The sequence below is a fragment of the Biomphalaria glabrata genome, chromosome 3 (genome assembly GCF_947242115.1).
Source record: "Biomphalaria glabrata chromosome 3, xgBioGlab47.1, whole genome shotgun sequence".
Lineage (NCBI taxonomy): Eukaryota > Metazoa > Mollusca > Gastropoda > Planorbidae > Biomphalaria > Biomphalaria glabrata.
The window spans coordinates 11,112,717-11,220,388 of NC_074713.1; the positions used below are offsets into that span (position 1 = coordinate 11,112,717).

Genomic DNA, 107,672 nt, shown 5'->3' on the forward strand with positions numbered 1-107,672 from the left:
TGAATCCACTGTAAAGGAGCGGCTTCAGTATGCAAAGTGGTCACAGGATACGAGGGTCGAATATCTCTACAATACGGACCAGATATGTCCAGCTAAGTGTACATTATTGGTCTTAGAACAAGAAACAACATTCGAACATAGAAAGAACTTTTATTGAATCGGGGCTCGGTGGCTAAGTGGTAAACTCTACACTTTAACTACTGGACAGCTTTTAGCTTCCGAACCGATATGGGGGTCTCTGGTTTGAATCTGGACTCTGGAGATTTTGAATTTCGTGATCTTCAGGGCGCCTCTAAGTCTAAAACTGTAATGGGTACCTGACATTGGTTGGGAAAAAAAAACTAAAAGCGGTTGGTCGTTGTGCTGACCACATGACACCCTCGTTATCAGTGGGCCATAGAAACGAATGATCTTGACATCATCTAGCCCAGTGATTCCCAGTGTGGTCTATATAGACCCAAAGGGGTCTACGAGGACTTCCAAGGGGTCTACGAGACAAAAAAGTTTGGGAACCACTGATCTAGCCTATAGATGGCAAGGTCTGAAAGGAACTTTACTTTAATAAAAATCATAGCAAGTACAAACATCGTGATGCCCAAACTACGGTCCGCGGTCCATGTCCAGCCTCTCGAAACTTTAATAAAGGATTAGTGGCTCTACCAGTTTTTTGTCAGGATGTAGCTAATGACGCCAAGTAAAAAAAAACAAAAAAACAATAACAAATACACGCGACCTGGCTTTGTTGTTGCTCCCCTAGTGAGACCCTACTGGATGTTGCCTAGATCTAGCTGTAGACATTTGGTGTTGTTATTGTGTTGTTAATACGTAGGTCAGGCGCACTGTTACAATTCAAGGAGGCACTTTGGGTGTATGTCTTATGTCATATGTTGTCGAAGAGAAAACAAAGAGATTGATCGTCAAGCTGATTTCTTGTTTAATAAAGTTAGGAAAACAACACTACATGACTGGTTGAACACCATACAGTTGAATGCCAGTATAAGACTGGAAGTCAAGGATGGGGAAAATAATAAGTGGCCATGAATTGACGTGCAACTTGTGGGTTTGAACCTCAGTCTCTCCCTTCTCTGTCTCCTCATACTTCTCTTGAGATGAATGTGTGTGTCTGTGTGTGTGTGTGAGTGTTTGTGTGTGTGTGAGAGAGAGACAGAGAGACGGAGAGATAAGATGATAAACAATTATCCCCAGGTTTAAAAAAGAAATACTTGTTTCATTGAGTACCAGTTAAAGTTCTGTGCGACAATGATTATTGTCCGCGACATTTGATTGCACACACTAAAGCGCTGGTTAAAATCACAATCATTCAAGCTAGAACATAAAGTGAATACATACCAAGTGTCATATAGGACGAAAAGATTCCAACACTCGACCATCATAATAATGGCAAATGCACATAACAGACCAGCTATAGTATTGTTGTTTTTTTCTTTGATCACTGTGATTTACAAAATGGATGCACTTTAATAACTCGATTTGAAAGTTATTTAGTGTGGAGAAATGAAATGTTGGCAAAGAAACGCGTTACGCACTAAGCGGGTACGACGTTAGAGAGAATAGAAAAATAAATTATCAACAGTGTCCACAATCTCTATACAAGGTACGGATGCGACTAAAACAACATCAACATTACATGAACCGGGACGGGTAGGCGACAATGTGTGTTTGTGTGTGTGTGTTCTGTTTAGAGACCACTGATCTAACCTCCTGCTGACCAGTAGACTGACAGCAAGCCGTGTCCAGCGACACCTTTGGCGTTGGCTGCAGTGGTCAGTTTGACACGCTCGTTCAAGTGGCCCCTGGTAGCCTAGCTTTCCCCTACCCCCTCTCAAACACGCACCTTACTTTTTTTTTCCTATTCATCCTACTCCCCCCTCTATCCCTGCTCTATTTTGAGACAGTCATATTGACCCAACCTAATATGATCTACAACAGTGACAGAAACTGGTCCAGTGTTGAGTAAGGAATTCATAAAAGCGTGCGCTTTGGGCTATGAAATAAATACATAAACCCAAGACTGGAACTTGCCTTTAAAAAAAAAAAAAGTCCCCAGTGTGTGTCTAAGGACGAGCCCCGCTGTCTCTGTAGAAAGTTCCGTAACCGATCCCCTAAAGTATCAATCAAATCCTTCAAGACTCAACTCTCTAGTCCTAGAGTTTTCGATTGTCTTAATGAGCGAGCGTTTGAAACGATCTAAAGAAGAAGACAAAACTAAAAACAACCAACCGGGGGATCGAAGATGGAAAGTCCACTTCAAATTCATTGACCACTTCACGTAAGTAGCTGTTTGTGCCAGGAGGAGAGGACGGGGGAGGATAAGAGGTGTAAACGACACGAAGGAGGGAGGAGAAGGTTAGATAGTACGGAGGAAGGCTCCCCCTTTTCCTATTCAACGGAATTATACAAAATCGCCGCGAGAAAAATAAAACAAAACAAAATTGAAGCTAAAAAAAAAAACATTTTCAAGACCTCTTCTTCCAGTGTCTTGGAGAAGCTCCTGACTTTAATGTGAAGGGCGTACTGAACAACACTAGACTGCACGCGCTGAGCTCTCTCACGGGGAGGTGGAGGAAGCATCCATCCTGCATACTGGGGCTTGGAGGGGGAGGGGAGGAAGAGGGGTATCAGTTCACTGTGAGGAGATCAGGTATGATATCTACCTGAGTGAGAGTGTGCTGCGTTGTGTAGTTTGAACCATTGCTAGGTACTAGAAGAAGTGTGTGTGTGTGTGTGCTGATGTGTTTGGGTGCCGGGGAGGGAGAGGCTTAGAGTTAGTGAGTCCTCAATCATAAGGCATGACACTTGTAATAATTTAAGAGTACTTCAAGAGACCAAGGAGGATTAGAAGGATTATGGGTAATTCGATTTACAGATATACAATTCGTGGGAAATCGCATTTATTTTTAGAATTCTATGATGCTTTTTTATATACTATTGGTCTGGATGAGAACATGGCTTCCTGGTCGTGTGGTATTCGCTCTGGACTGTCAACTGGATGGTCCCGGGTTCGAACCCTGCCCGCTGACATCCCCCACCGTGCTGCGAGATGTTTGAGCTATAATAATATTCACAATTCTGAAGGGACACCCGTAACGTGTACTACAAAACAGCCTGAACTAACGACAAAATGAACAACAACCAAAACAGCCTGAACTAACAACAAAATGAACAACAACCAAAACAGCCTGAACTAACAACAAAATGAACAACAACCAAAACAGCCTGAACTAACGACAAAATGAACAACAACCAAAACAGCCTGAACTAACAACAAAATGAACAACAACCAAAACGGCCTGAACTAACGACAAAATGAACAACAACCAAAACGGCCTGAACTAACGACAAAATGAACAACAACCTAAACGGCCCACGAAGATTACTAGTAAGCTACCGGTGAAAAAGTAGTAGCTCTTGGTCCCTGGCGTTGTTCAGTTCACAGTACATCCTCGTAAACCGCTGACCACAAAAACTGCTAAACACAATGGCATTCTACTCTTGCAGGGATTCAAATCATTTCTACATCGACATATCCCCCTCCCCCCATTTGTTTTATTTCTTTTAAACCGTTATGACATAAGATAAACAACTTTATATTCACCCTGCACATCTACATATTGCTTTGTCTTATTTCCGATTCGTTAGTGTGCAATGCTATTGCATAGAAAGATATTTTTAAATGTATTGCGTGATCTATGAAATGTAAGAGGTATACAAGGACGAGAATAGTTTGATTAACTTAGCCTACTGATGAAAAGCCCTTACGTTGGCCCAGAGAGAAATAATGTGTTTCGTTTAAGTTTACAATTTCAAGTCTCTTCAATTTTCTTTAGAGGAAACCAATGGAGGGTGATCATTGTGCTGAATTGACGATCATTGTGCTGAATTGACGATCATTGTGCTGAATTGACGATCATTGTGCTGGCCGTACGATAACTTCTAAATTATCATCTACATTTTAAAAAATTCAAAGCGTAGACTATTTCTGGGCAATGCAGTCAACGGACCTCATTCACCAATCGTAAACAAACAACATTTTGCCACGTGGTTCTCTATATCTTCTATACAAATTACGCAATCCATAATGGCTGTCACGTGATACGTAATTTTCATTGTTCTATCAATATTATCACGTGGCTATGTGTTGTTTGTTTACGATTGGTGAATGAGGTCCATTTTAGAATTATGCATAAGCAGCTCAAACACTTTCCGGGCCATATCATGATGACTGAAAGGTTAAAGGTTATCAATGTCAGTAAGATAATGCAGTCTAAATGATTTCATTATTTGAAAAAGTTCTGGAACAAGAATCCGTTTCAATTTTTTTTTTACATCCAATCATAACAAGTCCAATCCAATAATTCAATCATTATAAGCCACAATCATAACTAAATATTCTCATATTTCGTCTATTGATATAAAACAAAAAAGTCCGTAGAACTATGAAACAGAATGTGTTATACGTTTATATTTTGTGAGCTATTCCTAGTCTAGCTCTGTTATTGTTGATTAGACTTCGATCCGTGGTTCACAGTATGTTTGCCTTGCGCTGATTAACTTGACCCTCGGTTTGCTTAGAGGCTAATCCAGTAGGCCCCTTGTGTTGACAAAGTGTTTTCCTCAAACTTTGGGGAGTAGATAACTCAATGATCGCCCCTGTATAGAAATCGGGGTATTTTGTTTATGTTCATAATGATTAACTTTCCATAGGGCACGACCGTGGCACCCATTGTTTTGAAATACGAGAGGGGGGCGACATTATTTTCAGATGGGTTTAGGGCAAAGGCATTGAAAGGCGTCTTCCCCGCGTCATCTTTGTCATGTCAAATTAAGTCGTTCACCTTTGTTGGCCGTTGGCTGCCGAGCGCTGACATACAATGCTACCAGATATAATGGACACTTCTAGACACCTCTGAACATCTTCAGCTTTGCCCAGTCAATGACCATTTTAAGTCCCTTTTTTTTTTGTCATACACTTTTGCGTCGTGGTCACTTTTATTCCGTATTTCAGCCGGTCAAGTAGTATTAAGTTAATCCATTAAAGACGTAAGGCTTTCTGTAGTACAAAAAAATCGTTTTGTGCTTATTTCGTTTGGAGGGTGATCCACCAGATTTACTTTTTGTGTATCACGTGACAATGCAAAGAGGAAGACATTCAAATAAAGACAGAAGAGGGTAGATGGACAACCAAGCAGACCTTGAATTGCGGTGGTAAGGAGGGAGGAAGGAGTTAGTTAATCAACAAACTGGACACCTGGACAAGACGCATGTGGCCGAAATTGGGATTAACGTCTACAGGTGCAGGGCGTGGACATCTGGTCATCTCAGTTAGGGCGCGTGGTGGACAATCGGGGTGGGAGTGGCAGGAGGGGCTAATAGTGGAACAACATGAATAGGTTTGGCTGCCCTGAGGGGTCCGTTGGGTACCATAGGGAGGGGGGGGGGAGGGTGCCGAGGTATGTGTCCATTATGACGATGGAATGTAAGAAGAAAAATGGATCGTGTTTAGAGTCAGATAGGTTTAAGTAGTGAACGAAATAGGAGGATCCTATGGCAAAAAGAACGAGAGAGTGAGAGAAGGAAAGAGAGACAGAAGAAAAGATATATATATATAGAGAAAGAGACGTACGCACACAGAAGGAGAAAGAGAGAGACAAAATTTATGGTGACAAATAATGGAAAACAGTAAAAAAAACAACAAAAAAACGTTAAACTAAAAGAAGTCTCAAAGAACGCCTCGAAGAGATAAAAGTGAAAGTTCTACAGCCTAATCTAAGTGGTGAATCTAGGTGGTGAATCTAGGTGGTGATTGGCAAAAGAAATATTGGTTAAGAAAAATGATAATATTAATTTATGTTAATTTCTATTACGCCTCTCTCCCCTCTCTTCGCCTCTCTGTCTCGCACCAAACACGATCTCTCTCTCTCTCTCTCTCTCTCTCTCTCTCTCTCTCTCTTTTACTCTTATTTAAAAAAACAACAACACTTTTAAACATCATTGGAACGCTAGAGGTGATCAATGCTCACAATAATAGTAAAATTTTTATTGTTGATCGCTTCGTTCGTCTGCCTTGATGGCTGGGCCGCCTAGTGGTATGCGCTCTGGACTGCCAGCCTCGAATCCTGCCCGCCGCCATCCTACGGGAGGTTTAGGTTAGGACGGAAGATCTTCGGCTCTGTAAGAATTTCCTAAACATGTCCGACAAACAAGTTCTTTGAAACCACAGCTGTTGCAATGTGCTGGTAGAAATATTGTTCTAACTCTGCCTTGTGCACCGAAGTTTATGCAGAAGTTATGCGTTCTAGTGCGTGCACTGTTTGGGACTACACTGAGAATGAATGTTGACACTAGAGAAACAAAAAAGAAGTTCCGCCCAAGTCTAGAAGCTTAAAGAAGAAACTGAGCTAAAGGCGGAGAGTTATAATGTGTTATTGATGTCCTGTAATTAAATACCTTTCCTAATTTAGCTCTCCCAATAGCCACTACAATATATTATGTCTAAAAAATAATTAAACACAAAACTTTCTGACGATTCATCTTCAATTATCTGAACTAATAAAATATTAGTGGTTTGGTTCCGTTACAGTCCTCAGGTGTGACGGTGAATGATTGTTTGTTAGATTTTAATTGTCACCACCGGCCATGTTGGATTCTGTCACATTAGCTGGTCCTCCGCTGGGTCTTTGTCCCCCGGTACCTACACCTGGACACACACCCACGCGCTCCGATTGACCCCTCCCCTCTCCACCACCTCTTTAACTTTTATATATATATATATAATTTCCCCAGAATTACTGCCATTAATTGAGAGCGATGGTTTATAACAAGTCTGTTGGCTGTTGATGTGTTACAGTAGGTATTGTCTCAGCCAACTACTTTCGATAGAAACTAAAGAAAATATAAAAAGATGGAATCGTCTATAAGTTGGCTGGAGAATGATTTAAGGAAACAAAAAAAAGGAAATTTATATACTTCACAACAGTGCCGGATCTAGGTAAATTGAGGCCCCGGGGGAAATTATTTTTTTATTTTGAGGCCCCTATGCTTATCAAGCTTTACTATAAGTGCATTTATTAATATGACAAAATCTACAAGTGTGTCATATTTATAAAGTAAGAAATTGATGACTTATAAATTAAATGTCGTTTCTCTTATTTTCTGTTATTTAAAGTGCATATAGTGTTACAAATTAAATATATATTCTAAATATGGAGTCCCCCTTTAAGGGTGAGATACAATGTAATTGTTGCGCCCCTTTAGATTTCAATAGAAAAACAAGAAAAACAAAAAAAAAATACTTTACAAAAAAAAAAACTTAAAAAAAAGATTATCAGACGTGTTAAATCAATTAGTTTGGATTAGTCATGCAATTAAATTTGTAATAGATCTAAACCAACAACTATAAATCAGTGCGATTAGAAATATTTTTACCAATTGTTTGGTTTAGTGCTATTTCATGCTTTTAGCTTTTTCAATACGCCATAATCCTTCCACATATTTTGACCAGTTAAGAAAATGGGATAATTGGATGGAAGGGGGGAGTGGGGACAGAAAGAAGGGATATCTGGGTGAATGTTACCGCAATCGGTTTTTAAAAGCATTCATAAAAACTCTAGGCTCATGCCTCCTTAAGCCGACATACTAACCACTTTGCTAGTTAGGTGCTTATGAAAAATAGTAGATTGTATAGTTATCTATTTTTTGTTTCAAACTTGCTTTAAAGCGGCGACCTATAAAGGAGAATAATTCAGCTTATAACGCCACTTCAGTCAAGTACGATTTCTTTCCTTTGTTCGAGATACCAAACAAAATTACCAATTACCAAAAATATAATTACCAATAGTTAGATAGCTAATGGGTTAATGTTTTCTTTTGTTGATTCTTGTGTAATCAGGTAAAAGAAATAATTGTGCAAAATTTTAACTTGATCCGAGGTGTGAAAGAAATAACGTGTACAAACTTTTTACCAGACAGACAGACAAAGTGAGTTGATATAAGCTTTGGATAAATAGGCTTCTAAGATTTAGATACTACGAAAACCCAGCTGTGACCTACATATTCAGTCTCACATATACACACACACATATGTATGTATGTATGTGTTAATTTTCCCCGATTACAGTAGCCCACGTCTGTATTTGTTTCTAAATCTAGAAGAAGGTCAATATTGCAAATCATGACTGAACGTGGAGTCTGAGGTGCTGAGTTCGAATCCTGAATTTTTACGTTAGAAGTTCATTCAGCCATTTTTTAATTACTGATTATGTCGGAGCAAGGGGAAACTCCTAAGTCAATGTGTTGACCACACATGACCACACATGGCCACACATGGCCCTTACAAACCGGAATCAAACTAAATATTTCAAAGCTAATAGTCGGGGGAATGAGGAAATAGTATCTCAACACTACGCCTCTGAAATATAATGCCTCTGAAAAAGAATAGATTCACGATGCCTCTGATAAAGAACAGATTCACGACACATTCTAAATCCGTGCCAATGGAGTTGAAATAAATTTTAAAATTCATGAATTTTTACAATCTAGTTCATGGACACTCTTTTCACTTAGAATGTCTTAATGAATAGTTTTCAACTGCATATTCTTGTAATAAAACATAGAATCTCGACTCTCTATCTGTTGTCCTGCACAGTGCTATCAATATGTGTCCCATGCCATAGAGATGTAATACGTAAAGTATAAGAGGTCTTAACTTTTTTTTATAAATGTATTTATTTATCCTGAGCTTTACACGTATAAAACGTCCGGTTTTCGATAGGACATGGAGTGCGCTGTAGGACAATTTCTCAGGACAACATTTATTGGGCTGTGCTGAACCAGCGTCAATAAAATCGTCAATACCCGCGGTCGGGGGCTCGGCCAGCGGGCAGCGGGAGAAATTCAATCCCGTTCTGTGTCATATTTGACAGAGGCCCTTGTCGCGTGGGGAGGTAATGGCGCCCCAGAAGAAAAAAAAAAGTAACCTGGAGCATGAAAGGGGGAGAGAGGAAGAGAGAGGAAGAGAGAGAGAAAGAGAGAGGAAGATGGAGAGTGACTGAAAAAAGGTGGAGGGGAGGGGTTGATCCAATTGATGGAAATCGATCGCAATAGTTCTTCCAAGAAAGAAATGATATTAGCCAGGGGAAGATCATCAGAATATTTATGTTTGTTTTGAGCGCTAGAGTTGTCAATCTTTTTTTTTTTTGTCATTGTGGTTTCTAGACTATTGTGTGTCTGGGATTTTTTTTTCTTCTTCTCTTATGCTGCTAGCTCTTGTCATTTGTTTAGGACGAAAGTTAGCATTGTTGGAGTACATGTTGATAAAGGCACCCCCACGGCAACCGAGGCTTCGGTCGGGGGTCTAAACTGTTAATAATCGCTCAAATGATTGTACAACTGTTCATTGGCAGCATGGCCCAAATGTTTGTGGACGCAAAGATTTTGTTGTGGATTTACAAATCCAGGATGGGGTAGCGGCGGTGGGATGTGATAAATAGTTCATATTGGTGGGCATCTGTGTCATCTGAACGATGGGTCACTGTGGTTTTCCCATTTGTGGTTTGGTCTGACACGCTTGTAACCCACGGCTGTTTGGGGTGTCGCCTCAGTTGACCCCCATCTAAGGCTACGAGTTTGTGTCCAAACTTTTGTTTGTCATCCCCCTTTCGCCCACCCCCAAACCAAAAAAGCAATAACATTTACGTGATCTGAGTTTGGATTTTTTTAACCCAGCTCTGCCTTACATGGTTTTGATATAATACATCTATTTCACACTGGTCTCTCTCTCTTCTCTCTCTCTCGCTCTCTCTCTTTTCTCTCTCTCTCTCTCTCTGTTAATGATTTGTAAGAATCTCTAAGTATCTTTTGAAACTATTTTTTTTCTTGGAGCTTTTTTTTTATGATGCAAAGAGACAAACTATGACAAAGGAGTAACACTCCAAAATCTGTATTACTAATATAAGTGGCGTGAAGGTCAGAGGCTATTTGAGACGCAAGCCATTGGAGTCCTTTTATCCAATACTTCCGGCAATAACAACCTTACAGAATTTCAGGAGTGGCTAATATATTTGGATCCGGCGGAACTGTTATCACTGACAGGAGAAGAGGCAAAGGAGCGCCTAAACTTATAAGCTTCGGATAGAAGGGGATTGTTAGCCTTAGCTGGCTTATCACATAGGAGAATTTAAAACTCTGAATCTAAGACTTGCGGCCATACATGGGAAGGGCTTCTAGAGTCAACCCTGAAGAAAAATCAGGAGCTGGCGACACTTAGGCAGCTTGCAGCACACACAATGCTTCACATCAGTAAAACTTGCGACACCGCGGATCACAAACTGCATCGGCGTCTGTCGTTCCTGTGTGTAGAAAGGTGGAACTGCTGTGAGGGCGACATAGTTCCGACCATAGCTAATGCCCAAGCTTTCATCTCTTAAATATAAGATGATACATAGTCGCTTTGATTAACTAGGCCATATAGAGGTGGGCGTATGGTAAAGTGCTCTGCTTCCAGACTGAGGGATCAAGGATCTCATATCTCGTATTCCTTTACACTCTTTCTAGGATGTTCCCAAATCCACCCAACTTAGTTGGGAACTGTCAAGGCGGTCTGTGAAAAAAAAAGCACAGAAATTATCATATATCTTTAACAACAACAACAACACAACTTATAAATACTTCCTTTATTTTTTGTACATAGGATACACCAAAGGGCTATTTATAGTCTTTCGGCCATCTATGAAAATCTCCGGAAACGCGGTGGCTGAGCGGTAAAAAGCTTAGCTTCCGAATCGGGGTCCTGGGGTTCGAATCCTAGTGAAGACTGGGATTTTCAATTTAGGAATCTTCGGGCGCCTCAGAGTCCACCCAGCTCTAATGGGTACCTGGCATTAGTCGGGGAAAAGTAAAGGCGGTTGGTCGTTGTGCTGGCCACATGACACCCTCGTTAACCGTAGGTCACAGAAACAGATCATCTGCCCTATAGATCACAAGGTCTGAAAAAGGAACCTTACTTTTTAATGAAAATCTCCAATAAGCGGAAAATGAGCGGAAGATGTTAACTATGAAGACTTAGTATGATCTAAATCTCTCTTTGACACTGAAAATATATTTCGTGATATGGAATTTCAGCGATACGCCCCAGCATTTCTTATAGTCGCTACCTAAACTTAAGGTCTGTACGATGAAAGACATACTAGACTCTATTTTGAAAAAAAAAAAAATCTTTTAGTTTGAGAAGCTGCGGCAGAAATGACGTCAAGTTCACACTAGCTTAGGATTATTAATAACAAGCAAGGGAAGTAATATGAGACGAGTTATCTCGATCTATATGACACTAGTTATCTGCACATCTCACTGTTCGTGTTGAGTCGAACCGAGCACAGATTCATTAAACTTATTCCCTGGTGTCCGATCTGGGCGCTTTTTTTTTTTTTTTTTTTTGGGGGGGGGGGGGGAATGGTGATAGATGGGGAGGGGTTCACTGGGGAGCGATCCGTGAGCTGCGAGTGCTGATTGTAGGTGAAGCGAGGAATGGCGTAAGGCTGAGGAGATTGACACTCCCAGTGTCCTCTGAGTGGCACAGGTGTGTCCGCCAGGTAGAGACTTCGAGAGAGTGACATAGTACAGGTTGCAAACACATATCTATATATATAATAATTTGTATTGACAGTTAAATCGACTTTTTTTTTTTTGGCCGTCTCAATCTTCCATAAATATATTCAATAGTACTAATTCCACAGAATAAATTAAATGAAAAAAAAAAAAAAAAGAGGGGGGGGGGCGGGGAGAGATTGGTTGTTTCCAAATGAGGCGTGATGGCTGAGCGTTTAAGTGCTTAGCTGTAGCAGTGATGTTCTCTAATATAAATCTCGTTGGATGCAGGTTAGGGTTAGGATTAATGTGACATCAAATTCTAAGGCATAGTTTAGTTTCGTTGAATAGTACAATGACATCAATGAGCTTGATACCCGAATCCCTTTTTGCTATTGGTCACAGAGTCACAGGTGCATGTCATAGAACAATTAAATCTCTACAATAGTCTCCAAAATGTTTAATTGCCAATGTTTATTTTACTACGTTTATAAATATACCAATCAATCAACCATTCAATCTATCAATCTATCTATCTATATATATCTTTATACATAAAACACTGAGCCATTATCTTCAAATACAAAAGCAAAATTTAATAAAATACTCAAAAAGACACAAAGATAAAGGCACATTCACATCCAATATGCTAGGACAAATTTGTACAAATACTCCTTCTTCCCTAGTGCTATTAGATCATGGAATGGGTTGCCTGAGCTAGCCAGGAAAACCAGTGACTTGGCAGAATTTAAGTCATTGGTTAATATGCATGACTGAATGCATGACGCGTAGGACGTAATCATTTTCTTTTTTGAAGTAACGTCTGTATTATATAAGATACGATCTATCTATCTATCTATCTATCTATCTATCTATCTATCTATCTATCTATCTATCTATCTATCTATCTATCTATCTATCTATCTATCTATCTATCTCTATCTATCTATCTATCTATCTATCTATCTATCTATCTATCTATCTATCTATCTATCTATCTATCTATGTTCTAAAGCATAAAAAAGTAACATTAAATTATTACACAATCATTTAAAAAACATAAGCAAATAGATTTTAAAGCAGAGATTAATTTCTGGTAAAGCGTCTAGTTATCGGACGGGAATTTCCGGCGTCGGCGTTTACCGTTGCTTACATAAGTTCCTATGCCCCGACTCTTAACGCTTGTCTAGAAGGGTCAATTAAAATATTAACACTAATAAAGTATTCTATCCAAACACGTCAATACACCGTTGCATCCCTAAGGGCCATTTTCAATGTCTAGATCTAGTTATGAAAGGCCAGAGATCGCAGCCAAAGATTTCTGTGACATTCACAGAGCTACAGCTAGAATGTGTCAACGAGACCAGAGTGAATAGCTCGGCGTTCCGCTGCTTGGCCGTCATGGTAGTTTACAATATTCCGATGTTGGTTGTTTGGAAAGCGCTAAGCAAGGAGCGCAATCAAGTGTTAAGAATTAGGTGCTCAGTATTGACACAGGAGACTCTTAGACAAATATTATAAATGTATGCATATAGTATATGCTAGATTTACAAAAAAATAAATTCTGGCGTGAGTTATATCAACTTATCACGAGCAAGGAATATTAAGTATAGCCGAGTGGTTGCGCGTATCGCCTCTTTTTAAATGATCCACATAGAGTGGAGGAGAGTGATTAGAGAGGCAGGGTGAAGGACTATATTTACAAACTTATGTCAATTCGCTCTGTCTGTCTGTCTGGGTCAAATCTTGCACACGTTATTTCTTCCACTTTACATTCTCGGATCAAGTTTACACTTTGCACAATTTTTCATTGCCCCTAACAAAACATGAAACAATTATTTTATCAATAAGTTGTAATTTATTAATTTTGATTTGCAGAAATATTATTCTCCCAGACCGACAGACAGACAGAAGTACAATTCTCCCAGACAGACAGAAGAACTATTCTCACAGACGGACATATGTAAGATTCTCCCAGACTGACAGACAGAGATACAATTTTTCAGTGTATCTCTAGATACATGTATTAGAAAGATCTACTTCTTTCACGCTGAATCTCCCAGACAGACAGAAAGACAGACAGGCAGACGGACTGACAGGAGTACTATTCTCACAGACAGACGAAACTAGAAACTCAAATCTCTCCAACAGACAGCAGTACTGGCAGAATTTCGAATTTCCCAGACAGACATGCCATGAAGTGTGAAAGAGGTAGATCTTTGAATACACGTAGCCTATCTAGAGATATTCTCATGCTATATGATCGCGTGCGTTACATTGTCACAATCTCAGTTGACATTGCATGATTTAAAGTTCACGTCAAGATTTAGTTGTATATTTATTACAACATATCCAGGCTAATAGAAGGAATCTATATTTTTTCCGAATACCATTAAAATTTAAATTCTGAAATATTTCAACAAATACTCGATGATTAAATTGGCGCTATCCACACCACGCAGCCGAGTGATTTCACAGAATAGACTAATTGTTGTCTAATCAGAGTGTCACGGTAATAGGCCGTCCAGACGGTAGCGAGTGAAGTGTGTGTGTGTGTGTGAGTGTGTAGGGAAGAACAGGGAGGGAGAGTTTAAAGCCATAAGGGAGGACGATAGGACTAGACATGTCTACTTACACATATACACCTATACATACACCTATACATACACATATAGGCCTACATATACACCCATACATACACATATACATACACATATACACACACATGTACATATACTTATACATACACATATACACACACATGCACATATACATATACTTATACATACACATATACATATAGATGCACATATACATACACTTATACATACACCTATACATGCACATATACTCTGCAATCTACATAGGTATAAATAAAAAAAAATACATCTTAAAGACAAGGTAAATAAAGTGTAAATCTTCCTTTCTCCACACACACACACACACACAAATCGAACTTCCTTTCACTTGGTGCCCTGGCGCCTTATATCAAACTAATTCGTTCTAGGGCTTCCCACAAGGTAGAACATTACGTTAGTTTCAAATTAAAGACTGTGACAAGCAATAGAACATTTTTTTTCTCCCCCCATCTCACCCCCCCCCCCTTTTTATAGGAAAAATCCCCCCCCCCCTCATTTTCTATTCCTACTCCACTTGAAACGCCGCACTACAAGTAAGGTGGACAATGTAGAGTGCACGGTTCAAAACCTCGTATGTCTCAGGAGTGTTGCCAGTAATCGCGTTGAAGTGCCTGATCTCTTCTGGATCCTGGACTCAAGCCTCCTTCCACACACCCACACCGACACACACACACACACCGACACACACACACCGACACACACACACACACTCTAATACGCTCTGGTCAACGCAAACTTAGGCGATTGAAAAAAAAATGTCCCGCCTTTAAAATACTCTATACATTTTGACATTTTTTTTTTCAAACTCGAGCCTTGATAGTCCCCCCAAGATGCACACAAAAAGACCGTATCGCCCTTCGCATTTTGTCTGAACTGCTGAACAGTTAACTGTAGCATAGACAAATAAAATAATGCGGGGGGGGGGGGGGTGGAATAGGGAGTGTATCTGGGATTTGGCTTGCCAACGCATTGTTTTCCAACAAGGGGGAGGGAAGCTATTCCAAATGTCAAAACGGAGAATTTGAAGAGAGATATTTTGAACCATGAACCATAGAATTGTGCCGGTCGGGTTAGGGCGGAGTTGTTTTTTTTTATAATGAAGGCGAAGTCTATTTAAAAAAAAAAAGTTGTTTTAACATTTCGTTTAATTTGAATGATTTCCCCTTTTACTGAACATTTGACGTGCGCGGAGTTCCGTACAAAATAAACGTTGAATTAGTGATTGGAAAGGGAAAAAAAAAGTGTCTTGTAGTGTCCCGTACAACACAAACGTTCGTACACGGGACAAAATGAGATACAAAGAAACAAGTTCATTTTTTTTTTTGTAGGTAGAGATTTGAATCGAGACACGAGATGAACCGGGAAACAGTGTGTGTGTATATATATGTGTGTGCGTATCTGTAAAAGTGTGTGTGTGTTTCGGGGCGCAACTTTTTTTGTGTTATCTGGAGACATGTTTATTAACTGCTTGTTGATGCCGGACGACAGACTTCTTGGTCAACGGTGGAACAGATGGACAGTGATTTGAATTATCGGAAAATAAACAAACAAACAAAAATAATACACATCTTTAAAATAAAATGATAAAATCTATTAAAAAGGATTTTTTTTTTCTACTCGTTGACACGTAAAAATATATATATAAATTATCTTCTAACGTTTTTCTTATTTTATCTGGGTTTATATTTTAAAATAAACCTCTTTTATCTAAATTTACAATATGACGCGATCTATAAAAAAAAAATCACTTTTTTAGGTTGGGGTAGACGAGGGAAAACTAATTCAAGATTAATTTATTTTATTTTTAAAATAACTGTCTCCCGGACAAACAGACAGACAGACAGGCCCTAGCTAATTGTCGACTCAATGACCATTTTCGTTTTCGGAAGTTGATACTATGTTGAGTACAGAGCTAAACTCAACATTCAAAGATGCAAGGCAATGTTGATGTTTTCACTTTCCAACCCCATTTTGAAGTAACATCATATATAGATCTATATACAGTGCTTTTTTTTTAGGAATGAGAAAAAATAAATTCCGAAACTCAGTGATGGATTGCCTAGCTTTTAACTACTAATAAATTAATAATAAACGTCAAAATACAAGAAAAGTAATAATTTTTCCCCACATTGGAAAAGGTGCCGGTACGTCGTACCAGTGCGTATCGTCACAAAAAAAAAAGCACTGTATATCTATATCGGAAAATCTACGAAAAGATTTTCAAATGCAGCCACTACCTGTGACAAGTACGCCCTTACACCCAAATCACAAAATACTTCTGACATATAAAAGATAATATAAATTTGCTACATATAAAATAATTAAAGTCAAAGATTGGTTTTTCTCTTGTCCCCTCTTGGTCATGGGCCCAGGCGCAATGAGCCCCTTATCGCCATGGTTGGTACGCCACTGTATCTAAGTGAACTACCCTTCTAGTTTGTCGCGTGCCTGGCAATGTTACAATCAGAGCGCTTGCTAGCACCTTTTCTTTATTTCGCTGTAGGAAGATAGGTACAAGAGATGCTGAAACTCTAAAGGGTCACTTATTATGTCGAGTGTTGACCAGGCAGTGTTGGGGTATCCTAGTGGATATCTTTCATCAGCTACTCCCTACTGTTGTAGATCATCTACTTGCTACTTCAGTTTCTGGGCTCGTGCTCGATCCATAACTTTCATCACATGGCCTGCGAAGTTCAAGCACCGTTGTGGGGTGTTGTGGGGTGTCGAGGAGGTGTAAAGTTGTGGAGGGGGTGACGCCCCCCTGAGTCCGGTGGTTTATGGCCTCTTCGTGATCGCCCCTCTCCGTGCGAGACCTGGACTTTAGGTCTCTCCCTAATGATGACGTGGGAAGGACATCGTGACGCAATCATGGGGGGAAAACGGGGGGGGGGGGGCGAGGGGAGAGAGAGGACCAGATGAGTGATGATAATAGGATCACCAAAGATTCAAAATGTTTTATTCAAATGATCAAGATTCTCCTAAAATTTTCAACTTTTAACGTAATATTTATTTGTTACTTTGTCAGGTATGATCTTAAGAAGTAAAAAAAAAGAAAGATTTTACCATTACATCATGAGTAGGGTCGCATATCTGACTATTTATTAAGATGACAGATGTATATATGTCTATTTACTTTAAGAGTGATTTTCTTGTTGTAGGTGTCACCAAAATAGACATTTTCTTACTAACTTACGGCCATTTTACACGATTGGTTTAAATCTTTGTCAATTATTTAAACAACAAACTACAGGAACACCCAAACAAAGAACAGAAAGCAATATGGGTAAACTTGGTGGCGAAATATGCTCGAGATAATATTATTTTTGTGCTATACATGAGAGAGTTTTGAAATTAGATTCTTGAAAAGTGGCTCACGCTTGATTCTATACCTTTTAAAATGCACACTTTATCAGCACTTCATTCATCCTGCACACCGGAGACACCAAGAGTATAAGGCTAACCATTTATAATTACACTAATTAATTAATTAGGGTGAAAATCTATATTTAATACCTAATTATTATGTAGTAATAATAATGCTATATTAATACTTTTTTCTTCCTCTTCTGGTAATTGCATTCATAGTTTTATTTCATTTTTTCTGAACATTAAGAGAGACTCAGACTAAATCCCAAAATATATATTTAAAAAGTATCATTAGTCATTAATAAGGAACAATACGTGCTTCCCCCCCTCCCCCCCCCCCCACTCATTATTTTCACACCTCTACACTCAAGCGTATCACGACTAATGATAGCTACTAAGTCTTCTGAATTCTCAAGATCTTTAAAAAAAAATTCGATTCCCAGAGATCGCCCTTACCTCCCCCCTCCCCCGCCCCTCTAGCCAAGGCTACCGCGAAGTTTATAGCTCACTTGACAGAGGCACGCTGGCACCTCCTCGAGCGAAAAAAGAGAAGTAACTCTAGTAATATCTCACGTCAGATTTTTACCAGAGTTACCGCCACTTGTTAACCTTTTCTTCTTTGATCACTAGTCTTATATAATACAGACGTTACTTCAAAAAAGAAGATGATTACGTCCTACGCGTCATGCATTTAGTCATGCATATTAACCAATGACTTAAATTCTGCCACTAGTAGATGAGAGAGATCGTGTATGAGAAATGGATCTACCCTCATCGACCAGCTTACATAAGCTCACCAGACGTCACGCCGTCACAGCTCCATCTTCCAATCACTTATTCCTAACCATGTTTCACACTAACTTTTTTACTCCTTTTGTACTGTTCAATCTACCGAAAACTTTCTCTAGAAGTCCCACTCTTCAGGAGACTCTTTCTCATTGAGATTGTGTTTTAGTTTATTGATTGATCTTGCTTAAATTGTGATGGCACCAAGATACTAAATGACTTGTTCTTTAAAATTAATGTAATAATAGAGAGACAATTAACACATTTCCTAAACTAAAGAAAAAAAAAAGAATCAAACAAAAGTTTGGTCGTGAAAAATACCAAAGAAATACGTGGTCACATAAGAAATATACAATTTAATGTTACATTTGTAACATAACATTTGGAATTCTACTCTTCTAATTACTGTTATATACTTAAAAGTATGACATTTCCAATATGACATTTGAATTTTTTATTTAGCAGAATTTTCTATTTTCTAAAAACTGATCCTTTAAAAAAAAATAAATTATATCTAGGCAAAGGGACATTTTTTTGCTCGCTTATCTTTTCTTGGCCCAAAAAGGTAAAAAAAATTCGTTTTTCCTTATATATTCTATTCATTTTTCAAATCTATTTTGAAATTGAAAACTCATAAGTAAGCTGTAAATGTCAATGTAACTGAAAGAGACAAAATTCTCTACAAAAATACCAATGGTATGGATCAAAACCGATAAAAGAAGACTTGATACAACGTATCTAGAAACAGCTCATTATCTATCGTGTAGTTGATCCCAGATGTGCTTATATCTTTTGAAGGCTCGGAGCTTGTAGTAGCTTATGTATCAGATTTTACCTTAGGCATAGTTGCATACATAAATGTAAGCACATAAATATGTAAAATTAACCCTTTTCATCTATATTGTTTCTGAAAAGTAAAAGTAAAAAGTTAAAATATCATATGTACAATTAAACAATATTGAAATTTTGTAAGTCTACAACTATACAATTTATCGGTGTATTATATTAACTCTTTCTATCCTAACTGACGATCCCAGTGTTGATTTGACCCCATTGAACTAAATTGTTTTTTGGATGTATAAACTTTAATTTGTGTTGTGTAAAAAGAGCATGCATTCTCCCGAAATTCAATATCCAATATAACATTCTCTGATAACAAACAAAAAAGTTATTGAAGTTTAATCATGACAGGATAGGGAAATACAAATAAGCAAAACGAATATTACGAGAAAAAATATTTACGGAGAGAAAGAGTTAATACAGTGCACGCGGACTGGGAAAATCCGCTAGCTGGCGACTAGCTGGATAGTCGACACATGGAACTATGGTCGACACTTGAATAAATACTTGATTCTATCTCAATTCTTTCTCTTCTTTTAGCGATTCACTGTTGTTCTAGTTGAGACTAAATCACAGATCACAGACCAATAAAAAATATTAAAATTCTGTTTAAAATTTGATCTAGATCTAGACTAGAAGACACTAGAAGTGCTCCAATCCTAAAAAGATATTATTTGTAGAATTCTTCTATGAATACAACTAAAGATATTGACTTCAAATACATCAATACAATTTTTATTAAAATATATAATAATAAGAATGATAATAATAATAATATGTTAGCAACGATCGAGTATTCATTCTCTGGCGCTGCCAGGGTCGAGTTGCGTTAAAGAGAAACAAAATTCATTGTTGTCTCCCTTTATCAGTTTCCACTGAGGAATCTTTTTGGTGATGTGGCAGGTCTGCAGCAGTACCGCACGCTGACAGGCAACGAGAATGTTCCTAAGTTAAGGACCTTGAAGGTATCTGTGAGGTCAGTCTCGGTTGATATAAAAATGGGGTATATTGTTATTTTAGATAACTTCCATAAACCATAAACTCTTAATTTCCAAGCCAAGGTTCCCATATTTTCGTTGTTTTTCCATTTCAGTTTTTCTTAAATGATGAGACAGTCTTACGGTGATGTCAATAATGGTAGCGTTTCTTTATTTTTTATTTTTTATCAATGAACAGTCGATGATTACTTGGATTTTTTGTTGTTGTTGTTGAAAGTGGTGTAGATGAGTCTGATATTGATGGTCGTGTTTATTTCACTGGATCATCAGGTGGTCATCGGTGGAGGGAGGCTGCTGGAGCTTTACCAATGACATCTGTATCCGCTCCTCCATAGTGGTCCAGGGAAATGTGAAAGGCCCAGAAATACCCGGAGTCCAGATTTGAAAATCAGAGACCAAGCAGATGGACAAGACGCGGGAACAAATAGAGAGACTCAGCCAGAACAGAGACGCCTATAGGAAACAGGTTTGTGGCACATGTCCCAGACGGAACCACAGTTCTGGTGAAGACTGGGATTTTTAATTTTAGGATCTTTGGACGCCCCTGAGTTCACCCAGCTCTAATGGGTAACTGACATTTGTTAGGGAAAGGTAAAGGCAGCTGGTTGTTGTTCTGGCCACATGACACCCTCGTTAACCGTGGGCCAAGGAAACTTATTACCTTTGCATCATCTGCCCTATAATAATAATAATAATAATCTTTATTATCCGTAAGGAAATTTGTCTTACAATTTGTGCATTACACCAAACAAAAAACATTATAACTATAAGAAACCAAAGTGTACATTCACACCAGACGCACTCATAATTTACATGTGACAAAGTTTATACCAGATTGTACTTATTTAATGATTTGATTGCCAGGGGAACAAAAGAGTGTTTGTGTCTGTTTGTCTTTGCTATCGGTGTCTTGTATCTAATTCGAAGATATGCCTTATTATGTATATTCCCCTTTCAGACCTTGCGATCCATGCGGAAGGATCATCTGTTTCTGTGACTCATGGTTGGTTCGTTGTAGATTTCAGGATCTCATTATACTTGCAGTTGGAATATACTGCATTGTATATTTTGTCCGAATTTTTAAGCAGCAGTGTCATGAAAAAATACATTTTATTATCATCTAAATTTTTTTTTATAAAGTCGGTATTAACGGTAGCCGTGTAGAAATGAACTACATTAAATTTACGGTAACCTAACTTTAAATACATAACAAGGGAAATAACCCAATATATGAGAAATGGAAGTATTTATTTGCAAACTTACCTCCCTTCTAAACCTGTTCCCTTCTGTTACTGTTTAGTAGGAACTTTAAGAGACATAAATGTGTTATTCACATAGGGTTAATATTAGCGGCTTCCGAACGAAACAGTTGGAGATTTAATTTTTTTTTTTTACAAAGGCCGCGGGATACACATTTGAGACCAAAAGAAAATCCACTGCCGAGGACAAACGTAGACGGCGAAAATAAAATCGAAAACTAGTAGACACGCGAAATACTCCTTTTTAGCGGCCCCCGAAAGGGGAAAGGACGCTATTAGTTTTGCGTGAAATGTCTGTCCGTCCCGTTAAGATCTCGTAAACTAGAAAAGTGAGTGAAAATCTGACATCACAATATTTTAGTCCATTTAAAGTTCAGATGCAACGGCTACTTTTTTTTTTCTCTAAAAGCGAAAAATTTAATTTTTTAAATCACTTATGCAAGCAGATATCTTGTACACTTTTACAACTATTCACTATTAATAGTAACAAATACGCGAAGCTCTTTAGTAAGGGAGATGATTATTTACCGTAATTGTAAAATATTTATGCAAATAATTTTAGACTTTTTGTTAAATTTGTATTGTACATTATGTAAGTTCTGTCTTACTAAATACTAAGTTTACCCAAAAATAATGTTTACTTTTTAAAAAAAAAATTATTTAGTATGCATATAAGTTGGACATAATTTAAAAATAAGTAGGTTTCATATTATATCGTCAACTGCAGTGTTCAATAATCGTGACAGGGCACCTAAAGGAATATTTTTTTTCTTTTTCTTACGAAAATGTTTTTTTTTTTTTGGAGGATTTGAATAAGAGATTGACCCTTTACAAAACAATTAGATATTCATTATAAGACATCAGTTAGTTCAGGTTTGCATATTATTTCATATTCACTTATCCTTTGGTCTGCTGGACAGCTGGGGCACCACACAAGATCTGTCAACCTTCTTTCTCCATTCTTCTCTGTCACTTGTCTTTGATAGAATTTAATTCTGATGTTTTTTCTGAAAATATTGATATCTGCCTTTTTACCTGCCTGGGTGGACCACTTCGGGGGCCGATTTTGAGTTTGTGTTTCCACACAAACTGTCTTTGTAACCTTGCTATCATACAATTTTATTATATTTAGACATTGTTTTCTGATTGGAGGAAATAAAAGGAAACCTGGAATATAAGATAACACACTGACACACACACACACACACTGACACACACACACAAGGACACATGGAGTCAAATTAATTGCTTTATTATAAATACATGGAGTCAAATTAATTGCTTTATTATAAATTATAACACTTTATACATTTTCTTTTTAAATTAAAAAATATACAAAAAATCATCATTAGCATAAAATCAAATGTAAATCAATAATTATGTTTTTTTTCTGGTCATTATCAGAACTACATACATGTATGTACAAGTATTGCTATGTATATAAAGTGCATGGTCTTTAGTATGCTTGGAATTATAGAATATGGATACTAGTTCATGTTCGCTTTGAACTGATCATCATCCTTTTATTTTTATAGCTAGAACAAAGATTATAGTTGAAAATAAGCATCAGGTCTAACAATAAAAATAAGGCTTGTCTTTAAGTCCGAAGATTAATGAGAAATGCAATATTTCCCATGGCTATGCAGCCCCAGCTTTGACCTACATATTTAGCCTCATCCAGGGCAAGCATTACCCTTGTGTGCCGGTGGTCGATTCAGATTTTCTTCTCGCCATTAACATTTGTCCTCAGCAGCGGATTTTTCATTTGGTCTCAAATGCGTGTTAAGTCTAATGATGAAGAACTAAAGCACCTAACTGCATTCTACTTTCAGGTGGTAAAGGTTGGAGTCATGGCAACTGTGGCCAATAATCAGTTGAAGTCTGTGTCCTCAAAGCCATATATAAATTTGCAGTGTATAAACATATTCCAACTAAAAAATTCCATACTCTAGATTCCTGCTTGCTTGCCTTTACTGCTTGATGACTTGTTTCCTGCATTGTGTGATGGACGCTTTGCACTTCTTGGACTAGTCTGAAAGATTGAGGCTGGGAAGAGAAAAAAAAAACAAATAGAAAAATATTTGTAAAAGTTTGACTTAATCTTATAGATTACAGATGTTACTTTCAAAAGGAAGATAGTTATATCCTACAAGTTTCATGTGTCAATCTAGTCATGCATGTTCAAGGGGCATAGTGTAGATTCTACTTTTATAATATTAATATTATTATAGTCTAATGACTTTATAAAAGTGGATGATAGCCTTGATATAAACAGTTAACATTTTTGTTAAACAGAACAAGTAGAATAAATAAAATGTTTTTTTTTTAAATCAATCCCTCCTTTCAGAAACTTACAATGGTCTATCATTAATCATTTTATTTATTTCTTGTCTTCAATAATGCAAGGAGTCTCTTCAATACAATTGCACATTCATCATGTTCGCTTAAAGTGTCTAAATTCTACATAAGGTGGTGAGCAAAAGTCTATTCATTTATTCAACTCTTTACTGAAAGTAAAAAAACATAAGAGTCCAATGTAGGAATACCCACTTAAGCCTAATCAAAATACAAAGAAACATTTGAGTGGAGTGGAATATCCGCTGAAAGTCTGTTCATAATAGCCAAATTTTATTATGATTATATTTTGAAAGATTAAAACTGTCAAACCAGAGTTTTTCCTGTGTGGCCAATTAGCTTCAGTTTCAATTTTCCAAACATATACATAAAGTCATATACAAAGTCTATGTCCATGCAGTGTCCATCCAGCCATGTTGAGTTTGTAATACAATTAGAGAAAATTTACTAACCATTAAAAAAAATCCCCACTGATATGTTGATGTTACTTTTGATTGTTTGCAATCATCTCAAAAAAAACAAGGGAAAGACTAAGAATGTGTGTCGATTTAGACATGTGAACTTTATGTGAACTAGTGTATTAGTGAAAGTTTGATGATTAAACACCACATATATTTTTTTTAAAAATGCCATACTATTAGTAAAAATTTCTATTCCTCCAAAAGGTTGATATGCCTTGATGAGTTGCATCTGTGCCAATTCTTTCCTTCTCTTGATAGCCTTCAGACTTGTAGACAAGCGAGGGTCATCATAGTAACCATTATCTTCTCTTAGTCGACCATAACTGAAGGAAGCATAAATATATTTCTTAATTAAGATGTAAAGAAACACTAAAGATGTTACACAGAAACATTTTAAATAATAATAATAATCTTAATAAATGCATAATCTAAACATCTGAATTGGTGATGTATATTCACACTGACTTTTCCTGTCAGTAAAGCTCTTGTTTATTTACACATATAAAATTCAATATACAGGCTTATAAAAAGTAGTATTATATAGAAAACATTTGAGACCAAAAAAAAATCCACTGCCGAGGACAGACATAGATGGAAAATCTAAATCGTCCACCAGTAGACTATGGCTATTTCTGCACAGGAGGTGTAAAATATTTAGATCACAGCTGGGGAAATACTACATTCCTATTAATCTTCAGACTCAAAGACAAGCTTAATTATAATAATATAAAGAACTTGTATGTAATAAGAATAACTGGACCAGCTGCTTATTCAAACCAATTCTAAAGTATGCATAAATTTTAATAAATAAGTAAATAAATATATATATAGGGCTTTTTTTGTCATGGTACGCACCAGTAGGGTGTACCGGCACCTTTTTGAAAAAATTATTACTTTTCTTGTATTTTAACATATATTATTAATTTTTAGTAGTTAAAAGTTAGGCAATCAACTACTGAGTACCGGCACCTATTTTTTTTTAACAAAATAAGCACTGTATATATATATTTACTTTTATAGGCCTACATTTTTAAAACTTGAATTTTAGTTTAAAGTACCATGGCTTTTGGAGTTAAAAACATGTACCTATAAAAGTACATTTATATATTTATATACCATACAAAAGTGACTAACTCATGATTGAGTCTCCTGGTTTCAAGGTTTGTGTGGGGTCTACGCTGCTCTGTCTCATGAACCATTTTCCTTGGTGATGTTTCATCTAAGCTCTTACTGTACTGATCAGTGAGCACACCATCTTGTTCTGTTTTTCTCTTATGTACTTTTGAATGGTTCCTACTCCATGTAGACTGGTCAGTGCTGCTTGTCCCATGTCCATTAGCAGAAGCACTCTGTCAACAAACAGGACAGATAAATGATATAAGCTTTATTTAATTGAAATCTTAGAGCAGTTTCTTCTTATCTTAAAATTTATTACATTTCTTGTATAAAATGAAAAAAAAATACATTATCTAGATGTTTTTGAGCTAAGATAAAGCTTAACTGTCAGTTTTCCTGAGTAATTCAGATAACTTGGTCTATGTTCAAGCTGTCCTTTTCTACTAAAAGCTTAATTTGTAATCCTTGAGTTTCAGTATTTTAATTAGAACATGTTTATGTATTTCATCAAAGATGTTTACACTCCATCATGAACATGTGGTGGGGAAGACCCATTACAAACAGCGATGTCCTTGTGAACACCTGTATGGACAGTACAGAGGAAATTCTTATAGTTAAGCTGGGCAGGGCACTTATCCCATCTGAGGGACGAACGTATGCCAAAAGCAGTATTTTTTGGTGAGCTTAAAGGTGGTCAACGTAACAATGCTTTAAAGACCAGCTTAGGCACCTACTTGACTTAGCTGACATAGAAGAGAGCACCTGATTGTATGCGGCCTCAGAATGAGACATCTGGAGGTCACTCACAAAGGCCGCGGGATACACATTTGAGACCAAAAGAAAATCTGCTGCTAAGGACAGATGCAGACGGCGAAAAGAAAATCTTAATCAACCACTGGCAGACAAGGGTTATGCTTTCCATGGGTGTGGTAAAATATGTAGGTCACAGCTGGGGCTGAGTATCTACAAGAAATACTGCATTCCTCATTAATCTTCGGACTTTAGATCAAATTGTAGTTTTTACATTATGAAAAAATTTAATTTTTGTAGAACCTTGGATTGGATATATTTATATAGTAGATGAGGTATAGCTTTCACCTGTTTCTCTGTGGATGACTGCTTATGTTTCCCTTGATCTGAAAAAAAAAATTAAAACAGTTTTAATATAGGTAGATATACCTTTTAGGTAACATGCTGATACAGAAAAATGAAAGAAAAATAACTTAAAGTTGCTTTATCATTACGCTTGATACTGAAGTTGACAAAGAGGGAATGGAAAAAAATACTGAATGCTAAACATTATTATTTAACAATACTGTAGACTAGTTACTGACTAGTAGTCCTGTAATACTTTTTATAAAGACTTTGACTTTGCAATGCCTATGTGTTCATGAACATTACACATATTATAGTATATAGATTTACAGTATTGTAGCATTACACTGACATGAGTATCTCTAATAACTTGGCACATTACAGAGTACATCAATTAAAAGCAAGACACACACACACACACACTTATGAATTTCAATGTTTACATTTTCATAAAAATCTAAATATAGCACATGATTTATAATTACTGTGAAGAAAAAAAAATTGAAGTCTATCAATTATGCTTGTAAGGGTACATACATTTCTTTTGTGCCAAACTTGTAGGGGAATCATGTTGCACTAACTTATTGTTAGTATGTTTAATATGGCTGATAATGATTATAAACACAATACCTTGGTAGTATCTGTCTGGTGAGTTGTTGCTGTGGGGTCCAGGGACTTTCCTAAACACAGTGTTGTTCTTGGTCGGACCTGAGTATAACAAAGTTCTCTTCAGCTGGTGGAGTTGCCTGATAGACTTCCTCTCCTGCTCATACCTCCGGACACTGGCCTAATGGAAGAGATTGAAAGAGTAGAGATAATGTGTCAACTGACTGCTTTTGGTTCAATAAGGGTTTCAGATCAGATATTCCTATTTGAGAGGTCATTAGGAAGTATTACTAGGGAGTTTAATAATAATGTCATTAGCAAGGCATGTACATTGATGAGTCTACAGCATCCCAAACCAAGGATTCAAGAATAACACACACACAAAAAACAGGTCATTTTTTTCAGGTCTTATCAGCAACAGATCACAACACACAAGGCAACAGGTCACAACACACAAAACAACACCTCACAACACACACGGCAACAGATCATGAAGTGTGTTGAGAATGTTTGACAGTAGAAAGGGGTGGTGATTGAGGGACTTTGGAAATATGGAAGCTGTTCAGTTACTATGACATTAAAAGAGAAACAAAATAAGAATACAATTATTAAAAAAATATATCATTTTGTAAAAAGAATTGCTAATAATACATTAATGGTATTTAACAAAAAAAAACAAACATTAAAAAATATGTTTAAAAAAAAAAGCTTATATTATATTTAGGGTAGTTGTATCACTTAGTTTAGATCAGTTATAGGATTGACCTAGACATATAAATTTGTCAGATAGAATTATTTGTACCAATTGTTTTTGTTTAGCTTTCTCAATGATCCTATTACTTGCCAGGACCAGTTGTGAACGGAGGAGGGAAGAAAGGGGTATCTTGTGAATGTTTACATGATCTTTTTTTTTAAATAAATAAAAAAAAATGTTCACTCAGAGTTCAAGTCCTCAAGGGGACTAATCAACTTAAACCACCACATCTGTCAAGTATGATTTCTTTCCCTTGTTCAAGATACCAGAAATAATTAATAACAAAAAATTTATTAAATAATTTTTTTTTTTTAAATTGATCCTTGTGTTGTCAGGTAAAAGAAATAATTGTGCAAAATTTCAGCTTATCCGAGATTGGTTGTGGGAGAAATAACTTGTACAAACTTTTTACCATACAGACAGACAGAGTTGATATAAGCTTTGTAGAAAAAATGACTCAACCGGTTGACTGTTCACTTATAAATAAACCTTGAACATGTTTTTAAATGAAAAAGTTTTCTAGGAGGTATTTGTATGTTACCAACCGTTTCTAGATTTATATGCTCTTTTTTTTTAACATGTAATGATAACAGACGCCCTATGGCATGGTGTTTCTATAAACGTAACGTAAGTTTATTTAAATAAAATTAAAATATAAGAAATTTAAATGTACTAGATCTACGAACTACGTACAAAACAGCAATATCATTGAATATGAATTAGTTGAAACAGATGTCAGATATATACAAAATTGAAAAAATAAAATATAATATAAGCCTCTACTAGATCTGCATTTTGATTTATCAACTCAAATGCTTCTTGTGTTACAATCTCTAGATTAGTTCCTAATGTCTTGACTTGAGTCATACCAACTCTATCTTCTCGACGATATAAAGATAGTTAATACACAGGGTTTCAGGCCATACTGACACTGGCCCCACAAAAAGTGATTAGATAAGGGTTTTCAACAAACACAACATCTGATATTAGACCGACAAGTCAATAACATGGCCTCCTCTAAACTCTAAGTCCTCCTACAAGTAAGACGAGGGCTACTTGCCTTCTATATAGACTCTACACATTACACACTGGTCATTCTCGCAAATCAAAACATTGAGGAGTCTTTCACAACAGAGGTTAACATGAGTCATCCAGACAAACAGTCGCAGTAAACAAATCAGATACTGACAGTAACTATTATAAACTATTGGATCTTACCTGTACAGACTGAACCATGTTACGTGCACTTTTTTTCTTTCTAGGAGAATGACCTTTGACCTCATTTTCTTTAGTCTCATCTGTATTTTTGCTATAATTACTAGATAACGAACAAAGTAAGTGAACTTTCAATGAATGTATACTTGTATAGTATATATGATATGCATAAGTAGTAAATTGTAGAAATGGTATAACAAAACCCAACCTTTTTCTTATTTTCTTGTGGGAACTATCCTCTGAATCTTCACTTGCAGTATGGTTCTGTTGGCTCTCTGTTGTGTTCTTCTGCTCGTCTTCATCTGTGTGGCTCGAATCACTCTGTGAACTGAACGTTTCTCTGTTGACCTTTTTGAATCCCGCCTCGAATTCTTTGTCTGGCTGAAGGCGTAATTTGGTGTTCACCTCGGTATCGTGATCAAGTGATTTGTCTGACTCAAGGCGTAATTTAGTGTTCACCTCGGTATCGTGATCAAGTGATTTGTCTGACAAGACAACTTGAAGGTTTCTATTACTTTCCAAATGGCTGTCGTCATTTGACAGTGACTTTTTTTGAACGGGTTCGGAACTTACGATGAGACTATTGTTATTAGTTTCCTTACGTGTGATTTTTCTTTGCGTATTTGGAGACTTTCCAGGGCTGCCTTCTTTTCGTCTGCTTTTGCGATTTGCATAATTTCCTGATCTGTATTTCTTAGTGTTGCCCAGTGTTGGATTTCTTTTACGAGGCATTTGTGCCCTTTTCTTGGGATTATTTCCCTTGCCTTCAGAAATAGTATATTTTTGATCTGGCTCACTTTGCACTGAATTGTTTTTCGCAAACGCAGATCTGCTGCAACCCATTTTCTCACTGTCTGACTCGTTCAGCTCTTGGGAAGTTGCAGAAGTAGAACAGTTGTGTCCTTTGAAACTATCAAAGGAAGAGCACTTACGTTGACTGTGGCTCTCCTCCGATAAAGAGGGCAAGCTGACACTGGTAGTGCCAATTCGACTGGAGCTGCGCTCTTCCACAGCCTGTGATTTATTCAGAACCTTTCCATTTCTATTTTTCAACGATTTTTTCACTTTAGGCTTTCTTTGTATGGGATCGGCCCCAGACGATTCTACGTCTGAGGTGTTGCCGTGAGATGTAGACTTTTCAGACGGTGTCTCACGCTCCTCAGAGTGGCTCGAAGCTCTGATTCTTCTTTGTTTGCTGAGCACGCCCTTTGGTCCCGAGCTCTGCACCTGCGAACTGGATGAAAGGGAGTCAGTTAAGCTTTTGTAGGGTTTTGACTCCTGGGGTTGAAGAAGTAGCGTTGACTTGTCCGCATCGGCTGAGATGCTTTGTTCGCTAGCAACGCTTTCATCTACCGTATCTCTTGAGTTTTTGTTGGTGGGATTGGTTCTGATTTGTGTAGACTTGTCCACATAGCGTGGACTTTCTTGACGGTCTTCTAGTACGCTGTTGGAATTGTCATTTTCATCAACAGTGACTAACTTCTGAACTTCCAAGTTAGTAGAGCTGTCAGTACCCTTCTGCTGCTCACTTTTACTGGGATTATCTCCTACTGTAGATGCTATGTCACGCTGCGTTTGTTTCTTGTGATATCTGTATTTGACCTGGATTGACTCGGCTGCCTGGTCTACGATGACAGAACCTGGTCTTGCTCCGTGGTCGACAAGAAGGTCTTTGATATCATTGTGTCCCTTTATAAGTGCAACATCGAATGGTGTGTAATATTTACCCTGAAATAAATCGTTTTGTAGATAGAGGAATGAAGCATGAAAACAGTAAAAGACTAAATAAGAGATATGAAGCTTATACGCTTTTTGAATGGGTACCTGGTCCAGGCACTAGGTCTATGTACTGGCTAGTTGGCAGCCTTGTTAACCATAGGCCATAGAAACAGATGACTTATAATCTCATAGAAACAGATGACTTATAATCTCATAGAAACAGATGACTTATACATCTCATAGAAAGGAGGAAAATGTACTTATACAGTGTAACAAGAAAAAAATAAACTCTCTTTCATAGACCAGAATTAGATACCAAGTCAGGACTGCAATGAAAGAAACATAGTTCTACTCTAGACAACAGGCTAGTATAAATATATAACCTGTATTTGAATTTAAAAGAAATAAAGATAAACAAAAAAGATATAGTTCTCCATTAGAACCTGCTATCCATGGGACAGAAGATGTTAAGGTCATCTGTTTTTATGGAAGACAAGACAACACGACGACTAATTTACTTTCCCCAACGAATTCCAGGTACCTATCAATGTTCCGTGCACTCTGGGCCGTCCTTAAACAGTTTAAAAAGACCCCTTTTCAAAATCCGTATGTACAGTAGTTACTGATCACTCCAAACTTCCTTCTACTGCACAGGAGCCCAGGCAATATTTTGTTTCTTCTTGAATTTTGCATAATCTTTTTAGCAAATATTTTCTGAATATGCTAATTGATCGTTAATGATCACTTGAACCAAATCTGTAATAAGGTAAATTATTACTTACTTATAACTTGTCTTTTAGGCTTATAAAAAATACCTACCTCATGGCTATCTTCACTTGTATATTCATTGACGTATTCCCGTCAGTAGAGTACATACGTAAATCCTGCTAGTCACTTACTGTATTAGGCTATGGTAAGAGTTTACCGTATTAATCTATCTTCTATAAAGGGGGAACACACGCTATTGATACAATATAGGCCTATTGAATATTTTGTAATAGTTGTGCGCCTATAGCCAGCAGTGAAATCGATCGAACCGATTTATCAATGAGTGAAAGCGCGCTGGGATAAAATGTCATGGTCCAAACAGTGAGGGCGAAGGGGAGGAGGGTATAATTCTTACATGAATAAAGATTAATGGCTTGTGACAAGTTTGGATGATTGAAAGGGGGAGGTAACTACTGCTTACTTACTGCAGAAGGGAGATAAAATTACAGCACCCATAGTCAACATATAAAAAAATTTAGTTATGTAAGGAAAATGATCCTTTGTTTGATCTTTTTTTATGTAGCATATTTCTCATAAGTACTCCAATTGCCTATTATGTAATGGAGTGACTACATATACAACATTTGTAAATATAATACTAGTACAGTGGACTTATTCTATTCATCGGTTGGAAGAACTCAACTTGGTAAACATTTTAAAAAGAGGGTCAAAGCCGAAATATAGACTACATAAGTTTACACAATAAATTTTCAATGTGCAATTTTATCTATGGAGTTTTTTGTTCTTTTATACTTTGAGTGGTAAACTAAAATACACATACAAAAAAAATAATAAAAATACATATTACGTAGCCATATCATGTTGAAAACTTATAGGTGCTCTTTGGTTAAACAGTAATGAAATATGTATATGTGTTGTATACAGGTTTCAAAGCCCAGGTTACACAGACCCAGTTTTGATCATATTAGGTCAGAATTCAGTCAATACTTGGTCATTGATCATGTCAAAATTTGAAGACAGATCGTGAATACAAACCGTCTGACACTATCATTGTAACGCCTGAATTGTGTAGCTTTATGCATTTCTTTGACAGAAACTGATTGACTTAAAAACAACAACCAATAAATAGCATACCAAAGACTCTCTGTTTAGCGCCTAGCTCCCCATGTTGGAGGAGATGGCTAGAATGATCTGAAGAGTTGATAAAGTTTCATGCGATGCAATAAGTAAATTAAAAAGTTGACATTTTTTTTAAATTTATTATATTACATTTATTATATCAAAGGGAGATAAAATCTTTGGGACACCAACAGGTTCAAATAAAAAAAAAAGTTGCTTACATTGAGCGAACTGGGCGTGAATATTGTCAGGGTTACACTTGTTTGTCAGTGTGCGTGTGGGAGGGGGGAGCACCGCTCAATTGCTGCCATATCTCACATTATTGAAAGGCTTATCTCCTCATAACTTAGTACATTTATTAAGACTAATTAATTAATTTGTGTGTCATGAGTGCAAAAGTTTCACTCTGTACATGTTATTTCTCCCATTTTCCATTCACGGAACAAATTTGTACATTTATTTGTCGATGGAAACACACAGAGCATTAAACAAAATAATTGTGGTACTTTGTCTTTTGTATAGAGAATTGGAGATAAATCTTGCAGTATTGAGAGATATGTTAGTAACTGTGAAGTTCTTTCTCTTATATAAGCTTTTTTATGTATTTATTTTTTTATTGCTTGTTTTTTTTTTTTTATTATGTGGCCCCTGAAATGCGTGTCAGAAGTGTACCCAGGGTTAAAAATGTAGGGCCCCACATACACAATTAAAACCTATAACAGCAACAGCAACCAAAAAAAAACCCCAATAGCTTTCATGTTATAAAATAAGCTTCTAGTGACTGACCTTATTGGTCATGACAGCGTTGACATGGGCGTTGTTCGCCAATAAAGTCTTACACAGCCACAAGTTGTTGGTCAGCGCTGCAATGTGAAGACACGTGCGTCCATCTCCATTGGCGGTGTCAATGGCTTCCTGATGACCGGTCTCCGGTTGATCAGGGCTATGCTCAAGAAGGTACAGTAGAATATCTGAAAAGATTTTGTTAAGATAGTTGGATCAAGTCTGAGTGACAGTTTGAGAACGTGCAAAGTTTGTCCGTTGTTTAAACAGAATCCAGAAACACTGTTTCGATTGAGAAAATAAAATAAAAAATAAAAATTGCAAAAACTTCATTTCTAGAAAAAAAAAACGGCACAAACAAATGGTTGGGAGGTCCCCAGCACACAGTACGGAAAGGTGGAGGTACCTGCTGCAGCGCCGCCTCTCCAATACTATCTCCAGAAAATGTTTTGTTAGCATATAAAACATTTTAAAATTATTTCCATGAGAGAAAAGGTTAAATGAACTAGTTTCACTAATCCTATAATACGTACATTTAGATTCTAAACATAATATTAATGTTTAGGCAAAGTATAGCCGGACATTTTTTGTTGTTATGTATTTTCTTTTTGTTACATTTCCTCCCCTAAGTCTCCCTGCCCAATGTAGAAAATTTAGGAGGGATGGGGATTGTGACATAGACGAAAGTGTGTGAACAATTGATATACAATATACATCTTCTTGAAGTGTTTAACAAAAGATGCTACAACGACATGCAGGTTATTGTAAAAAAGTTTCCAAACAAATTCTTACAATCCTACATTTCAATTAACTTTTAGTTACCAGGATATCCTTTTTTTTTAATCAGGGATAGATAAATGTGCCGTAAATGCTTGGAAAAAAAAACGTTGGTAGTTTCCCTTATATAATTACAAACTTTAAAGTGAATAGAACCATAGATTTTTTTTTCAAGCCATTAATTTTCATTAAATATATTCTAGCCATTATTATATTATAAATATAAATTTTCATATGACTTATGTGAGTTTTAAAATACTACTTCAGACATAAATATTAATATGTTTAAGACTAAACCTCCTGCGGAACAATAAGAAATGGAGGTGGTCAGCGATTGAACCCGGGAATATCATCCTGACAGTCTGGAGTACATTACACGTGACCAGTTAAGTCATCCTGGTTATTTAGTTAGCATTTATCTTGATTATCATAAGGCTAAACTAAATTAGATACCGTCTATAAAGTAACAAAAATTATAAATAACTGGTGATACCGATATGTCCAGATTGTGCAGCCTCATGGATCGGTTGATCGCCTTTTAGATTTCTTGTCCACAGGTCAATATTGTAATCACTTAAAACCTGAAGAGCTTCTGTGGAACCACTGACCACTGCACAATGAGCTACACTAAATAAGAAATCGTTGTTCAAGTTTCAGTATTTTAACAACAACAAAAAATCAACATTTTATTTTTCGAAGTATAAGTTAGTGTAATAATTATCAAGCAGTTATTAACTCTTTCTCTTCGAATTATTTACCACATTCTGGTAGAATCAACGCTGGTATAGTCAGTTAGGAGAGAAAGAGTTAAGTAAATTTACGCCTATCCGTCAACTTTCTAATACTCACTGATTGACATTATTGATGTAATACTTACGGATTAATAATTAGGCGAAGGTGAATTAATTACTAGTAGTTCTTGGATAAGCAAGCATAATCATTGAAACGAAGGGAAGTAATCAAATAAAATAGATAGATTTGCTGGTAGGTGGATTCACAAGAGTTGTCTCACACAAACTTCCCACGGGACGGCGACGGGACCTTCGAGAGGACAATCATGAGAGCATACCAATCACCACAAGACCAGGCAGTCATTCTGGTCAAACGCTTTATAATATAAAAATCACATTTTACATCCCAACCAGAGGCCCTAGTAGTTCTCAGGGCCATGTGCGAGTTTCATATCAGGGCCACGAATATCTGCACGATGGGCTGACGATGACAAAAGATTCTCTTTATCACGGCGTCCCCCTAACACGAGGGGCCTGGGAAGGGGTGCCCCACTCGCCACCCTCTAAGACCGCCTCTGCTTACAATAAAAAGAAAAAAAAACTATCTATAGTTCCAGAGCATCTCCAGAATAAAACATCATCTGAAGAAAAGATTTTATATCTAGATATGCTTTATATACTCACGTTCTGCCTCGAGTGTCAGTGCGACTGCTGTCTGCTCCAAGGTCCAACAGTTTTTTCAAACACTCAATGTGACCCAGTGTCGCGGCATAAAACAGGGGCGTGCACTGGTTTTTGTCCACTGGATCTAGGTCAGCACTGACATAGACAGTTAAGAAATAAAACTTGAGATAATGAGCCGAATAACAAGGAGACTTTGACAAAAATAAAACAAGATTACACAAAGAGTTTGCTTTATCACACAAAGTCGGAATCGGCACTCACAGGATTCTCCCATGGACAAGGAATATTCAAGCCACGGTCCTGTTTTGTAATAAAATTTCAACGAATCTTGTTGTTATTGTTATTCAGTTGAACACAAACTGTACATCTTATTATCGATACTGATACTTCTAGACCATTTGGCTAGAAAACTAAATGTAATGTAATTGATTTCAGAGAATCAGACAGACTGACCACACAAAACTAATAGCGGCTTTTCCCATTTTGGAGCCGCTAATTAAACTTTGAAACGATCATGCAAAGCTAAATGGCCAGAAAACTTAGCACTGAAGATTGAATTAAATGAGTCCACTTTAATCACAGTTACATGACATTGTTAAAGATTGTGTTTGCTTGTTTCAATGGGCTGAACAGATGATGACTTGATCATGAGTACTGCTATGGTGGTTAATTTGTATTGGGTGAACGGATTCCAATGCAATTATGAGTATTAACTATGCTCATACCACCGGGCGTGGCCAGTGAGTAAAAAATAGTATATTTATCTATAAAATCTCAAAATTTAGATAGGGAACTTTAGGAAGATTAGTTTTGTCATAGCTCAGTCACGTTATTTTCATTGATGTATCCTAGATACAAAAGTAATAGTGTAATTAAAATGTATAGTTTATCTTTGCATCACACAAACAACTAGATATTGATTATATACCAAAACTATATGAAGCTACATCACAAAACGTGAGATTGTTTCGCCCACAGCAGACGATGTTGAACAGGAAGACTGATCATTTGTTTTGTAAATGACATGGTTTATTGTATTGCATAGCATTGGATTTCGTATCTTAGGGTGGATAACAAATCCACATTTTTATTGATCGGAATCGCTCGTTACGCCGCCATGGTTTTATTAGTATTTGATGATAAAACTAATGTATAAAGAGAGAGTAAATCACAAAGTTCAAAGTTCAAGTGATGTAGTGTACATGGATCAAGTGTAAATGTTAAATGTGAGATACAAGTTTTAAAGAGTTTTTCTTTGCTCATATATTTTAGGTTGAATAAAAAAAACATATATACAATTCTACTGTGAACCTATTTGATCATTACAATTCTATTGTGAACCTATTAGCTCTATACAATTCTACTGTGAACATATTAGGTCTATACACTTCTACTGTGAACCTATTAGGTCTATATAATTCTACTGTGAACCTATTAGGTCTATATAATTCTACTGGGAACCTATTAGGTCGATATAATTATAGTAGTCATTCTCGAACAATGGGCTGTGTCAAAAATTGTGATGCCAAAATGTTGCCTCTGTTAAAGGAGGTTATAGTGAAACATTTAGTTAGCACGATGCCCGTGACACCGAAAGCCTTCAAAAATTTTTTTTGGTCCTTTGCGTGATGTTTAACATTTTAATCTACTCAATATTACTAAATAACCTAATCCTCTAAATAACCTAATCCTGTAAAATATCACAAAAATACTTTTTTTTCAAAAACCATTCCCCATTTATGAAGCTGGTGACTTTATGTAAGAGAGATGACTTTGGTCTTAATAACTATTGAATGATAGGATCAGTAATTTCCGTAGAGGCTTCTGTTTTATCCATCAGGTAACACGCTCCTTACACAAAACATAAAGAAATGCTATTTAATCTTGGTTGGACCAATATTAGAATATGGGATTCCTTAACCCAGGAAACATAAAGAAACTAGCATTAAACACAAACTACAGCCATGAGTTTTTTTAACAAATTAATAATCACGTCAAACTAGAGTAGCACCATTAGTAATACCACTAATTTAGAGACACTTTCGGACGCAAGACTAAAAAGTAAAGTGGTAATAATAAATAAAACATCGAACCATAATCTTCAAATAGATAAAACAAAGCCTAATGAAATACTCAGAAAGACACCAAGATAAAGGCACATTTCTTATTCAAAATACTAGGACAAATTCACATAAGTGCTCCTTCTTCCCTAGTGCCGTTGGAGCATGGAATGGGGTTGCTGAATCAGCCAGGAAAATCAATGACTTGGTAGATGTTAAGTCTCTAATTAACATGCATGACATGGATGTATGGCCTTATTATCTTTTGTTTAAAAAGAAAGTTTGTCATACATACGGTAAAATAGTATGTTCTAAATGAAAACAGATTTGACACAGATGTGTAGATGTGTAGATGTTTAGAGTTGTAGTAGCCCTACAGTGACCTTCACCTACTTGCAGTTTTTGACTAAGGTCTCCACGCAGGCGGTTTGACCTCTGCTGGACGCGCAGTGCAGCGCAGTTAGGTCATCTTTGTCTGCTCTGTTCACGTCTGCCCCGAACTCAACAAGTATTGTACACGCCTGGGAGCTACCTGGCAGAAGGCGAGAACGAAATAAAAAATGTTGAGACTTTTCTTTTACACATCAGTGGTGTCATGGGCGGCCTCTACGTTACATTGGTATGTCTAGAAACAAAAATAATACAACCTAAGGCTTTACCCGGTGACTTTACAACTACGTAACATTTGAAGGTAAAAGTCTTCACCGGGTATCAAACTCGAGACTCGTCATTTCGAAAGCCAAGCGCTTCATCCCTTAGCCACCGTGGCTCATTATGTTACTCAAAACTCAAATTTATGCATTGACCACTATTTCTATGTGAAAAGCTTTATGCCATTTCATGTATGTTTTAAATAAAGGCTTGCCTACGAGTCCATTATAGTGCAATTCAAAATATGTATAAAAATCCTGCTGTTATCTATATATTTTGCCACACTCAATGCAGATGGAGACACGGAGGTCGATTTAATTTCTTCCTTCAATGTCATAAGAAGTTTAACAAATAATTAACAAATGTTTTATTCCGAAACAATTTTTTTTTTATCTTTTACCCGAGGCAGTGTCATATGAAGTTCTGTGATTTAGGGATCACAAGTGCAATTATGATAATGAAGCTTAACAGTTTAGAGACGAACAGGGCAAATTGCCTTGTAAAGATATTTAATTAAACTGACCATTGGTTGCTATAAAAGCCTGAGTCTTAGGCCTGACAGGGACATTTTCATTAAGAGGGTCTGTGTTTTAGAGACAAGGGCAAGAGTTACTATGAAAGCATACGTTTTATGGCTGTCCAGGGTAAGGGTTATTATAAAATGGTATAGAAATGATCAGGGCAATGGTCATTATGAAGATCTGTGGCTTAGAGATGACCAGGGCAATGGTCATTATGAAGATATGTGGCTTAGAGATGACCAGGGCAATGGTCATTATGAAGATCTGTGGCTTAGAGATGACCAGGGCAATGGTCATTATGAAGATATGTGGCTTAGAGATGACCAGGGCAATGGTCATTATGAAGATCTGTGGCTTAGAGATGATCAGGGCAATGGTCATTATGAAGATATGTGGCTTAGAGATGACCAGCGCAATGGTCATTATGAAGATCTGTGGCTTAGAGATGACCAGGGCAATGGTCATTATGAAGATATGTGGTTTAGAGATGACCAGGGCAATGGTCATTATGAAGATCTGTGCCTTAGAGATGACCAGGGCAATGGTCATTATGAAGATTTGTGGCTTAGAGATGACCAGGGCAATGGTCATAACGAAGGTATTTGAATAAAGGATCACAATAATTAGAGATCACAAGAATTAGAGATCACAAGAATTTGAGATCACAAGAATTAGAGATCACAAGAATTACAGATCACAAGAATTAGAGATCCCAAGAATTAGAGATCACAAGAATTAGAGATCACAAGAATTAGAGATCACAAGAATTACAGATCACAAGAATTAGAGATCACAAGAATTAGAGATCCCAAGAATTAGAGATCACAAGAATTAGAGATGACAAGAATTACAGATCACAAGAATTAGAGATCACAAGAATTAGAGATCACAAGAATTAGAGATCACAAGAATTAGAGATCACAAGAATTACAGATCACAAGAATTAGAGATCACAAGAATTAGAGATGACAAGAATTACAGATCACAAGAATTAGAGATCACAATGTCAATATTTTATTTTGATGTTTTCAACAAGTCAAGAGCCTCACATCGGGGTATCAGTTGGATCCTTAAACTATTGTTCTTACCTGCGCTCGCAGCCCAAATGATTGGAGTTCTCTTATCTTTATCTTCAGCTTCCACTGAGACGCTGTTGCTAAGTAACGTTTTCAGAATCATTTGACTTGCGCCACCTGGTGACAATGTTCTAGTTTAGACGATGTGAAATGTAGCGGACATTAATATTTTCTTCTACAGAAAAGTGTTTATCTAAATAATTTTTTTTTTCGTTAGTTTTAATTATTTTACTTAATTTCTATATTTAGACACAGTAGTCCTTGTCTGCTCTGTGCCTACACAAGTCCCCCTGCCTCCACCAGCTTCTCCAACCAAATTATGTCCCAAACGTGCGGCATATATCTATAACTGTAAAGTAAAGTTCCCTTTCAGACCTCGTAGTCTATAGGGCAGAGGATGTAAAAGTCATCTGTTTCTGTGGCCTACGGTTAACGAAGGTGTCATGTGGCCAATCGCCTTTACTTTTCCCCAACTAATGTCAGGTACCCATTAAAGCTAGGTGGAAGCAGAGGCGCACAAGGAACCCGAAATTAAAAATAGTAGTCTTAGAGCAGGATTCGAACAAGGGACCATTCGGAAGCCAAGCGCTTTACCGCTCAGCCACCCTATAACAGTGACTTATGATAAATTTGTCCTTTGTCAAGCCTGTCTATCACTGTTAGACTACATCTCGTCAAATATTATGAATTTCCATTGGATAAGTTCACAGTAAAATTTTATCTTGCTGAATGTTGGAATCCCATTATTACAATGTGTTTTTAAGCACAAGAAAAGAATGTTATCGAATAAATATAGAGACATGATATTGACACATTTAAATTTGAAAGAAAAAAATATATAGTTTCCATAAGCCTCATCGCTAAAATTGTGAATTTCAGCGATACACCAATTCGCTAGCAAGCTATAGTTTATGTATGAGTGAGATGCTGTTCTGAGTTTGCATTTACATTGATATTGTTATTGTCTTGTCCTGAGATGGACAATTATATTCAAACTGGATTTTCATTTGTTTCTTATCCTATTTATTACAGACGTTACTTTAAAAAAAGAGGATAATTACATCCTACGATGTGTAAATCTAGTCATGCATATTAACCAATGACTTAAACTCTGCTAAGTCGTTGATTTTCCTGGCTGACTCAGGCAATCCATTCCATTGACCAATAAAATTATCTTATCTTATATTACTAGTGTCCACTGGACAAAACAATTTAACTACTCACTGCTGGTAACCATCTGGGCCGCATAGTGTACTGGGAAGGCGTGATGTTTGTCTGGGACATCCAGCTCAGCACCGTTTTCCAAAAGTACATCCAGGACCTCAGCATGCCCGCATACTGTAGGAAAAGGTGCCGTGTAAGTTAACCCGGAAATGATCGAAGAGCTAACTTCAGAACTATGGTCCGATCGCTTTTCTAAATTCGTTCATATTGTCTAGATTTAAAGGAAAAATATTTCGAATAAGGAAGTATAAATTTATGAGCTCTCAAAATCAAAGGGAGATAAATCACCTGTGGCCCAGTGTGCAACTGTGTGCTTTTCGTTATCGACAGCCTTCAAGTTGGCTCCCCTTTTCAGCAGCAGTTTGATCAGCGGAATGTTTCCGGCAATCACCGCCATGTGCAACGGCGTCAAACCTTCCTCGTCGGCACACGTCATCAGTGACGGAATGGACCGAAGGATATACTCGGCACACCTCGTGTCCGTGTTCTCGGCACAGTGGTGTAAGGCACATCGGCGGAATTTGTCTTTGTTGGCGACTGGGGCCTGAAGAGTAACATCGTGCAAAGAAATATTGGCGCGAAAGAGCAGACGATGAAACAGATACGCTAAAATATACTCTACTGAAATCTAATAAAAGTGAAAGCAAAGTACATCTATACACTTCAGAGCAGGGGTGGACTGGGTATTAAAATCGGCCCAGGCATTACCATATAAACCGGCCCACAAATGGCATGTCATATCATGGGTGTAGCCAGGATTTTTTCCATGGGGGGGATTTGTTTTTACCCCCCTTTCCAATATATATTTTGTGTGTATGCAATTAATGTTCATTTCATTCTGACCTTTCATTCTTTCGGGCGATTTTTTTTTAGCCATCTGTGTCTCGCTGCTGTCACTTTTGTTTTTCTCAAAAGTTGTCTGCATTGAAAAAAAAAATTCTTTGGTCGCGACCTGACCGGCCCATCAGGTACCGGCCCACCGGGCATTTGCCCGTTTGCCCATATAGCCAGTCCGCCCCTGCTTCAGAACATGTTGAAATTCAACTTCTGCAATAATGATTATTCTGCCAAGATTAAAAAGTTTCCCTGATGGAATGTTTATAAAGTTGGTCAGTTCAAAATGAGGCAATTAGTTCTCACCCCAGACTCCACCAGACGGCGCAGTTGTTCTATGTTCCCGTTTTGACACGCCACGATAACTGGAGTGGCGCCCTCACCGTCTTCCATCTTCAGCGCCTTCTTGGTGTTGGGCGAGCTACTGGACAGGATCTGCTCCAAGTACCATGGCTCGGACACAGCGCAGCACCGGTGGACTATGTTGGTCTCCCTGTGGTCAGTTCTCGTCAGATCAGCTCCGTTACTGAAAAGTACATAATAAAATTAGCACCGCTTTCATCTATGACCTAGAACAATAAAAAAAAATACGCTTAAATCTTCTCACAATATGAGTGCTGAAACAGGCTTTTTTTTTAAACATATGTACTGATGTAACCATTTTATTATTAGGCCCTAGATCTATATGCAAAATAAGTTTGATTAGAACTTGAGTGATGGCTGACTGGTAGAGTAATGGCTGACTGGTAGAGTGATGGCTGACTGGTAGAGTGATGGCTGACTGGTAGAGTAATGGCTGACTGGTAGAGTGATGGCTGACTGGTAGAGTGATGGCTGACTGGTAGAGTGATGGCTGACTGGTAGAGTGATGGCTGACTGGTAGAGTGATGGCTGACTGGTAGAGGGATGGCTGACTGGTAGAGTGATGGCTGACTGGTAGAGTGATGGCTGACTGGTATAGTAATGGCTGACTGGTAGAGTAATGGCTGACTGGTAGAGTGATTGCTGACTGGTAGAGTGATGGCTGAGTGGTAGAGTAATGGCTGACTGGTAGAGTGATGGCTGACTGGTAGAGTAATGGCTGACTGGTAGAGTAATGGCTGACTGGTAGAGTGATGGCTGACTGGTAGAGTGATGGCTGACTGGTAGAGTGATTGCTGACTGATAGAGTGATGGCTGAGTGGTAGAGTGATTGCTGACTGGTAGAGTGATGGCTGACTGGTAGAGTAATGGCTGACTGGTAGAGTGATTGCTGACTGGTAGAGTGATGGCTGAGTGGTAGAGTGATTGCTGACTGGTAGAGTGATGGCTGAGTGGTAGAGTGATTGCTGACTGGTAGAGTGATGGCTGAGTGGTAGAGTAATGGCTGACTGGTAGAGAGATGGCTGACTGGTAGAGTGATGGCTGACTGGTAGAGTAATGGCTGACTGGTAGAGTGATGGCTGACTGGTAGAGTGATGGCTGACTGGTAGAGTGATGGCTGACTGGTAGAGTGATGGCTGACTGGTAGAGTAATGGCTGACTGGTAGAGTAATGGCTGACTGGTAGAGTGATGGCTGACTGGTAGAGTGATGGATGACTGGTAGAGTGATGGCTGACTGGTAGAGTGATGGCTGACTGGTAGAGTAATGGCTGAGAGGTAAAGCGCTTGACCGGTCTCGGGTTCAAATCTCGGTGAAGGCTGGGATTTTTAATTCTGTGATTCTTAGAATGCCCATGAGTCCACCCAAGTTTCACCCAACTGACATTAGGTGGTTGCTCGTTGTGCTGGCCACATGACACCCTCGCTCGTTAACTTTGGGCCACAAAAATATATGAACATTACATCATCTGTCTCATAGATCGCAAACCCTGGAAGGAACACTGTACTTTCTACTTATTTATTAGATAAGCCAATAAAATGGATTCACCAGCAGACGATTAATGAAATCATTTTGTGGGTGGGTTATACGAAGACCAACTGCTAAATATCTTAGGTCAAAGGTCAATTCTTTGGAGAGAATTCAATAAGAACTGCAGTATTCTCGAGTCGAGACCATGTAGAATTTAAACCTTCAACTTTGAACTTTGCTGTCTTAGAATTTTAGTTGCTGCTTCCCAAAATAATGACATTCTTAAAAAAAAATTAACTCATCGATACTAGAAAACATTTAACAATACAAATGATTAAAATAAAACAAAAACGAAATGATTCAAATGGTACGAGAATGTAATGCGTAAGGGCCCTTCATTTATTATCTACACTTCATTTATTATCTACACTGAAGATACATAGTTTAAAAAAAAAGCTGGGGAGGGGGGCATGAATGTTTTGCTCTTCTATCCCTCACTTATATCGAGACATCGTCTCTGGATTTATGTTGTAGATTTATAATTCAGTGAAATAATACTAGCTTGACCTCTGCTTTAAAACAGCAGAATGGAAGAAACTGGATTACAACGTGATGTATCACGTGACAAAAACGTTCGATGCAAAAAAAAAATCAATTTAAAAAAAAAAGACATCGTGATGGGAATAGTGATTAATCGTGTTTGTATTATATTGAACAGTGTGTGTTTTGTAAGTTTGTGTGTGTGTGTTTCTACATTTTTATTTTATTTGTTTGATTTTATTACAGAGTTACAATGAACCCCCCCCCCCTTCCCTTGAACAGCCAGGTTGTATTATATGCATGGGAGAGTGTGTGTATGTGTGCACATGTGTCTATATGCGTGTGTGTATTTCAGCTATATTCACACACACACACACAAATATCAGCCATCCTAAATATTACTATCAGTAGTATCCATCTCGTAATAATCGATACCAAGACAATCAATCAATATCGCGGAGATCAACGTCAGAAAATGGACCAGGCTTCACACTGGAGGAAGGGTGGCTAGAAGCGATGAAGATTAAATGAGGGTGACCAGCTCTTGCAGTGACCCAACGGTCCATCAGGCTGAAAATTGAGGTATGCATAATGCATTAGGTAGGTCTCGAAGACTAAGTAAAGTGTGCGTGTGTGTGTGTGTGTGTGTATGTGTGTGTACAAGAAATTTGATCCCAAATATCAAACTCAATAATTTGTTTTTATATTTTCATGTTTTATCGTGTACGTTCCGGATATGCCCGCGTATCATTTTGATCTAAATATGTCAATCAATATTGAATAAATAATAATAATAAGGCAGTCTTCGAGTCCGAAGATTAATGAGGAACGGCTACACAGACCCAGCCGTGACCTACATATTTTTGCCACATCGATGGCAAGCATCACCATTGTCCGCCGGTGGTCGATTAAGATTTTCTTTTCGCCGTCTGCGTTTGTCCTCGGCAGCTGATTTTCTTTTGGTCTCAAATGTTTATCCCTCGGCCTTCGTGAGTGACCTATAGCTGTCTCGTTCTGAAGCAGCATTCAACCAGGTGCTCTCTTCTATGTCAGCTAGGGCTAGTTGGCGCCTAAGCTGGTCTTTAAAGCGTTTCCATGGGGCACCTCTTGAACAAATAAAGGAGGTGATATTCTCACCTTGTAAACGTATAAAAAGAGCCTATCAGAGAGATTTGTGTGTGTTACCTTGGGAAAAGTCACTTATATCCCCCAATCCCCCCTCAGCACATACAAAGTACAGGGTAAAGCTTAAAAAACATTGCAGATAGGCAGAACAGAGAGAAAAAAAAAACTTGTTTGAGATAACCGAGATAATGACGGGGAAGACATGTTGCGTTGTATGTATAAATAGATCGTTTGTTTTAGGTGAAATATATAAATGTAATGGTAATAACAGAGATAAATATCAATATTGTTTTTTTTTAAGTGCGTTGCTGTTGTGTCTCCGTCAATACAGAACTTAAATTACGTCCTAGATCCACATGGACGTAGTCCTTCTCCTCCCATGGCATGCAGCACAACAATCGTCGTCAAGCCAAGCACTTCCTGGGGCTCCTGGATGAAAGATTAAACTTAACAAGATAAGAGGTGGAGTACAGATATGACGTCAACAGTCAGCCATCTTGATTGACTTTTGATCTACATGGTGTATATATTTTACTTTAAATCATCATCTTTTCAAAAATATTTTAAAGTTGTTGTTATTTTGAAGAAGAAGAAGATGGTTTGACTGGGTGTTAATGGAACATATAACTTTTTGCATTTTCTAGAATAGTTAGTTCTACTTGGTTAAGGTAACGTACTTTTAGCTTTGCGTGTTTCTAAGTACTTCATTAGTTCTTGTACTTCCATAGGCTACTGGACATTCTCACGATACAGCGTAAACACAATTATCTCCCTTTGTTTGTCTTTCGATTAGAGATCCGGTCTTCGTTATTTAAACAATAAATTACAGTTAGAATGAAAACGGTACGGTTCTGAAACATGGAGAACAACTGAAGCAACAAAAAAATAAAGTACAGACCTTCATCAACAGATGTCTCAGAAATATCTTAAAACTACACTGGTACGACAAAGTAGAAAACACCAAACTGTGGGAGATGAGTGGACAGAAAAATATAGAAGTGCAGATCTTAGAGAGGAAGTGGAGATGGATTGGTCACACCCTTAGAAAAGATACCAACAACAGAGCTAGACAGGCCTTAGAGTGGAACCCCCAGGGAACAAGACGTAGAGGAAGATAAAAAAGAACGTGACGACGCAGTATAGTAGATGAAGCCGAGAGGACCGGAAAGAGCTGGAAAGCCATTAAAAAAAAATTAGGAAGAGACCGTGGAGAGTGCTGTGTTTTTACTATTGTTCCATGAGGAACTCCAAGGAAGGATGATTATGATGAGAATAAAAAAAACAAGCAAAATTTTTTTTAAAAATTAAAAAAACAACAACAACAAAGCTTGTATAAGAGAAAGAACAGCATAATTACTGCCATGCACCTCAATATTCTAATATTTATCTCCTTTTATCTATATAAAGCAAAAAGTAATTAATTAATTAAAGCTAATTTATTAAATAACTGGTCAATTTTGAGATTGATTCAAGTATTGTCATAGACAATGGGTAATTGTGTAAACTGAGACTGAAAAGTGGGAGAAATAACGTGTTCAAATTTTTACCTGACAGACAAACAGACAGACGGAGTGTGTTAATAATACAAGCTTTGTGAGAAACATGCTTTAGGGTTAGGGTTATGGTAAGGGTTAGTGTTAACACGGTAAATATGCAAACACTTTTTGAAATAAAAGAAACAGCCTTGTATTGCGCACATACAAGAAGCGTTTCATCCTTTGCTTATGTTTCTTGCATGTTTACCTAAGACATGTTTATACGAAGTCTAGAACAAAAGGCTGACTAAAAAAATCTGTCATGATGAAAGCGGTAATGTCAAACAGTTCTCTATTTTAGGTTTGAATCAATACTTGACTTTGTCCAATGCCCGTCTTCCCTTTACAAGCAAGTCTTTTATCTTGTACTAGACCTGCACGTGCGGACTTTCTAATTCATTCCTAGAACTTGTTAGAAGAAAGATGTCGATGCTCAGTGGCACTATTTGTTACGTTGCCATGGCAATAGCACAACAAAGTGATACGGTCAGATATTGGGGGTGGGGGGGGGCGCTATCTAGGTCAGTGCTGCAAGGGCTAATAACTGTCACAAAATATGTCGATCTAAGACTTCTGCTACTGTGTGTGTGTGTGTGAATCTATGTATTTGTGAGTAACTATATAAGGAAGTAAAGGTAAAAAGAGAGAGAGAGAGAGAGAAAGAGAGAGAGAGAGAGAGAGAAAGGGAGAGAGATTCTTGTCAGGTAAAAGAACTGTGTAAAATTTCTGCTTCATCCGAGATTGGGTGTGGGAGAAATAACGTGTACAACATTTGTTTCACCAGACAGACAGACAGACAGACAGAGAGTTGATAGAAGCTTGGTAAAAAAAGAGAGAGAATGAGAGAGAGAAATGGAGAGAGATAACTTGAGAGAGACAGGGAAAGATAGAGAGAGATTAAAATAAATAGAGAGAGAGTGAGACAGAAAGAGAGCGTGTGTGAGAGAAGAGAAACTCTAGACTATATAAAATGTTTCGGCTAGTCTAAGATATCAAAGGGCGTGGTGGTCAAGTTGTATAGCGCTTGGCTTTCGAACCGAGAAGTCTGGAGTTGGAATCCCAGTGAGTGCCAGTGAGGACTGGAATTTTGAACCTTTTTTTTTTTTAGGACGACCCAACAATAGGTACCTGATATGCGAAGTAAAGGGGAACAACCTGATGTGCTGGTCACATGGCATCCTCCTTACACCCCACAGCTTAGAAATATGAAATATCTGTTCATTCTGTTCCCATATATCGGAATATCGGAAAGTGTTACCTTTACTTTGTATTTATTTAGTATATGGTATAACTAGGACTGATTAGTATATGGTATAACTGGTTCGTACTAGTATACGGTATAACTAGGGTGTACTAATATAAGATATAACGATAATAACGTGTACATACCAGTATAAGGAATAATTGGGACGTATTAACATAGGATATGACTGGGACATACCAGTATAAGATAAAACTGGCACGAACTAGTAAAACTGGGAAGCTATTTACAGATGCAAAGCAAATGGAGATTTAAATGGTTAATACTTTACAAACTAATAGACATCAACTTTATTGTCTACATACCATTTAGCCCAGGCATACTTTGTCCCAAAATTATCTTAAACATCTCTTTAAAGAGCTGTTCTAAAACTCGAAAGTGTAACTACAAAAAATGTTGTGAAGATATCAATTGATTAGTAATAAACAACCAAACTTATGCACATATCTTTCCATTGACCACTTGCTAATGCTTTTATATCTGCGACTAGTCCTGGGGTCGGCAACCTTTTGTGTCGGAAAAGCCAGAAATTACAATTTACAAGATTTTTTTTCTTCTGAACATTTCGTTAAGAATTCTTTAAACTGACGATGGTTTAATTTTGATCCAAAGAATCGTAGTTGCCCCTTTACTTTTTCCTGTCATACTTCTGGCTTCATCAGTTGCTATTGAAACGGTTTAATTTATATTGATTATATTGCTTTCCTCTAGTTTATCATGAGAGCTGTAGCAATCCTAGAAGTTCTTCTTTAGGACCTTGGGAAGAAATTTACCTGACAAAAAGGCCAACTTGTGTCGTGTCTTTTATGTCGTAAGACTCATCTATATCAAGTGATAAGGAAGAAGAAAGTTGAATATCTTCCACCTGAAAATATGTTACATTTCAAGATATGGAGAGGGGTGCGCTGAAAAGCGAGTACAAGTGGCTGAGAGATAGAATCGAATCAGAACAATTTTTAATTAAAAGTTGTTTTTTTCAATAAAATAAATAATATTTGCGCATGAAACTAAAGAGCTGCATCTTAACATCCAAAGAGCCGGATGTGGCTCGCGAGCCGCAGGTTGCCGACCCCTGGACAGTCTGTATTCACAAGCCTCCCCCACAGTTTCAGAATGACTGAGTACATCATCCATAGAAACATCTGTGTGTGTATGTGTCCCAGAACTGTTGGACATTGACCTTCGAAACTTTGGAGATCATGTATTTTGTGTGAGATGTAAGCCCATGTGGGCTGTATGCGGACATTCAAGCGAATGAAAGCAAGAACTATGAACAATTTCTGAACAAAGTTTTTACATTTGGTGTTGTGATACCATAAAATTCATTTTCTTTTAAATGTATCTTTTGAAAAATAAAGGGAAAAAAACAACAACATATCTTTCCATTGGCTGTCTTCAGTCGTAAGTCAACAATGCCTTATCTCAAAGAGCACTTCTTGCTGTGGTTTAAAGCTCCTATTTGAGAAGGCAATTACTTTTACATGTGATATTGAAGCCTGGCTGCTTACTATATAAAAACCCAAGCAACAAAAATGTTAATCAAATTCATAAAGATAAAAATATTTTAAAACATTTATTCCTACTTACTTCAGCAGATATTGGAAGATCTCTTTATTTTGAAGGTACAGTGCATAGTGCAACGGTGAACGCTTGGACGTCACCTCCTGTATGTTGACGTCACCGCCCGAGGTGACCAGCACGTTGAGCAGATCGCTATCACCTTTCTGTACCGCCGTCAGGACAGGGGCGGCCCCATGGGCATCGTGAGCATTGATCAGCTGGTGGAGATAAGATAAAAGTGACTCTCTGATGTCATCACAGACGTAATCTACAGGCTGTTTGTGTTAATAGATTATAAAATATTAAGCTAAGGATTATATTGTTTCGAATCGTGTTAATTAATCAATATGAACGCAAGTTCAATTATCCTATCACGTGGTCTAATGAGGAGCTCACTCATCGTATCTGAAGCTGAGGTTTTTAAGATCTCGACTGTCCCGCTTCCTAAAAAAATGAGTTATATCGTTAGTTCCGGAATAGAAAAAAGATGTGCTTGTGTTTAAGTATTGGAAACAGAAAGTGTCTAGATGGTAGAAAAAAACAACATAGTTCTCAAACTTATCAGAAAATATTTCTATGTCCCCGACTAGCCAAGCATCATGTTCGTAACAAGGTCTATAGATAGATGTTACATTCATTTTACTTTGTCATATTCAAAATTAGCGGAAAGACAAATACAGTCGAACCAGGCTAAACTATTCAATCAAACAAGGCCTTGAAATAAACAAAAAAAAAGTTCAATTCTAGAAAAGGTCAACAACTGCCAATACAAAAAGGAGATCGTGTAATGTCATGCTCTACTGTTTTTGTTTCCATGTGTTCATTTTGTCATTGTTCTATCGATTGTTCAAAATTTTATCTGAAGTCGTTTGTATAAATATTTCAGTGGGCTTCAATATCAACTCACTCTGTCTGTCTGTCTGGTAAAAAGTTTGTATAAATTATTTCATCCGACACCCACTCTCGAATCAAGTTGAAATTTTGCTAAATTATTTCTTTTACCTGAAAACACAAAAATCAATAAAAAAGAATATTAACTGATAAGTTAATTAACTATTGGTAATTTTTTTTTGGTATCTCGAACAAAGGAAAGAAATTGTACTTGACTGAATTGGTGTCATAAACTGGATTAGTCCCCTTAGTAGGTCGCCATTCAAAATGGAAAGAAACAGCCTAAAACTATACAATCGTCAAATTCGTCATCAGGTCATAAGTTCCTCATTAGCAGAAGTGAGCTGCACGTCTGTCCCAGGAGTCGAGAGCCACGAGTCAGAATTCAAGTCATTCCACTTTTTCATATTGTTTTGATAAATCCTTCTTAAAAGAACTACGGTAAAATCCATCCCGATATCCCTTTGTATCTTTCCCCCTCCTCTCACTTTCACAACAGGCCAGACAAGTGATAGGATCATATCGTAGTGAGACAAGTGATAGAATCATAGCGTAGTAAGAAAGTTATAGGATCATAAGGTAGTGAGAAAGTGATAGAATCATAGGGTAGTGAGAAAGTTATAGGATCATAGCGTAGTGAGAAAGTGATAGAATCATAGGGTAGTGAGAAAGTTATAGGATCATATCGTAGTGAGACAAGTGATAGAATCATAGCGTAGTAAGAAAGTTATAGGATCATAAGGTAGTGAGAAAGTTATAGGATCATAGCGTAGTGAGAAAGTGATAGAATCATAGGGTAGTGAGAAAGTTATAGGATCATAGCGTAGTGAGAAAGTGATAGGATCATATCGTAGTGAGACAAGTGATAGAATCATAGCGTAGTAAGAAAGTTATAATATCATAAGGTAGTGAGAAAGTTATAGGATCATAGCGTAGTGAGAAAGTTATAGAATCATAGCGTAGTGAGAAAGTTATAGAATCATAGGGTAGTGAGAAAGTTATAGGATCACAGCGTAGTGAGAAAGTTATAAGATCATAGCGTAGTGAGAAAGTGATAGGATCATAGCGTAGTGAGAAAGTGATAGGATCATAGCGTAGTGAGAAAGTGATAGGATCATATCGTAGTGAGAAAGTGATAGGATCATAGCGTAGTGAGAAAGTGATAGGATCATAGGGTAGTGAGAAAGTGATAGGATCATAGCGTAGTGAGAAAGTTATAGGATCATAAGGTAGTGAGAAAGTTATAGGATCATAGCGTAGTGAGAAAGTTATAGAATCATAGCGTAGTGAGAAAGTTATAGAATCATAGGGTAGTGAGAAAGTTATAGGATCACAGCGTAGTGAGAAAGTTATAAGATCATAGCGTAGTGAGAAAGTTATAGGATCTTAGCGTAGTGAGAAAGTGATAGGATCATAGCGTAGTGAGAAAGTTATAGGATCATAGCGTAGTGAGAAAGTGATAGAATCATAGGGTAGTGAGAAAGTTATAGGATCATAGCGTAGTGAGAAAGTGATAGGATCATAGCGTAGTGAGAAAGTGATAGGATCATAGCGTAGTGAGAAAGTGATAGGATCATAGCGTAGTGAGAAAGTGATAGGATCATAGCGTAGTGAGAAAGTGATAGGATCATAGCGTAGTGAGAAAGTGATAGGATCATAGGGTAGTGAGAAAGTGATAGGATCATAGCGTAGTGAGAAAGTGATAGGATCATAGCGTAGTGAGAAAGTGATAGGATCATAGCGTAGTGAGAAAGTGATAGGATCATAGGGTAGTGAGAAAGTGATAGGATCATAGCGTAGTGAGAAAGTGATAGGATCATAGCGTAGTGAGAAAGCTAAAAACATGAAATAGCGCTAAACAAAACAATTGGTACAAATATTTCTAATCGCACACATTTATTATTGTAAGTCTACATCTGTTACAATGATTGATCCAAACTAATTGTTACAACTACACTTAATATAACCCTGTTTTATTTTTCAGTACTTTACTGACACAAAGACTTTGACTAAATAGAGTAATTAAAAAGGCATCGCATATCACTCGAACACAGCTACCATCACTTGAAGAGCTTTTTCATGAAAGATGGCTTTCCAAAACACTCTCGATTCTTAAGGACAACCTGCACCCATTTAACCACTGTTACATATGATCTGAACGAAGTGGTCGTCTCTTTTCTATTAGGACTAAAACAGAAAGATTATAAAACTCCTTTATCCCACTATCGGTCAGAGTGTTACAAGATCATCTTTCGTCATTGAGAAGTACATTGAAGTCAAATTCATAAAGCGCTGGTTGTGAATGTGTATGTGTTTCGTGTGTGAATGTTCGCATTTTTTCATCTATACTGTTATTGTACAGTAGTTATGCTGATGTTGTCAATTGTAACTGAATTTCCAATTGATTGGATCAATAAAATTATCTGATCTTATCTTATTTTTGTGCTCCAATGTTTTGTTTTGTTGATATAGTATGAGCCAAAACTGCATTCGTTTTCAGATCGAGGCTCATTCAGAAGGCCAATTTCAACTGGTTATGTGGCATTTTGTAAATATATATTTGTTCTCTTATTTACAAGAGGACTTTTGCAATAGATCCCTTATTTGTTCACTTCTCTTCAAAATATAAATACTAGATACTTCACGCAGTGCAAACCGTGAATGATGGGGCCACAAATATGTGCCCCCCCCCTGCTCGAAAAGGTTGACGCCCCTGTGCAATAAAGTCTATTGAAACATAAGAATAATAACAAAATGGCAAGAGTGCATGCATTGAGATGGTTATGTTTTTGTCACTTCCGCTGAAGATTGAATACCTTTCCATTCATCATTGCTAGCCACCCGTTCTAAGATGCATAAGAAAAAATATATATACAAGTTTAAATCAAGGCACATTTGGCATAAATTTACAATAAATTATAAATCTACTAGCATTTATCTATTATACATATTGTGTTCATGTACAAATGAATTATCATTTAGTATGATAGCATAATGTATTATTGCAGTGCTAATTCTAGGGTTCCTGACATTATTGATAGAATAGACGTAACATATTGATTTGCTTACGGCTTGTATTTATTATATGTCTCAAGACACTTAATTACAAGCTTCAATCAAAACAATTTCAGGAAACATTTTCTAGCTAATACCTGGAATTAGCTTGAAGCAGAACTCAACTGCCAGACATGACACGAACTTTCAATAATTTTGTCGTGTAGAACTCTTTGAGTGCGGCACCGAATTTTTGGCTTTGACACTAACGAAATGATTTTAAGTATAACTATGAATCATGAACTATGAACAGTTTCGGATTTATGTGTGTTAAAAATAAGAGATCTTGGTTCCTTGTAATGAACATAGTAAACCGATCTCGGCCAGGATGGCTGCCTGGTCGTGCGGTTTGCGCGCTGGACTGACGTTCGGATTTATCGACGGTCGAGGGTTCAAACCCTGTCCGCTCCCATCCCCCGTTTCCTGCGGGAGGTTTGGACTAGGAATTAAACTTCATCTTCAACTCTGAAGGAACATCCGAAAACATATAAAACAAAACAAGACTACCCGCTTATGATCCTATATTTGCGAGGATGGATTTATAACTCTGCAGCGGGTATATAACACTGAACAATGTAAATGATCATGACATATTAAAAAGAAGAAGCATCGAACTGTCGACTTTTGTGAATAAGTAATACTCGTCCCTGCCCCGTGGAGATCATAGACATTTAGAACGACAGGGACCTCGGAAGTCTTTATCGCACTGTTTGTTGTCCTCTGTGTTGACTATAACAATGTTAATGTAACTATTCACTTTGGACATCACAGTATTCACTCTACAATAGAAATCCAATATTTTGGCTCCGGTGGAGCAGATATTGTGGAACATTCAATGATGACGACTGCACCCTCAGAAGTCTTCATCACTTTGTTTTGTTGTCCTTTGTGTTGTGTATAAGATATTGATGTAACTACACACATACTGAATAAAAAAGAATTGAATGAAGCTTGAGAAAAAGATAAGATAAGAAAACAAATCTTATCCATGTCACAGAGATTTGGCGAGCAAAACGTTCCTCCGGGGCATGAAAATCACTTAGAAATATAGGCTGCTTGTGGCGTCCTCTGAGGATGGCGCCCGGGGCATCGAGCCCTTTGCCCCCCTCACTACGCCTCTGCCATGTCGTAGGGTGCATATGAATTTAACCCTTACACCGACATGTAGACCCCGTGAGAAGCAAATGCTGACATCCAGTGGCACTGATACATACCAGACGTGATTGGGGGGGGGGGGGTTGGACCCGTATCCCGTATTTCTCACACCATATGTTATAACCGCAATGCTTGTTGGGTATCACCTCCAATAAAAGAATGTCAAAAATGTAAAGTCCCTAATCATGTTACTCTAACCCCTAGCAGAAACAAAAAAAAACAACTGTCCCACGGCTCTTAGAGCTAATTAAATAAATAAACAAAACACAGCACGCCGGCATTTAACACACATTGTATCTCCAAGACGAACACACGTGTCACTCATGTGTCACACACGATTCATGTGAACAAATGGCCTGCTTAAGGTAATGAAATATATGTAGACATATCCTTCTAATACCTGAGTTCATGGGTAGCGAAACCAAGTCCTGGAGCTCTTGGGTTAAAATTAACCAATTTAGTAAACACAAGAATTGTTCCATTAATAGCTTAAATTTCTTCATTGACAATAACAAAAAAATAACCCAAGGGACTTAAACCTGACCCAGCTGTTCATTCATGCTTTTTTTCTCATGACTGACTTTACAAAACATGTGTATTGATTTTTGAACAATCAATAATTATATCATTTGTGAACATTGTTTCTGATATTTCGTACTTTAATAGTAATATTCTTCTGTCTCCTTCTCAATCAATCAATCAACCAACTAATTAATTAATTTGACAAACTATTTATCGATCATTCTGTCAACCTGACCGTCCGTTGTTTATATCTTTAGCAATCTGTAAAGTCTCCCTGATAGGTGGCCTATACCACCGGAATGTTATACGTAATTCAATGGGAACAAATATTTAATTGAGTTTCACTCTCTTCTCTCTTTCTCTCTCTTACTCTCTTCTCTCTTTCTCTGTTTCTCTCTTCTCTCTTTCTCTCTTCTCTCTTCTCTCTTTCTCTCTTCTCTCTTTCTCTCTCTCTCTTTCTCTCTTCTCTCTTTCTCTCTTTCTCTGTTTCTCTCTTCTCTCTTTCTCTCTTTCTAGCGATCTGGACATATATCAATGCAAGTCTGAATGTGTGTACTTAATTCTGCTTTAATATTGTAATTCATTTAAACTCATACACATATTTATTGTTTGTTTTATTTATTTCTGAAGTTCAGATTAGAAGATAATAAGATATTGATCCAAAACTATATCATGACGGCGGGGGGATGGCAGAGGGTATGGTCGGAACCTTGGACCATTGAGACAAGACCATTGTTCAGAGCGCAAACCACATGACCAGAGACCATCCATTTAAAATACTAAATTTGAGATAGTTCATTAATTGAACATATTCATCATTCCTATATCATACGATAATGACGGCCATCAATTCGAAAACACATTAGTCCACATCCTTGAATAGCCTCTTACTTTAGCTTTGCCTCCTCGTTAGTTCTGACCACCTCTTTAAGTTCCGCCTACCTCTTTAGTTCTGACCACCTCTTTAGTTCTGACCACCTCTTTAGTTCTGACCACCTCTTTAGTTCTGACCACCTCTTTAGTTCTGACCACCTCTTTAATTCTGACCACCTCTTTAGTTCTGACCACCTCTTTAGTTCTGACCACCTCTTTAATTCTGACCACCTCTTTAGTTCTGCCTACCTCTTTAGTTCTGCCTAAGATAAGACGAACACATTCAACGGCCCCGGAGTGGACGGCTAAGTGAAGAGAATTGAACCCTGATCCGTCCATGATGGAAGGGTCGGCTCCATGTTCCAGTAACAGTTTGACCATTTTCTCGTCTCCCAGACGACACGCCAGGTGGAGGGCAGTTTTCTTCTATTAGAGATATAAGAAGATCAATTAGATAATACTTAATAATATTAAGGTTAGAAAACTATATAAACACAAGGAACATCTAAGGATGATTTTTAATAAAAATTTAATAGTATAAACAAGCTAGAGTCTAGAATAAATTATTTAGAGTCTAGGTAATTACAAACTTTCTTGTACTATTTAAGCAGAGCTGAAGTTCGAAACCAAATACTTTTTTTTTTTGTTCTATTTTATATTTGGAACAAAGGTACATTTGAGTTATAGAAATGAATAAAGGAAATATTTGGCCCAGTGTCACAGAGTGGTCATTCGACTGACCAGTGTTTTATTTCCTTGATCAACAATACAATATAATACATTAAATGCTCCATAGGTGAAGTATAGTAACTACGTGTTAATCAAGTAGTACTACAGCTCATGGAGGCCCCCGGCCTGCTTCAGCTCATGGAGGCCCCTGGCCTGCCTCAGCTCATGGAGGCCCCTGGCCTGCCTCAGCTCATGGAGGCCCCTGGTCTGCCTCAGCTCATGGAGGCCCCTGGCCTACCTCAGCTCATGGAGGCCCCCGGCCTGCTTCAGCTCATGGAGGCCTCTGGCCTGCCTCAGCTCATGGAGGCCCCTGGCCTGCCTCAGCTCATGAAGGCCCCTGCCCTGCCTCAGCTCATGGAGGCCCCCGGCCTGCTTCAGCTCATGAAGGCCCCTGGCCTGCCTCAGCTCATGGAGGCCCCTGGCCTGCCTCAGCTCATGGAGGCCCCCGGCCTGCCTCAGCTCATGGAGGCCCCCGGCCTGCTTCAGCTCATTCTTCCATTCAGATCTCTTTTGAGCTTTTTCGTTTCCATGCAAGAACTCTTTAAGCTTATGTAGGCCTAGACATCATCAATCCATTGTATTCGTGGTGGGCAGGTTAATTGCACAGGTCAATCTTTGAAGAGTTACTTAATGAAACTTAACATTCTGCTAGTGATTTGTTTCACAAGGATAAATATTAACCATAAATCTAGATTCTTTAACAAACTAGATCTAAATCAAAAGCTTATTTTGGTGCAGAGGTCACGTGTTTTTATTGCACACTCTCATTGGATCTTTAGGTAGCCTGCCGCTTCCCCCTCCCCCCCCCCTTCCCCCCAAAAAATGTGTTTGCGTCTTACCGAGTAACTCATCTCATTCACGTCTGCTCCGTACTTCAAAAGCAGTTTGCAGCAGTCCAAAATCTCTTCATGTTTTGTTAATGAAGCGCCAGCCGCTTTTTTGACGTACTGTATCACGGCAGGTTCTGGTTCATCCCTGGTCACGTGATGCCGCGTGATGACATTGCAATGTTACATTAAAGTAAAGAAGGGATATAAAAAGTGTTAGAAAGTATGAAAGATCAATTGGATAAATTTGTGAAACAAGAAATATAAATCATTTTTAGAATGCATATTTGACCTATAGATACCTTGTTTATCGTCATTGACTTTAGGTGAAGGGAATGAATTTATAAAAAAAACAAAAAAAAACAAGAATATTTTTCTTTAAATCGACATACTTTCAATAATACACAGAAAGCTGTTGATGCTGAGGTTTACTACAATACTCTCCACTTGCTATAGCCTCAATGAAACCCAATACTTATGTAGTGGGGAGGACATAATATACGGGTCGGCTCAACTTGACCAAGCACCGGTCAGCAAAGGGTCAAGTTGACCTCTGCCCCGGTAGCTGAGATTTGAATTCCTTTTCCTGCTGGCATCCTCGATTGAAACTTGCTGCTACGCACCTACTCCAATACCACCTTGTCTGATCCTGCTGTGTTTGTCCTAAGTTCATTGTTTTGACCAAGGCTGCAGGTAAACACATTTTTACTGTTTCTTGTATATCACATATTCTTGTTTATTTTTTATTAATTACTTTGTCATTTATTTTTATTAATGTTTGGTGGTGTTCCATATCTCTCTTATGTTTATAAAAGAGATGATTGGTTCACACTATAAGATTTTCTTTTTTGTTTTTGCTTGATCTAGTATTTATACCTGATGTTGTGTTTACATTTTTTTACAAATTGGTCCGTTCATTTAGACCATATAATTATGTTTATTTTATGCTCTTTAGTAATCATGTTGTATGTTTGCCTTTGGCAGGTTTTTTGTGTACATTAAACTTGAAATAAGCCTCCTGACTTGCTTCGTCATTTTGGTTGTCATATTCTGTGCTGAACCCACCACACTTAATTAATGCAAACAAAATGAACACGCCAAAGATAGAAGACTCGTATGCCGCCTTGTTGTATAGTGGACAAAAATGCATACATTGTAATAGTGATTATGTTCATCTACAGCAGCGGTTCTCAACCTTTTTAGCTCGGCGACCCTTTTTTACAATCCTCCCACTCTGCCGCGACCCCCCCCTCCCCCCACACACACACATACAGCAATAGAAGAGTAGACAATACCAATCCATATTTTCGATGGTCTTAGGCGACCCCTGGCAAATGGTCAATCGACCCCCAAGGGAGTCGCGACACACAGGTTGAGAACCCCTGATCTACAGTAACAACTATTAAGGTAGTGACGATAATTCTTCATCGTCAACAAAACATTGTTTGAGTCAGGGGTTAAAGGGTTAATACCTCCATTTCAAAGCTCTTGCTGTAAACATGGCGGCGGCACATAATGCGTGTAGTGTTGCCACACAACTCAAGAGCAAGGGGCTTACCCGACTAACTAAATGGGAATTCACTTAATAGGAATCCATCCTGTGTTTGGGCTAGACTAGATTGTTCAGGTATGAATAACCTCTTAACAACGCGAAAGCTCGTTCGGGCATTCAAACCCAGGGGGCTTTATGGGAATTAAATTAAATAAAACAATGTATTAAGGTTTACTTGCTTGACAATACATCAAAGCTGTCGCAATATGATAATGTTACCAAGCGATGTAGTAAACACAAAAGGTGTTGCCATTAACCTAGTGTTTAAAGTGGCATTGTATTCACATTTCTCTCATCTGCAGCCATGCAATTTTCTCTGCTTGCCTCACAGTGAGAGAGACAGAACACTTTTATTTTATAAAGGCAGTTGATAATCTTTTAAAATCGTCAGATCTTTCTAGTTCACAGTTCCCCAAGAAAGACAACTCGTACCGGTAACACTCCTGAATGAGTTTCCTTGACTCCAGGAGACCCAGCTCTGAAAGAAGTTTACTCAGGATTTTGACGTTCTCACTCTTGACCAGTTGACGAAATCTTTCATTGCCGTCCATCCTGTTCATTTCGCTGGACATAGTGGACAACTGAAGGGACAGTTGATTAGCTGACACACCTTCACTGTATCAGATTCTAGTGTTTGTAATCTGCAATCAAAATTTTGATAATTTTTTGTTAAACATAATTTTCATGCATCTTTAGCAGCCAATGTAACATCTTTTAACTAAAAACAAGATTACAAAGAGAGTTTGTGTTATCACACAAACTCAAGGCTGCCCCCATCGAATTCATCAATGGACCAGGAATATTCAAACCATAGTAAAAAAAAAAAGGGCCTTTATTTGGACCATATATTCTCGTTTTATTAAATTTACCATATGACTCCTTTTAGCAAATTTTTTCTAGGTATAAGACTAAAAGAACCGGCTTATTGGACGCCGACCCCTCCCCTTTTTCCAAATACATATAAAAAATCAACAACACATTAATTAAGGATAATACTAAAACCAACACTATGGTAACACACCACAGGTTTAGCTTGGACTAAGAAATGATTCTTTTATTTTAGTGTGCAAGTTGTATTAGTTAATAAAAGTTGAACTATTATAATTATGCCAAAACCATTTTATAAAGACACATTTGAATCACCTGAAGTCGCTGTCATTGATAGCCCCATCAGTTTCTTTTGACTCGTCAGGCTTTGAAAGTATTGGATCATCTCTCTGTCTTTGGAGCAGCACAAATCTAAACAAACAAATATAACATACGGTAAAATTGTTACTATTTTAACAAGACCTCTACTCAAGTCAGATATTCGGTTTACTAAGTCACGGTAAAGTCATAATTGTGTTTAAAGTACAGGATAGATATAAATAGTAAAACTTTGATCCTAGCTGATCTAAAAGAAATTTCTTTTTATTTAAATAGTATTTTTAAATTATAAATCGTTTAATGATAATATGATAAAAGAATTTTAAAAACTAGTTAGAGTTTTTTCACAAATAAATAGACATTAAAATGCTTATTTTCTGAGAAACTTGTACACTAAGGTGATAGATGATATGGAGATCAACATTAAACTTGGAGAGGAAATGCCTAGTCGGGGAAAAACCACCACCATATAATAAATGAAAAACTGTCATGAAATCCCCATATTGATGAAACTATAAAAAAAAATTAAACAAAACATTAGGGTTTATTAAAAGAAATTTCTATAAATCAAATAAGAAAATAAAACTAAAATGTTATTCAACCTTGGTTAGGCCAATAATAGAATATGCATCCTCTGTTTGGGACCCCTCAACTCAAGAAAACATTAAGAAACTGGAACAGACACAAAATAGAGCAGTGAGATTCATAACAAACGAATATTCACATTTGACTAGAGTAACACCTTTAGTTAAATCACTAAATTTATGAAGCCTTCAGGACAGAAGGCTCAAAAGTAAAGTAGCAATCATACATACAACACTGAACCATAATCTTCAAATACAAAAACAAAATTTAATAAAATACTCTGAAAGACACAAAAGTAAAGGCACATTCCTCGTCCCATATGCTAGGACACATTTGTACAAATTCTGCTTCTTCCCTAGTGCTATTAGAGCATGGAATGGGTTGCCTGAGCTAGCCAGGAAAACCAGTGACTTGGCAGAATTTAAGTCATCGGTTAATATGCATGACTGAATGCATGACGCGTAGGACGTAATCATCTTCTTTTTTGAAGTAACGTCTGTATTATATAAGATAAGAAGATAAGACCACATCCACTATGTGTAGTATAAACCACTTTTATTATAAACCACTACTTCTAGTATGAACCAGACCACTACTTCTAATATGAACCACAACTTCTAGTATGAACCACTACTTCTATTTTGAACCACTACTTCTAGTATGAACCACTACTTCTATTTTGAATCACTACTTCTAGTATGAACCTCTACCTCTATTATGAACCACTACTTTGATTTTTTTACAAGGTAAGCCTTTGCAGTTAATACATTTTATCGATATATTGTCGACATAATGTCGATAAAAACTGATGACATTAAATGTCATGAACAGCAGCATTGTCTTGTGTACCGATTCTGTTTTGTGATTCGATCCTAATGTCATACACACACACACTAATGAAACCGAACCCAAAGAACGTAATATGTAGAATGACGCACAGACAACATAGCACAACAATGAACCAATTAGTAATCTAGAGTTTGAATGGAGTTAACTCCAGACCGTTGAACCAAAGCACAAACTAGGCTAGGAAATCAATAGCCGGGATCAATGAGATAGCTCCCGCGTTAATTGTCAGTATTTGCTCAATAAAAGATGTCACTGGAGAGTTCTTTTGGGTTTTTTTTTTTAAAGTTAAAGCAGAATCTGTGATTTATTTCCCTTCAGTGTTCTAATTAAAGAAAGCTTATTGATTATTGAACTAAAAAACAGTACATTATTGATTATTGAACTAAAAACAGTAGAAGTTCTAATGTCACAGAATTTAAACATAGCCAGCTGAGCTTTTATTACATGTTAGAAAATAAAGATAGCTTTTTATTTCCTGGTTGTACGTAAATGCAGATGGGTTTTTATTATTGAAAATCCAGTGGTAATTTACAGTCTATAAACATTTTTCCTGATTAAAAAACAACAACACTTCAATGTTTAAAATAGTGTTGTGATACAAACTAGAGACCTTACTAACGGGAAAGAAGATGGGAAATAGAACTAAAACTCATATTATATTGCTTTTAAAACATTCATCAATTTTGAGAGACTACCCACAAATAAAATCAACAAAATCCCTGGTTTTAAATCTTGTACACATCTTTTTTTTTTTAATTTGGTCATTTAATCAAGCAAAAATGTGAAAATACTTTTTAAAAATAAGAGAAGGTTATCTACGGGAAAGAACGCCGCATTTACAGCCATCTATCTCTGTACTGTAAGATTTATTTCCCCTTTTCTATATAAAAGTAGTTCATTGCCTCTATTTAATATTCTGATTGGTTATTATTTGTAGGGGTGATTCGTGTTTTGTTAGGAACAATAAATCATTGTGCAAAGTTTGGTACCCCGACAAAATAGCGCGATAAAATAGCGCTGACAACATAATGCGACTAAATAGTGCGAACAAAATAGCGCCGACAAAATAGCGCGAACAAAATAGCGCCTACAAAATAGCGCGAACAAAATAGCGCCGACAAAATAGCGTGAACAAAATAGCGACGACAAAATAGCACTAACAAAATAGCGCAGGAAAAATATATTTCAGTCATTTTGAAAGAAATACTTTAGATATCGTAAAATATAAATATGCAAACAGTAAGCAAAAATTATAATAAGCTGAAATGACTCATTTTAAAATATATTATTTATTTACATTCCAAAAGTGTACTTTGAAAACTGGCAAAGATACTTGTCAGAGTTACAGACACAGACACACACACACAAACTATCAAAAGTTAAATGGTAGGAAATTTCCCGAAGAAATTCCATCCCTGCTGGAACGGGGAGAATAGAAGTGGACAAAATAACATGTTCAACAGTTGAACCCCACAGACAGACAGACAGCGTGAGTTGATGAAAGCTTTCAAAAAATATACAGGTCTGTATTTCGTGAAATTTAAAAACACGAAGAATTCTCACCTGCAGTTATGTACCTTACAGAGCACCTAATTATCCCCCCTTACACCAGTGATTGGCACTCAACTTGTTTGACACCACAACATCGTTAAAAGAAGACAAATCGAATGCTCCCCTTCTATTAGCTTGACATGCTTTAGGGTGCTAGACCAACTTAAGCATAACTTGTTCACATAACTTTGTTTACATAACTTGTTCACATAACTTTGTTTACATAACTTGTTCACATAACTTTGTTTACATAACTTGTTCACATAACTTTGTTTACATAACTTGTTCACATAACTTTGTTTACATAACTTGTTCACATAACTTTGTTTACATAACTTGTTCACATAACTTTGTTTACATAACTTGTTCACATAACTTTGTTTACATAACTTTGTTTACATAACTTTGTTTACATAACTTTGTTTACATAACTTTGTTTACATAAATTGTTTACATAACTTGTTTACATAACGTGAAGGAAATTTGAATATCTCATTAAAAATAAAAAGCAAAAAGAAAACAAGGTTACAAAGACAGTTTGTGTGGAAACACAAACTCAAAATCGGCCCCCGAAAAGGTCCATCCAGGCAGGCTTCAATATTTTCAGAAAGAACATGCAAATGAAATTATATCAAAGACAAATGAGAGATAAGAATGGAGAAAGAAGGTTAACATATCTTGTGTAGTGCCCCAACGGTCCCGCAGATCAAAGGATAGGTGAAAGTGAATGTAAAGTTACTTGTGAACCTGTCCTAACTAGTTCCCCTTTTAGACCTTGTGGTCTATAGGACAGATGATTTAAAGTTCATCTGTTTTTGTGGCCTACGATTAGCGAGGGTGTCATGTAGCCAGCACAACGACCAACCGCCAATACTTTTCCCCAACTAATGTCAGGTACCCATTAGAGCTGAGTGGACTCAGAGGCGCCCAAAGATTCCAAAGTTGAAAATCCCAGTCTTCACCAGGATTTGAACCCGGACCCCCAGTTCGGAAGCCAAGCGCTTTACCGCTCAGCCACCGCGCCTCACTTGGCCTAACTGATGTCTTATAATTGATCCAATTGTTCTGAAAAGGCTCAATCTCTTATTCGAATCCTCAAAAAAAAAAATAAAAAAAAATAATTTCCGCAATAAAAAAAAATTTTCATAAAAATAAAATTTATAAGATTATTATTCATTTTAAATTAGGTTTAACTTATAATGCATACTAATTAGCTTTTTCACTTTAAAAAACTGCTTGCATAACTGATTTTAAAAATTAGATTTTTCGCTTTCAGAAAAAAAAAGTAGCCGTTGCATCAGAACTTTGAATGGTCTAAAATATTGTGATGTCGGATTTTCAATATCTTTTCTAGTTTACGAGATCTAAACGGGACGGACGGACAGACGGACAGACGGTCAGTCGGACAGACATTTCGCACAAAACTAATAGCGTCTTTTCCCCTTTCGGGGGCCGCTAAAAAAATACGGCTTCCAATTCCAATGTAAATGTTTGTATGTTTGTTTCATATTGTACAAGCTTCGGATGATCCTTTAGAGTTGAAGATTATCTACCACCTAGTCCAAACCTGCCGCAATATGACAGCGGGAGATGACAGCGGGAGATGACAGCGGGAATGAATCTGGGATCGTCGAGACAACCACACGACCAGGCAGCCATGCATGTATGTAGAAACACAAAGGTAACAATAAGATGAGCAACAATGTCCACAAAACACAACTCATTTCACCACTACAATAAAGATATTTCCTTCTTTGACTTCCACCCCTTTAAATCAGCCGTTCAGCCCCTTTTATAAACACCACTGTCCTAATCTCAATAATGGTTACGTAATAATTCAATACAAACAAGCAAACAAACTCCAGACTGTTATGATGTCCAAACTACAGACACATCGGGCCCTCGAGACTGTGATATCCAAACTACAGACACACCGGGCCCGCGAGACTGTGATGTCCAAACTACAGACACACCGGGCCCGCGAGACTGTGATATCCAAACTACAGACACACCGGGCCCGCGAGACTGTGATATCCAAACTACAGACACACCGGGCCCGCGAGACTGTGATATCCAAACTACAGACACACCGGGCCCGCGAGACTGTGATGTCCAAACTACAGACACACCGGGCCCGCGAGACTGTGATGTCCAAACTACAGACACACCGGGCCCGCGAGACTGTGATGTCCAAACTACAGACACACCGGGCCCGCGAGACTGTGATGTCCAAACTACAGACACACCGGGCCCGCGAGACTGTGATGTCCAAACTACAGACACACCGGGCCCGCGAGACTGTGATGTCCAAACTACAGACACACCGGGCCCGCGAGACTGTGATATCCAAACTACAGACACACCGGGCCCGCGAGACTGTGATATCCGGTCAACGAAACATTTGATCCTTGGTTCCATTGACTCGACCATTTGTTCTCAGTGTTGTTACTGAGGTATGCATGTTGGAACTTTATATGCTCCCCCCCTCCCTTTCCACGTTTAAGGAGTGTGTTTGTGTGTTTCTATGGTGACGGTGGGAAGAAGTTAACGATTGGTTGTGAATGATGCAAGATAGTTGGCGTTGTCATCATTTGGTCTTAGGAGAGACAACTCCAGAACGTGAAACTGAAAGGTATGTTGTTGTGTAATACATTTATTCTATCTCACATCAATTAGATTTTGTCTATATTGTAAATTAAGTTCTAGTTAGTCTTGTCCACAAACAAATTAATTTAGTCATTCCAAGTTTTATTAGTTAAGATATAATACGCCCACAGCGGTTTAGTCTACCAGCAGTTTGGTGCTACAAGTCAAAGACCGGCAACAACATCCCCATCTAATCCCAGGCGTGAATAGGTCGGGTATCCTTAAGATGAGATGAAGTATTAGGGTTTGTGTCTTCTATGCAATCTTGTGTTCTGCCGAGATTAAATTGCCAAATAAGATGATGTATCCACATCTTCAGATCCGCATCTGCAGGCCAAGGTTTGACAATTTTTGTGTGTTTGCTTCTTTGTTATCATAGCCACGTGATTGCTGTTTAAGTTGTCTGTATAGGAAATGCGCGCGATTCTGTGTATGTGAATGTGTGTGTGTGTGGTGTGTTCTTCGCGCATGCGTGTGTTGATTCATCTACCTGAGATGGTAGCGATCAATATGGTAACAAATATCAACTAATGAGAATTTCGATCAATAAAGCAAGCATCGGTCTCAATTGTATCAGCTTCCGTTTTCAGATTAGTCTTCTGCCTGAAGTTAATTTAACCCAATTTTTGTTTTTACACAAATATCTTGGCCTCTTGTTTTGTTTATCTAATTTTACCTGGCTACTTTCAATATCTCCTCCATTTTATTTATAGTGTTTTGTTTCGTATAGTTCCATGTTTTAGTAGGTCACTTTATAGGATGAATAAATTGTGTAGTTCAGGGACAACCTACGAGAAGATTGGGGAATGGAGTGAGAGAGAGAGAGAGAGAGCGACGAGAGAAGAGACAGGGAGGCGCTGAGGTTCGTCTGTAAAGTCTTGGAAAGCGAGTCGTTATTACGAAAGTCTTTTGCTACTAAAATACTCAGACACAAAGATAATGGCACACTTCTTATTCCACATGCTGGGACAAATTCTTCCAAGTGCTACTTCTCTTGGGTTGCCCGAACCAGCCAGGAAAACCAACGACTTAGCTTAGTTTAAGTCACGGACTAACACGCACAACATGGGCCCACGGGGGACGTAATTATCTTCTTTTTCAAAGTAACGTCTGTAAGATATAAGATAAGATAACCTCTTGATATGGTCTCTGAGATATCGGCCTGGTGCTCTAAAAATTTCGTGTTTTTCGTTCTTCATTTTACGATTGTTTACTTTTCAATTTTCTGTTCTACAAATTCTTATATGTTGCTGCAAGTTAAAGGAGAGACTCAAACGGTTTATGCAAGACTCCATTTACATTGTCAGATACATCAGCATCGATGGTGTATTGTAGCATACCGCAGCTGCTTAAAATCTGCACCCCAAACGTCTTTATGCTGAAAATATATTTACATTTCAAGCAGCCGTCTTATAAAAAAAAAAGATCGCCCAAAATGCACACCCTGCAACGACAGCCCATCAACATAGATTGGTAGACTGTATCAGTCTTGCCTTGTTCATGGATTCAGTTCTTCCAGGCTGTGACTCTGGCAGCACTGGATAAGTTTTTACTTACTGGGCTGGTGAGGTCAACTTGAGGCTATTAATTTTTAAAGAGGGTACCAGAACCTAGCACTCAAGGCTCGGCTCCGAGTAGCAGTCTCTCACTACATGATCATACATAAGTAATGGATGGCTGCTTGTTGGTGTGGTATGCGTTTTAGACTGGCGTATTCTTGTTCACGGGTTCGAGCCCTGCTCGTTACCATAACCCACCGTCCTTCCAGAGAATTGGGCAAGGAGGCAATAGTTTTTTTTTTTATTCTGAAGGAACATCCAAGACACGTAAAAACAAAATGTATTATGTTCAAAGGTCAATTCAAGATGCTGAAATTAGGTTCAAAGGCCACTTCAAGGTGCTGAAGTTAGGTTCAAAGGTCACTTCAAGGTGCTGAAATTAGGTTCAAAGGTCACTTCAAGGTGCTGAAACTAGGTTCAAAGGTCACTTCAAGGCGTTGACACCCTTTTCCCGGCTCTGATGCTAGTAAAAGTTGACATGTTATCCGTTGTTTTTGTTTTGTTAATGTATGCTTAGGGAGAATAGACTTTCTCCGTTTCTGAACATACTAATTAAATCTTGTGATCGAACTTAGTTAATGGCAACATCTTTAGAGCAATGCATTAAACTGGTGATACATCAAATCTCAGCATCGATTGAGAAAAATGTTTGATTACAAATACAGCTCTCTACATTTATACCGGTCGATAACGTTTTCATTTCTACCATAGAATTCGCAATAATATAATATAATATAATATAATATAATATAATATAATATAATATAATATAATATAATATAATATAATATAATATAATATAATATAATATAATATAATATAATATAATATAATTGATAGAGTTCTTCTTGTGTCGTTTTCCAATTTCATAAAATAATTGTCTAGTAAGAACTATAAATATTTATATCCAGGTTTCACGAGTTCCTACCATTTATTGATTTCATCTTTAGCTAGATCTACTTCCATGAGAGATGAGTTCTGAATTTTAATTAAATAATTCTATCCGTAGAGCCCCAGAAGCAACTGGGGAAATTACAGAAGCGAACCGCTCATTCAAGGGTCATAATAAATTTTAATATTATGGTGCTCACTGATTTAGATCTATTTATTTTGTAAATATATATAAATATATATGCTATATAAACGAATTAGCATAACCTGACGCATCTTTCGGTCTATTTATAAACCTCGGGAAAACAGAAGTCATGTTCCAGAAGTCACCCAATGAAACATAGTCAGCCCCAAGGATCACCGTTAACGGACAGCCCCTTAACGTGGTAGACCACTTCACATATCTAGGTAGTATAGTGTCAAATGACGCCTCACTTTCAAGGGAAGTTGATAACCGTCTGGCCAGGGCTAGTAGCGATTTTGGACGCCTTCAGGCGAGAGTTTGGCGGAACAGATTGCTCCGCCTGCCTACAAATATCAATGTCTGCCAGGCGGTGGTTCTATTAACCCTTCTATATGGCTCTGAGACATGGACACTATACAGAAAACAACTAAGACTTCTTGAGCGCTTTCACCAAAGATGCTTGCGCTCCATCATGGACATACAGTGGCAGGACCGCTATACAAACAGCGATGTCCTTGCGAACGCCGGTATGGACAGTACAGAGGGACTTTTTATGATCCGACAGTTACGCTGGGCAGGGCACGTATCCTGTATGGGAGACGAACGTATGCCAAAGGCAGTCTTTTTTGGTGAGCTAAAATGTGGTCGACGTAACAGAGGCGCCCCACGGAAACGCTTCAAAGACCAGCTTAGGCGTCAACTTTCCTTGGCTGACATAGAAGAGACATGCAGCCTCGGAACGAGACAGCTGAGGTCATTCACGAAGGCCGCGGGATACACATTTGAGACCAAAAGAAAATCTGCTGCCGATGACAAACGCAGACGACGAAAAGAAAATCTAAATCGACCACCTGCGGACAATGGTTATGCTTGCCATTGTGTGGCAAAATATGTAGGTCACAGCTGGGGCTGCGCAGCTAAGGGAATTACTGTATTCCTCACTAATCTTCGGACTCAAAGACAAGCCTTATATAAGCTATGCTCATTAAGTCACCGAGAATAAGAATTGACCAAAATAAAAGTTACATATTTTATATAGAATAAACAGTTCGCTTTTAGATGATAAGATGTAACCTTTACTCCTAAACTTTGCAAGCTCTAAAATATGAAATCGCATTTTGAATATTTTTCCAATTTTTTCGAGATCCTAAATATATCAGGTGAACAGACGTACGGACGGACAAACCACAAAAAACTAATGGCAGATTTTTCCCTATACGGACATCGATACAGAGAGAGGGAGAGAGAAAGAGAGAGAGAGAAAGAAAGAGAGAGGGAGAGAGAGAGAGAGAGAGAAAGAGAGAGAGAGAGAAAGAGAGAGAGCCAAGATGAGATTATTTGAAAAGAACTGTCAAATCAAAATTAAAGTCGTGTAGGTGATCATTGTAAATGACCGAATCCACAATGTAAAAAGTCTAATGAACGACCAAGGGGCAGTCTGAGGCGTCCTTAACAGACTTCAAAAGTTTGTGAAGAGGGTGGCTGAGTGGCTAAGCGCTTGGCTTTCGAACCTGGGGTCCTGGGTTCGAACCTCGATGAAGACTGGAATCTTGAATTTAAAAATACTAAGGGCGCCACTCAACTCTAGTGGGTATCTGACTTTAGTTTGGGAAAGTAAAAGCGGTTGGCCGTTGAGCTGGTCACATGACTCCCTGACCGTTGGCCGTTGAGCTGGTCACATGACTCCCTGACCGTTGGCCGTTGAGCTGGTCACATGACTCCCTGACCGTTGGCCGTTGAGCTGGTCACATGACTCCCTGACCGTTGGCCGTTGAGCTGGTCACATGACTCCCTGACCGTTGGCCGTTGAGCTGGTCACATGACTCCCTGACCGTTGGCCGTTGAGCTGGTCACATGACTCCCTGACCGTTGGCCGTTGAGCTGGTCACATGACTCCCTGACCGTTGGCCGTTGAGCTGGTCACATGACTCCCTGACCGTTGGCCGTTGAGCTGGTCACATGACTCCCTGACCGTTGGCCGTTGAGCTGGTCACATGACTCCCTGACCGTTGGCCGTTGAGCTGGTCACATGACTCCCTGACCGTTGGCCGACCAAACAGATAATCTTAACATCATCTGCCCTATAGACAGTGTGGCCTGAGAGGGGAACCTTTACTTTAAACTCAACAGTTAGATTGTATGGAGGTCATATCGATACAAACGTTATTATTGTTTCTCCGAAATTTTCGTGGATAGTTACATAACAAAAGTTGGCATGACTGATCGCTCTTACAAAGTCAATCAGTACTTCAGTGAACGTTCAATCGTGTTCAGAGAAAAGTGTATTCAAGACGTCGGGACAGAACTGCGTTGTAATGTCAACATTAACTCCAGACAAAAATCTTTGCGCTGTAGTATCGACTGATGGCAAATATGGTTCAATGTCAAACGAAAAAGAGGAATCGATACGCGCTGATGGATATACAAATAAAGACGAACTTCTTTTTAAGTTTTGTCACTTCAGGATATTCGCTAATGAATATCGATACTACTATTACCTGAGATCGCAATCGAGTTTAGCTTTCTGAATTTAAATAGATCTCAGGAAAGACATCACAACTAAACATGCCTGTCTGTTGCAGACATTAAATCTATGACCATTTTAATTTCGCTTCAAAACGTAATGGTACTAGCGAACATGATTACATGGTCAAGTGGCTAGTGGTAAACGAGAATATTGTGTGGCCTACACAAGAGCAGACGACTAAACTAAAGTCTTTTAAACGTGTCTAGAGATCTTGGTCTTCACAGGGTTTAAATTGGAGTCTCCTCGTTCAACAGTCGTACTCTAGTGCTTGGCCACCATGAGATTAAAATCTATATTTATTTTAAAAAGTTTATTTACACAAACTCGGAAACTTATTCATTTATGTCTCGCCTCTATATTTCTGTACATCTATAGTCGTAATTCTTCCATCTGGCATGCGAGTGACATGGGTTGACATGAGTGTGACCAAAAGAGGAGTCATGTTGAAAAGTGACGAGCCCCCATGTGACCTAAAGAGGATTCACGAACCAATATGAGTTCACATTACCTAGTAGCGGGTATAGCTAAAAATATTCAATTAGAATTATAGCTAGACTTAGGTACTTTAGATCAACAGATCAGTGTTAAAAGTGTGCTGGCACGTTCGTCCAGAGGTGTACTGGTCCCTTCTTGTACTGCCTAGGTTATTAGGTATAACCTCCAGGTATACAATTCAACTAATGTATGCAACAAAAGACTTTACAAAGTCGCAGGTAAACATATTTACAACGTTTATTTACATGAGAAAAATAAATGGCCATCAACTCACAGGCCGACACAACAAAAAGTAAACAAAAGATACTCAAAAATAATATGGCACACAGCCCTAGTCATATGTTACATTATCGTCACATTCTGGTTATCAAAAATACAGGTCACAGGTCTCAGGTCAACACATGACCACTTTTGACCACTGGGTTACAAACTTCCGGCTTACACAGCCATCTGAAGGTCACAGGCCTCAGGTCGAAACACGACCACTTTTGGCTACACTATGGTTACAGGCTTCAGGCTTACACTAGCCACTTTTAGCCAAAAAAAAAACAACAAAATGGTCATGATGAACTATAGGCTTCAGGGAAACCTATGAGCCTACAAGCTTCATAGAATCCCACCTATAGCCATCCGTTTGGTAAAGCCCATCTGATGATTCAATACAGGTTGAATCCCTCAGAGACAAGGCTATAAAAATATTTAAAGTCCATCTGATGATTCAATACAGGTTGAATCCCTCAGAAAAGGGTTACAAAAATATGTCACGTTTGGGAGTACCCCAGGATGCAGAACATCAGGGTAAAAAAAAATATACTGCCTGGAAATCATTTGGGGCTATATCTATTAATAAATACATTATATAAAATACAATAATACTAAAGACATACTTAGCCCAAAGATCTCCAGAGCAGGGCACACTTCTCTGAGTACCCCATGACACACGACCAGTAACAGAAAAAATACTATACACAACACAGGTCAAGTGGTCAAGCTGGTAACTCAGGAGCAAGTGGCAACTAAACACAGTTTGCAAGGCCTTTTATAAACTACATAAGAGGAATCACTCCTAACTATACAAGTAATCTAAAATAGTTAGTTCCCCATTATGTCACATGAGTGACAAGAATCCCTAAAGACATTCTTTACGCTGAGCTTGCAGAGGGAGTCAGACCCAATGGAGCCCAAGACTAACATACAGAGATATCTGCAAGCGAGACATAAGAGCCACGGGCATCGACCAAAATATGTGGGAGGAGATAGCCCAAGACCAGACAGCATGGAGACAGACTGTACGTGCTGGTACGAACTTTGCCGAGTGCAAAAGAAACGAAGCTGCGTCTGTCAAGAGAAAGAAATCTGCCCTGTCAACTAGCCCTAGGACAGGTGCATATACATGCACGAACTGTGGCAAACTCTGCCGCTCCAAAATTGGCTTGATCAGTCGATCCAGATCCTGCCCCATCTCAAGACAACCAAAGCCAGTGACTCACCTGGGCGCATTCATTGTCTTCCGAGACAGAAGGAGCCACATATATATAGTCGTAATAGTTAAACTGACAGATACAAATAGATAGACATAATTTTTTTGTTATATATATTATCTTAAAAATACATATTCTTATGTTTTTAACACATGTTTGTAATCCCAGACAAAAGGCGCTTATGAGTTCTGTCTTAAGCCCACTATTATTATGTACCTTAACTTATTTGTACTGGACTCAAGGCCACGTGGCGCACCAGTTACCTTAACTTATTTGTACTGGACTCAAGGCCACGTGGCGCACCAGTTACCTTAACTTATTTGTACTGGACTCAAGGCCACGTGGCGCACCAGTTACCTTAACTTATTTGTACTGGACTCAAGGCCACGTGGCGCACCAGTTACCTTAACTTATTTGTACTGGACTCAAGGCCACGTGGCGCACCAGTTACCTTAACTTATTTGTACTGGACTCAAGGCCACGTGGCGCACCAGTTACCTTAACTTATTTGTACTGGACTCAAGGCCACGTGGCGCACCAGTTACCTTATTGCCCTCTGCCATCTTTTTTTCTTATTTTATATTATATCTCACATCACAGGTGAGGACGTTTCGATGTTGGTCACCATGACAACGTAACGCTCTAAGCCTGGATCAATCGGGTCGCTATCAATGTCAGCATCATGATGGAAGCTTCAAGGACAAGTGCAAGCGATTCTTAGTTCAAAGCCTGGAGCCTTTTGTCACCACTTAGCAAACTGTCACTCAAATTTTACAATTCACATGTGTTTGCCCCTCGAGGAATAAGGGACCTAACTGTACTCACTACTACTCACTTTCTCAGTTCGTTTCAGAAATTATTTTTGACTTGACTGAAAAAGTAACATTGTTTACTTGGCATATAATCGATTTAATCGTTTTTTTTTTATAAATTAATGAATGAATTAATTAATATCACAACACAAACGAAGAGATTTACTACAGCGATTGGACGATGACCTGCTAACTATTGTTAAATGAAAAAAAACGCAAACTAAAACTCTCTGGCCAAATGTCAAGGTCTTCGGGGATCGCAAAGATCTTTCTTCTGGGATGAAGAGGCAGACTGAGAAAGCAATGGGAAGACAACATAAAAGAATGGACGGCCCTGCCATTGAAAGAAGCTCTATCCAAGGCAAAAGACAGAGAGGAAAGGAGAAAGACGGTTGACAAATCCTGTGTGGTGCCCCAATGGTCCAACAGACTAAGGGGTAGGTGAAGGTGAAGAGTTGTCGATTATAGGATTACAAACATTTCATTTTGTGTGTCTGTGTGTTGATGTTGGCTATACTTTAATATATAGGCGTAATGTAAACACTTGAGCTAACAGAGCACGATAACTAAACACATACATACACAACGCACACGCAACACACACACACAGTCAGTGTTTTAATTGGCATTAGGAATGGGATTTTTTGTTTTTTTTTTAAATCGAACTATTTAAATTGTTTTTTTTTTCTATTCTCGTGGACTATAGCAACGAAGTGTTATCTGTAGTAGACATCAATGAATCGAAAAGCATTGCTTCTAACGTTTGCGAATTTCGGGACTCACCCCATGGGACAGGATATTTTAACTAATCTCTATATTGATGGAATTAAAACATCAAACAAACAAAGCATTGGGTTTTATTAAAAGACATTTTTTAGAAATCAAACAGAAACATAAAACTAAAATCCTACGTAACCTTAATTAGTCTAATGTTAGAAAATGCATTCTCTGTTTGGGACCCCAACTCATGATAACATAAAGAAACTAGAACAGACGCAAAGTAAAGCCGTGAGATTTATAACAAACTAATATTCACATTTCATTAGACTAACACCATTAGTCAAATTTAGAGACACTTAAGGACAGAAGACTTAAAAGTAAAGTAGATATAATACATAAAATATTGAGCCATAATTTACAAATGCAAAAACAAAGCCGAATGAAATAGAGGCACATTTCTTATACCATACGCTAGAACAAATTCGTACAAGTGCTCTTGTGTATATATTAATATTTCTTGTGATTTATTAAATATTAAAGTATTATTGTTATTCACGGATAGCTGGAGTAGAAGTGTGTTTAGTAATAATTGTTCTTAATAGTAATAATTGTAAGTAACCCCTAACGAGCAAAGTAATAAAAAGGAACCCGACACCTCTCTTTTCAAATAACGTCTGTAATTTATAAGATATAATAGTTGATGCTGTTTCACTAAATATATAAGCATTTCATATATTAGACTTGCTCTTTTTATGCATTTTGATGAGAAAATTAAATTGAGGATTTTGAATCCTTTCTAATGTAAATTGTTTATTGTAATCCATGTAGATCTATATTTAGAGAAAGTGTCATTTGCGTTGTAAATAAGTCTCCTAGAAGGAATCGGTAGGACAAGTGTTTAAGGTAAAAAAAAAAAAAAAAAAGAAACGAGAGAGAGAGAGATATTGAGAGAGACAGAGAGAGAGAGAGAGGGAGAGAGATTGAGAGAGACAGAGAGAGAATGACAGAGTCGCTCCCAACTTCAGGTGTCTCAGCTGATTACAAAATGAGACTGAGTGAAAAGAAACAGACTGTAACACAATGATACTCACACAGTACTCACACAGTACTCACAGACTTTAAGTATGTCCACTACGGTCCTAGAGAACATTCCAAGTGATTCTTTAGATCACAAGCGAGGCGGTGCCAGAACTGGGTCAACACGCAGGTAAACACACAGGTAAACACGGACATCGAAGCACGAAACCAAACACATTAACTCTTTATCCTTTTTTTTTTTCAATGGTCTTCGACCATTCTGCTGCCAACTGTCATCCTTCCATCCCAACACCAGTGTGTTAATTTACTGTTTGTAATGCATACTATAAAATAAGAAGAAAGAAAAATAGGGATATTTTAAAACAAGAGCCAAATTTTAAGATGTTCTTTTTTTTTTACATTAAATATTTTATTGCCATATCGCTACAGTTTGTATAAATTGTATAAAAAATATAGATCTGTATAACAGTCTTCAAACCTAATCATTCTATTATTCTGCATATCTGTACGAAACATATATTTTTATTATATGAAGTATAAATCCTTATTGGTCCAAGAGTAATCTAGAATAAACATGTAAAAAATACAACCTGAGTGTATTAACTCTACAAAACTCACTAAATTATAGATTCTATTTTCTCGCGCAAAAGTTGGCAGGTGGATCTATTGTGACAACAAGACAGACAACTCTCACGGGCCTTGAATCACGTGACAAGCTGGACAAAGTGAGGAGGAGGGAGAGAGGGGACGGTAAGACGCGAGCTGGTCTTCGGTGAAATGTGTGTGAGACTCAACTGCTGAGGAATGAAACTAGATCGAGCTTGAAAAAACTAAACAAGGACAAAGAAAGGGAAGGGTAATATGTAATCATATGTATGTCGGGAACTCGAGAAATGTGGGTTAAAAACACAGAATCTCAGAAGAGAAGAATACAAAATGTAGTCTCGCCCGAAGTTACCACTTAGCAATTTATGTTTAGAGCTCGAACTCAATCACTTTTGTCTCATTCAATAGAAATGGAGGTCCGTGCATGACTAGATTGACACTTGAAATGCGTAGGACGTAATTATCTTCGTTTTCGAAGTAACGTCTGTAATATATAAGATAAGATCTCTAAGTGTGTCATTCATTTTGCTTCCTCATGTTGAGACGTTGGTGAAATCTAGATCTTATCACACAGTACCGTGATCTGCAGCCTATCAAGTTAACAGTACCGTGATCTGCAGCCTATCAAGTTAACAGTACCGTGATCTGCGGCCTATCAAGTTAACAGTACCGTGATCTGCAGCCTATCAAGTTAACAGTACCGTGATCTGCAGCCTATCAAGTTAACAGTACCATAATCTGCAGCCTATCAAGTTAACAGTACCGTGATCTGCAGCCTATCAAGTTAACAGTACCGTGATCTGCAGCCTATCAAGTTAACAGTACCATAATCTGCAGCCTATCAAGTTAACAGTACCATAATCTGCGACCTATCAAGTTAACAGTACCATAATCTGCAGCCTATCAAGTTAACAGTACCATAATCTGCGGCCTATCAAGTTAACAGTACCATAATCTGCGGCCTATCAAGTTGATCACAATAATTCTATGAATACAAACTCAGCGTTAGACACAAAAATAAAACACACTTTTCTTATCTTTTACGCTGGAAGCTCGGTGGCTGAGTGGTAAAGCGCTTGGCTTCCGAGCTGAAGGGTCCCTGGCTAGAACCCTTGGATTTTTTTAAATTTCGGGATCCAAATGGCGGCGCCTCTGAGTCCACCCAGCGCTAATGGGTACCTGACATTAGTTGGGAAAAAAGAAGGCGGTTCGTTGTTGCGCTGACCACACGACCCCTCGTTAACCGTGGGCCACAAAATCTAGTTCGGAACAGATGACCTTTACATCATCTGCCCCATAGACCGCATGGTCTGAACTTTACTATTTCGTACGGCAAGGAAAAAAGTACTGATGCTTCTTTTCCATACAACAACAGCATCAACAACTTTGGACTTCCATTTGTTTCTGTTCTACGGTGTTTCTTAATTCAGAGTATATGTCACTGTCAAAGTGTGAAATCTATTTCGTACTTCGACGGTAATATATAGAACTGTAGAACGTACAGGAGTCTATATAAAGTTCCCATAAAATTGTTTCATTTGTGCTCAGATCTAAATAGTCAGACCGTGTTGTTGTTTTATCGCAGATAATTACAGGACATAAACAGTGTTAGAATTTGTGTCAGAGACAAGGTGTAGCCTGATAGACAGCACAGGACAGTGTCACAGGTGTCAAGAATACGTTCTGGAGTGTCAGTGTGCCCTTCACCTGATCGACTGCAACTTTTTATTTATGTCAACAAGGCAAAGACTTGGTTTTAGTATTGGGATTAGGGTTAGGGTTAATGAAATATTTCTAGTCAACAAAACGTCTGTCTGAGGGCGGAGAAAACAATATATGATTAGGCATGGGCGTAGCCAGGATTTTTTTACGGGGGGGTGGGTTGGGGGAGGAATTCTCTCTTTCTGACTACGCCCATGTGATTAGGCCTTAGAGCCGAAACAAAGAATGATGTGAATGATGCATGTATAGCACATACATCATCATCATCATCATCACTCCTTTGAGTTCCTCATGGAACATAGGGCCTCGACAAAAACACGCCACTCTCCACGGTCTCTTGCTAGCTTTTTGATGGTGTCCCAGCTCTTTCCGGTCTTCTCTGCTTCTTCAAGTACACTGCGTCGCCATGTTCTTTTTGGTCTTCCTCTGCGTCTTGTTCCCTGGGGGTTCCACTCTAAGGCCTGCCTAGCTCTGTTGCTGGTATCTTTTCTAAGGGTGTGACACATACATAATGACAAAAAAATATTCCCCTTTCAGACCTTGGGATCTATGGGGCAGATGATGTGGCTCAAGGTTAACGAGGGTTTCATGTGGTCAGCACAACGCCCAACCACCTTTACTTTTCCCCAACTAATCTCTGGTACCCTTTAGAGCTGGGTGGACTCAGGGGTGTCCTAAAATCCCGAAATTGAAACTCCCAGTCTTCACCAGGATTCGAACACGAAACCTTCAGTTCGGAAACCAAGCACCTTACCGCTCAGCCACCACGCCTCCATAATGACAGCAAAATTGTTAACGAGAGAAACTGTCACTATAAGAGAAAACCAACGAGAGTTTTGTTTTGATTTAAAAAATAAATAAATAAATCCATGATTGAATTTTATTGGACATCCATTGGCGTTAGTTAAATCATAACTGCGAGGTAATTAGCTTTAACTATAAACACATCAGAAATATGAAGCAAAACGAATATTTATTATAATATAAATTCTACATAATACAAGATAATATTATAATATTTAATTATTTAGAAATATGTAGAATGCATAGTGCGAAGCCTATCTATCTATCTATCTATCTATCTATCTATCTATCTATCTATCTATCTATCTATCTATCTATCTATCTATCTATCTATCTATCTATCTATCTATCTATCTATCTATCTATATACCTACCTACCTGTTTATCTATCTATCTATCTATCTATCTATCTATCTATCTATCTATCTATCTATCTATCTATCTATCTATCTATCTATCTATCTATCTTTATACCTACCTACCTACCTACCTGTTTATCTATCTATCTATCTATATACCTACCTACCTACCTGTTTATCTATCTATCTATCTATCTATCTATCTATATACCTACCTACCTACCTGTTTATCTATCTATCTATCTATCTAACTATCTATCTATCTATCTATCTATCTATCTATCTATCTATCTATCTATCTATCTATCTATCTATCTATCTATCTATCTATCTATCTATCTATCTATCTATCTATCTGTGCGGTACTTGTAGTCTGATTTTGGGGGGGAAAGAGTCCAGTACAATTTTACGTGTTAAAGTTTTTTGATTGTTTTCTAAAGTGTACACAGAAATAGAATGGCTCAAACACAGATCTGTTGTCTCTGCCTGTTAATGTTGCATGCCGCATCGATTCAAGAACTTTCTCCCAGGCTATATCTTCATGCTTAGCAACCGTCTGTTGTCTTTAGCAACGGATGTTACTCATGTCGATTACATTAGGTCACATTAGGTCACATTTTGTCACGTGTGTACTATTCGAGAATCTTAATGTCACATTTAGTTCACGTTGAGAAAGTTCCTTAAAATAGATTTTTAAAAAAATTAAATTCAGTCTCCCTTCTTAAGTGGTTTTGTTCTTTCTGATAATATTGAAACCTGCCTTTTTGCCTGCCTGGGTGGACCACTTCTGGGGCCAATTTTGAGTTTGTGTTTCCACACAATGACTTTGTAACCTTGTTATTTCATTTTAAGTTTTGACATGCAATGATCACATTTATTACACAAAGTAGTTTAATCTTTCATATTTGCTTTTATTTTCCCTTAACAACATCAACATTTTTATTGTTGTACTTTTGTTTCTTTGTTGTTTACCATGAACTAATTGTTATCTAAGTGTTTTTTTTTTCTTTCTGATTTCGTTATCACATAGAGCATTAACTTAACAATTACCAGGTAGTCAAAAATAAAACGTGTTAGTATTTACACTTTGACCAAAGTATCAACATTGGTAGTTGACCTTTTACCTTACCTTACCTTTTACCTATCACTTAGTCTGTTGGACCGTTGGAGCACCAAGCAAGACTCGTCGACCGTCTTTCTCCATTCCTCCCTGTCTTTCGCCTTGTTTAGAAACTTTCAATCGCAGGCCTGTCTATTCTTTCATGTTGTCCTCACATCGCTTTCTCTGTCTGCCTCTTCTTCTTTTTCCAGGTACTGTTCCCTGAAGGAAGGTCTTTACGATGCCCCGAAGATCTTGTAATATGGCCATAGATTTTAAGCTTGCGTTTTTTTTTTGTTTTTTTTTACTATAGTTAACTACAGTAGACCCCTAGACTGCTACAGTAGACCCCTAGACTGCTACAGTAGACCCCTAGACTGCTACAGTAGACCCCTAGACTGCTACAGTAGACCCCTAGACTGCTACAGTAGACCCCTAGACTGCTACAGTAGACCCCTAGACTGCTACAGTAGACCTCTAGACTGCTACAGTAGACCCCTAGACTGCTACAGTAGACCCCTAGACTGCTACAGTAGACCCCTAGACTGCTACAGTAGACCTCTAGACTGCTGCAGTAGACCCCTAGACTGCTACAGTAGACCTCTAGACTGCTACAGTAGACCCCTAGACTGCTACAGTAGACCCCTAGACTGCTACAGTAGACCCCTAGACTGCTACAGTAGACCTCTAGACTGCTGCAGTAGACCCCTAGACTGCTACAGTAGACCTCTAGACTGCTACAGTAGACCCCTAGACTGCTACAGTAGACCCCTAGACTGCTACAGTAGACCCCTAGACTGCTACAGTAGACCTCTAGACTGCTGCAGTAGACCCCTAGACTGCTACAGTAGACCTCTAGACTGCTACAGTAGACCCCTAGACTGCTACAGTAGACCCCTAGACTGCTACAGTAGACCCCTAGACTGCTACAGTAGACCTCTAGACTGCTACAGTAGACCCCTAGACTGCTACAGTAGACCCCTAGACTGCTTGAAAAGTCCCCATTGCTGTGCACGTCTAAATATAGTACAGAAGGCAACGTTATGAGAGCCAGTGAAAAGAAAGACAAAAGCAAACAATGGAGGTTAGGATTGTCAACTTGTTCTAATAGGATCAGCATCAATCGAGAATTGTTTTAAACGCACACAGTTACTACTAAAGGCTGTGTTTCTGTATATGTGTGTGTGATCACTGGTGAATCTTTTATTTTTAGAAAGGGTTTAATGCGAGGTCAAGGAGAAGGGAGGATCTACGAAAGAACTTATGGAAATGTTATTTAAACAAAAGACAAGCACTTTCTTTGATTTACTCAGCAAAACAATCAACAAAACAATCAACAAAATAATCAACATTTAAATGATTCTATTCCTGGTGTTCTCATTGTACTAGCCAAACACGAGTCTATCAATAAAATTAGCCTATTAATTAATGAAGTGGTGGTAATTAATAGATTTTGCTTAATATACAAAATGAGAAATAAACCTAACAGTATTGATATACTTAAATATGGCTGTAAATGCGCAGTTCTTTCCCTTATATAAGCTCTAATATTAACCTGATTATATTTAGCTTACTTATACATTGGTTATTACTTGCTTCATACTCCAACATAGATTTGCAACTATAATGCCAATATTCTTTTATATATTACATTACAGTCTAAAGCTTTTTTCGAAAGAGGGGTGTCATATACATTCTATATCATACACAATCCATAACATACGAAATCCATATCATATTAAATCCAATAGTTTGAGGTGCGAGAAGCTTCTTTCACCAGATTACACAATTACGGGTAATGCATAATGCCGCTTTTATTTATCGCGCGTAGGATTTGCGTTTTCCATATTGAATGACACCCCAAAATAACCACTCTTACCGCGAGTCTGACCCACCCGTCAGACTGAACAGTGTACACTGTTCTCTTTCAGGCCAGTGAGAGGGACCTCTTGTTCACTTTTGCTGGCTTATAGTTGCAAGAGCTGAAGGCTCAACTCTACCTGACAGTTTCAAGAAGAAGAAGAAGAAGAATCTCTTTATCTTTGTCTCGTTCTCTCTCTCTTTTCCCTCCCCTACTCTTTTTCTCTCTTTTTTTCCTCTCTCTCTGACTCTCTTTCCTTTCCACCATCCCTGTCTCTGTAATTTCTAATCTCTGTCCCATTAATTGCTGACTTTGTTCCCGACGGACCGTCCTAAAGAAGGCCAGACCTACATTCCTTTTCTTTAAGCTTGTCCATCTGCCAGTCGTCCCAACAATCAATAGCAATAGGAATAATAGATGGACATTTAAGTCACAATGATAAATGTCGAGGTAAAAAATAGAAACTACGGAGTGATAGAGAGAGAGAAAGAGAGAGATACGATGCATTATAAACTTTAGATAAAATGAAGTTTATGAGGCAGGTTAATTTCCATTATTTTACTTTGCCGTCGCTTGTTTATTACTCAATGTTACACAAATTCTACGAAAATATATTTTTAAAAATGTTGTTTCGCCACACAACATTAATTTTAATAGGGTAATTAAAGTCCATGTGTAGATTTTGTAAAGACCAGCATCTGACGCTGCACATATACAACGTTTTCACATTCCTCCCCCTTGATGTCACCAAACGGCAACAGACATACGATTGAAACTAGGGGACCGTAATGCCCCTAAGCTAAGGCATTCATCTAACGACCCTCAAATACTAGCACTGGACACCATCAATGCATGGAAGCCCAGTGTCAGTTTTACATAGATTATATCAGCTCACTCTGTCAGTCTGTCAGTCTGTGTGTCGGGTAAAAGGTTTGTACAAATTATTTCTCGAACACCCAGATTCCCGCTTGGCATGACTGTTAAAGAACATTGACTTACATGGACTTGTACAGAAGGGCACGTTTTGACATGCGATAACATCACATGCCATAGATAAGATAAATTCTGTGTGAGTTCAAGGAAGATGGCACCTAAGCTGGTCTTTAAACGTTTTTGGGAGTCACCTTTGTTTTATCAACTTTCAGCTTACCAAAGTAATAACCCTTGTGCAAGGTCGTTACTAATGCAGGATCATTGCTCTGCCTAGCCTGACTGTCGAACTAGGGTTAGTATTCTACGCCTCTGACTAGGAAAGAATGCATTTTAGCCATGGATATCTTCTATTCTAAAAGTCTTTTTAATATAAAGTTACACTTAGATGAAGCTAATCATCGAAAAGTGAACCGAATTCCTTCTCTCATAAACAAAAAATGTTACAATACATATGGTAAGGACATTTTTTTTTAATTTGAATCCCCTTTTAACTGTATTTTCAAAAGATATACCTTTTTAAAGGTTTTAGTGTTTGTTTTGTTATCCAATATTTTTTCCCCTGTCAACGTGAACTAAATAGTTTAGAATGGTAGTACATTTGATTTCTTACCTTTTTAAATAAATAAATAATATATATTTTATTTGTTGAAATTTGTATAATATGTAATGCTCAAATTTAATTTGTATATGTTATAATAATTTTTCTAGTTACTAAAAATATTTTTTTTTTTTGTACGAAATATGCAAAATATTGCTTTTCAAATGTCCAAAGAGTTCTCTATAGCATTGTACTACGAAAATAATCCACCGAAAGGTCATCGTCAAAGTCTGATAACTCTTGGAATAAAATGCATTCTATTTTTAATTTATATAAAAATTACTAGTTTTTCAATTTAAATGTTAGCTACATATTATTTGTTTTAGTAAACTGTTTAAAATCATATCTAATGTTGTAATTTTATAAATTTCAGCATTTTGAAGAAATATTAAAGTAATATTTTGTAAAATTACGCCAGTAGATCTGTAGATCTATACTTCATAACGATATTTGAATTCAAAGTATGTATATGCTATATGGTTTGCAATATTAACATAGTTCCTTGTATTTACGTTGAATGTTTAGTAAAGGAGCCAAAGGTACATGGTTCAATGTCTCAAGGGCGCATTTTATATTTTAAAAAAATTCTTTTCTTTTTTTTTAAGTGTCTAAAAAAATGTAAATCTGTACTACGAAAACCAAATATTTTTTTTCTGAATAAATCTATACACTTTGCTAAAGAAAATAGAAGTGAAAGGCAGACTTGTTACTTCAAAATGTTCATCTAGCTTTCTTTGTGATTTTATTACTACTGTATCTTGAATGATGATTTTGACAGTTAGTCTTGTCTAACACTATGATCAAACCAGGATTTATTTTTTTTTAAGTTTAACATCTAAACGGCTTATACAACAGATATGAAGGCATTCTTGATTTGAACAGCGAATAAAAATTATTTAAATACGCCTCGATTTTAGTGGATCGATGGATATATTTATTAAAAAGAAACAAGAAAATGAGTCGGTGGTGTATCTAGCTACAATGTTCATTTTTTAAGTGAAGAAATGAAGCCATTTTCTGGCTCGTATAAAAAAAAGATGAACATAAAATATCCCATTAGTTAGTGTAAGTATTAGATACACGGGCTTCTAATCCAATAGTTTCATGTCAATTTCATTTCGTTTTTTTGTAACTTTTCGTTCATATGGCCGGCGACAAGAGTGTCGGAATTTAAAATAACCCTCTGGTTGAATTAGGTCGGGCATCACTGATCTAGATCAAAATAGCAATGCTATAAAAAAAAAATAATATATACTTTTTAAAAATTTAATGATGCATGAAGTCTATTGATAGATTATCTAGGCTCTTTTTTTTACATAAATCTTTTTAAATTGCACTAACATTATTCCAAATTTATAGTTTAGATCTAGATCTTGTAGATATAGATTTTAAGAGTGCTAAATTAGAAGTTTAGTTTATGTAGATCTTGATCTTTATTTTATTTCCATTTAATTGAAAATGCCAAAAGCTCTGCATGTAACTGTGCTGGGACATCGAGCAGACGTTGCCGAAGTAGGCCTACAAGCTCGAAACCTGTTTTTTTTTTCAATTACAAATTTATGCTAAAAGATTATCTAAAATCGTTCGTCTGACATATTGTACATATCCGGTAGTTGTCATGCCGTAATGTGGAATATATCTCTTTATCAATAATAGGCTATTAGTTTGTTATTAAGATAACAGCAACGCCTGGTCGTGCGGTTAGTGCGCTAGACTGATTATCTCGACGGTTCCGGGCTCTTATACATCTCACTGCCATCCCCAGTTGTCCAGCGGGAGGTTTGGATAAGGAAGTAAATTATCTTTAACTTTGAAGGAACATCCGAAACTTTTAAAACATTTTACAGAGAAAAAAAACATTTTTACAACGCCAAATGAATCTTTGAAACATTATTACTTTTGACAATCAAAACAAAATCATGTCCTGAATATTCCTTGCGAATTTTTGAATAGATTCATGTTTTGTTAAGGGCAATGAATAATTGAGCAAAGTTTCCGAGAACGGGAAGTGGGAGAAATAAGGTTGACAAACTTTGTCTCAACCAGGCAGAGATTCAACCAGGCAGGTAGACAGAGATTCAACCAGGCAGATAGACAGAGATTCAACCAGGCAGGTAGACAGAGACTTAACCAGGCAGGTAGACAGAGACTCAACCAGGCAGGTAGACAGAGACTCAACCAGGCAGTTAGACAGAGATTCTACCAGGCAGGTAGACAGAGACTCAACCAGGCAGGTAGACAGAGATTCTACCAGGCAGGTAGACAGAGATTCAACCAGGCAGGTAGACAGAGACTCAACCAGGCAGGTAGACAGAGATTCTACCAGGCAGGTAGACAGAGACTCAACCAGGCAGGTAGACAGAGACTCAACCAGTCAGGTAGACAGAGACTCAACCAGGCAGGTAGACAGAGACTCAACCAGGCAGGTAGACACAGATTCAACCAAGCAGGTAGACAGAGACTCAACCAGGCAGGTAGACAGAGACTCAACCAGGCAGGTAGACAGAGACTCAACCAGGCAGGTAGACAGAGATTCAACCAGGCAGGTAGACAGAGACTCAACCAGGCAGGTAGACACAGATTCAACCAGGCAGGTAGACAGAGACTCAACCAGGCAGGTAGACAGAGACTCAACCAGGCAGGTAGACAGAGACTCAACCAGGCAGGTAGACATAGATTCAACCAGGCAGGTAGACAGAGATTCAACCAGGCAGGTAGACAGAGACTCAAACAGGCAGGTAGACAGCGATTCAACCAGGCAGGTAGACAGAGACTCAACCAGGCAGGTAGACAGAGACTCAACCAGGCAGGTAGACAGAGACTCAACCAGGCAGGTAGACAGAGATTCAACCAGGCAGGTAGACAGAGACTTAACCAGGCAGGTAGACAGAGACTCAACCAGGCAGGTAGACAGAGATTCAACCAGGCAGGTAGACAGAGATTCAACCAGGCAGGTAGACAGAGACTCAAGCAGGCAGGTAGACAGAGATTCAACCAGGCAGGTAGACAGAGATAGTTTATTTACCGTTCTAATATTTGGTTATATTTGTTTTGTTTGATGAATTATTGGATGATTGTAGGATTATATTGAATTTTCCATTGCGTTTATGATTTGAATTTTAATACTGCTCCAGATATCACAAAACGATTGGTTTACGTTCAAAGACAAGAAGCAGATAAAAAAAAATCACCAGATCCTTCATCCGGGATTTATGTCCTGTGAATGGTGATTAATCACCAGGTACTAGATTTTGTAACACAAACAATAATTTATCTTGTAGTTAAGACAGATTTACTCTCATCACACTCTAATGAACATTTGTTTCACGCACTAAGATTCTCTTAGAACAGTAAACAGTTCATGCAACTTGTTATTGACAAACCAAGATTTTATTTACAGAAACACTTTATATATTCATGTCAATGGATAGGATATAAAAATGATACATGAATGTATGTTTTAAAACAAATACACTTATTATATGAATGTAATAACAATTAAACGATAGTAGTAAGCTAGAAGTAATCAGTATAACAAAATGACATTGTGCATATAGTTATATTATAACTTTAGTTCTAACGTAACTGTATATTGGCTGAAGAGACATTGAATCTTTGGCTTTACACCAGTGTTTTTAAAACTTTGTTCTCCAAGGAAAACTTTGCACATTCTGAGTATTTAGCGGAACAACCTGCTAATTTTTTAGAGTGGTGGCCTAATAGTTAATTATTTCCGTAGTTCGTGGAACACCTATTCAGGCCTTGGGAAACACTTTTACACTAAAGATTTTTATAGGTTGTTACATACGTCCTTGAACTTTAAAAAAAAATTAATTGTGTCACTTTTAGACATTTCATCTGCAGAGGAATAAGCATAAATAACTGGGTATTTGGTGTTTCTTGTGTAACCAATATAGGACTATGTTGATAAAACATGCATTTTAAAAAAGGTAACAATTTCAGACCTTGTGTTCTATGGGGGGGGGGGGGGGGGCAGATGATGTAAAGCTCTTCTGTTTCGAACGAAGGTGTCGTGTGACCAGCACAACGATTTTACCTTCCCAACAGGGGCGGACTGGGTGGGTATCAAAATCGGCCCGGGCATTACCATATAAACCGGCCCACAATGGTATGTCATATCGTGTGCCTTGGGCTTAGCCAGGATTTTTTGGTGGGGGGATTTTTTTCTGTTTGAGTGTGTGTGCATTGAAAAAAAAAATATTTGGTCGCGACCAGACCGGCCCATTCGGTGCCGGCCCACCGGGCATTTGCCCGTTTGCCCATATAGCCAGTCCGCCCTGCTTCCCAACGTAAGTCAGACACCCATTAGATTTAGGATTTATTTTTGTGCAGTTTTCAGCACCGTAGAATCGGGTTTCCAAGTTAGCACAAACTAATGTAAGTATTCAGCTGACAAAAATGCTTTTTTAAATATAGAATTTTTTACATTGTTTAGAACTGAATCATGATCGTGAAAATCACCAATCTGAACATGAAGAATATATTGATGAATCCTCTATGTATACGTATTGACACATTTTGATAAATACAGTTATTTTATAGAATACAAAACCAGTTGGCACCAAAAGTTTTGAAATATACATAGACAGTAGACAAACAAATGTAAATGTATTAAATACAAATGTAGACTAAAATGATGAAGCCATTTTTTTACGTTTTAGAAATACGAACATTCCTTTAAAAGGGAAGATTCAACATCTTTGAGAAGTTCCTTCCTGTTTGGGAACATAGATCACATGACCAGACATAGATCACATGACCAGTCATCCATCTCATCAAAGTGCACATTATAGAAACCACCTGTGATGCTTCCCTCTTTTTTTTATGTTATCGACTACATTCACCTTCAATCAGAAGTGGCTTATCAGATTGTACGGAGAAACTCCTCCTGATCCATCAGCTGCTTTAGGTTTTGAAGTTATAGAAGTGTGTGCAGCTCAACTCTGAGCAATGTCTTAAAGTCGGAATAAATATGAATAACTTCCTTTGTAATTAAGTTGTCGAGATAGTTTCCAGATATAAAGTATGTTGACATAAGCTTTGAGCTGATCAGACACTATAAAGTATGTTGACATAAGCTTTGAGCTGATCAGACACTATAAAGTATGTTGACATAAGCTTTGAGCTGATCAGACACTATAAAGTGACCTATGTGTTATATGGTATCTTTAATCTATATTTCTATTTCAATTTTCTTTTTGTTACATTTTAATGTAATCTCTTGGCAGTCTTTACATAAAATTTTTCAGTCAATTCTGAATTAAAATCTTGAGATATGTTCAGCAAAGATTTAGATCTATATTTACTTGGCAATCAAGGTTAACGTGCATGTATTCTCCCAAACCTTCCTTGGTTATTATATTTATTCTTTTTAGGTTCTTAAAAAAAGGGGGTTAATTCAGCAAAACGTAGTTTTGTCATTAGACAAATACTAGTTACGCCCCTTATCAGCCTGCGCAGTTTAAAGCATGTCTGCAACGTCATACAAAGAAAACCTGAAGACCCAGCTTTCGAATCTATCAAGGAAGATAAATCTTTTTTGTGAATGGTTTAAATGGGTCTTTGTCTCGATCCCTTGCATGGAATCTACAAGAGTTTCTGTTCAGTTGAAAAAGTATTCATCTGCAAGAGTTCTTTCTCCTGTCATGCAAGGCAAGCATGAGCTAAATCTACATCTGGCGTAGAGATCTTATTATTGATAAAACACTGCACCCAGAGAACCGCAGCTTGGAACGCATGTCGCGAAGCTAGACCATGTCAGTGTCTTTGAGATTCAAACTCCGCCCAAACAGTTTCATTCACTTCACAGAAAGCATCGCTTTAACCCTGTGCCATAGTTTGTTATTTCTCTTCGGTCTTGTGGCTGCCATAAGCGCTTGGTAGAATATATTGTCCAATCCATCCCCGGTCAGGGCCGAGCATTCAGCGTAGACCTTGGCCCTGATCTTGCGGGCTAGTCGTTTGCCTTCTTTTTCAGAAATGAATAGGCCCTGCTGGTTGTGGGCTTCGTGGTCCTCGTTGTCCCTGAGATCTTTCTGGGTGCCCACAAGGATGATGGGGCACTTGGGCTGGTACTCTCTGAGTTCCGGCACCCATCGTGACTTGACGTTGATGAAAGAGTCTGGTTCTGCCACAGAGAAACACAAGATGAAAACATCGGTTTCAGCGTAGGTCAAAGTTCGTAGTCTGTCGTAAGTTTCCTGTAAAGAAAACAACACAAAAGTTTTAACTGATAAAACCACTGCTGTTTTAAATTTGTAGTTGCATTATTCTTGTTCGAAAAAAAAAAGTATTTAGAGAGATGACTTGTGTGTGCATCATTTTAGGTTGTCTTCCTTTGGTATTACGCTTAGGATGTCGATGTCGTACGAAAAGTAGAATCTGAATTATATATATATATGTATATATATAGATAGATAATAGATAGATAAATTGATAGATAGATAGATAGATAGATAGATAGATAGATAGATAGATAGATAGATAGATAGATAGATAGATAGATAGATAAATAGATAGACAGATAGATTGATAGACAGATAGATAGATAGATAGATTTGTTGATAGATAGATAGATAGATAGATAGATAGATAGATAGATAGATAGATAGATTGGTTGAAAGATAGATAGATAGATAGATAGATAGATAGATAGATAGATAGATAGATAGATAGATGGATAGATAGATAGATAGATAGATTCTTAACGTTTTACTACTTCATTAAACTTTTATTTCGCCTTTTAAAAAATCTCATAATCTTATTATATTTTAAAATTTCTCAATCCTATTAAAGACTCACAGTAAGATAATACATACATTGAAGAGTTTTTCTTTGTATAATTATTATTATTATGACTTTAAAGACTCACTCACCTGACCAGCAGTGTCCACTAAAGTCAGACAACAAGGTGTCCACTCACTGCCCAGTGCCACCGAAACTGTTGAAAGAAATTTAGTTAGACAATTTTGCGTAATATTAAATTTATTTTCAATGTAAAAAACACTTATTTGGGGGCCCCCCTCAAATTATCCCCTCCTCCTCCACCCTGACTACGCCACTGTTGTAACATCGTAAAAAAAAGTGTTTTCTTTTCCCTTGTTAATAACGATTAAGCTGATGTAGATGTAAAATCCAAAATGAAATATAATGTCTAAATCAACAGATCGTTCCTTAACACTGCATAGTTAGGGTAAGATATTTTAATGGATCCAAACAAATGGAGATGCAGTCTGACTACAATAGTCTAAATACTCTTCTCAAGAGGCAATGCTTTCATTTTAGTAACCAGTGAAGCGAAACGTTTTCAAACAATCAAAACTCTTACATGCAGCCGAAGATCTGCCTACCCACTGTCTACCTCATGTGGAAACTATTTCAATGGGCGATGACTTAGAGCTTTAGCTACAAAGGAGTTGATCATCTTAGTCACCAATTCCATGACTTTGCAAAGTTCTTCGGAAAAGCCTAGGCGAGAAGCGCTTTCTGGTGAATGGTGGGAAGTTTCTCATGAGATTAATGATACATATGTTTACTAGCGACAACCCGTGCTTCCTTTCAATTGGTTTGCTTTTCAAACAAATGTACTTCTATTATACTAATGAAGGTAGTAAGCAGTGAGCATGCACTATATGTTTTTGTTTAAGAGCCGCATGCAGCTTAAGAGCCGTTGTTTGCGACCCTTACATATTGAACATTAAATAATGAAAAAATGCTATATTTTATTTTAATAAATCTTCATTTTTAGTTTAAAATATGGCTAATATATTCTTGAATAAGATTTAAATGTTTTGTAATAGTTACCTATGGTTACATTACTGTGAAACTAATATTTTAGCATTACTTGACAATGACACCAATAGACTCTCTATTTCTTGAAAGGTAGAGACTAAACTGTATAAAAAAATGGCTCCAGAATCAACACCAATAATGGTGTTTCTAATTTACACAAATGACCTACAAAACTGCATTAGTTCAGTCATATTATTTACAGATAATTGCATAATACATAGCACAATCAAAAAGACACAAGACTGAAATTTTACGAAGAAAACTAGAAGTAAAGAAAGGGAAATCCAATTGGAGCATGTTTTATGTGACATAAGGGGAGTTCACTATTATTGTGTACTTATGAGGACAAGAGTTATACCCCTTAAGAAGGTTATGTTTGGCCCATGTAAAGTGTGTTTAGTTGCCACTTGCTCCTGAGTCACCAGCTGGACCTTGCTGCGTATTATGTGAAATGTATCTGTCAAAGAACCGGACATCTTTGCATGTTACAAAGTTTGTCTATTTTGGAAGCACCGTATCAGCAAACGCCAACCTTATCTTATCTTATCTTATATAATACAGACGTTACTTCAAAAAAGAAGATGATTACGTCCTACGCGTCATGCATTTAGTCATGCATATTAACCAATGACTTAAATTCTGCCAAGTTACTGGTTTTCCTGGCTGGCTCAGACAACCCATTCCATGCTCTAAACCAGCGGTTCTAAACCTTTTATGCTCGGCGACCCCTTTTTACCATCCCCCACTCTGCCGCGACCCCCCCCCCCCCACACACACATACAGCAATAGAAGAATAGACAAAAAAAATCCATATTTTTGATGGTCTTAGGCGACCCCTGGCTAATTGTCAATCGACCCCCAAGGGAGTCGCGACCCACAGGTTGAGAACCCCAGCTCTAAACCCTAGATGATCAGATAGACTTCCGTGTTGCTCGTGCCAGTGCTGCTTTTGGCAGACTTCAAGGACAAGTGTGGCAGCGGAGAGGACTCAGCACATCCACAAAACTATAAGTCTACAGTAAGCATATCTCTATCAGTCATGGCTTTTGTCAAAGGCTATTGAAGATGTAGGACTTAAAGGGTTAACATATTTAATGTAGCTCTTACGATTGACGTAACTTTAATTGAGCTGCTTCCTACGTATGTTGTATAACAAATGTCAGTATAATGATCTCATTAATAGTAATAGTTGTTATTGTCAAAGAAAAATTAGAAGAGGAGGCCTCGCAAGCATTCATTAAAATGAGCCCCGCAATCCCGTCAGGCCGGCCCTGACCACAACGGTTTTGCTGGACTAGCTGTCTGGATCCCTAACCATACCAGAGTGAATCAACAGTTATAGTAGGAATTAAACAACAATGTTCTGCACGTCACACAGAGTGTATATAACAAAGTAACACCACTGCTGGCACACCCAATACGTCTGTGTAACCTATTTTTTATCACCATCAAGACTGCCCACATCACTTAACGCTAATTAGCTAATTGCTATGCAGTTCTCAATAAAAAAAAAAAACAACAACAAGAAGTGATCGTAACTTTATTTCCAATGCTACTTTTTCCATGTGTTACATTTTAGTTTGACTAAATGGTGCAGTTGTATTCGTTTCACGTTGTTCAACTTTAGCAATAGCTAATCAACACAATGATCACTTGCTTTTTTTTTTCCTTTCCACTGTTGCCGGCCATTAAAAAAAGTTGAATCAAGAGCTTTGGATTTGTATAGCAGGGATGTTATGAGGAGGGGGGGGGGGTTCAATGTATAGCATCTCTGCTAACTCCATCCTCCACCGGGGGGGCATACTTCGTTATGTTTTAAGAAGAAAACAAAAGGAATCCTCTCCCTGACCCAATCCTTGCCGACAATCAAAATCTTTCCACAACTCGCGTTTAATGTTTACTGTTTGTTTTTAAATTTAACTTTTGTACATTGTGATTAACTCTTTCTCTCCTAACTGACGATACCAACGTTGAATCTACCAGAATGTGGTAAATAACTACGGAGAGAAAGAGTTAAAGATCTTGATCTTGCCACTCTCTAACCATTTCATTATAACATTTTGTCTCCGTGTATTCGTTCCTTTGACGTAGAGACTTTAATAATAACTATGACCTTTGAACTAGTTAAACTTGAATGAGAATGTGCTAACAAAGTTTTCATTTAAATAGTTATGTATCGTGCCATGGTTTTGGGTTATAAATACTTCTTGGTATTCTTAAAAGATAAATCTCATGATCCAACTGTTTGCCAGGGATTCTAATAAAATGGTGAAGAACCAACAGAATTTCCCTTTTCGAAATAGTATAAACTCGCATATTTTGTATCCCTAAGAGCCAAATGTGTATAAATTGTATACAGTATTTACCTTTGAAACTGTCGTAATGTGTAGGTGAGTACACTGTCAGGAAATCTCCATGGACGAAACGGAGTAACATGCTCGTCTTCCCCACCGCTCCGTCCCCCACCACTACACACTTGTAGTTCTTGACGCCAGGCTGCACAGTGTTTACAGAAAACTTCTGCATGATGGAGCCAGCAGCACACCACGACAAGGCCTTCAGTTTAGAGTAGAGACTATTAGAACAGTTAGTAATGTCCAGTTAGAATAACGCGCTCTTCAAATGCAGAAAATACCTCTGGTACCACGAGCTAGTGTCCAATAAAGAAATTGTATCTCAAATCGATGTCAGAGCTGTTCAGATTGCCTAGCTCCTATATCGATATTTATGAGCTACTAAAGCTTCTCCAGAAAAAGAGAGTTGAGAGCTGGATGATTCAGATTCTCAAAGATATTCTCTACGTTCGTGCCTGACCTATATATCGCGTAATCATCTCACTTCAAGGTCTATAAGCTTTACATATTTAATCCTGCAGCACGAATCACTGTAATGATCTTTCTCCATCTGATGTTTAGATAATAGCTGGAACACGAAGTGTAATTCTAACATTTCAAAGCGGGCAGCCCATTGTTAAATAGAGCCAGTATTACTCATTGTTAGTAGAAAAACTATTTTTAATACATTGTATTACCGATTGAACTTATTCAGCATTAAATGAAGTATCCTTATTTTCAAACTTTTGTATAAGGGAAATCCCGTGGAGATTAAGGATGCTTGTTAAGTGGGTCCTTCGTCTGCAAGTGTGTGATCTTTTTGCGTCTCTCTGTTAATCTGTATCTAGCTATATATGTGTGTAGATCTATATATGTGTGTAGATCTATGTTGATATTAGCAGAGACACGTCAAGGGAATTAATTATAGACGCCAACAAGACGAGGACTGATGACGTAACATGCCAGTACAACAAGGGGAGGGAGAGGCGGGCTAATCCTGGATGGTCATCTGTGCACTCATACTCCCGATGTCTAGTTGGTTGGTCAAGTTGATGCCTATCACGTGACACTTCCTGAAAAAAAAAAAAGGCAGAAGAAATAAAAAGTGAAGAAATGTGTTTGACACAGTGACATGAGTCACCAACGTGAAACGAACTATATAGGTCGTAGTACTTTGAGATGGGGATACGTCGTAAGTAGACCTACTGTTACAAGTGCTACAAGTAGTCTACATTTCAACAGAGATAACCCATTGATACAACAACTGACAATACAAGAAAACCAAGACGAATAGAGAAAAGTGTTTGTTTTAAATCAGTTCCTTCTTTATAAAGCTGATAGTGGTCTAGAGTTTGAGTTTTTGAGTTTTGGCATATCGGCACAAATCAGGCCATGGCGTGCCCGTAGTCCTTCAAGGATTACTCTCCCTTTATATTACAAGGGCTAAATTCCACACAGTTAAATTATTAAAATCAAGCTTATAACTTAAAAAGCTATTACTATTGCATGGAGTCTTTCTTTCCTTATCTTCTTACACAATAAAATACAGACGTTACTTAAAAAAAAAAAAAAAAAGAAGTGATTTTAAAAATTTGATTTTCGCTTTTATAAAATAAAAAAGTAGCTGTAGCATCGGAACTTTGAATGGATTAAAATATTATGATGTTGGATTTTCACTATCTTTTCTAGTTTACGAGATCTAAATGGGGCGGACGGACAGACGGGCAGACGGACGGATAGACATTTCACTCAAAACTATTAGCCTATTTCCCCTTTCGGGGGCCGCTAAAAATTGTGAACAACTATAAACAATTAGTAAACAATTAACATACAAAGCGCCTCGATAATAAAGAGCTATCTATGATAGAACATCCAGTCACTATCTGTAGCCTACTACTCACTTACATAAAGCCTCACGAGACACTGACTGTAAATACTGGAGAGTACATACAATTACCGTGTTGATAGACAGGAACTGTAACCCTGTGAATCTAGATGTGCATGCTAGAATGTTTTCCACTTGAATAGCCGCCTTTGTCAGACAAGTTTCACTGTTGTTAAGTGAGTCCCTGGTCTAAACAACAAGGTGTGGACTATTGAGGTCTAGCATGCGACTCAAACACCCCGCGTCTTGTAATACTTACACATATATATCCACAAAACTAACATCTACACTTTTCCTGATATACTCACCCACACACTGTACTCCTCCTCATTCCACCCCACACACACCCGCACCCCCACACAGCAGGGTGTCGTTGGTCGTATCACCTCACCTGAAGGTATTTCATTAACCGGCACGGGTGTAAATATTTGACGTGTAAATCAAACATGAAAACTATGTCGATTATGAATACTTGCAATTTTGTAAACACTAGTAATAGTCCCATATTATACAGTTTTTTTTAAAGGCAAGGTTTTATATATGGGGAAAAAACAACAACTTTGACACAATATTTATGCACACACTAATAACAAAACAAAACAATTCACTGTTGTTTTATTTCTAACTAAGATTGGGATTTGGATCCCCTCCCTGACATTCTACGTCTATAAATAGTTGTTTGTTTTTAAAAATAAAACACTAAACTGTATGTGTAGATCTAAGGATTGGGACCTGTTGGAAAAACAAATGAGTCTCTCCTTGATCTTGTGCCTGCATTCTTTACCTCTCCCTTACTTTCATTCTTCCTTACTCGCTCTTTCCAAGCATTCTTATTTTACCTCTGTGACCTCTCATCAGCCTCCTTGCCCTCCTCTCTGCCCCTCATTATCAATCGAATTCATTCCCCCTCTCTCTTTTTGTTTTCAATTCCCCCTCTCTCTCTCTCTTTCTCTTTTCCTGTTATTAGTTTAATATTTGTATCTTCCCCACAGCTTGCTTAAGCTGTCTCAGTGTCTTCTTTCCCTCTATCTACACCAGTAACTCTCATTATTTCCCTTCAATGTCTTAGTACAGTTAGTACCAAAAATAAATTGGGACTACATTTTAGGCTATTAGTTTTAGCCTTTGATAAACTTTTCCCACAATTTCGTCCCTTTCTTTCACTTTTCTCTCTCTCTCTCTCTCCCACTCTCTCCCTCTCCTCTATCTTCTCTCTCCTTGATAAATCGTTACTAATGGTGCGATGTTATGTAATATATTGTTGTTGTTTCTTTTTTCTTCTACACATATAAACTATATCGCTTCTGAATCGACAAAAAAAAAGGTAGGGATAAATGTTAAAATAGATGCTAACAATATCAATACTCGATGACCAAGGTAAATTTGTGCTTTAGGTATGACCACAGGATATGGTCTTTGTCGTGGAGCGATTACCTCAGACCTTTGACCCTAGACAGTCTCCCAGACCATGGAACCAGGCCAATGCTTCACGTAATGTCACACAGACATTCTTTCCATGTTGATTTTGATCAGAATAAAACAATAGTAAGTTATAAATAACTGAGACGCCAGGGTTGCTATTAACAACGACCAGACTACAATAAACACGTGACTTTCAGGCCATGTCATATATTAAGCTGACGTGTCGCGAGATTTCTTAGGCAGTAAAAGCAACAAAACATGTAAGCAGATAAGTATTAGGTAACGAATCATACCTCCTACATTTAGACAGCAACAAGTCCATTAAATTTATGGCGTATAGCGTGTAGAAACATTCCTGCCGTATTTCAAACAAGTCCATTACAATTACGCGCCTGCAGTTACATATATGATTATCGACCATATGTAGACATTAGGCATTCTCATATAATAATTAGAAATCTATTCGTTTGCAGACATATGTTCAATTCTTGGACAATATGTTGAAATGTATAATTTGCAGGCATTTCAAAAATAAGCTTCTATGTATTCGCAAAATTTATGTTAAAATTGTACATTCTCGGACAATATGTTGAAATGTATGATTTACTGACATGTTGAAATTACACATTGTTGGACATAATGTTGAGATATATGATAAGCGGACATGTTGAAATTACACATTCTCGGATAGAATGTTGAAATGACCTGGCTCACGTCTGCTCAAAGTTCAAGCTTTGTCTACCTGAATCGTTTTACAATTATTGTGATGTTGCCGTGAAACCACCTGTCGCCAGTCTCGTGTGTCTGACAACGTGCACATTGTAGTTTCACTGGGTCACCTTGTTATCAAACTATTGACACACCAAAGACTTACGAGCAAAACTGGACAATGTGTTCATGACTTGAGTGTGTATGTCTGTTGACGAGTTTTGAAATGGTGGTGTGATGAAGGTATGGTAAAGGTATGTTTTACAAGAGACTGTACTTAAACACATACTTAAACACATACTTAAACACATACTTAAACACATACTTAAACACATACATTCTTACATACAGTCTTATTTATATACCGCCATACTCACATATACCGAGCTCTAAGTATTCATAACCATTCCACATAACCAACACTATGTATTGCAGGCTGAACAGAGGAAAAACGATTTTTTTGTTTCTATTGGCACAGACTGCTACGTTGCCTACAGCGCAGCAGCAAAATGCTGGCTAGATGAATTAGAAAAATACCATCCACCAAACATTCTGCCTTGCTGATTATTAAATCACCTAATTTGGAAACACTACATAAATAAGATAAATACTCTGCTATAAAGAGCTACTACTGAGAGAGAGAGAGAGAGAGAGAGAGAGAGCGAGAGAGACCCAATAACCTGCCAACTACAATAAACTTATGAATCGCGGTGGCTGAGCGGTAAAGCGCTTGGGGTCCCGGGTTCGAATCCTGGTGAGGACTGGGAATTGTTATTTCGTGATCTTTGGATGCCGCTGTGTCCTCCCAGCTCTGATCAGTACCGGACATTAGTTGGGGGAAAAGTAAAGGCGGTTGGTCTCTGTGGTGGCTACATGAGACCCCGTAAACCTATAGACCACAAGGTCTAAAAAGGGAACTTTATTTTCTTTACTTTTTGACAACATACATTAAACATGTAGTGATTACATAAACATAGAGGTAGAGGAAGTAGTAACACTTTGACATGATTCCAATAAGTTTGGTAAATTAAGAACAATGTTTTTCCTTTAGTACAGGTATTACCAAAACAAATTGGTAGCAAATCGTGCCCTATAACTTCTAGCCTTTGAAAAGATCAATTTAATAGATAATAAAGTTATGGATCATGGACTTTAACTGTAGAATTAAAAAGAGGGATCCTAGCCACGGAATCGAGATGCTACAGATGGATTCTGGGTATCATTTACAAAAAAACTTACATGGCGAGTTGACCCCACGATCATTGTCGAAAAACGCAAGCTAATCACAAGATTCACAGGACTCGTAAAGGAGCTTTCTGAGGGGAAAATTTCCAGGAAAAGGATCAAAGGCAGATGAAACAAGCGGTGAAGTCAATGAAAGAGACTCTAATCCAGGCAAAATAAATTGGAGAATGGAGAGAGTCAGTTGTCAGATCATGTGTTGTTCCCCAATTGTCTAAAGATTACGAACATTTTCTTTCTAACAATACTTCAGGCGACCATATTTAGTACCAAAGAAACATGCCATTGTGATAAGCATTTAATCTACGGTGTGATAAACAAATGGAAATCGAATTCCATTAGACGTCTTTTATTTTCTTTAACATTTAAAAATAGTTTTTAAGTCTATGCATAAATATTCTTACATAATGAAAAAAATGTATATAAACGCGAGAGTGAAATCGAATTTTCTAAAGCGCTTTTGTTTTCGAGATCAGATAAGAGACATATGACACAAACACAATAAAAGCTTTCTCTACTGCAGAATTTCACATTAAACTAAACAATATCAAAGATTCTAGGTTGAACTTCACTGCTGCCAACTGCGTGACAGTAAATCTGCGAATCAAATATACTTTTAATTGGTTGCCCATTTTTTAGAAAATTAGTTTTTAAAGTCATACAGTGAAAGTCTAATGCCTTTCCTAAATTGAATTTTTTTGTTGTTGTTATAAGAAGTAGAACTTAAAAGATTTGATTCTTCAGTGCTTACAAAGTGCACAGAAACAATCATACATATATACCTTTAGACTTACATGTAACACTTCCTTTACTTTGTACACCGGATACTGTCAGAAGTCACTTATCTATACTTTTTTTTTTCTCGGTATGAACATTTCCAACGCTCATCTAACAAATGATAAGGAAATATTTTACACGCTCGAAGTCAATGTTGAGTATTCAAAACAGGCTCGGAGTAGAAATGTATTAATTCAAATTACTAGTGTAGGTATTCGGTCACGTGAGACAGTTTACTAAAAAACAAGAGAAGCTGGCTGACTTAGTATCAAGTACGCCACGGGCAGCGGTTCTCAGGTTCCCGTATTTTATAGGTACTGGAAAGGCATTTTAGTTATGGCGCTTCTAAAGAAGAAGCCAGCGTGCGTGCGTGCGTGCGTGTTACGTTATGTTTAAATTCCAGTTCTGAAAGAGAGAATTGAACATAAGACAGTTCAACCCATAGATGACGTAGAATGAACAAAAAGATGTGAACAAGCTTTGATCCAGAGTTTTTGTACAGACACCTGGAATGTGTTCAACCCAACAGGTACTTGAACATCGCTGGTGTGATGTATTTCTATCAACATCGTTGGTGTGATGTATTTGTATCGTGATGTATTTGTATCAACATCGCCGGTGTGATGTATTTGTATCAACATCGCCGGTGTGATGTATTTGTATCAACATCGCTGGTGTTATGTGTTTGTATCAACATCGCTGGTGTGATGTATTTGTATCAACATCGCTGGTGTTATGTGTTTGTATCAACATCGCCGGTGTGATGTATTTGTATCAACATCGCTGGTGTTATGTGTTTGTATCAACATCGCTGGTGTGATGTATTTGTATCAACATCGCCGGTGTGATGTATTTGTATCAACATCGCTGGTGTTATGTGTTTGTATCAACATCGCCGGTGTGACGTATTTCTATCAACATCGCTGGTGTTATGTATTTGTATCAACATCGCCGGTGTAATGTATTTGTATCAACATCGCTGGTGCTATGTGTTTCTACCGACATCACTAGTGTGATGTATTTCTATCAACATTGCTAAGGTGATGTATTTGTATCAACATCGCTGGTGTGATGTATCTGTATCAACATTGCTGGTGTGGCGTACATTAAAATTGCTAGGGCAAAACGAATACCACAAATACATTTAATGATCAAATTTTGCAAAAGGAAGATCAGCCCATGTTTTGAAGTAAAAACAACACCCAATGCTTAAGCAGCCATGGCTCAACGGATCTCATACCTTGCAAATAACGGTCGCTTCTAAGTCCCGTCAAAACTCCTCCGCAGAAGTGAAATGCTAAATTACCTCCCCTATCATGTATAGTGCACACTTCTAGGGCTAAAAGATAAAATTAAATCGTTGACACAGTCCATGAAGTGAGTTTTTCTTAAGATGGCCTTGACCTAATAAATAAATATCCTTATGAACTGAAATGTAAAGTAGATTTCAAACTTAATGCTCTAGAATCTATTTAAATGTATATCTTACGTCTCAGTCCTGTGCAGTATTGATCTAGTATCGTCTGAAACTGGCCGGGGATTTCACATGTATACGTCTCTAGTGTATTTGAACAGAACGCTTAATTAAGTAGTCTTGCTCATGAGCCAGTTAGGCGGGGCGATGGTTCCATGCGATTAATGCTTGAGCATAAGAGGGCGCGCCCTGCTGTGTCATCTCACTAAATCTGTCACAACTCACAAGTGGACTCTGTAAAACATGGCTTCTTAAAACAATAGTTTTATTATTATTGAGTTGTTCTGATAAATTGAGAATCTGATAAATGTGAGAATCTTCTCTGACTGATACTAACCATTGCACACATTAACTTGGAAAAAGGGGTAGTAGATCAGCGGTTCTCAATATTTTATGCTCGGCGACCCCTTTTTACAATCCCCCACTCTTCAGCGACCCCCCCCCACACACACACACATACAGCATTAGAGGAATAGACAATAACAATTTTTAACAATTAATAATTTTCGATGGTCTTAGGCGACCCCTGGCAAATCGTCAATCGACCCCCAAGGGGGTCGCGACCCACAGGTAGAGAACACCTGTAGTAGATCCATTAAAAAAACCGTTCTCATTGCAATCCATGTTAAAGTGATTATACAAAATAACAATAAGAAGTAGGAGACGAAATAGAAGAAATAAAATAATTCTTCACTGAACACTGTTCATGGCAATACAATGACTACTAACGAATTTCAGTCATGACAGGGTCCAGAGAATGAGAATTATTAATATAAAGTTTTTGTTCTATCATAGGCCTATTAATAAACCTCAAAGACCTAGCTGGGTTATAATAGTCAACGTTGCAGCTGTAAGATGTTTTGCTAACAAATAGAAGCGGCTGTTTAGTCTTATCAAATAGCAGCGGCTGTTTAGGCTTATCAAATAACAGCGGCTGTTTAGTCTTATCAAATAGTAACGGCTGTTTAGTTTTATCAAATAGCAGCGGCTGTTTAGTCTTATCAAATAGCAGCGGCTGTTTAGGCTTATCAAATAACAGCGGCTGTTTAGTCTTACCAAATAGTAACGGCTGTTTAGTCTTATCAAATATCAGCGGCTGTTTAGTCTTACCAAATAGTAACGGCTGTTTAGTCTTATCAAATATCAGCGGCTGTTTAGGCTTATCAAATAACAGCGGCTGTTTAGTCTTACCAAATAGTAACGGCTGTTTAGTCTTATCAAATATCAGCGGCTGTTTAGGCTTATCAAATAACAGCGGCTGTTTAGTCTTACCAAATAGTAACGGCTGTTTAGTCTTATCAAATAGCAGCGGCTGTTTAGTCTTATCAAATAGTAGCGGCTGTTTAGTCTTATCAAATAGTAGCGGCTGTTTAGTCTTATCAAATAGTAGCGGCTGTTTAGTCTTATCAAATAGTAGCGGCTGTTTAGTCCTACCAAATAGCAGCGGCTGTTAAGTCTTACCGAATGGTGGCAGCCCAGAAGTGTAGCCAATAAAGTTCTCTAAAATGTGACGGGATACAACAATGCATTTCGGTTATTGCCCTTTGCCTTAACGCATCATTTTCAGAACAGAGCTTCTCAAACCTTTTTTCTGCTAAAACCATTTAGTTGACTGCCAATTCTTAAAAAAAAAAAAAACAGTTATAGGTACATTATAATTCACTTTGCGTTACCTTATTTGTTTTCATGAACAAAATCAATAAGTCCATCGCATAGCCTTTAACTCTCTCCCTACGGCACACGCACAACCTGATACGTATGTTTCAGACACGCATTTTATGTCCACTTTTTATGCAAGAAAATTCATTGTATCTCTATGAATTTTAAACAATGCGTGTTTATGGCACTACTTTCCTTACTGTTCAACTAAGTAGAACCAATCTAAAGGAGAACCACTGTTTTGAGGCGTTTTGAAGTTGTCAACAAAGGTAACGTCTCATCACACCTTTCTGGCCTAGAAACTCAAAGGAATGTGTAAAAACATTAACACTGATACATAGCTTTGTTGTCAACTCTCCAAGAGGATCCTTTCAAGGTGCATTGCTCTGGTGACTAAACAACTGGGGCCCATTTTATTATTATTAGATATTTGATTCTATATTGATTGGTTGCTCAAAGAACATAATCTTAAGTAGATTTAAGTTTAGAGATTATTAAGTTTCAGAATAGAATCATTTCTGATATTAGTTGTTTTGGAAGTTGAATGACCGAAATCATTAAGTGCCATTTTATACCTAATTTTAGAACTCAAGTTTTGTTAAGTTTTACTTTTTTTTTTTAACATCATAAAAAAAAAAACAGTATTTCGAAAAAAAAAAAAAAACAACACATTTTTTTGCTTCAATAGAGCGATGTACAAATGAGTGTACCAAACATATGCAAGCAATATAAGCAATATAAACGTTTTTTATTTAAATCAATGTCTCATTTATGAAACGAATGGTGGTGTATAATTTCAAATCCTAGTCCTATGTATTTCTTCTAATGATTCCTAATTGCAAGAGGTCTTTCCGTGAACTTTTCTATTTAATATCCGGCTAATTTCTACATAAGACACTGCGCAAAATGTTCATGTTTATTTATTCCACTCTTAACGGATTACAAAGAGACATTTGAGTTGAGTGCGGGAATTCCCGCTGAAGCCGCGTGCAAAATAAAAACACGTAAGCCAAATTTAATGTTAAGATGATTCTATTTTGAAACATTGTAACGGTCAAACAGAAGTTTGCACTCTGTAGTTATGTAGTTATTTTTTGTTTCCCCAAATATTTAAATAAACTGTCGACTTTCTAGGAAAATCGTTAGAGTCGTTTTCAAAATGCCCATCCAACCAATGTCCCGTTTTTTAACCCATGAAAAGTGTGAAAGATATTAGGGGGAATTCCAAAAAGCTTATGAGTGAATGCCTAGTTGTTATGTTTTTGTTTTTGTAGAGTCTGTTTTGAAATGTGTATCTATTTCAGGGGTGGGAAAATTACGGACCGCGGGCCACATGCGGCCCGTCAGAGTGTTTTATGGGGCCCGTGGAAACCTACAGAAATCAGGTGTACCCACAGACTATACATATAATAAATGCAAGTATATTAAAACAAAAAAAATATAAATATCTATAGAAATTATTTAAACTTCTGGTTCTAATCAGTGATGATAAAGAGGCTAAAGAAACATTGTCTCTACATGTCAGTCTAAAAAGTTTGAAGTACACGACGATTATCCTTATTGACAATATTTCGAAACATTCAGTCAATGACACAAACTCAGACCAGTATTTATTCAATGCCATGAAGAACTGTTTTGAAATGTTGGGTTGGCTTAGAACAAGATAGTAAGTGTAACATTTGATGGAGCCCGTGCTTTGATTTCGGTTGGAGGGTGATGAATAATATAAATAACAACTTTATCACAAACGAATCAATCACCGTATGCAACTTTTTTTTTAAATCGTGTACATATATATAAATAATGAAGGTAATAGCTGCTTGGTAGTGTAGTATGCGCTTCAGACTGTCTTCACGAGGTCTTGAGTTCCAACCCTGCCCGCTGCCGTCCTGCCTGGGTTAGAGCGTAGTCGTCTTCTGATGGAATGTCCAAACAGTAAAATAAACACAACGTGTTCACGTAGTGCTTACTTAATGCTCACTGAGTGCTTACGTAGTGCTCACAGAGTGCTTACGTAGTGCTCACAGAGTGCTTAGGTAGTGCTCACAGAGTGCTTACTTAATGCTCACGTAGTGCTTACTTAGTGCTCACAGAGTGCTTACGTATTGCTCACAGAGTGCTTACTAAATGCTCACAGAGTGCTTACGTAGTGCTCACAGAGTGCTTACTTAATGCTCACGTAGTGCTTACTTAGTGCTCACAGAGTGCTTACGTATTGCTCACAGAGTGCTTACTAAATGCTCACAGAGTGCTTACGTAGTGCTCACAGAGTGCTTACGTAGTGCTCACAGAGTGCTTACTTAGTGCTCACAGAGTGCTTACGTAGTGCTCACAGAGTGCTTACTTAGTGCTCACAGAGTGCTTACGTAGTGCTCACAGAGTGCTTACGTATTGCTCACAGAGTGCTTACTTAGTGCTCACAGAGTGCTTACTTAGTGCTCACAGAGTGCTTACTTAGTGCTCACAGAGGGCTTACGTAGTGCTCACAGAGTGCTTACTTAGTGCTCACAGAGTGCTTACTTAGTGCTCACAGAGTGCTTACTTAGTGCTCACAGAGTGCTTACTTAGTGCTCACAGAGTGCTTACGTAGTGCTCACAGAGTGCTTACGTAGTGCTCACAGAGTGCTTACGCAGTGCTGACGCAGTGCTGACGTAATGAATACGTAGAGGTCACTTAGTGCTCATGTAGTGCTCATGTAGGCTACAAAGATATGTAGCCTAATTGGAGCAGGCCTAGTTATGTATTACACGTAAACTCGGTAGATCAAAAAAAAAAAAAGGATATTCCGGTCTTTTCACGGAGACTGACACAGAATGACAATCAAAAAGTAATGACGTAATACTTACAAATGAATAATTATTTCCGAAGTAAAATTCGTCGAATGACTTTATACAAGCTCTAAAATAGAGTTTTTAAAAATGTCTGTATAGTTAAGTGACTGTGTGACTAAACACGCGTTTGTGAATTCCATCTGAAAACAAGCCTGCAACTGTCACGACAGACGACAGCCACTATATGTTTGTCAGACTGTATAGGATGTCTCAATGTTTTGTGTATACATGAATAGGCTACACACGCAGAAAGTGCACGCTCTGTCAGCGGGGGCGGGCCGCGTCGGTGTCAGAGCGGGAAATGTACTTAGAAAACAAGATAAGTCTACTGGGTCGTCTGGCTGTAACGGACGTCATTTGAAAAACAAAAGACACACACACATACACAGACTAAGAGTATGTAGAGTTAGTCACTATAGTTATTGAGGTATTAGGATTTTAGATACTTAGTCGTGCATTCAATTTAAAATAATATATTATGGAACCTAGGCAGCAATGGCCAATAATATTAAGCTAGGGATACAGGACGTAATTGTGATAAGAACGTCATTGTGTTTAGTAAGACGTTTGGTCACGGACCTTTTGTTTTTGTCAAGCAAAAAAAAAAGTAAAATTAATTAAATTAATTAATTAATTTAATTAACTAAAAGTGACAAGACATCGAAGTATACTGTGTTTAAAAAAAAACAACTAATAGTACAATGAACTTTAAAAAAATATGCAATAGACTCTAGTTCTAAAGGTAGTGGCAAGATTAATCTGTTTGCAATGAGGTTTCAAACTCCCACCTCGCTCATCCCTTCTTGGTAGTGTAGCTCTGTCATTGTAAAGATTTAGATTCAACTCTTCAGTGCTAGTTTCTAAGGAGGCGGGAAAATAAAAAAAGACCTTACCGAAAACAAGCTCAGACGAGGAAAAATAGAACTCGAATAGACCCCACGCGGAAAAGGGCTTAGTCAGATGTGGCTAAATATGCAGGTCACAAATGGTCTGCTTAGCCACGTGGAATCCTGTGCTTATCTTCAGACTGAAAGACATTTCGGTCTTTTACTTCTTTTAAAGTAGTCCTACTTAGAACTAGTTGATAAGATCAAGTGATCTAGTATGCCGTTTAACTTTTATTAGGTTAAAGCAGTACGTTATTTTCCTGGATAGGCCCTTATAAACAAGCACTGCCCCATATTTCTTCTCGCAAACCTCAATGTTAGAGTAGGCTTTATATCTCGATCAACAGATCTACATTTGTAGATGAGGATGAGAATTACCTGTGCATTCCTTTCCAGGCACGTGACGAGGCGTCGAACGATGCTATAAATAGACACGTGTGGTTCTGTTGACAACGCTGTCCACTTGTAATGTCACACTCGATACTTGGGCAATAGGAAGCCAGACTGGCCCAGACCTGGTGCTCACGTGGGCTGGCGTTTAAATAGTGGAGTAAGGGTGAGACGCTCTATTTGAGGCGTCATAATACAAGTAATAACAACTTTTTACAAGACAACCTAGATTGACCGAAGGGCAGTGGCGTCACTAGGGTTGGTGTCACCAGGTGTGGTGAGTTCAGGGTGTCACCCCCCATCAGCTTTCCCCTCAAATGTTCCCAATAA

General features: G+C 37.7%; 3 protein-coding genes across 10 annotated transcripts; 1 reads left to right on the top strand and 2 right to left on the bottom strand.

The window, feature by feature from the left end:
* Positions 1 to 23,218: 23,218 nt before the first annotated feature.
* LOC106069585 (inversin-B-like) lies at positions 23,219 to 76,639 on the bottom strand. Of its 4 annotated transcripts, none has more exons than XM_056023587.1 (22): positions 76,558 to 76,639; positions 76,015 to 76,262; positions 60,599 to 60,694; positions 59,888 to 60,096; positions 57,916 to 58,051; positions 56,597 to 56,773; positions 49,880 to 50,070; positions 42,306 to 42,525; positions 41,454 to 41,709; positions 41,166 to 41,279; positions 39,954 to 40,058; positions 38,087 to 38,225; positions 35,634 to 35,768; positions 34,712 to 34,845; positions 33,445 to 33,629; positions 29,300 to 30,819; positions 29,095 to 29,194; positions 27,147 to 27,303; positions 26,520 to 26,557; positions 25,440 to 25,654; positions 24,480 to 24,628; positions 23,219 to 23,535 (listed from the first exon to the last, which is right to left on the bottom strand). In XM_056023587.1, the coding sequence occupies exons 4-22, from the start codon at positions 60,025 to 60,027 to the stop codon at positions 23,438 to 23,440; spliced, it is 4,209 nt and encodes a 1,402-aa protein (XP_055879562.1). In that variant the 5' UTR covers positions 60,028 to 60,096; positions 60,599 to 60,694; positions 76,015 to 76,262; positions 76,558 to 76,639; the 3' UTR covers positions 23,219 to 23,437. The 4 variants fall into 4 exon arrangements, with proteins under 4 accessions (XP_055879562.1, XP_055879560.1, XP_055879564.1 ...); XM_056023585.1 differs by having other exon boundaries at positions 76,530 to 76,634; XM_056023589.1 differs by having other exon boundaries at positions 76,004 to 76,262; positions 76,530 to 76,634.
* LOC129925006 (octapeptide-repeat protein T2-like) lies at positions 76,026 to 86,937 on the top strand. Its single transcript, XM_056022815.1, has 2 exons — positions 76,026 to 76,108; positions 85,968 to 86,937. Exons 1-2 carry the CDS (start codon positions 76,026 to 76,028, stop codon positions 86,935 to 86,937), a joined length of 1,053 nt encoding a protein of 350 aa, XP_055878790.1.
* A 349-nt stretch (positions 86,938 to 87,286) lies between these two features.
* LOC106069584 (cdc42 homolog) lies at positions 87,287 to 106,283 on the bottom strand. 5 transcript variants are annotated; one of them, XM_056024202.1, is made up of 4 exons: positions 106,081 to 106,283; positions 94,100 to 95,139; positions 90,818 to 90,882; positions 87,287 to 90,142 (listed from the first exon to the last, which is right to left on the bottom strand). In XM_056024202.1, exons 2-4 carry the CDS (start codon positions 94,257 to 94,259, stop codon positions 89,741 to 89,743), a joined length of 627 nt encoding a protein of 208 aa, XP_055880177.1. In that variant the 5' UTR covers positions 94,260 to 95,139; positions 106,081 to 106,283; the 3' UTR covers positions 87,287 to 89,740. The 5 variants fall into 5 exon arrangements, with proteins under 5 accessions (XP_055880177.1, XP_055880178.1, XP_055880179.1 ...); XM_056024203.1 differs by lacking the exon at positions 106,081 to 106,283 and adding an exon at positions 101,590 to 101,727; XM_056024204.1 differs by lacking the exon at positions 106,081 to 106,283 and adding an exon at positions 100,118 to 100,272.
* Between the last annotated feature and the right edge of the window lie 1,389 nt (positions 106,284 to 107,672).

Bases quoted from the DNA above. Each gene is read 5' to 3' on its own strand.
- LOC106069585 (XM_056023587.1), bottom strand. From the start codon at position 60,027: ATGTCCAGCGAAATGAACAGGATGGACGGCAATGAAAGATTTCGTCAA. The intron at 30,820-33,444 runs GTCAGTCACTAG...GATTTATTTCAG, and splicing joins ACGCTGTCATGACCAATAAG to GGTAAATATTACACACCATT. The intron at 25,655-26,519 runs GTGAAAGCTATA...GTTTGTTGACAG, and splicing joins AGTCATCCACAGAGAAACAG to AGTGCTTCTGCTAATGGACA.
- LOC129925006 (XM_056022815.1), top strand. From the start codon at position 76,026: ATGTCCACTACGGTCCTAGAGAACATTCCAAGTGATTCTTTAGATCAC. The intron at 76,109-85,967 runs GTAAACACACAG...TGTCTCAACCAG, and splicing joins AGAACTGGGTCAACACGCAG to GCAGAGATTCAACCAGGCAG.
- LOC106069584 (XM_056024202.1), bottom strand. From the start codon at position 94,259: ATGCAGAAGTTTTCTGTAAACACTGTGCAGCCTGGCGTCAAGAACTAC. The intron at 90,883-94,099 runs GTAAATACTGTA...TTCTTTCAACAG, and splicing joins ACATTACGACAGTTTCAAAG to TTTCGGTGGCACTGGGCAGT. The intron at 90,143-90,817 runs GTGAGTGAGTCT...TTTTCTTTACAG, and splicing joins TAGTGGACACTGCTGGTCAG to GAAACTTACGACAGACTACG.